The sequence below is a fragment of the Lycium ferocissimum genome, chromosome 7 (assembly GCF_029784015.1).
Source record: "Lycium ferocissimum isolate CSIRO_LF1 chromosome 7, AGI_CSIRO_Lferr_CH_V1, whole genome shotgun sequence".
NCBI lineage: Eukaryota > Viridiplantae > Streptophyta > Magnoliopsida > Solanales > Solanaceae > Lycium > Lycium ferocissimum.
Window position 1 is genome coordinate 26,241,924 of NC_081348.1, and position 144,179 is coordinate 26,386,102.

The 144,179-nt window shown below is 34.6% G+C and overlaps 8 protein-coding genes, 3 non-coding genes and 1 pseudogene across 13 annotated transcripts; 5 read left to right on the forward strand and 7 right to left on the reverse strand.

Moving 5' to 3' along the window:
- Positions 1 to 19,340: 19,340 nt before the first annotated feature.
- LOC132064063 (3-phosphoshikimate 1-carboxyvinyltransferase 1, chloroplastic) lies at positions 19,341 to 25,520 on the reverse strand. Its single transcript, XM_059456926.1, has 8 exons — positions 24,980 to 25,520; positions 23,245 to 23,489; positions 22,783 to 22,936; positions 21,695 to 21,909; positions 21,492 to 21,609; positions 21,065 to 21,275; positions 20,268 to 20,329; positions 19,341 to 19,883 (listed from the first exon to the last, which is right to left on the reverse strand). The coding sequence occupies exons 1-8, from the start codon at positions 25,310 to 25,312 to the stop codon at positions 19,665 to 19,667; spliced, it is 1,557 nt and encodes a 518-aa protein (XP_059312909.1). The 5' UTR covers positions 25,313 to 25,520; the 3' UTR covers positions 19,341 to 19,664.
- Positions 25,521 to 31,701: 6,181 nt separating this feature from the next.
- On the forward strand, positions 31,702 to 37,254 carry LOC132062639 (protein NRT1/ PTR FAMILY 7.3-like). The gene is made up of 5 exons (XM_059455170.1): positions 31,702 to 32,017; positions 34,213 to 34,327; positions 35,178 to 35,395; positions 35,509 to 36,068; positions 36,159 to 37,254. The coding sequence occupies exons 1-5, from the start codon at positions 31,955 to 31,957 to the stop codon at positions 37,024 to 37,026; spliced, it is 1,824 nt and encodes a 607-aa protein (XP_059311153.1). The 5' UTR covers positions 31,702 to 31,954; the 3' UTR covers positions 37,027 to 37,254.
- Positions 37,255 to 55,068: 17,814 nt separating this feature from the next.
- Positions 55,069 to 55,971, forward strand: LOC132062064 (uncharacterized). Its single transcript, XM_059454712.1, has 3 exons — positions 55,069 to 55,335; positions 55,420 to 55,568; positions 55,686 to 55,971. Exons 1-3 carry the CDS (start codon positions 55,069 to 55,071, stop codon positions 55,969 to 55,971), a joined length of 702 nt encoding a protein of 233 aa, XP_059310695.1.
- Positions 55,972 to 60,737: 4,766 nt separating this feature from the next.
- LOC132062640 (uncharacterized) lies at positions 60,738 to 63,425 on the forward strand. 3 transcript variants are annotated; one of them, XM_059455172.1, is made up of 5 exons: positions 60,738 to 60,828; positions 62,184 to 62,273; positions 62,355 to 62,738; positions 62,815 to 62,876; positions 62,996 to 63,425. In XM_059455172.1, exons 2-5 carry the CDS (start codon positions 62,216 to 62,218, stop codon positions 63,224 to 63,226), a joined length of 735 nt encoding a protein of 244 aa, XP_059311155.1. In that variant the 5' UTR covers positions 60,738 to 60,828; positions 62,184 to 62,215; the 3' UTR covers positions 63,227 to 63,425. The 3 variants fall into 3 exon arrangements, with proteins under 3 accessions (XP_059311155.1, XP_059311156.1, XP_059311154.1); XM_059455173.1 differs by having other exon boundaries at positions 60,740 to 60,828; positions 62,358 to 62,738; XM_059455171.1 differs by lacking the exon at positions 60,738 to 60,828 and having other exon boundaries at positions 61,300 to 62,273.
- A 1,532-nt stretch (positions 63,426 to 64,957) lies between these two features.
- On the reverse strand, positions 64,958 to 66,417 carry LOC132062641 (mitogen-activated protein kinase kinase kinase 20-like). Its single transcript, XM_059455174.1, has one exon. The coding sequence runs from the start codon at positions 66,148 to 66,150 to the stop codon at positions 65,158 to 65,160; it is 993 nt and encodes a 330-aa protein (XP_059311157.1). The 5' UTR covers positions 66,151 to 66,417; the 3' UTR covers positions 64,958 to 65,157.
- A 2,299-nt stretch (positions 66,418 to 68,716) lies between these two features.
- Positions 68,717 to 72,232, reverse strand: LOC132062065 (ferric reduction oxidase 2-like). Its single transcript, XM_059454713.1, has 8 exons — positions 72,223 to 72,232; positions 71,353 to 71,452; positions 71,020 to 71,214; positions 70,681 to 70,915; positions 70,261 to 70,588; positions 69,922 to 70,165; positions 69,101 to 69,813; positions 68,717 to 68,966 (listed from the first exon to the last, which is right to left on the reverse strand). Exons 1-8 carry the CDS (start codon positions 72,230 to 72,232, stop codon positions 68,827 to 68,829), a joined length of 1,965 nt encoding a protein of 654 aa, XP_059310696.1. The 3' UTR covers positions 68,717 to 68,826.
- A 782-nt stretch (positions 72,233 to 73,014) lies between these two features.
- On the forward strand, positions 73,015 to 73,086 carry TRNAD-GUC (transfer RNA aspartic acid (anticodon GUC)). Its single transcript has one exon. It is a non-coding gene; the product is annotated as a tRNA-Asp (tRNA).
- A 483-nt stretch (positions 73,087 to 73,569) lies between these two features.
- TRNAY-GUA (transfer RNA tyrosine (anticodon GUA)) lies at positions 73,570 to 73,664 on the reverse strand. Its single transcript has 2 exons — positions 73,628 to 73,664; positions 73,570 to 73,605 (listed from the first exon to the last, which is right to left on the reverse strand). It is a non-coding gene; the product is annotated as a tRNA-Tyr (tRNA).
- Positions 73,665 to 75,137: 1,473 nt separating this feature from the next.
- Positions 75,138 to 75,209, reverse strand: TRNAG-UCC (transfer RNA glycine (anticodon UCC)). Its single transcript has one exon. It is a non-coding gene; the product is annotated as a tRNA-Gly (tRNA).
- A 3,159-nt stretch (positions 75,210 to 78,368) lies between these two features.
- Positions 78,369 to 85,742, forward strand: LOC132064064 (pleiotropic drug resistance protein 1-like; annotated as a pseudogene).
- A 1,621-nt stretch (positions 85,743 to 87,363) lies between these two features.
- On the reverse strand, positions 87,364 to 90,092 carry LOC132064065 (uncharacterized). The gene is made up of 2 exons (XM_059456927.1): positions 89,911 to 90,092; positions 87,364 to 88,592 (listed from the first exon to the last, which is right to left on the reverse strand). Exon 2 carries the CDS (start codon positions 88,159 to 88,161, stop codon positions 87,532 to 87,534), a length of 630 nt encoding a protein of 209 aa, XP_059312910.1. The 5' UTR covers positions 88,162 to 88,592; positions 89,911 to 90,092; the 3' UTR covers positions 87,364 to 87,531.
- Positions 90,093 to 124,779: 34,687 nt separating this feature from the next.
- LOC132064066 (beta-carotene hydroxylase 2, chloroplastic) lies at positions 124,780 to 127,865 on the reverse strand. Its single transcript, XM_059456928.1, has 7 exons — positions 127,331 to 127,865; positions 127,180 to 127,239; positions 126,288 to 126,359; positions 126,018 to 126,152; positions 125,360 to 125,485; positions 125,206 to 125,262; positions 124,780 to 125,114 (listed from the first exon to the last, which is right to left on the reverse strand). Exons 1-7 carry the CDS (start codon positions 127,715 to 127,717, stop codon positions 125,037 to 125,039), a joined length of 915 nt encoding a protein of 304 aa, XP_059312911.1. The 5' UTR covers positions 127,718 to 127,865; the 3' UTR covers positions 124,780 to 125,036.
- Positions 127,866 to 144,179: the final 16,314 nt, after the last annotated feature.

Consider the following 144,179-nt stretch of genomic DNA (forward strand, 5'->3'; position numbering starts at 1 on the left):
TTTTCTTTTGTGGATTTGCAATAAGCATGTACTTCTCTTGTTAATGAGATATATGCTCCATAGATTTTACTCCAACAATCAATTGGAGGAACAAAAACTACCCTTTTTTACTCAACAGATAAGTAAGTTTTAGTTCACAACCCAATTTATTGCGACATGGAGAAAAAAAATGTGTCAAATGAGTGACTAAGTATATGCTTCTCCCACTAATGCATTTTTTGGGACCCATTGATATGGACAAATAAAGGTAGGTTTCTTGTCTATTGATTTTTCATATCCTTCCACATGGCATTTGTTCTCTAAAAATGCTAAAGCAAAAAACAACATCAGAGGCAATAACACTCTATTTTTACATGGAGTCCAATCCAAAATAAAGGCTAAATTTCTTACAATCAAAAAAAAAATGCCTTTTTTTTTTAAACGAATGGGTATTTAGTTGGATAAATGCACAAATTTTTTTTTTTTTTAATTTCGTTTTTAATATAAAAAACAAATTAAAAAAAAAAAATTTGTTGCATTTAAAATTATTAACGAAATGCAACAAATTTTTTTTTTTTTTTTTCGATTTTTATATTAAAAACGAAATTAAAAATAAAATAAAAATTTGTTTTTTTTTAATTTCGTTTCTTTAGCAATGCCAAACGAAAGTAAAAATAAAAATATTTTGGTAAAGCCTACGTTTCATTTTTTTTAAAGTTATGCGGACTAACTAAACAAATAGGACAAAATTTTTTTTTTTTAAACACAACGTTTTTGTTAGCCAAATTAAAAATAATATATATATATATATTTCAAGAAAGTATGCCTCGAGATCGAGCTTGCATTTTAATCTTCTTATAAAGATATTGTTCCAACTCACATGCTTAATCTCGAGTTGTTAACAACAATTAACATAAGTAAAAGTCAACCCAAGCGATATGTCCAACTTTAATATAAATCTTTTTTTGATCCGTTATTAAATTTAAAGTAACCATAAAACTTTGCGTCCATGACAGTGAGTTTTAATTAAGTTATATCCCAAAGAAATTAACAAATCAATATTGTTGATCCTCAAATATATATCTTGAAACCTAACATAAATTGTTGATTAAGCGATTAAAATTAGTATCTCGTTAATGACAATGGGTTCGTGCCTCTCGTGGTGTTTAACAATTAACATACTGCTATACAATGCAACCCATAATTAGTTTGGAATGACAAATACATATATATGCTTCAAGGCAAAGTACGCCCATAAGGCATAAGTATGCCTTATGGCATAAGTTTGATAATTCGTTAACAAATTTATGCGATAAACATACTAATAGGCAAACTTGCATCTTTTAGCTAAACTTTGTGAAGGAATTATCAAAGTTATCCGGGACCAAAGTTAACTAAACATAACTAAAATATATGCTTCCAAATGAAGACTTTTAGTTAAACACAAACAAAAGTGCAATTTTTAGTATAACTAAATATAACTAAAAGTCTGCCTCCGGCAAGATATTCGGCTTTGCATTTCTAAGAAAGTATGCCTATATATATATTTTAATCTTAACGGATATTGTTCCAACATGCTTAATCTCGGTTTACAAATTAACAACAATTAACATAAGTATGAATTCGGCTTGAGACAAGCAACCATAAATGTCATAACGGAATATAAGTACTAGATTTTTCGAATACGAGCTATTAAATTTAAAGTAACCATAAAACTTTGCGTCCATACGATTGAGTTTGTGGTAATTAAGTTATATCCCAAAGAAATTAACAAATCAATATTATGCCCATTACGTGTGGATCTTCGTATATATACTTCAAAACCTAACAATAAATTATTCGAATTAAGCGAATAGTAGTTAGTATCTCACGTTAATGACAATGGGTTCGTGCCTCTTGGTGTTTAACAATTAACATCTTTATACAATGCAACCCATAATTAGTTTGGAATGACAAATACATATATATGCTAAAAGTACCCCATAAAATAAGTATGCCCCCATCGGCATAATTTTGATAATTCGTTAACAAATTTATGCCGATCCGGGCGTACTTTTAATGGGCAAACTTGTATACTTGACCCGCATAACTTTTGTGAAGGAATTATCAAAGTTATCAGTTTTACCGACATCTTATGCCCTCTCCGCCCACAAGGCGTAAGTATCCCTTTGAAGCAATATATATATTTTTTTTTTTGGCTAAAAATTTGGCTAACAAAAACGAACCTATTAAAAAAAAAAAAGATTTCAAACAAGTCTAGTATTATAAATCATTGGTTCAAAGATTAATGGAAATTGATGGCAAAAGAAGAAATTTAATGGATTTTACTTTCTAATATATGTAGGAGAAGGAATAAAAAAAAAAAAGAGAGGAGATGCGTTGGGGAAGGAAAATATTAAAGGAAAATGGTTATTTTAAGTTTTTAAAAAAACTTAAAATAACCATTTTCCTTAATAATTTTCATTCCCCAAAAAAAAAAAAATTTGTTGCATTTTCGTGCAACATTGCACGAAATACCCATTTGGGTTTAAAAAAAAAGGCATACCATTTTGGTTTTTTTGTAAAAATTTATGCCATTTAAAAACAGGACTCTTTTTTACATGGGTACAATCTAGTATGTGTCTATGGAAAAAGACAAACAAAATTTTATCCCAGAATAGGGTAAGGGAAGTCCTTTGATGAGATTTAGACTACAGTTCCATTAAATATAGTGAATAATTTGAACATCATAAACTCAAAATTCTAAAATTGTTAACATCAAATAGAAAGAAGTTAGCTTTTATAACATTGATCAAATCCTCATTTTTCTCCTAAACGCTAATGTTTCCTTCTTTACTTTCTTTCTCTTGATCCGAAAAAATAGACCAATTATTTTAAGTTAATTGGTGCAAGCTCCATTAAATATTTGCACAATTTGAATCATATCGAATCTATTGTATACATTCTTACAATGCATTCTTCTAGAGGTTGTTTTCACAACTAGAATATGACCTTCTATTCTCACAGCAACTCCTTACTATTCCACCAAAACTTTCCTTTCGTCAGGTTAAAGGTGATAAGGATCCATACTTTGCATCTACCCTAAAAGTGTGGAGGTATAAAAAAATTGAGGATGAGGTGATGAGTTAATGCAAATGCCAAAAAAGAGACAAAGTCATGTGAAAGTTCACATAAGTTTGCTGGTAATAAGGCAACCTTGAAAGCAAGGCAAAGAAAACTTCTCTTTTTCAATAACACCTCCCCTCATATTCAGTGGCTTATGTTCTAAAGTTTGTTAGGCCAGCTATCATGTGAAATTGTATTTCCATTATTATTAGCCTCACAAAATTACCAAGACCAAACTCTACTCTTCCTCCGACTAAAAGTTTTTTTCTTTTTGCCTATAAAGTAAAAACGTTAACGAAAAAAGACACAAGAATATAGTAAATACTATATATACATGAGGTCTGATTTCATGATGATATTGTATATGTCCCTCCCATCTTCACCATCTTTAGTTTCTTCTTCTGGTGTTGCTAGAATCATCATGACACAATATTACATATTTAACACTATATATATATATATATGTATACACATATATATATGCTTCAATAGCAAAATTATGGTCGACTATATGCCTTTACTGATCACTATGTTTTTTTTTTATTTAAACCCATTCCAAACATGACAATATTTTATATTCAGTCAACTTTAACCTGAATAGCAGAAAATTAATAGTGAGTCCCTACTTATCTCTAAATGTGACTCAAACTCCTAATTCGTGAAGCAAGGGGCGGATTCAGAGTGTTGCGTGTTAGTTTACGAGATTCAGTAGCTTTTATTTAAACCTTGTATATGTACCAATAAATATTCACTTACATCTATAAACATTTGACCGTAAACTCTACTTTTATCATACATTAACTTGAAGTTGTTGTAAGAACCCATAAATTTCAAATCTTGAATCCGCCTCTGCATGAACAACAATGTATTCAAGTCAATCACTCTCGTCATAAACATTTATGGATTAATCAAAAAGGAAATTCTAGTCCATTGACATTCGAATGTATCCTCTTGAACTTTATTAGAATAATTACTCTGCCCTAATTGGGCACCTTAATTTGAGATAATAGAATCTTTTTTTTAAGTAAATAATTGTGATACAGAGTTTTAGGGGCTGGAGGGGCGGTGGGAAGAATTAAAAAAAGCAACGAGGAAGGTGAATAGTTTAATAATTTTATAAAGTTTATTATTTTCTGAAAATGTAGTGAGTATAATAATAACTAGGAAAGCAAAGAACATGATGCCAGCAGGTTATAAAGAAACAAACTGTTGGGACATGGTTTGCCTTACTTCTTTAGCAACTTGTTCACATGGAGCTGGCGGTTGCCTCTCCATATACTAATATTTTCATTTTTGTTTCCAATTATATATACATTTTTAATAGAATTTATTCTTTAACAAGTACAATTCTTAATCTTGGATTTCTTGAGATTCAGCGTTGCAATTGGTGGCTGTAATTTCGTGCCGCACCACTGTTATTTAGGACATGATTCTCCCTTTTTTTAAAGGTTTTTCACTCTCTTCAATACTAGTTTTGACGCCTAGTTAATCCGAATTTGCGTTGCATAAACTTCATTAAAGGTGAAAACACTCATAATTTTTGTTATTTTTAGGGCCCGAATCCGATATCTCTTATCTAGGCTAGGGAAATTTTATTCATCTTACCACAACCTATGGTGATAGGATAGGATTTCAATCAAACTTAAACATGAACTTTCTCACTAGACTATTTTAATATTTGAAAACGTGGACACCAAGTCTTGTCCAATTCTATAGTGTGATTTATCTTTTCTCGTGTGCAATTTCTAATATCAACACATTGCCATCTTCTATCTTCCCTAAAGCAACCTTATACAGATTGCGGATGCTGTATCATTATTCCTTAAGCTTGAAACTTTCTAGTAGTTAAGACTAAAAAAGACTTAACAGAGAAATAAACTTGAAAGAACTCTACTTGTATGAATTGTCAATTCAAATAGCTATCATGTGCTACCTTATTATTATTGTTCTCTTCAACAGATCGATTTGGATCTCACCTCGAGTCAAGTAACAAACTTTGAGTCTTCCAAAATATTTGAGTTTCATGCTACTTTTTATTTTGAAATGTTTCAATATGTCTAACACAATTCTAGCTATCGAATTTTACAATTTTTAAGAATTTAAATTTATTAAATTATTCAATCTATGACTTTGATGTAGTATTTTCTCTTTTTCAATCATTACTTTACCGTTTTCTTTCATCATCACACGAATATATATATATATATGCAAGTTAAATTGACATTTACATTCTATTTTTAGTCAAATGCCATATAAATTTACAAGAAATGAGTATTATATAATGGATATAACTAGTTAATTAAACAAGTAGTTGTCAGGACATGGAAGAGATCCGATAGATTAATTCAAGACATAATAAAATTTATTAAATGGAAAAGAGCGAAAAGTCAAAACTTGATGTGTTAGTTTGTTAAGATCCTATAAATTTGCTTCTACGAGCTACACGAAGAAGGCATTTAATTAATTTCCTTTAGACTTGTGTTATTTAGAAAGTTTATTGCTGCCTCTTCCCCTAGAGAATACGAGAAGAAGAAATCCATTAGAATATTAAATGTTTACAAAATAAAGTTATAAAAAGTAAGGTAGAATAACAATGGATAGATATTTCGATCTCAAGTATATAACTTCTATATTTTTGGATGTACGTTTGTAAGACTTAAAACACCCATTTATATAGGGTGCAAATCCAAAAATTAAAAAAATACATCAATGAAGTTTAATTAATACATTTATGTATAATGTCAAATGGGCGTCCGCTTAGTTGAATGCATTGAATTTATAACAAAATATCAATTATTTATTTTCTTAGTATGCATCAGAAATCAAGAATTTAAGCTTCTAATTAATTGGTGGGCTGAAAAGTGGGTCGTAATCGTACGGGGCCAAAAATGCCAAACTAGCACCATTTTTTATCTTGCTCATGATTGTCCTTCTTTATAAAGTTATGTGCTTTAATACAACTTTGTATATAACTTTGATAAAACATTCAAGACTTAAAATAATTTTTTGTGTATGAAATGTGTATATCTTGCTCAAGGCTTTTTGTCCTTTTATGTATGAAGAACTTGAAAATATCTTGTCAAGGCTTAAACATTATGAAAATGCGGGAAATGGTATGAAATGTGTATATAACGAACCCCATTCACATTGTTTGTATATAAATTTCATATAGGCATAAAAATAAAAATAATTTTCATACAATATTCAAGGCTTAAAGTTTTTCGCTTTTTTTGTAGAAAATTATATTAAAATTTTTGCTCACACATACACATTTCATACGGCTTTCATACATAGAAATATAGAATTTTTTTAAGCCTTAGAGCATAACTTTAAAAAATATATATAAAAATTATTTTTTTTTAAAAATAAAAATATTTTTTTTAAAAAAAAATATTTTTTTTATAAAAAATATATATATTTTCTGGAAAAATATATGAAAATCCGTCATGTTTTGTATGTTATCGTTATGTTTTAAATAAGGCAACATATTTATCCTTATAGGATATATCGTGGATTTTCCATATATAACAAAATATCAATTATTGTCTTAGTATGCGAAATCAAAATTATCTTCTTAAGGCAACATATGCGCGGATTGTCCTTTTGGGATGGTCTTTAAATTTTGTCCCTCGAACTTTAAGTTTTGTTATGTCTTAAAACAACTTCCGACGTTGTCTACGGTAGAGCGGCATAAGTTGCCTTAAGGCATAACTAAGCCTTAAGGCATAAAAGTTTGCCTTATAAATTGTCACACCCCTACCTTAAGGCAACGGGAGTATGTTATGTCTTAAGACAAAAAAAACATGTTGTCTCTGGTAGAGGTTGCCTTAAGGCATAACTAAGCCTTAAGGCATAAAAGTTTGCCTTATAAATTGTCACACCCACGGGGAGTATGACGGGCTCCGTATGAACATATTTGAACATGATAAACCATAACTCAAAGAACACCTGTGTTATACCCCATTTAAAACGGGTTAAAACTAGGTACAACATATTGGAGATTCCGATTTTTGCTTATTTTAAGGAGTCGCCACCTAATTGATTTTAAGGTGAATTAGGGCACCTAATTTATTAACTAAGGTAAAGCCTAACTAAACCTCCGTTAATGGTCTGCTTAATCTTAATTCTAGGTAAGGGTTCTAGTTATCCTAAAGGGAAGGGATTAGGCATCCTTTAGAATCCGTTAACTACGGTTATCCGATCAAACTTAGGTTAATTAATTAATGCTAAATAAGGTGCTTTAAATTTCAAAAAAAGGTTAAGAAATGTTGCTAAGGGTATTTAGGGGAAATATAAAAATGTTGCTTAAAACAAGATTTTAGAAAATCATAATACTTTGCATAAAAGAGGATTTTTAAATGTTATTTCAAAATAAGACTTATAAGGGTTGTTAAAGTTTTAGAGAATGATGCCATTTAAATAATACTCATAAATATTGCTTAAGGCTTTAAAAATGCTATTTAGAGTAAAGCTTATACCAAGTATAATAATCTTGTATAAAGGAAATTTCAAATGCCATGTAAAATAAAACTTATAAATATTACTAAGGCTTTAGCTAAAAATGCTGTGTAAAATAAGATTTGCATAAAATATATAAGTAGAAGATAGTGAAGTTTACGCACCGTTTAATAAATGTTTGATATAATTTAAGTGGCGAGGTGTTAATTGACTTTGTGCATTTTTTAGAAGTATAAGCAAAATACAAAAATAGCTAATGAGAGTTTTCTTTATTTTTATTAACTATACTTTAAAAATATGCATAATTGACTCAAAACTTGGAGAGTTGTTTATAAAATATATTTGATTGTATGTTTGCGTATTAGTGATGTTTCGAAATTTCTAAGATAGTAATAAGTAAAACATAACTCCTTTAATTCAAAACATGCTATTTAAAAATCAGTTATCTTGAAAGTAAATATTAAGCTACTATAAATAACTCTAATATAAAAGGAAGAAAATGACACTTATGGAATTAATTGTTAGTTTTCCTTAAATTAACTACCCATTATTAAAACTAAACCCCACTAAATTTCTTATGATTCATCTGAGCTAAGAAAATAAAACAAATAAAAAAAGTTAGTTGCATAATTAAATAGACAAAATAAATAGAGAAGTAGCAAATTTAAATGGGCTCGGCCCATTTTAAAAGGACTGCTGCAATGGGTGCTGCTGTTGGGCTTTTGGGCCCAATATGCTGCTGCGGACTGTTCTGCTGTTATGGGCCTTGGCCCAGATTTTTTGCACAATTGATAGGGCTGACTCGATAAAAGTATTTCGTTGGGCTTTAGCCCAACATCGAATGCGGGAGGAAACGAGTCCCAGTTGGGACTCCTCGTAACTCCGGATATCATGCAAAAGAAGAAATTAAAAAAAAGAATTAGAGCAGCGGCATACTTTTATGACAAACAAGACTTTATAATAGACAACAAACATAACCAGAATATGGTTAACAAGAAACATGCACCTAAAGTTGTTAGCATCTTTATAAATGGAAAGGTAACTTATACATCTATATTTACACCTTAACAGGTTACTAAACTTGTTTTAAGAAAGAAACAAATTTTCAGAGAACGGGAAAACCAATAAAGACTAGACTGGAACTGTTCAACCCCCTTTCTTTATAAATCGAAAATTTGAAAATGTCAACTTCATACAAGTAATGATAATGTCTTAACATAACTCCTACTTTAATGATCTAACAGAGAGGTGAAGTTTAGAGGTTGTGCTTATCATATTTTACTACATGGCATACTTAACTCTTAAAAGAAAAAGTGACAAATCATTTGAGTCGAGCATAATGGACACACCTGACATTTCATTTTACTCTAACCTCATCAGAAAATGGATTTTGTTAACTAAATCATGTCTTTAACAAATCAACCAAAATGAACACAATTCCTTAAATATAAGACTTCCAAAGCGGAGTTAGCTTTTAAAATATGAAACTCAATCATGCCTAGCAATTCCCTCTTACTGTAGCTTTCAACATGTTTACAAAAGAGATTATTTCTACATTGGTTCCGAAAAGAAATTTAAGGAATCTGCCAAAAGGCATATTCAGACAACAGACCAACTAAGTCAAGCACTAAGCTTAATCATAGTTAAACTGAATCTTTTATACATTTTAATTAAACCAAACGAGCATTTTTCTTAAATAAAAAGAAAGAAATTAAGCCTGACTTCTCATAGCATACAACATTATGCCTATGAATGCTCCACATCCAGATTTAAATGGGCTAAGACAGAAGACACGCAGGCTCTTTCCCCTTTTTTATACATGAACACACAGCAGTTCCATCAACTTGATTCAGAACCAGATTTTATTACCTAAGAGACATTATCATATTGTAAAGAAGATATTTTCGTCAAAGGAATCCCAAGGAGACTACTGTCAGTGTCAACAACAGCTGACAAAGAGGCAACAACGGGAAAATAACAACTGAAAGTGCACACTAAAGGGATCAGGAATCATCACCAAATTTCTATCATGTTATAGCATATAACTAAAATAACTTATCTTTGCATACATTTTACATTTACAGAGAAAACTAAGCTCTAAACACAAAAAAAAACACAACCATATTTTTTAAACTAACAGCATATTCCAGGAAAGCGAAAACAGAGTTTAAAAAAAAAAAACATTAAAAAAAGAACTGGAAACAATCATGTGATAGAAGCAAAGAAATGAAATACAATAAACACAGAACAGATGAAATTGAAATGAAAGGGAGAGCTACTTATAAATAAATCTAAAACAGAAGCAAAACTCAAAAGAAAACCAGACTACTAAAAATTACATTGAAAACAGAACTAAGAAGTGAAGGAGGAAGATTACGTAATAAACTTTATGCCATTTATAAAAATTCTGTTTCAAGGTTAACATACAAACTTGCCCGAGAACTTATACTTTCGCGTAAAACATAACGATTAGATTCATACTTTAAGAAAACTTCCAGTTTAAATATTAAAACAGAACATGTTATTCCATTCCCAGAGTTAATCAAGCATTTTGATTCAATATCCACTACATACATCTAAACCCCAACTTGACTTCTCTAATACAACTTCAATATACATAACAAGGACTGTTGAGATTAACATACATGTTAATGGGTTCCGACTAAACCAAATAAAGCAATAATTTTAACACGGATATTTATTTGACGCAGGATTAACAAGCTTGTGGAGTTATACATACTACATTTAAACATAAATGAACTAACGGTGCATTTGACAGATTGCCATAAACTAATGCTATCGCTATACCAAAGTTAGACTGTACCAATCATACCATGGGTATTAAACTAACATACGCAAATTGAATCCCATTTCCATTAGACGACAGACTTATAAGGCCAAGCTATTAATAATGTTACACTAGCAACTGAAACACGCTAAACATGCAGCACAACGAAAACTAAAGTTAATCCTTAAGCGAAATGAGCAAGCTAATCTAAAAACCTGACTGAAATGAAAAAAATGATTTAAAGGGGAAGTTATTACCTTCTTCGGGTGCAGCGAAGTGAGGCTCGAGCTTCCGATATATCTCGAAACACTTCGAAAGGCAAATTTGCGTATGCTCGAATTCAAACGAATACCCGATGCAAAACGAAACAAGATTTAGTATTTTAGGGCGATATTCAGAAAATTATCAACTACCTTTTCAAAGGGGATTTAAGCAGCTAGAGAACTCTTATTTTAGGGGGTTTCAAACTTGATTTCTGGAGGGATTCCTACGGCTAAAAAAGAACCAAGATTGGGAATTCAAGGCGGCTCCAAAACCTCCCTTTTTTCAACTGACTCAAAACGACTATTTATAGGAGGAACATCTAGGGTTTTGCTAGGTTTTAAAAATTGAAAATTGGGCGGGATCTGTGTCTCGGTTAACAACGTTCGATCAGAGACCCCAAGAAGAAGACAAAATCCATTAAGCCTTTGTACTCGAAAAAATGAAACGAAACTAATAAGACAAGGTTTCAACTTCACAAACGAACGAAGTCCATTAAAACTTTCAGAATGCCAGCAGAAAAAGAAGAAGAAAACAAAAACAACCTGCTTCAAACGTTGACTCTGGCTGGGGGGGGGGGGATGCGGAGCATTGATTTCCCTTCCCCAAATCGACCATGCACGGTCTGGGGAAGGTGAAAGTCGACTGCGACTTGGCTATTTTGGTCGAGGATTGCAGAGGAGAGGAAGAGAGAGACGAAGGAGGAAAGAGAAGAGAGAGAAAGGGGAGAGTGCGACGCTGGTGAAGAAAAGGATAGAAACCCTAGTGGTTTCTATTCAGTTTTAAGCGGGTCGGGTCGGGTAATGGACCGGGTAAATGAATTTTGGGCTGGTCCGAAAAGTTTATGGATTAATTGGGATGAATGGGCCCGAAATTTGGATGAAATAAAAGAGGTCATTTGGGCTTCTAAATTTAAATGAGAGATCTAATTTAATTAAGAATATTACCTATTATAAAAGTATGTATTTATCGGTGCTCAGAGAAAATAAAATTAATAGCTGTGCAATAATATTTGAAAGTCAACAATAAATAAATGCTATTATTTAGTTGTACGAAAATACCTGCGATGCGTGTGCGTAATGAGGTAAAAATGCTGAAATGATTATAATGCAAATTTGATAATACCGGTGATAAAATAATAATAATAATAATAATAATGATAATAGTGGTAGTAGTAACGATAATAAAATAAAAGATAATAAATAATAGTGGTGACTACACGAATGATAACAAAACGCCGGTAAGATTAATAAAAGTTAATAATTATAGTAAAAAATATAAATAATTATTTCTTAAATGGCTGAAAATACTAGAAATGTGAATAAGTATTTTGGGGAAGACGGGACAAAATCGGGTGTCAACAACCTGCACGCAGAAAAGGCCCAACATAGGAATATCCGATCATTCAGCACATGTGTTCATATACGGACCGACAAGCGTCGCCGCATCATAACGTATATCATAAAGCGTGGCGCCGCCTAACGATGTGATCAAAAGCTCAAAATAAGGCCGACAAAGCCACCAATATATTATACCATAATATGACCCGGTGGAACTTTAAAACATCTAACCGTACACACACGGCTACGAGCCTCTACATAGATTTCAAATTATTATAAGGACAATACCAAATAGATCATGAAATTCCGAAGTAAGTTGAGTGCTCCTGAGAATCAGGCAAAGGTTAAAAGTAGAAGGAGAACCCCAAAGGAAATGATCAAAGGATATCACGTTTGGTTGGAACAATCGGGTGTCAATGAGACCTCGTGGAACAAGCAAATGATGGCTCTTATCGGAAAAAGGGATGAATGAAGGTTACAGGCAAAGGAAAGAATGAAAAGATTCGAACTCGCTGCATGACTAGACATCTTGGTTATTCTTCGGCAAATTTCTGAATTCACCCCTTATTTATTAGCCGAACTAAGGATCAGAAACTTTAAGAGTAAAAAGGAATCATTAAAGAAGAGGTTTGAGATGTTTTGATATATGTACAAGAATTACCGTTAGTTAGCCAAGTGCCAGAAGTCCAATTGAAGGAAAGAGAAATTAAGCGAGACATTAATTTCTATAGGAAGCAAAGGATGCTAAAATGTGACTAGTCTTGAGGTTATCTTTAAGAGAAGAAGAATAAGAATAAGTAAACTCCAAGAAGACAAAAGGCCTGGGACATCTGTAAAACGTAAGAAAGATACATGGAAATCGAAGAGAACAAGGATTTCTGAATAAAAAGAAGATGGGATAAAAAAATTACATAAAAGTATGTGGTAAGTACTGGATGATAGGGCATACAAAAATGTAAACAATGAAGGTCAAGAGACAATGAGAACGATAAAACATAAAGAGTTAGTGTATTTACAAATAATAAGGAAAGGGATGACCTTGAGTACAGGCATAAATTTTGGCAACAAAAGAAGAAGGATAAACTGCGCAATTCAGATAAGTTCAGTTTTAAATGAGCAAGTAATGCTACAAGTAAGTAAAGTAAATACTGACAAATACAGGTAAGAACATTGATATCTACCTCGAAGCGAACTCTACCTTAACATTCGAGGACGAATGTTTTTGAAGGGGGAGAGAATGTTACACCCCGCACTTTCAGAGCATGAGCATCTCACGTACTTCACCGTTGTAATGGAGTATTGGAGACGTCCATGAAGTTGGAAGGTATAAGTCATGGGAAGTACGTGACAATTGAATAAAGGATGAATTACGATCTCGTAAGTCGTAACCGAGAAGGACAATCTTAAAACAGAAGAACATGATCATTATCAAGTATGATTAGTGATAATATCATGTATAGAGAGTTTCGGAAGATTTCGAGATCAAGCAAATTGAAGAAAATAAATTTGACGAAAATTTGAGAAATGTTGGCAGGATTTTGGGCAGATTTTTAGTCAACTTTGGAGGGGCATATCTCCTAGTATATGAGGAGTTTTAAGGTGTTTTAAAAGCCTAAAATGAAGTTCGTCGAGTCTAGTTTTTAACGCAACAAACCGCTCGTCGATAGGACATCGGAGTAGAGAATTATGGACGTTACAAATTCAACTGACAGAGCAGAAAAACAACGTCGCTACATAAGCTGTCATTGCATACGGTCTTGCTCGACTTTAGCACCTATAAAAGGGTTAAAAACCCCATTTTTCTCCATCATAATTTTCTGAAAATTGCCAGAAAAATCAGCAAGCAAAGAGAGCATATTTACCTCATAAAAGTGAGGATTTTGAGTAATTTCGAGTGACGGAATATTAATCGAGGTCCAGGTAACGTGTAGTCGCGATTATAGTTTTGTCTTGCGTTGGAATTGACGGGATTCAAAGTGTATTGAAGATATTGCTGTCCTAGTAAGAATAAGGTATGAATCTCTGCTTATTAATATTATTTTTGGTTTATTCACGAAGATAAAGTCGTTAAATAACCGTATAGCGGGTTGACTAGTTGTGAAAATTGGACAACATCGTGAGGGATGCTTTATGATACATAATGGTGTTGGAGATGATGTTATGGATGTTGGTATTGTTGTTATTTTTGTTGGTTGTTGAATTATGATTTCGGGCTAGGCATATAAACGGGGAGATCTTTTGCTACAACTTTGTGCATTCTAAATGGATTTAAATTAAGGGCTTAAGACGAGTGTATGATGATGATCCTAACAATAGTATGAATGGTTGTATATGTAGATTACGAGGCTACGAATAATCTTAAGTGGATTGCAAGACAGGAAGTAAGTTGGAAGTCGAGAAATTATCTTCCAAGTATGTTAAGGCTAGTCCCTTTCTTCTAAAGGCATGATTCCTTTCTTATGAAGCCAATAGGTGTTTTCCAAATGTCCCATGATCCTTTTATGTGTATCCATAAATGTTTTCCAAGAATATTCTTATTCCCAAAAGCTAGAAATTCATGATTCATAAAGTTTATAATTCAAAGGCATGAATTCTTTCTTGATAATCCATAGATATTTTCCAAAATGTCCCTATTTTCCGAGTCAAAGATTTATGATTCTATAAGCTTTAATGACAACAACAACGGACATGTTTTACATATGAATGACGATGTTAAAGATGAGAATATTTCTACGATGATTATGATGATGATGATTTTAATTCTAGAAATCCCAAAGCTTATGATGTTAATACTATTATGAGATTATTGAGATTATTTTATGATTTTCTCGATTTTATTCATTGTTGTTGATCTCACCTTATAATAATTGTTCCTTCAAGGTGAGATATAGCGATGATGATAAATCCATAATGAAAATCGGAGGTTACCGACCTTACGTCACTCCGAAGTAGTAATAGCTTTTATTTGGCTCTCATGCATGCTTTATATATATATATATGTATGTATATATATATATATATATATATATATATATATATATATATATATATATGTATTTTACTATACCGAGCCGCGCTATAGTCGGCCGGCACGACACCTATCAGTGCAACCACCGACGGCCTGGTATTACACACCGAGTCCCGAAAGGGCCGGCACGTTACACACCGAGTCTGAAAAGGCCGGAGTACGTTATGATGATGATATTATATATATATGTATGTAAGAAAAAGTTTTTTAAAAAGTTCGAGCACGCATGGCATCCGCATGAGGCATCCGATGTACGGGTTATCTCTCATATTTCATGTTACCTTTCATATCTATATTATGTTGTTATTCATGCCTTACATACTCAGCACATTATTCGCATCGACGTCCCTTTTCGCGGACGCTTGCGCTCATGCCCGCAGTAGGCAGGGGGAGATGGATCACCGTAGGTCTTTTTATCGGGATTCTCGGAGCACTCCCACTTACTTCGAGCATAGCCTATTTGGTATTGTCCTTATAATAATTTGAAATCTATGTAGAGGCTCGTAGACGCGTGTGTACGGTTAGATGTTTTAAGTTCCACCGGTCATATTATAGTATAATATATTGGTGGCCTTGTCACTTATTTTGAGCTTTTGATATCAGACCGTTAGCCCCTGCCGCTTTATGATATACGTTATGATGTGGCGACCTTATCGGTCCATATATGAACACATGTGCCGAATGATCGGATATTCCTATGTTGGGCCTTTTATCGGCAGTGTTCTTTAGTTATGGTTTATCATGTTCAAAGTAACGGATAAGTCGAGTGGTTCCCGACCTACGGGTCTGAGCCCGTCATACTCCCCGGGGTGTGACATAAATTGCCTTAAGGAATAAAATTTATGCCGGATCCGGCATAACTTTCCTCAAGCCTTGCCTTGTGAAATTATTTTTTATTTTTATGCCGGAGCTGGGGTCCGAACCCAGAACCTCAGGGTTTCTACGCGAAGGGCAAAAATTAAAGACCAGCAATTTAAGGGACAAAAATTAAAGACCACCCCGAATGAGGGGCATTCCTGCGAATTGCCCAACTAGCGCGACCCTATTATTTTACACAGCCCAGCCCAAGGAAGTAATGGGTCATTTGCGCTTTTGTTCCCTATTTTGTGCTGGTCTTTAATTTTTATCCTTCAAAATCGAACTATGCCTAGAGGGTTATAAGTTAGCATCAAAATATCCATAAGTTATGCCAACTCTCTTAAAGAACTTATGCCCCGCTAGGCATAAGTTCGCTTCTGAAGGATAAAAATTAAAGACCAGTCCATTTGAAAGGAAAAAGTGCAAATGAACGCAATCCAAGCTCCTTATTTAGTGGGCGTGACAGGCAGGTTTCACACTCCAATTCTAGAGGAGCACGTGACTAGCACCCGATGCCTTAAATTTTATCGAGCAAACCACCTAGATATAACTTACACATAACCATGAACATGCATACTTAATCATCTTAAAGAATCATGAACTTTAATAAGTGAAAATATATGGACCAATGACCTATCATAACTTCGTAAATAATAAGTGCAGCTTTAAATCCTCAAAAGGGTGTACATGGATCGGGTTGGTTTGGATTTTTCAAAGAGAAATGTACATAGCATAACTAACTACTAGTACAATTTATATTTTGTAGCTATAGTTTAAATTAATTACATCCTATAGCTAAGAGTAATATGTTAAATACAATCAATAGCTACATATATATTTAAAGTAGAATACTTTATTTTTATTATTTATAATTTTTTTTTCTTGACTGTTTTTTCTGCTCAGCCGACGGACATCCGAGAGCTCCGGCCACCAGCCACGCCGCCACAATGAAGCCGCCACAAACACGCCGGAAATCATCAAATCTAGCCGGAAACGCGCCATAAGTGCTGTTGTTGTTGTTGTTAGCCGTTGGAGCTTCGGCGAACAAGCTTCGGCCACCAACCACGCCGCCGCAAACACACAGAAAATCATCAGATCTGGCTGGAACTAGTGGTCGGTGTTGTTGTATTCACGAATACGGCGATTGTATTCACTTTTTTGAGTTTTTTTTTGTTAATTTTTTAGATTGTATTCATATTTTTTTAGGGTGTATTTGTTATTTTTTGGTGTATCTATGTTTTTATATATTCAGTTTTACTCGATGTATTCATGAATACAGTGAGCCCGTTTATGAATACAGATTGTCATTTCATGAATACAGTGAAAAAAAAATCGTTGTATTCAATACGACGGAAAAAAAATGAATACAGTGAAAAAAAGTAGCTATGCCATGTAAATATTGAAAATGTAGCTATGCTCAATTTTGAACTCCTAAACCTTAGTCATTTATGTAAAATGTCCTTTTTCAAATACCAAATCAAACCAATTGTGTTGGGTTTTAAATTCTATAAACCAAACCAACATATTTTCTCAGATATTTCGGTTTCTTGGGTTTTTCCCTCGGAAAAGTCTTCATATAAAGCATATACTCCCTCCATCCCAAAAAGATTGTCCTAGTTTAACTTGGCACAAAGTTTAAGGAAGACTTTTAAAATGTGTGGTCCAAAACAAACCTTAAATATTTGTGTGGCTGTAAATCATCTCATAAAGTTAAATTGTTTCCAAATATAGAAAGGTGACAATATTTTTGGGACAAATTAAAGAGGAAAGGAGGACAATCTTTTAGGGACAGAGGGAGTAACTTTTACTTCAAATATATCTTTAAGTCATAGTAAGATACAATTATATAATTAAGGTGTTTCTTAAGAAAATAACACAAAATGTGAGATGAGTGATGACATTATAATAAAATATTCAACAAAAAAATAAATAATGAATTCGCATAAAATAAATATTACTAATTAATAAGTCATAATGAAAATGATCATAATCTAAAAGTACGAAGTCATGCTAAAATAAGTACAGCTAATAAGTATTAATTAAATGACAAAAATAAAATAAAATTATGTATTAATTAAATGACAAAAATAAAATAAAATTATGTATTTTCACTATCTAAACCAATGCAAAAGTAAATAATAAACATTCAACATTATTGTCATTTCTAGTGATAGAATTGAATTACTTTTATTTTTTTAGTATTAGTTTGGTTTTGATTTAAACTTTATTTGAGTTTCTAACATCTTTGGGCTATAAAAATTATTGGATCATTCAAAATTTTAAGTTCAAGGTTGAAATAATATGTTAAAAGACGAAAACTATGAAAAAAATTAAGAAATATTTATAAAGCGCATTACAAATAAATATGTTTAAGTATAAAATATTTTAAAATTTTACATATATGTATTGTGGGGTTGGTTTGATTCGATTTGACTTTTTTTTTAGTTAAAACCAAACCAAACCAATTATGATCGGGTTTTTTTGTTCAACACTAAATCAAGTCAAACCAAGCCACTAGTCGGGTTTTTTTTTTCGATTTGACTAGAATTATCGATTTGGTGCGAATTATCGATTTTCTGTGTACAACCCTACTCAAAACATCGTGCGGAATCAAACATAATCGTGAAATAACATTAGTGTCCCATGACCGTAGCTAGACCTTCCACAGTATATCATGGAACCTCTAAAGACATAAAAATACGAAGGCACACATAAAAATACGGAGGCATGAGATGTATCTTCGTCATGTGGTGTCAATCAGAAGATTGAATTGTGTTGTTGATTTAATTAGTAAGGTTTGTTGAGAATTTATATTGATGTTATATTGGTATACAATGTAATTATTTTTTATTACCAAATATAATAATTAACAGTGATACAATGTTAAAGCAAGAACACTTGAGAAAATTTCCTAAAAAGAAAGAACCAAAAGTTGGGTCAAGTTGGGCTGGTCAGATATGGACCCATTGTTTTGCCTATCTTAACCCACCTTATCTTAGCCATGTAACCTTTGGACAGGGTTGAGTAATGACTCATCTATTGGTTCAATCCATTTTAACCCGACCAAATTCAGCCCAAACCGCCCGTTTGCAAACCCTAATTTATATTATAGCAATGTTTCTAGCAACGTATACGCACTTGGATGCTCGTTATTAGCAGATTACTAATACTCCCTCCGTTTCAATTTATTTGAACCCATTTGACTGGACACGACATTTAAGAAAGAGTGGAGACTTTTAAAACTTGTGGTTCAAAATAAGTCTTGAATATTTGTGTGACGGTAAATCATTTCATAAAGTGAATTTATTTCCAAATTAGGAAAGAGGTAATTCATTTTAGCGCTAAAAATAGGTTCACATAAATTGAAACAGAGGGAGTACTGTTTATATACTAGATCATATTTGGTATACTAATTTTGACAGCAGCAGAGCACCTAAGAATTCCACAGAAGTCTAGTGCATATGATGCAGTAGCATCCCAAGGCTTAGCTATATAGTCTATACGCTCTGTAGCTGGAGAAAAATTACTGAATCACATTCTCATTTAAATTCAATCAATTAATAAGAGGATAACCACACATAAATATAAAGGTAATTGTGTTCCTCATTTCCAAAATAGTACTGCTTATACTGAACCATGCTAGCTCATCTTAACTCTATAGTATGAATGTTTCTTGTCAAAAGAAAAGAAGCTTCACTCAACAAATACAATGAACATCATCACTTGACAAATGAAAACAAGTTGATAGCATGGATCAAAGCTTTTTCCCTTCCGGTATTGGCACCATTTTGGTTGGCAAACTGGTGCATAGTCTCTCTTGTATAATTTCTTCTACATGGGAAGTGGTTTAGTGCTTGGAGTACTGCTGGAGAACGTCAAAATAGGTGGGGAAGGTTTTGCGAGTACAGCCGGGGTCCTTAATGGTGACTGGAACATCTGCACAAGCAGCAAGAGAGAAAGCCATGGCCATTCTGTGATCATCATATGTATCAATTTCCGTTATGTTTAGCTTTTCTGGTGGGGTGATTATGCAGTAGTCTGACCCTTCTACAACTGTTGCACCCAACTGAAATTTCATCCAAAAAGTCAAGAGTAAGAAAAACAAAATAATTGATGGAATGAGATTTAAAGAACTTCAAGACTAAACTATAGTCTGTTTTGGCCAAGCTTGTAGGGGGAAAATAAGTGTTTTTGAGAAGTAGCAGAAGCAATTTTTCAGAAGCTAAAAAAATAGCTTTTCCCCAGAAGCACTTTTGGAACATTGGCCAAGTACAAAGTACCGCTCTGATATTGGCAAATGTACTTTTCAAATTGATTAACCAAATACAAATTGCTACTCTCCAAAGTACTTTTTCTAAAAGCACTTTTCAAAATAAGCAGATTTTGGAAGCTTGGCCAAACAGATTGACTTGTTAGATTTAAGTGTCTTGAAACCAGCTACGACGTTTACCTTCCTAAGTTCTGTGCATATAGCAATCATCCGCTCAGTTTCCTTAACTCTCCAGCTGGCAACTGATCAGAGAAAAGAGTATCGAAAATGTTTAGCACAATAAGAAAGGAAGAGAGGAAAACAATATGACAACAATGCTCATCACAAATGAAAATCTGCAACATTTAAATTTAACCCACGCTTTATGACAATTCCAGATTTCACGGAGGCTTTTTATATTTCAACGCAAATAATTCATCAACCTAAATTTAGCAAAATGGTAAACATGATGATGATATTAAAGGCTGATTCTACTTATATCGGAAGAAAACAAAAAGATATTAAATGATTTTTTTTTTCTTTTCCCCCACGGCTCCCAATAGGCATTTAACCGTCATTAACACCAAATTTTAAGAGGAAAAAACAAATCTATCTAGAAAAAACTCTATGATGCGTGCCATATTGAGTCTTAACTCTTCAAGTGTTTCAAAGAGGTAGCATAACGAAGGAAATCAAACATATATCGAAGTGTCTGCATCAACCCAGAAATGGTGAGACAGAGAGCCATTACTATTGTAGGATAGAAATAACAGGACAGAAAATTGCAAAGCCAATTCTCCTCAGACCCCCTAAAATACCTAGGGAAACCTCTTTGCACATTTTAGTCAGGTTATCACGGTATGTTGACTCATTATGCAGGGCAATGCTCTCATATTGAAGAATAGTGTCCCAGGTCTCAATCAGCTCAGAATTATATTTTAATCAAAAGAAAGTGCTTTAATTAGATTTGATTTCCCAGGAAACAAGGCTAGCCATACCGTCTCTTATGGTAGTAGGACCATCAGCAAAAAGTGCAACTACAGCAAGAGTCATGGCAACATCTGGCATTTTGTTCATGTTCACGTCAATGGCACGTAAATGCTTCATTCCAGAAGAGTTCCTTGGAGGTCCTTTAACCGTGACACTGTTCTCTGTCCACGTAACTTCTGCCCCCATCTTCTCGAGGACCTCAGCAAACTTAACATCCCCCTTGACAAAGGAAACATAAAGATCCAAAATAAGACCTTTGTTAGAAAATTACCTTATGCAGCCACGTGCAGCTCTTACTTTTTAGTACATATACAAAATTAAGCTTGTGATTACAAGATATTTAGCAAGTATTATGGTGCTGTCAGAAATTCCAAGCACAAGATGGAAAAGTCTAGAATGTGATTGGCCCCAGGATCTTAATGGCATGAGCAATACCTGTAAACTGCTTGTTCCACAACCTTCAACAGTGACGGTTCCACCAGTGACAGCTGCACCCCCCAAAAAATAGCTAGCACTTGAGGCATCTCCTTCCACATATGCTTTCCCAGGAGACCTACGATATTCTCGTAACTGTTAGCTTCATCGATCTATGGAACCAGATTATCAAAGACATTAACACGGAGTGAAATCGGACTTACTTGTAATTCTGACCTCCTTTTACCAAGAATCTATCCCAGCTACTAGTGTGCTCCACAAAGACACCAAATCGCTCCATCAACTTCAGTGTCATTTCAACATAAGGTACAGAAATCAGTTTGTCAATTATTTCAATCTCCACATCTCCTAGAGCCAACGGAGCAGCCATAAGCAGAGCAGTCAAGTATTGGCTGCTGATAGATCCAGAGAGCTTTACCTGATAGATATGAAGGGAGTATAACTTAGCAAGAACTCAAAAATGGTTATCAGAAGCTGAGTAGTGAACCACAGACAACATATGAATTATGATTCATCAATATGATGTTAAAAGAAGATTGCAGAATCAATTTTTTTTCTTTAATTTCGTAGCAGCAGCAAGGAAAGTGGAAGAGATCAAATGGAGGGGACAAGAGAGTTTTAGAGGAAACAAAGCCAAAATAAAGGGGGGCAGCAAGTTACTTGAAGAAGTTTTGAACTCTGCCTTCCGCATTTAGGACTTCTCGTTAAGTGGAAAGAGACTAGAGTTGCCTTGTTTGTTATAATACATGCTTGATCCATGAATATATTGACTATAAACTAATCTACTCTATGGCGAGAGGGAAAGATTGCATGCTTGTACATAGACTTAAAGGTTCAGTAGTTCTAAAAGCTAAGTATGAAAGAAAATGAAGGTAATTCAGATGAAGAGAAAACATATTTGTTAAGACACAAATCAAATAAAAAAAAAAGTGTCCCCTCTCTTATAGCTTAAGCTTTTTAGATGAGGTTGACGTATGAGACCAAGGTTGAGGGTCTGGGCTCAAGTTTCACCACCACTCAGTTCCATCTGTAACTCACTATATCCAACTGATGAGAGGCCTCTTTTGGCTTTATTATTCAGGTTCCAAATGTAGATCTATTTTTGGAACAAGCTAAAGTGGGCCAGTTTCTCCCGAGCTTAAGGTATTTAACTTTTCAAGCAAAGACATCATTGCATTTACAACACTATTCATCATTGTGAAAATACTATTTCTAGTTTAAGGTAATTGTAGCAACAGGCTACCACTTACTAACATTATACATGTGGACATAATGAAATTAAAATTATCACCTTCCCTCCCGGAAGACCTCCTTTGCTGACTATTCGAACGGGGGGACATTTCGTACCAAGGAAACAATCGACCTCTGCGCCAAGCTGCTTAAGACCATCAACCAAATCGCTAATTGGTCTCTCTCTCATCCTAGGAATTCCATCAAGTACGTACCTGTAAAACACAAATTATTCACAGATAGTTACTGCAAAGTTACATTTCCTAGACCAAAAAAAGAAACAAGCTCCAATAAAGTACTCAGAAAGATGGCAAGACACGTGACAAACAAAAGTATGAATGCATATCTGAAGCTCTCGGAGCACCATGCCCTAACCACTAAACCTTTGAAAACCCAATAGACATCTAATTAACCACAAGCAACCATTATCTCCCCAAAAAACAGATTAAGCTATTGATTAAACAAACGGAACTGAAAAAAGAGACGACAACAAAAAGGTATAAAGGAGGAATGATTTAAAGACCTTGAATGTCCACCAGCTACGGTAACTGCTGCTGTCAATGGCCGCATTGCTGTTCCTGCATTTCCAAGGAATAGCTGGATTTCTTCCTCAGAGTTTTTGCCGACAGGAAACTGCCCACCACAACCTTCCACAATTGCTCGTTGATTTCCACTGTCATCTTCTACATTAAGTCCAAGTGTTTTCAATGCACCAAGCATGTAATGAATGTCCTCACTACTCAGTAAATTGTCAACAATAGTCCTTCCCTGAAATTCAAGTGCCAGTGACATGTAATGGCAGCACAAGGTTGAAAATAACATATACTATCGAGAATATGAAAATGACACACCATAGTTAAAGACAAAGGAATATGAATATAATTGGCAGCTTATACCAAGAGTTACGAGTTGCTTTCAACCCTTAGCTCCCTTCCCCACACTAATAACATCAGTGTTTTTACCATATACTTAATTTGTATATTTTTGGCATAATGTCAGTAACAGTGCTACTTTAACAAATATCTCGGCCAATTAATTAAGAAACAAAAAACAACTTTATCCAAATTTTTACCTAAGCCACCCTAATGCCAAATTGGTAGGGCCAGAAACTCAGAAAGGGAACTGATGAATGCCGAAGAAACGCAACACAATGCCACAAAAGATGAACATTTCGCACATCAACATAATTTCAATTAAAATCAAAACATTAAGAACAAAACAAGATGTGCAAACAAGTTATGTCTTTTAGTACCTTAATATGATTAATATTGCAAGTAGCACTTCCAAAATCAGGTAAATACCAACATGATAAAGTGGTAAAAATCATATGTAACCTCTTTTTTTTTTTTTTTAAATCATATGTAACCTCAATGCAGATGTCAACAACAACAACAACAACCCAGTGAAATCCCACAACGTGAGGTGCGGGAGGGTAGAGTGTACGCAGACCTGACTCCTACCAAGGTAGGACGGCTGTTTCCGAAAGACCCTTGGCTCAATAGAAAACCTCAATGCAGATGTCATGGTATTAAAATGAGGTAGTATCAAATTACCATTGCAACCCAATATATCAACTTAGTGTGTTTGGTACGACAGATTTCAAGGAACATATTTTCTTCAACAAAAATGTTTATTAGTGTTTGATTACCTTAAAATCAGGAAAAGGCTTTCCTCAAGAAAAATATTTCCACCAAAATGGGGCATTTTCCTTTGTAAATATCCCAACTCTTATCTAATTTGACATGCTTCAATTAATGCTTAGACATTGTGGTCAACTTTTAATAACTCAAAAGATCACCATAAGATTATTCCTTTCTCTATCCTAAACCATATACAATTACCATATGCCACCTACTTTTGTACCCAACCGAACATTAGAAAATGATCAACAAAATAACTTCCTAACATTCTACATGTAATCTTGGAGGTTTATATCGCTCCTCCGTGTATATTTTTGAATATATATACAGGTAGGGGTCCTGCCAAACCCCCCATCATCATCAGGCTAATGTAGCCAAGATGGACTTCTACCAAAAAGAAACAAGAAAGATCCTAAGATAAACATTTTCCTCATAGAAAAAGCATTCCTAATGTTAAAAACAATGCCAAATGAAAGACCAAACATACCATGTCCACAGTTGCACATTCAACTAATTATACCAAATAGAAAAAGACCAAATCTTCAAGTCAATTCAGTTCACAACCCATCAAATATCAAACTCAAAGGACAAAAGAAAGAAAAAAGTTGGTTACTTTACCTCAGAAAGGGCAGCAAGAAGGAGAATACGATTAGAAAGGGATTTAGAACCAGGCAACTTAACAGTGCCAGATATGTCTTTAATGGGTTGCAACACAATCTCATCAGGCTTCTGTGCAGTGGCCACTGATGCACAAATCCTAAAAGGTGACCCCTTTACCCTCAAACCTGAATCTTTTTTAGACACCCTTAAAGATTTTGCTGAATTTTGGGTTACTTTCTTTGATCCAAAGAATAAAGAATGTGAAAAAAGATGACCCTTTTGGGCTTTGGGAAGATTGGAATTGAGATTAGGGGTTTGTATCCCTTGTGCCATACTGCTAATCTGTGCCATTGCCCTGAAGTTTTGTTTTTTCACTCCTTTTTTGAGTTCTTGGAGTTGTTGAACACCAAACTTTGGTTTGATTTCAAGAAAATGGTTATGGTAGGTAGATTGAAGGGTGATGGGGTTAGGCAATTAAGCATATAAGGAGTCCTACTACTATGTCAGCTTCACCAACCAACTTTGTCACTGAATTTTTTAGAGTCAAGCCATCAAGGGTTGTTGAGGATTACTTTTGAGGGTAGTTGTGTATTTGACTAATGGGCTTAGTTGAGTGCTTTTGCAAAATTGGTCCCTTAATTTTTCATTTTTATTATCAAATTATGATTTTATTTATTAAATTTATATTTTTCTAATATTTAATTATGTTGTACACTTAATATGTTTAAAAATAAACAAATTATGCATATTTAGATGTTGAAAAAAAATAATTTTAATCATTCTGTTCAGATCCAGAGACAACATCTTAAACATTTAAATGTGTATTCAGATTCATACGTCTTAATTTTTATGAAAACAAATGAGGCCTTAGTAGTAGCCCAGTTGATTAGATATTAAAATTTTCGCTTTATCGATAAAAGTTTGATTACCTTTTCCCATTTTTCCTTCCCCCAAGAATTTACAAATTAAAACCGTAAGGAAAAAGAAAGTGTTTAAGTACTAAAAGAATGAATGCTTACATCTTTTACCAAGTGTTTTCATGTAGTTATTCTCATGCTAGCAAGTAATAATATTTTTAGAAGTATTAGTTTGTTTTATGTATCTGCTTAAAAGAAAAAGGTTATTTTCGACAGAGCAAAGTGGTCAATTTATTGTTTTAAAAGTTTGGTTACTCAATGCATAGTAGACCATATTTGATAAGGTAATAAGTTCCTTTTCTAAGCTATACTTGTGTATTTTGTGGTAGGTGGTTTATCTTCTTTTCCTTTTTTCTAAAAACTCTTGGGGGATTGAAGTTTCTTGGTAAATCTTGTCTTGAGGAGTAGGTGGGAGTCTTTTTGTTTGAAGTCTTAACCCCACAAATGAGCAAACTATAGTGAAATTACGTTTGTAACATTTATATTTACAATAAGTTCTGTATTACATTAGGGGAGGAGGAGGGGAAACGGGAGGGGGAAACGGAAAGGGAATATTGCGCTATTGATGAAATTTGAACCCTCAACCTTAGCTATGAAAGATAGAGAGCTCGCTCAGAATCCTAGGTCCTACATTTTGACCTTGAAAATCAAATTATTTTTCTCTCCTTTGTGTTATGCTTCAATCTGTGCTTAATACTATTTATTTCTTCAACCACACGTAAAAAGTAGTAGGTACAAGCAAGAAATTGCCAAAGAAAAGTAGGGTACCATAAGACAATTGAATTTTTGGCCCGTTTAACAAAATCTTTACAAAAAAGGTTTATGTTGCGGCATAAGTTCAAATTATAATATTTAGATAAGTTAGCTTTATTTATGAGACAAGGGTTTGGAATATTTCAAGAAGTTACAAACAAAGAATATAGAGTATCGTGCTACCCAATGGATAGGAGCTTCAATTATACTGACTTGTAAACAATTGACTGACACATACAGCTTTTGTCTACAAGGCAGAACCTGTGATCATAGTGTAGGTTCACTGTATTGAAATATCCCTTACTCCTTTCTCATAAGCAAAACTAACTTATACTTACGACTTATGTATGTTAGGTAAAAGAGCTTATTTTTTACAAAATTTTCAAGATCACCACTAGAGATCATTCTTGCAAATCCCCACGTACAAGTCATTGCGCTTGTTTCGTAGACATAAAAGCAGATACCCTAATTCATCGAATAAATGAAACGCGGAATTGAATTAATCTAGTAAAGTGAATAACTCAGCTTTCATATAAAATTGCTAGGAGAAACACTACATTTTTTCATAAAACATTTTACTCCTTATAGCTTGTATCTTGTTTGGATGGTTGTTACCTATTGTATTGTGTTGTTTGTTTAAATACAATGCTTGTTTTGATTGTTATTTAAATTTTATCGTATCGTATCATTAAATCTATTATTACGTAACGACCAAAAGTCCCATTTTGTGCAACAACCGATTTGGTGTGATCGTGTCGTTACCTTATTCTTTTTTCTCATTTTGTCTTTAATTACTTTTTATTTTTATTTTTTATAATCATATTTTATCATTTACCCTACCTTTTTATAGTAGCTCTACCCCGTACCCTATCTCTTTCTAGATTTATCGTTCAAATTGCTGATCTGTGACATCATGTAACGACGGAAAGGATACAATCTATCCAAATATTGTATTCATTAAAACAATACAATACGATACAATACAACACATACAATATACATTATGAAATAATATGTAATAACCATCCAAATAGAGTTAGTAATATAGTTGCAACGCCCTTGCACTCATTTAGGGAAAAGAGTACCCTTGATTTCCTAATTAAGTCACTTGTAACCTCAATTCCTATTTAATTACATATTTTTACACTTAGAGACATAAAAAATAATAATTTTGTATCCATTTTTGTGTGCCCCTGACTCTTTCATCGATTAACAATTTCCTGATTGATCTTATGACATTTCCATTTCAGATTAAAAAAAAACAGGTAACTAAAAGGAGCTTTAAACAAGTTGTATCTACATTTTAAAGTTTGAAACTTTTCCATCTAATTTTTTGCGGAGTAACCATTCTCATCGAAACTGAACTTGGACCGATGATGCTCCAAAAGAATGGTAATAACGCACATCCCATCTAGAATAGTATTAAGCACACGATAAACTATACAGTATGATTAAAGTTTGGATAATAAGACCTCATTGCAGGGTTGCTCCGAGTACTATCCCATTTGCATAGGAGTTTTTAAGCTCTATATACCAACTAAAATTGAGATAATAAGCATGCACGCACACGATATTTTTGTGCTTTTTTTTTTTTTTTGGTTGGATATATATATATATATATATATATATATATATATATATATATATATATATATATATATATCCCATTTGCATAGGAGTTTTTAAGCTCTATACACCAACTAAAATTGAGATAATAAGCATGCACACGATATTTTTGTGCTCTTTTTTTTTTTTTTTTTTTTTTTGGTAACTAAAAGATATATATATATATATATATATATATATATATATATATATATATATATATATATATATATGTGCTCTTTATACTCTCTTTAGGGTAATATTTGATTGTTCATTTTGGACTGTAGATGGGGGTCAATGTACTGAATGTGTGTCGCATTTGATATTGTGTTATAGCCTGTTTGAAGAAGCAATGAATCAGGCAAAAAACGGAAAAAAAAAAAAAAAAAAAACACAACATCTTGATCGGGTTCATTTGGAGGAGTCGGATAACCAAATTTAATCAACTGGAAATGCTATGCATATTCAAGCACGAAGGTCAAAATAAATCAATTGGTTGACTACTTGAACTTTCATCTTGTTGGTGAGGGTTCGATTCCGCACCCTGTAATCCCCTTCTCATTTCCTCTTCCCCTACCCCCAATTTTAATATTAAAAAAAAAAAAATGATCCGTTAGGACTTGGGAGCATGGCAGAACTTTAGTACTTTTCTCTAAATTGAATGTTTTGTCATCAATATAAGGAAAAGACTCTGACAAATTTCCACATAACTTTTCACATAGAAATTGGTTTAATCAGAATGTTTATGTTTTTGTGCACGATTAGAGTGCTCAATTGTCATGTTCTTTCTTTTCCTATCAATTTTAACAGTCCCTTCACTCACTTTTACAAGTCATTTTTAGCATATCATGAAGAGAAAAACATTTTTTTTTCATGTTTCACCCTTAGCATTACTTATTCCCCAAATCAAATTCCATATTTTGCAGGAATCCTAGTTCCATTTTCTTACCAAAGCTGGAGACTTAAATTACTACTGTAATTTAGAACTTTAAACAAGGTTTGAATTTATTTTGGAGGAACATCAATGATATTCTTACCAAATTTAAATACTTTCCTAAAATCTATCCTTTAACTTTGATTAGATTATTTTAATCTAGACCTCTAAAATTTAAATTCTTCAAGTGTCAGACTGTCCAAAAAAAAAGATTGGTCACATTCTATTTGCTGTGTATCGAAGAAGAAACTGTTATTTCCTCAAGCTCTTTCACATCAAAAGGGAAGCAAAAGGAAATTATCACATTTATCTTGATCCTTTTCTGCCATTTTGTTCCTTTGATAAGAGTACTGATTTCGATGATTAGCCAAGGACAACCAACATAAGTACTGTTGTATTAACCTTTTTTGTCCCTGCATACGACAATATACGGTAAGCAAAGGCCAACTTGCAATTATTACTATTCGCGCTAGAAATAAAAGTGATTACTTCAGTGTAACTGTTTTTTTATATCTTTTTTTGTTTCTCTTTAATTTTTTTTTTATATATATGTAATAAATTTTATTGTTTTTGTGATCAGGAGTGATGAGGTTGGAGATTGAAAGATTGAAGATGTATCTGTGCTGCAAAGGTTCAAGACTTCGTAGGCGTTTGGCAATGAAAACTAAATATTTTTCATTTTATTTGGAATTTTGGAGTTGGAGTTGCGTTTGATTATAGTTTTTGTGAAGAATATTTGGTTGTTTGAATGTATTGAAAGTAAAAAAAGTGAAAACAAGGTTTTAGTTGTTTTCTAAATTCCAAATACAACTTCAAGTTGTATTTGAAAATTTCATGGCCAAACGCTAATTTCCAAATAAAGTGAAATAATTTTCCTGAAAAAAATAAAAAATTCTCATGGCCAAACGGGCCCTTAATCGAGCATAAGTGGAGTTAGATTCTCATAGTGAGGTGGTTAAAGTTAGCATAAGCGCTATAATAAAGTCGAAGTGTCCCATTTTGTTGATATATGCAGTTAATTAGACGCAATGAATTTTTATAAATGAGACACAAATGAATATAGGCTTGGCGATGAAGAATATATTATGAACTCCGTTTCATATTACTTGACCACTTTTTCCTTTTTTTTTTTTAGACGCCCTCTAAGAAATCATAAATAAAAGATTTATTTAAGTATTTTACCATCTTACCCCTATCTCTCTCCAATAAATACATTCGAATCAATATTGACTATTTTAAAAAAACATTTAATACTAAGGGTAAGATGAGAAATATTTAATTAATTTTAACTTGGTTTTATAAATGAACAAGTAATTTGGGACATATATTTTTAGTAATGTGACCAAATAATATGAGACAGAGGGAGTAATTAATATCTTTATTGAAGTTAATTAAACCCTTTAGTTTAATTTCATTGAGGAGGAATGAGTTGGGTGAAGGTTTAATTAAATAAATTTATGCACCTAATTAACTAGTACAAGACTCATAACCATAAACTCCAATCATATTCCCAAGATTAATGAAGTGCTAATTGCGAGCGTACTAGCTCCTCCGCAAATATATCATAGACAAACGACTAATGTGCAGCAGCAAAGTTTGGTCTTAGTGGTAGTTTGACAGGGTGTATAAGAATAATACTGTACATGATTTATTAGTAATGCTAAGATTAGTTATAAAAGGGAATTATCCACTATTTGGTTTGGTGTATGAAGGGCAAGTCTGACTTTAACCATACTTATCCACGTATTGATAATCCATGTATTGTCAATCCCATGGTTTGCTATGCATAACTAATACATGTATTAAGAGTGTATAATATAACCAATACATGTATTATTTTCTCTAATACTCCCTTCGGATAAAAAAGAGTGTCCACTTAGTCATTTGCACACCCATTAAGAAAATACTAACTCCTAGATAAAAATAAGTAATTTGACTAAACTACCTCTAATTAAATAGGTATTGAGATTTGATCACATAACACTTAATAGGGGCAAATCTGAAAAAATAAGCTAAGGTTAATTCTTTCTTGATTTGATAAGTGGACAATCTTTTTAACTCAAGAAAAAAAGGCTAAGTGAACACTCTTTTTTATCCGGAGAGAGTACATCCTACCAAACGACCGCTAAATAATGGTTATAATTAATTATTAGTAGTTGAAATGCTATCAACTTTGGTGTCAAATATACCACGTTTAAAAAGACAGCAATAAACTAAAAACGACACTTTGGCAATACACAAAGGACTGAAAGTAGTTGTTAACGTAAAACAAACGGATTAATTAGTTGTTCTTTTACTGAATTTAGGAAATAATTGGAAGTGCTAAAAAGGTTGTTTGGCTTAATTTTGAAAAGGTTATATCTAAATTGGTGTAGTAATAAATGATGAAAGATGTGTAGGGAGTAGGGACCAAAAACAGAAAGGATGGAGCAAAAAGGCCCCTTACGAAGGGACTTTGTTGACCCAAGAAATTAATTTACTTGAATTCACTTGACTGTTTTGTTAGCTATATTCCAAACTTGTTGGCCCATACTATACTTCCACTTTCTTTGCTTATAAATCCACACTTCAAATTCCCAGACTCTCATGTTATCCCATGTTTAATTTTAGTATTACACTTTTACTGAAGTAGATTCATAGCCATTGCATGTTTCCCACGTAAGAAAAACAAAAAATATCCCCCCTAACCCTATATTATAAGGTTCTGCCTTTTCACTATAAATTCCTAGTTTCAGTTCTCATTTTCTCTTCATTCTGCTGCCTTCTTTTGTTTTTCTTGGAACAATGGACCCAAAACAGCAATCTTCTGTCAGAGATGAATCCTCAGTTACAATGACTGAATCCGAGGTGCATTTTCACATATATTTATCTTTTTACGTTTTCCTATGATTTCGTGTTTGTGATTTTATATAGATTCTGTTGCATATGATTCATTTGTTTAATTCTTCTTCTACTATCCTTGCAATACTTTAAGTAGAACTCTATATATATGTGCGTGAAAAATTAAACAAGTATCGCTAGAACAAGTAGATATACATTTCAAAATTCAGTGTCTTAACTCAGAATCCACAACGTTTCAACTTTGAATTTGTTGCTAGCAAAAAGAATGCATAGGACACAGATTTCTGCAGATACACCATTGTAGTTGATTTGATTGATTTCATCTGAAAAATAAATAAATGAAATAATAAAAACAGCCGAAAGGTTTTGGGTATGATAGAGCCTGGGAGCTGAATGTTTTGTTGTGAATATGATTGTTTAACATGAACAATTAATGGTAATCATCGTCCATCATTGTATTGTCACTTGTTTATGTGACCAAAAAGGTTACATATATTAATTCATATATATGAGTCTGAAGCCGCCTAATTAATCAATCAGCCAAACGAAGAAAAATAAAATAAGAGGCATGCTTAATTAGCCTCACTAACAAATGAACTTTTAACTTTTTCTTTCTTTCTTTTTTGGAAAAAATAAACAAAAATCTTCTTTCTCTCAATTAATGCATGCTTTCTTCTCGTGCATCATGCAAATGAAAACTTCAGAAAGATAATGATGGATTCCACCTACCTTATTTTCACTCAATCTCCTGTAATATAATGTTCATGGATAAATTGTTTTCTCTTTCACTCTTCATATCAGTTGTGTATATATTTAAATAAATAAAAGCATGTCTGAACCATAATTATTTTTAAAAGTACTCTTAACTATTTTTAAAAGTACTCTGTGTATATCTAATAAATCCAAAATTACAAATACAAGTGAGTGCTTATTTTTGCTGGAGAGCACACTGAATGGTGATTTCACCTAATCCTTTCATGCATACGTTTTTTGTGGTAGTACACTCTGTTTTGTTAGCTTCGAAACAACTTATCATTTTCTTTTATTTGTTTGATATCTTTTCAACTCCTTCTTTTTCAATCTTAAATCCGTGAAGTCCTTTCCAACTTAGGAAGCATATCACCTTATATTCTTTTGCTATTTATACTTCAATGCCACTTTTTCATTCTTTCCATTTCTCTGTCGATATATATACACACACACATATATGACATACGAGGTTAATTAGGGGTAGGGAAAGCGTATGATTTGGGGAATATGGACTTTGCACCTATATGTGCAAGGTTTGGCTGTTGTAAGATAAATATGATTACTTCACCATTAATAAGAGATTTCGAATTCAAATTACGGGAATGAAAAACAATTTGGCAGAGAAAACTTGTTCTTTTAATAGGCCTACGCAGACGGGAATTCAGATTCATTGGTCCAGTTACAAATGATGAATGATTATACAAAAAGACTATATACTTCTAAGATTAGCTGAATATAATACAAGCTTAGCTTTTTTCTCATTCAGAATGGATTATCCAATGCAACATATCTAGTTGCTGTTAAGATTTGCATTTTGATTCCGCTCATAACAAAATTTTCTTTTGGAAAAAGAAACTAATTGCTAATAGCCACCTTAGCATTATGTACTTTCTCAACTTTTATTTAAATTTCATGATTACCTCAATTTTATCGTGTCTAGTTGTCAATATCCAAATCAGACATAATCCTTAAAAAGTTATCCCTCTTTTTGACTCAAACTTTTCAAAAACTGTTTTACTAGAATCTGAACCAATGAGAAGGCAGAATTATCCCCTTTATGGTCCACTCAATATTAAATTATTCTTATCTAAGTAAGTCAAAGTTAATTCAAGTACCAGGTCCGGATCTCCTGCGGGAATGATTTGAAAGATTCAAAACTAAAAATAGTGGTATTTGCTAGCAACAACATAATGGAGGTAGTCACTCAATATATATTGATCCGAAATCTGACTCAAATCCAATATAGTACCTATGGGTACATACAACCTTTTTTTCTTTTTATTGTTTTTACATTTTTTTCTTTTTATTGTTTTTTTTTTTTTTTTTTTTTTTTGGGTGGGGTTGGGGAGAAAAGAAAGGAAGCATGCTTATATATAATGTGAAACCTCATCATATTTGATGTTAGGATATAATATTTGAAATCCAATATCTTTTTTATGGATGGCCAACAGGAAGGGAAAAAGAGACTTTTGGATTGTTGTACAAAAGATGGATCAACAGACAGGCATGGGAAACCAGCAATCAAGGCAAAAACTGGTGGATGGAAAACTGGAGCTCTTTTATTAGGTCTACTAATTATACTCTCATTGGCATACTCCCCCTGCCAGAACACTTTCCATTTAAGCACTTATTCATATGTTCCAATTATATTTCCAATATTCAGGAAACAAAGAATAAAAGTAATACACTTATTTATATAAAGGATAAAGGAAGAGATTAAGTAACTAATGACTAGTGTCACTGCATGGTCAACTAGGTGCGACTCTTTTAATTAGTTGTTTCTTAGTTGGTGAGGATATTTAGATTAATTTCAATTTGAATAGCTTAAATTAGATCAAGCTAGCCATTTGAAGAGAGTGGTTTGACCCATAAAAGTAAGGAAACAATCTTATTAGACCGTTGAGATTAAAACAAAAATATGTTCCATTCAAGAAAAAAAAATTGAACCACATGCATGGCTATCGTCTTAGAAGGGCTTAAGTTATATACACCGATAATATAAAGAATTTTTACGGTCCATATAATGTTGACATGTCATACCAGATTATTTACTCTATTTCGAGGTTAGAAACTCTTATTTGTCATAAACAATTACTATATGTTATTGCATGTAACTTATGACTATCAGTGCACAAAACTTAAACACTTTCAGGTAGGGTAGAGAACGGACTCACCTTGGATTCAAAACATACATCTAGAAAAAGAACGAAAATGAGGAGTTGATGTATGGCAATGTCACAACATACAACAGAAGTAAGAAACAGGAAAACCTGGACAAACTCATGATTTTCCAAGTTTTAGGACCTCCTAGTTATAACATAAATTTACAAATTGCATAATCGACAAGCTGAAAGTCACTGAATTACTGTAACTCTTTATGATAATGTGTTATCTTTCTGTTCTTTGATCGATGCAGTCAGTGAAGGATTGGCTGCAGTTGCATTTACTGGAGTGGAAGTGAACATGGTTCTTTTCTCAAAGACTGTCCTAAGGCAGTCAAATGCTGAAGCAGCAACCATGTTCAGCAAATGGATGGGAACTCTTTATATTTTCTCTTTACTTGGAGCTTTCCTAAGTGATTCCTATCTTGGAAGATACCTCACTTCCGTTGTCTTTCTAGCTGTTATGAATGTTGTAAGTTAGCTTTGTCCATATACCCCTCTGGCCCCACAATCCATTTTTGCATATAATTGAAGTTTCTGAACAGTGAGGATTCATGTAGCCGACCCTCAACTTGTTTTTTGCAGGGTTTGGTGGTATTGTCTCTGTTAACTCAAGCATTTATGCTTGAACCTGAAGGCTGTGGCAAGTTAGGAGAGCTATGTAAACCTCAATCACAAGTCGAGGTTACGATGTTCTATTTATCGATATACTTGCTAGCTCTTGGGAGTGGCTCTATAGAACCAGCACTAGCAACATTAGGAGCTGATCAATTTGATGAAGAGGATCCAGAAGAAAGTCGTTCCAAGACGAAATTCTTTAGCTATTTCTATGTCGCTCTAAACCTTGGATCATTGATTGCAGAGACACTTCTGGTTTATATGGAAAACATGGGAAGATGGGTTCATGCCTTCTGGATTTCTACAGCTTGTGGCTTTGTTGCTTTGCTCTCAATCATCAGCGGTGCCCCTAGATACCGCCATATTAGACCTAGTTCCAACCCCATCTCCAGGTTCTCTCAGGTAATTATCGCGTCTATCAGGAAAACAAAGCTTACAGTTCCTACAAATGGAGAGGGATTATATGAAGCTCTTGGAAGACATGAAAAAGACAGCACCAGAAGAATCTCACATACAGATGACTTCCAGTAAGCTTAGCATTCCCTTTTTTGTTCTCCATACTTTGATTAATTTTATCAATTCAAACATACGACCATTCTTGTAACTTCTATGAATAGGTTTCTTGACCGAGCTGCAGTTGTAACCCCATCAGACATGCTGATACTACCTGATAAAAGTGAAACTCCTAACCGATGGAGGCTCTGTACTGTGACACAAGTTGAAGAAGTCAAATGTGTGCTCAGGCTACTACCAATATGGTTCTGCACAATTTTGGCTTCCATTGTCTTTGTGCAAGTGCTTTCTCTCTTTGTTGAGCAAGGATCTGCAATGAACACAAGCACGATGATCTCGGGCTTTCACATTCCACCAGCTAGCATGACAGCATTTGACATCATAAGCACATCCACCTTCATCATTTGCTACGAGAAGGTCTTGATTCCTCTGTATGTGAAACTAACCAAGAGTAAGCCAAAGCTCCCGAGCGAGCTACAAAGAATAGGGATAGGATTGGTCATTTCAACAGTAGCTATGGTGATTGCAGGCTTGGTTGAGCAACACAGGCTGAGGTTTGCCAATGAAGGAGGGGAAGAGACAAGTTCTTTGAGTATTTTCTGGCAAACTCCACAATATGTGCTTGTAGGAGTAGGGGAAGCATTCATCTATGTCGCTCAATGGGAATTCTTTGCATCACAAATTCCCGATAGTCTGAAGACCATGGGGCTTGGCTTGTCCATGTCTTCCTCAGCATTAGGTAGCTACTTGTGCAGCATCATACTAAGTGTGGTAATGAAAATCACAACAAGGCATGGAAAGCCAGGTTGGGTACCTGCAAATTTAAACGACGGGCATTTGGATAGATTCTTCTTCCTTTCAGCTGCTTTGACTGCACTAGATCTTGTACTATTCGTAATGTGCGCTAAGAGGTATAAGTCTATAGCACTAGAAAAACGAGAGGTAGGACAGGAGATGGAGCCCACAGCTTGAACTAATGAAAATTGTAACAACTCCACAACAATTGTTTAGGAAGTGAACACAAAAAATCAAGTGGACATTGTGGAGACTCAAGAGGAAAGAGAACTTCAATAGAAAGCATGCTTTACTGAATTTTTTATGTTTTATGACAATCTTGGTATTAACAAAAATCAAAAAACCTCCTTGCAATCTTGATTTTGCTTATAATGCTTCATGGATCATATTGATGAGAGAGACCAGGCACGTTTTCATGCTTTGGCAGAGTTCAGTCTCCAACTCAAAACTCATAGTAACAAGACTTGAAATCTTTCAAACATTGGAACAGACATTAATTCCACTGACTTCCCCTTGCAGGTCTGTAGCAGTACATTTGTATCATAGTCATACCTATATCAAGTTAATGACTTTCATAAAGCTACTGGAGTTTTCCTTCATAATGTTTGGTTGTAGTTACATAGTTAATTGAAGAGTAGCAGATTTAGACAATATTCAGACTAAGCTATAACACATATTACTATAGGTCAACCAGTTAAATAACTCGCCTCAAAAGGAAATGTTTTAAAATGCAAAAGTGGGACTATGTAGGGGCAATGCAGCCTCTAAACGTTCCGAGATGACCATGGAGCGCAGTGTCTCATGGATTAACATCTCGATAATACAGTTTCCCCATGCAACTTTATGACACCGGTTATCCGCCCTGCAGCCTCAAGAATGCCTTGTGCACACTTTTGCTGTTTTGCATCTTGAATTCTTCGGGCCTGTATGCCCCCAAATATTTTCTTTTTAAAGTTCTCTATAAGTAATTGAAAATACTAAACCTATTTTTGCTCTAAAGTTATTAATTTTTATGATGTGCATACAATATTATTGCCTAGATAGTTAAATCAATTTCTGAACAACTATTGTTTTGAATTATTACAATGTTTAATGCATGTTTTTAATATTTTAATCTTTTTTCTCGATTTCTATTTTTTAAAGTATCAATATTAGAGTCACGGGTTTACTACTTACACCCATGCTCCGGGGAAAATGTCTTGCCCCATAGGAAAAGCTTTGTCCTACAGCCGTGCTTTTAAAACACTACTAGTATGTCGAATCATGTATGTAATACATAACTTTGTAAAATAGTATTATTACTGTTTGAGTAAATAATTATAACTGAAAGAAAAAGTACAAATCATCTAAACCTATGAAGATGAACAATCAATGTTTAAGATACATGTGATTATTTTAAGTGTATCTCACCTTATAATTTCTTAATAGAGAATATTCCCAGTATATGTTCCTTTCATCAGTTTCGATTGCTCTGTCATGACCAAAATTCTTGTTATTCGCGTTTATATTCCTACTGAAAGTGTAATAAAAAGTTGGTGCTTCATCTATTGTCATTGCAAAACATAAAGAAACAAGAAATTGTCTTTAAACAAATTTGAACAGATATCCTTCGTTACAAACAAACACCAAACTTTGCAAATAGATAATCAATTTATATTATAACGAATAGTAATTCCATTACGAATAAAACTTATCCATATACAGAATATTTTTTTATTTCTCACCCGGTGTCCGATACTCACATTGGAGACTGACTAAATCCCAATTCGCGCTAAGAGTCCCGCATTTGGGTGGGGGGGTGGGGGGATAAATCGCTTCCTAATCAAGGGAACTTGAATCCGAGACCTCTGATTAAGGATGAAGAAGTAACTTATAACTCCACCACAACCCTTGTTGGCCATACACAAAATATTGAAAAAGGATCAAAATTTGTTTAAAAGAAATTTGCTTAACATCTCATGAAAAACTGATCCACCACCCATATGCACACACAAAACTAATAAATATTTTACTAATTTTAATTATTTTCAATTTTTTTGTCTATTCAATAATTATCTCATAATTAAATAATCTCTTTTATTAACAAATAATTGGCAAAACATAGTTTAATGAAATAACAAAATCACTTTTTAAATTAAACATACCGATCAACTAAAATTAAATCCCCAATTCGGTGTATAAACCATTTAAACATGTCTTGGATAGAAATTAACTCAGTAGTATTCTCGAGTTTGCATGCTTCATTTTCTATTATTGCCTCCTTAGTATTAAATTTTTTCCAAAGTCTATATCTACATAATTATAACTCTTAACTTCAAAAGAATTCTGTTGCAAGATTATCCTATGTCTGTGTTTTAGAATTCCACTTTGGTTGAAAAACTATTATAAAGATGCGTACATAATTGATGAAGAAAACCATATAAAGATGTTATCGGAGTATTAGCGCAAGGTCTTATATTTATTTTAGATGGCATTAGAATTGCTTTTATATCCTTTAATAATATAAAGAACTTCATTCCAAATATTGAATGCCACAGGGTAGCGGCCAGCAAACTGCCCCACAACCCCCCAAACCCCACCTCGCCTTTTTTCATTAAAATTGAAGAGATGCATTACATTTATATCCAAAGGTTGAAGAATTTCCCTTACTTTTGCTGCCACAACTTTCGCAAACAGAACCATCTTTGCTTTTTATAGTTTTTAACTAGAAAAATAATTACATGGCTTATATATATATATGTGTGTGTCCAACTTTCGCATTCCGTGGGTCCATTAGAATAGCACCTAAATTGTTTATCTATTCAAATGTTATATTGCTTAGCATTGTCAAATACAACGAAAAAGAAGCATTAACAACCAAAAGGAAAAAAGCCTCCATAATATATAGATAGACACTTTCACTTGGTCTCAACTGACAACTAAGTATTTCAACTTTTAAAATGCACAATTAGATCTCAACTCGTCCTCATTGTGTCTCATGGACTAGATGGTGACATGACACATAAATTTTAGAGGTGTTTAGATGATCATTTTGTAAGTTGGAGTGTTCAACTGACACAGTGAATATGAGTTGAGGTGTCTAGATGTGCATTTTCAAAGTTAGAGTGTTTAATTGCCAGTTGAGGTCAAGTAAAGATGTTTATCTAGTGTGTTACGCCAAAAAAGACATAAAAGTGCTTTTATGGCACATTACCTGTAGGTTCTTAACCACATTTGTCTACCTCATTACCTGTTACTAATTTCTCAACTTCTTCATCGACCATTCCCCTGCATCAAACGCAAACTCGATCCAAGTCTAGTATTTCTAAGCCAAAGAAACAATTTTCTTTGAGTGCTAATATCCATGAACAAAACTTCAAGCTTTTCTCAAGCTGTGAAAAATCCAAAGTGGCATCGAGCAATGGAAAATGAATTTAATGCTCTTTTGGAAAATAAAACTTTGCTCCTTGTTTTTTTTATCCCTAACATGAACTTAGTCAGTTGTAAATGGGTATATCGCATAAAATGTAATTCAGATGGGTCTAGTGAGTGATACAAGGCACGTCTTCTAGCACAAGGTTTTCATCAGAAACTTGGTATTGATTATCATGAGACATGTAGCCCTGTTATTCGTGCAACAATTGTGAGAATTGTTCTTTCCCTTGCTGTCTCTTTATCTTGAAAAATTCGTTAGTTGGATGTTAAAAATGCATTTTTGCATTGGGTCCTTACTGAGGAGGTCTACATGAAGCAGCCTCCAGGTTTTATTCATCCCGACTATCCTACTCATGTTTGCAAGCTAACCAAAGCCATCTATGGCTTGAAACAAGCTCCTGAAGCTTGGTTTCATCACTTCAGTGCATTTCTTATTTCTCATGAGTTTATTTGCTGCAAATCTGATAGTTCGCATTCTGTTGCTTATCAGAATAGAAATTTTAACTTTTTTCTCTTCAATTTCTATGTGGCTTAGAATTGTCAAATACAATGAAAACTCAGTGACAACAAAAAAGAAGGAAAAAAGTAAAAGATGTAACATAATTATCTATTGAATCCAATAAAATACATATAAATTGAAGAACTATATAATTAGATCTCACAATGTACTACAATTTTGGTCCAAGCCTGTTGAAACTTCATGAAAATATTTGCACTCGGTGACGATAATATGAAAAAAAAATCTTTCAAACTGTTTGAACCCATTGGCTTTACATCTATTGTATTTCCGACATCGTTATTCTTTGGAACATAACAAATTGTATTCATGACGTGCTCAATCTGAACAGTTAAGTTTAGTTTTGTGAATCAATCGATCGGAATTTGCAAATACTAAAATTTATTACTCCGTATTTGAAATACTGGTAAAATATTGAAAAACATATTTCAGAAGTATTTCCAAATAATGATTTTCACTCACAAAATTTTACCAATCATGTGAAATTTTGTTGTGTCATAAGTAAGTGCATGCAATATCCAAATACATTTTTACATCTTCAATATTAAGATACTCTTTTCTTTCACCTTCAACCAAATATTGGCCTTACGTTTGCTAATACATTATTAGATTTAAAAATTAATCGGGTTAAAAATAACTTAGGGAGTTTTTTATGCCATAAACTCCCTCCATCCCAATTTTATATGAAAGTTGATCAGTTTGGGGAGTCAAACAACCCTTTCTTTGACTATAATTTTCTCCAACTCTTTTCATATATTGTTAATTATTAATTATGCAGATTTATAGTATTTTTTATATAATTTCCAAATATGTAAATTTATTATAAAATACTAGAAGAATCTATGTTTAAAATTGAGGCAAATAAAAAATTGTTTGACTCTCCAAACTGATCAACCTTCATGTAAATTGGGACGGGGGAGTAATGTTTAATGTTCTGTAGAATAAAAAACACTCAATGTTACCAAAAAAAAAAAAAACAAAAAAAGACACTCTAATAAACATATAAGAGTAGATTATATATTGTATAGCTATATGTCACCCTAGCTAATTAGAAGGGAAATGGGCATTTTTGCTCTTAAAGGTAATTTTTTAGTCATTATTGGATAAATCATTGTTACTTGTGATATACAGAAGCACGACATGAAAGAAAACTTACTTGGCCAGTTTGATTTTTGGGACTCATCAAATAAGATTAATTGTTGCTTTTCTCTTGGTATCCTACAGACTTGAATTTGTGGGAATTCATTCTCCAATAATTGTGCTAAGTAGTTTGAAGAGAACAGACACCACCTTAATTTGAATTGACACCAGGAAGTAAATGGGAAAAAATTGAACCGAAGGGTTGTGAGTTGTGACTATTGAGTAGGCGTCAGTTTTTTAAATTTAGAAATAGAATATTTAGTTTAATAGAAGGATATTTAAGTTATTTGACTTTTAAGTTCAAAGGTTCATGCTTTTAATATAGTATAGAATAGATAGATATAGATATAGATATTGCTAAAAATATATTGGAAATTGGTTTCAGAGTTCCCCTATACCTTTTTTTGTTGTGGCTTTTAAGCAACTAATGTATTCTTCGTTTTGATTTTTCATTCTAATGTCGCCCCATCGCCAAATCTACTCCTCCATATTTATACTACAAAAGTCTAAAAATCTGCTTCTTTCTCCTAATATTTACTTTTACCATTTCAAAACATCAACACTTTTGACAACTGAGAGAAAGACTACACAGTAAATCAATAGAAAGAAGGAAAAGAATAGATCAGTTGCAACGACTGAAATTGTGAAACTAAAATAAAAATGAGACTCACCAAATTTTTGTGTCAAATCTCAATTTCTAACATTTTCTTGTGGTTCGGCTCTTTCCCGAACTCAGTGCATAGCAGTTCTTTGTTTTCATATTTGACGAGGGGGGCAAAGACTCACAATCAACGCAATAGTGCAATACCAAAACTACCACAGAAATAATTTGCCAAAATTTTAAGTTTGTAAGATGTGAATATGGAGAAAAGATAAAAATGTAGGATAAATAGGTTCGAAGGTGATCATTTATAGGTATGATGCTTATATTAATTTGTAACTGATGTAAAATTGAAGATGTAAAATAATAATTGTAATAAAGATTTTAATTTGCCAATAAGCTATCTTTTCCGTTAATAACGTTTAAGTTACTAAGCCTTATCTCTGTGCTCCAAATTCTTAAACCTTTATTAGTGTATGTTAATATACTCCTTTTTTAATACCATAATTCAATGGGCACTTAAATACAGAAAATAGAAGGGAAAGTCAGCTTACTTCTTTTGCATATTAGGAACAAAAAAGCAAGGAAAATGAAGAAAAAATGTCAAAAAAAGGAGCAAAAAGATAAATAGGAATGGTGGCCAGAGAGAGGTGCCACATCACCTTGTCTATGCTTAACTTTATATTATATATATATATAGATTATATTACAGGTAATTACAACAACATGCAATTCTTGTTTGTTGATGTTAAAAGAGTTGAAGATGAGAAACTCCCCTAGTCCCCTGCATTTGTAAAACGAATATATTACAGATAAGTTTTAGCGGTTCGGTAAGAATTGTGAATAATTGAAGAAGATAAGCAAAATAAAGATAGTACAAAACTTGGTAGTCCGGCATGACTTAGATGGATAAATTAATGAAGATAGTACAAAATTTTAATAGTTCAAAAAGACTTGTAAGCAATTGAACGTCACACGTAAGTCGTACCAGTTTAACAAGATTTGTGAACAATTTAAAGATAGGCATAAGGTAGCTAGAATGAATATTGTACTAAAGTCATGCCCCATTAACATAACTCGTGTATAATGCAGGTCTTGCGAATCCGACAAGATAGTTAGAACGAAAATTTGTGAAAGCATAATTTTCCATTCTTGAGAGTGTGTAGTGCCGATACTACTTTTTTTCCCGCATATTCCTTAAACGAGGGGAAAATATTAAATAGCAGTCTTAAATGATTCTGTTTGAGCAAATTTCCCCAACTATAAGTGTGATAATTAGATATTGTGTCGCTTTATGTGGTTGGTGGGTTAGTAAGACGGTGAATGCAGACTTGGCTCAATTTATATTAACCACACTTTAAACTGTCTTCTCAAATATGACATAATTGTATTCTAGAGTGATAAATAAGGGTGTAACAGATGTTCCATTGATGCCGTCATCTTGATGGAGAGATATAAAATGGAAGTCCTAATCCATCTATATCCAGCGGGATTTAAACATGTATGTCAATTAGCACGTTCGATATAGAGATTTATTATGTTAAATATCTAATGCGCACACTTTATAAAAGAAAAAAGTACATAACAAAATTGCTTAACAAGTTTGGTGTTGCTATTAAACTATAGTCGTTGAAACTTGAAAGTGGACCGACTATCTTTCTTTTCATTCGCTATATATTAGAAGGCAAAGAAAAATATATAGTTTAACTTATGAATCAATTAAATGTCTCTTGGAGAAAAAACAAGGCAAGGAGGAAATGCATGATAAGTTTGAGCTACTGCACCCTACACAATTTCGGGATTTGATGTGAAATCACTAGCTTGGCCAAAAGCTTAGAATTCTTCCTATAGAATTATAATTTGTTTGGAAGTCTCTATCTGCTACTATTGATATTAATTACTGAGAGTGAGACATTGAAGCTAATTATTCTGTATACATGTATGCAGGAAATTGATAATGATTCTCACAATTGCTTACCCATAAATTTGTGACTTAAAATAACAGTTGAATTTATATTTAGAGGTCAAGGGACGTAGATTATAATGATCGAAATACGAACTTTTTTTTTTTTTTTTTTTACTAATAACTTGCTTGTAAAGATAATAAAACAAGTAAATAATAAGTTATGAACTGCATAGCAATAAAGCAAAAGAGGAAGGAAAATCTTATTCAATTGTCTCCGGCAGAACTGTTAGGCAGTGAGACTGGAAAAATAAGTGCTTGCTTGCCTGTTATAGAGTATGGCTCAGGAAGTAAAGATGATGAAAATCAGATGGGTTACAAGTGAGGGAGAGGGGTATATTTATAGTCAAATCCAAAGTAATGTTTTCTGTATGTTCAACTTCCCATAATGACCATCATCTGCACGTTGAATCCGTTACGTACGTGGATATATAATCGGGTCTGGAGTGAACTGGAATCATGTCCAAAAAATGTTACCTGGACACAACCTCGAACTCTGAATGGAACAATCTTTGCTGAGCTAGATCTGACTAAACTCGATCTGTGACGTGTCATCTCTCGAATCATTCAAATGTTGAATCTGTATTTTGACTGCTACAACAATATGCCATATGTAATCCATGGACTCATCAAGATACTGTAATAAATTAGATGGTGATGGATTTGTTTGTACACAAATATGGCCTGTGCGAAAGTTTAGGTCAGGTTGTATCTCATTTTCCTGATATGAGCTGGAAAAATAGTCATAGCTAGCTTGACACATCTCGTAGGCATTTGGACATAATTTGGTTGAAGTTTGAAAAAAAAATTGAAATTAAACTTATTATTTTAAGCTTAAAGTTAAAATAATAAATCGACAATAAAACAAACAATAATTTAAATGAGCAAACCAGATAAAAGAATTACCATTCTGGTAAATAGTACTCCTATATATTAATCTCAGGGATCAATTGATTGGATTTTGGAAGATATAATCTGCACGTAAAAATCAGTATTAGTTTAACATTAACTAAATAATGTTTAATTGTTCATATTTCATTTCTCAAAATAATACTTGTATAAATTAGGGAAAATAGCTACAGTGCACCCTAACGTTTGGCCGGATTATCTATAACACACACTCAACCTGTACGGAGGTCTATTACCCCGCTGTACCTATTTATAGTGTATTTTATTGGCCACTAAAATGTCACCCCTAGTTTTTTAAAGTCAGGTGCACCCCACGCGCTTGACACGTGTATTTTCCATTTAAATGTGCTTTGTTATTAAATTTTCCCTCATTCTTCATCTTTCCATCCCCTTCCGCCATTAAAACAAGACTTTAGCTTTTCTACAAGAATTCCCTACTGCTAATTTTAGAATGGTTAGCAAGATGACAAAAATTCAAACACTAACTAAAAACCAGCCCACAACTCCATGGGTAACACCCAACTGAAGCAAGAGAAACACTAAATAGGACATTGTCTCACTTGCAAAATCAAATGCTGTACTTGGAAGTTGGAACACTATTTTTCAGTGTCTCCAGAATGAGATAATATTAGTGAAACTGTAAATTAATGAACTGAAAAGGTCCAAAAATACCTCTAACGTATGGGAAATGGCTCACAAATACCCTTCATCCACCTATTGGTCCAAAATACCCCTCCATCTACCTATTTGGTCCAAAAATACCCCCAATCTATTTTTTTGGCTCAAGAATACCCCTCAAACTAACACCCTAATTTTGATGGTATTTTTCCAATTTTAAAATGCCACATGACTTGTTTTGATTGGCCACATATGTTATTTAATTTAAAAATTAAACCCCACTCATTTAATCTAACCCATTTTGTAACTTAAATGCACTTCAAATTGCAAATATATATATATATATATATATATTATTTTTTTATTTTTTTGTAGCCATACTTGCAAGCATATCTGATGAGCAGCCATGGGTATTGTTCCTAATCAAGCCGAGATTGATGTACTCAAAGTTCTTTTGTAAGAAGAGCACTAGAGTTCTCCCCGAAGTATGAAAACCACCTAATGCCACATGAAAGTTCGAAACTTACTCACCTCAGAGACTAACACAAGACAGAACGCAGACTATCAAATAATACCCGGACTAGCTCACTTACGGGAACATCATTTCCGATGAATTATTTATCAGAACACTTAATACTTGAAATTAAATTTCAACTTCTTCTATTTATCATCATGCACTAACATAAAAGGTTATATGCAATAGCTCGGACAATTTGGAACAAAAACTTGTTCAAGGGATTAACTAGCTCAACAACACCTACCCGATTTTACATAGGCACCAAAATGCAAGTTCTTAATGCTTGGCAATAGAATTACATGTTCTTTTATTAAGCTTCCATAACATCAAAATGACCACAATATATGATAAATCAAAACTCGAGAAAATCAAGATAAACCATGCGACGTTGATGATCGATAATTTGAGCAATGGATGTCTTTAGCAGTGAGAATGAAATGTGGGTTTAAAAAAATGGGTCAACGGGTTTGGGTTTCAAATTGGGTTGGGTTTCATTTTTAAATTAAATAATATATGTGGCCAATCAAAACAAGCCACGTGACAGTTTAAAATTGGAAAAATACCATCAAAATTAGGGAGTTAGTTTGAGGGGTATTCTTGATATGATACCAATGGGCACCACTCCTTCAAGGCCATTCACTCGTAGCCAAGCCAAGGAGCTCCAAGACTTGCAAGTAGGGCTGTGCATGTTAACGGTTAAACCAATAACCCGAACCGATTATTGAGTTATTGGGTTAATGGTTCGGGTTAATGGATTATCGGTTCGGCACCGGTGGTGTTTTTGGGTTATTAGCTTATTGGTTCGGGTCGCGGGTTGGCTATTTTTGTTAACGGGTTACCCGATAACCCGATAATAATTTAATTAATTACACTTCTACCCTTTCATATATATTATCATTTAAGTATCTTGCTTGATTCAATATTAGGAGATGTATGAGTCTAATATCAATGTTCAAAGGAAGTAGTTTTAAAACAAAAGAAAAATAGAGATCCGTATGATTATTTGATCTAATAGATGAGGTGGAAGAAGTATTCTCTCGAAATACTTCCTCATTTTCTAATTACTGTCGTGCTAACAAAGTTCCATTCATCGTAGCTTCATAATATCTGCTGGATCAAATGCTTCTTTGGTTGTCATCCCATAGTTTATTTGGGAGCAATAGAAAGTATAAGCGATTGTTGACGGACAAAGCGAGTTCAGTTTAGTGGTTAAGCCATTTTTTGTTGTGTGAAATCTTAACGGTTAACCCGATAACCGAACCGATAACACCTGATAACCGATTAACCGATAACCCATTAATCGATATTTTAACGGTTCTTTAACGGTTTAACATATCTACAAACCGATAACCAATAATTTAAACCGATAGTTTTGAAACCCGAACCGAACCGACCGATATGCAACCCTACTTGCAAGTGATGTTTATGAAGAGAGGGACATTGGAAGTGATTGAAGAACACCTCTCAAGAGTGTATAACGTGTGGATGATTGCTTGAGAGGATGTTGAAGATGAAGGCATAAGAAGGGAAACCATAAAAAGTGGCTAGAAGTGCAAATGGCCAAAGAAGAGCCAATGTTGGCTATTTCCGGCCAATTTGTGGCTAATTTTGCAAAAGGTCACTTTTGGGCCTTACTTGTAAAAGACAAGACTATGTATAGTTGCCTTGGTCATTTCATTAGTTTTTTAGCTTGATGATTAAAGAAAAACCTCTTATGAATGATATTTTGTTTAGTTAGTTAATTAGAGATTATCTTAGTGACTAATTGTGTGAATATTTGGTTGGTAATCTAAAACTCTTGTCCTTGATTTTCTACATTGAAATGCTCATTTGTGGATTCATTGAGTCTTCCTTGTTGATTATCAATTAGTATAGGTTAGTTAGTAGAATCAATTGGAGGATTTAGGTTTAACATACCTAGATTTGCCTATAATTCCTTTACTAATTGGATCTTGCTTTTATCTTAATTCCTTGCTTTTTAATTTCTTTTTGAATATCTAGAGTTTCCATTAGGAATCTTATCATTTGGTATCAAGAGCTTGGTAGAAGAATTGTTCCATCAATTCTTCATCCTTGTTTCTACAAAAAAAAAAAAAAATCAAATATATATATATATAGAAAATTCGAAATTCTTCAAAACCCCCAAAAAAAATTGTGTTTGTTTTGTTGATTTGACACTAGATTCTTGTTCCCTAGTATTATTTGAGTCAAAATTCAAAGTTTCAAGTTAATTGGATCATTTTTTAGTCATCCACCATTAATAGAGTTTGAAGGTGGAAGAGCTTGAAGGTGGTCTTGGAGAAGAAGAAGAAATTAGGGTTTGAAAATTATTGGGTTTGTTTTTACTAGTGGAGGGGAACCTAGATTAGAAATTTGAGAATTTTTGGAGTTGATTTGAAGGTGATTGGAAATTTGGAGTTCTTGGTGTTCTTGAAGAACTTTAAATCTTCATAGAGAAGAAGACCCAAAAAGAGGGTGTTTGATCCAAATTTTTCAAGGTCAAAAAGTGTTTGTGGGCCCAAGTAAGTCTCCAAAAAAAAATTCAGAAATATTTAACCCAATTTTCAAAAAAAAAAAAAAAATCCACGTCAGCATGACGTCAGCAAAAGCCTGAGTGGCGCGTGCAGTACAGATTCAGAGAGTTGAACTTTTCAACATTTAGAAAAAAATTTCTAAGTGTTGGAACCAAAAACTACCCCAAATTTTTCTAAGTGTTCGAACCAAAAACTACCCCAAATTTTTTCTAAGTATTGGAACCAAAAACTACCCCAAAAATGTTCTAAGTGTCAAAACTTCTCCAAAATTTTTTCTAAGTGTTTGTCCACTTCTTATCTTCTTTCTTTCATTCTCTAAGCTAATTAACAACTAGTAATTGTTCTTACTTGATTGTTAATTAGTTCTTGAGTCCCATTTCTTTTGTGCCAATTATTTTCAAGCTTTTCTCGTTTTATTTCGTCGAACATTAGCTTTTCTCGTTTTATTTCGTCGAACATTCATTGGCTCTTGTCCGTTTGTTTTGAGTCGTCCGTCATTTCTAACACAAGAACCCATTCTTCCACAAAGCTTAGCAATCGTGAGGCTTGATTGGACAAGTGGTTTTCATTCCCAACCTTGGACGAGTGACGTGAGGAACTTTACTACTAGTATTGTTTGTTGGGTTTTGTAGGTACCATGACTAATTCCGGAGGACAATCTCATGATGGAGAGGACTCAATGACTCTCTTACTTAGGGAGTTTGCAATGATGACCACGGAGATGAGTGCAATAAGGGCGGATGTGGGAAGTATCAATGTTAGGTTGGCAAATGTGGAGCAAACTTGTTATATCCCGCATTTTTGCACATTATGATAGGGTGGAGATAAAACCATTCCGGGATACAATGTCGAGACTTTGGACCTTCGATTTTATTTTGAGACATAAGTTGTGCATGAATTTGTTTGCATGGAACAATTAGGAAAATTTGGGACCAAAAATGAAATTTGTGGAACTTGAAAATCATGCAATTTCTCCTTGTTGTGGCCGCGTGGCTTGAAGTTTGGCCCACACAAATTGTGGACAATTTTAATTGGTCCCGGCACATGTGTGGGCCAAGGACACTGTATTATTCATATAAGGTGTAAAAGATGACCAAGTCTTCAAAAATTATCATCTTTCATACTTAGAAAAAAATCAAGAAGTTGAAGAACAACAACTTGAGCATTCGGCCAACCAAAGAAAAACCAAGTCAAAACTAGTCCTCCAAAAATATTTTGTTGATGTTAACCCACTATTTTGAGGTCCACTAAGTAGCGTGGAAGTGTTGTTGGAGCGATCAACCCGCTAGTTTTCATCCTTGGAAACCCTAGCCTATTGTGAAGTTGAAGGAAGAAAGGTAAGATTTGATCTTGTTTATGTGTTATGAAGGTTGTATGCATATTGTAGTATGTTAAAATGGATGAAAATCATGAAATATAGTGTGTTGGAGTTGAGGCCATGTGTGTGAGATTTAGCCATGTAAGTGTGTGTGTGTTGTGTTGTATTGAAGTGATGAATTAAGTTCTATATATAGTATGTTGATGGTTGTAGTGTGAAGAAATGAATGAGAATTATCCATATGTGCGTGTTGGTATGTTGGTAGAAAATGGGTCATATTATATGACAATGAACGCATTAATTTCGCTTAATGTTTTAGTCGTCGTCGTTATGAATTCTATGTTGGAAATGAATGTTTAATGACTCAAATTGATGTTGTAAATGTATGGGCTGATTTGGAGGTTATTGTACATTTAATGTAATTTGTATATTGATGAGAATGGCATTGTTAGAATGTGAGTTGTGGATGCAAATCATGATTTGAAAATAGGAATGTGTAAAGTGAGGTTCTCGGGTTTGGGGGCTGATTTCGGGTGGATTGGAGCCATGGTTGGATTGTTGGAAATATTGTATAAATTGTTTAAGATGTCCTTGAATGTTGTGATATGGATTCGGATGAGTATTTGAATGTATAAGCGTTAATGTTGGCTTGAACGTAAGCCGTTGAATATATATATATTGAAAGTTGTTGAATGATGAAAAAGGGGCTTACTAATGTTATATTACCTTTCGGATTTATTATGGATGTTGCTAGGTTGGTTGTTGTTGTTGTTGATTGTTAATTTGGCCGAGTTAAATTCTCGGGGTAGGCTTTATTTACGGAAATCTTGGTTGCAGCAGGAATTTGATGTTCGTTTGGAAATGAATTCCTAAATACCTTTGGCTAATGTTTGGCATATTATGACGTGCGTAGATCTTGGGGAGTCCGAGATGTAGGTTGATATTAGCTTGAGTTTGGATTAAGCTTGGAGAGCGTTTGAGGTATGTAAAGCGTAACCCTTCCTTCTTTTGGCATGCCTTAGTTACAAATAGGCTATGATACGAGCCTCGAGAAAACCCTACTCTCGCGATCCGACTATGTCTGTGATTATTATTTATTTCATGGTCTTTGTATGCATGATATGATGAAATATTGGCCCCTATGTCTTTTACATGAATAAGTTTCCAAAGTTGCTTAAAAGTTTGGTTTTTAAAGAGAGTTTTGTTCCTAAATGACTCCGAAAACTACGAAAGTCGTAACTTTCACGAGACGGAACCGGATCGCTTAGATATGCTCAAAAATGATTCCATGATGTATGATAGCTATGATTTCCATAGGCGGGCCCGGCTCGGGTCGACACCGTTCGTGGGTCCCGCGACTTTCCTTCACGTATTTCATTGACTTTTGCAAGAACATGATATGACTATGATTCCGATTTCAAGTACGATCAGTTTACCTACCTCTTAAGTATGTGATAATGATTTTGTGCACATGATTTTGGTACGTGTCTATGGTTTCTGAAGTTCGGTTTGGTATGTCCTGACGATACTCGGAAGAAAATACTGGTTTGACTATTGTTGTGGCTTATAAAAACGGTTCGTTTTGATTAACCCATTAAGTCTTTAAAAATGTTTTAAAGCTGTATTTAATCACTCCCGATTAATGTTCATGCCTACATTTGTACATTTTCGCCAAGTCCGGGCCGGTTAGGTTATCGTGCGCACTATGCTATATTCGAAGTATGACGTGAATTTAGAAATATGAATATGATGCGAAGTCTGATATGATATATGATGATATGATATGATGTATGATGATATGGTCAGTTGGTATCAGATCGGTTCGCCGAGCCCCTTTTTGGCCGGGAATCGGGTATGTATTATGATGTTATGATGTGGTCGGCAGGCAGCCTTTCGGTACATTTGATCTATGTATATATGTTACGTTATATGTTATATGTATGGATTACGGAATATGTGATTTGTTGGAATCGGGGCGATGGTGGGGCAAACCCAATGGTGGGGCAAACCCGGTAGTGAGGTAACCTTCCACCGCACGTTGGTTTAGGCCAATCCCACATTAGTTGGTTTATTTAGGCCAATCCCACATCGGTTAAGGACATCTCATATGATCGGTAATGACGTTATGATATGTTACGGTATGTATATGATGAACATTATATTTGTCTTATGTATCTCATATGTATGATTTGTATGTCAGTCGCAAGCGCTTTGATATTTCGGTTATTATGCTTACTTTACGTATACATTTTGATTATGACTCGGTTGTTTACTATATCTTCCACTTTGCATACTCGGTACATATTCCGTGCGGCCCCGCTCTTCGGGGGGTAACGTTTCGTACCCCGCGGTACGGATACGCGTTTTGGTGTTCCATGGCATGGGATTCCACGTTCCTGTTGTTCCCGAGTGCTCCCCTTTAACGTTGCAGGAGCCAATATTTTGGTATATACTCTTACGATGTATATGATTATGTTTATTCGGGGGGGTACGGCGGGGCCCAATCCCATCTCGATTCTCGTTGTTACGTATTAGAGGTACGTAGACATAGATGTGGGTTATGTAGGTTTTGTTCGGATGCGACGTGCGAGTTGTATTTGGGCGACCCGTCCGCCGTGGCGAACCTTGTCGGTACGCGTGTGTGTATGTTTTGACATGTTATGTATATTATGCCGGCCTTACCGGCACACACGGTTTATGTGTTTGTATGCGTCCATTTGGAGCCACGTTTGATATTTATAGATATATAAGCCATCCGTATGTGATTCTGTTTGATAAGTGTGTTTGGGGTGCCCAGCTCAGGCACTAGTCACGACCTACGGGGTTGGGTCGTGACAAAACTAGTAGGTTGGGAACTTCCCAATCAAAAGATAGGGATGCGAATGTTGGAGATGACGTGAGTAGGAACCCCAACACCTCACCAACCATAACCCTGGGACAAATGCGTGCATTATACTATCCCCAAGCTAACCTCAATCCTTCCTCATCCATTCAACCCCCTTACTAATCCAAATGCCGACGCCTCGAGATATGTGAGACGAACCAACCCCCTTAACTAACCCCAATTATACCAACAGGCTCAAGAGGAATGTCTACCACACGTGACCCCGAGAGTCACTCAACCAATTGTTTCCCACACAAACCCAAATACACCAACACTACAAAATTTTACCGCGGAACCATTTCCAACCTGATACCACAATCCCACTTATGAAGAAGAAGTTGAGGCATATAAGCTGGAGAGATAGTGGGAGGAGCCACGGTATGGAGGGAGACAGGGGTATGATGCCCAAAGGGGATGAGGGAGACGAGGAGGTTTTGGTAGACCCTATGAGGAGCGGGGTAGATGGCAAGGTCATGATGACCGTGCTAAATGGCAAAGACATGATGACCGGGCAAGATGGCAAGGGTATGAAGATAGGGGATGTCAAGACCAAAATTTGCATACTATCAAGGTAGAACTTCCCAAGTTCAAAGGTGGGAGTGACCCAGAAGAGTTCTTAGAATGTAAATTGCAAAGCGAGAGGATATTCCTTACTAATAACATCTCGGATGCGTTGAAAGCAAAGTATGCCCTCACCCAATTTGAGGGGTATACATCCACTTGGTGGGAATCCAAGAAACGTGAGAGAGCTCAACGACATATATTTGATGTGCCAACTTGGAAAGAGTTGATTAAGCTCATGGAAGCAATGTAAGTAACAGCCGACTATTATCAAGGTGTTATCAAAAGAGCATACAGGTTTAGGCAAGGTAGTAAGAGTGTGGAAGAATATTTTGATGAGTTTGAGAACTTGAGGTTGAAATCTAAGATCGAAGAACACTTGAATTACACGGTGATCCGATTTGTGGCCAATTTGAACCATGACATATCCAAACCCATGAGGCTTCATTCTTATACCACACTTGAGGAAGCATTTCATGATGCAACTAAGATTGAAGCGGATTTGAAAGCGGAGAAATCCTATAAGGCTAAGAATGTGTCATCCTCATCATGGAGCAAGGATAGATGGGAAAGGCCCAAGATCACTAATTCAACTCCTCAAGCCAAGTTCGACTACAAAGCTAAGGGTGAAGACAAGGCTAAATGATGTAACAATGCTAAACCTAACTTTCCTCGTCCTTCTACTATTCAATGTTTCAAATGCCAAGGTAGGGGCCACATTGCAAGTGAATGTCCTAATAGAAGGGCAATTGTGGCCATACTTGATGGTTATCGAACCGATGAAGAGGAGGAGGGTGGTGGAGGAGGTAGTGATGGTGAACTGAAAGGTGAACATGAGAGAGAATTTGAAAAGGAGGATGATGAGCGGCAACTAGAGGAGAATATTAATTTGGCTTGTGTGTTGCGAAGGATCATGGGTGCAATGAATAGAGAGAAACTTGATAAAAGGGAAAACCTCTTCCATACTCGATGCAAAATCATGGATAAGGTGTGCTCCTTGATCATTGATGGTGGTAGTTGTACAAATGTGGTGAGCACGACATTGGTTGATCATATGAAATTTCCCACAAGGAAATATCCTAGCCCCTACAAGCTTCAATGGTTCAATGATTGTGGAGAAGTGAGGGTCACCAAGCGGGTTGTAGTGAAGTTTAGCATTGGAAAGTACCACGATGAAGTCTTATGTGATGTGGTGCCAATTCAAGCATGTCATATGTTACTTGGAAGACCATGACAATTTGATATGGATGCTCAACATAGTGGGAGATCTAACAAGTATTTCTTTGTCTTTGGGGGTAGAAAGCATACTCTTACCCCATTGACACCCTATCAAGTGAGTGAGGACTATAGAATCATGAAAGAGCTCCGAGAGAGAGTGCAAAAGGAAGAGGTTGAAAAGGAGTCCTTACTTAGCCAAGAGGATCAAAGGGTAACAAAAGGGAAAGCCAAGATATGCACATTTGCCAAACCAAGCAATTGCTTGAAAGGTGTTGATGACGGGCGCTTCATGGTGTGCTTTGTCAACAAGAATCTCTTATTGCATACTTACCAAGATACTAGCACTTTGCCTACTATTGTTTCTTCTCTTTTGCAGGAATCTGATGAGCTATTTCCGGAGGAGATGCCCAAAGGACTGCCTCCATTGAGGGGCATTGAACATCAAATTGATTTTGTGTCGGGATCCCAAATTCCTAACAAACCGGCATATATGAGCAATCCGGAGGAAACTAAGGAGTTGCAAAGGCAAGTTGATGAGCTCCTTTAGAAGGGTCTTGTCAAAGAAAGTCTTAGTCCATGTGCCATACCAGTGATTCTTGTTCCAAAGAAAGATGGCACTTGGAGGATGTGCATTGATTGTAGAGCAGTCAACAAAATCACGGTAAAGTATCGACATCCTATTCCTAGACTTGATGATATGTTGGATGAGCTATGTGGCTCAAGTGTATTTTCGAAGGTTGATCTTAGAAGTGGCTATCACCAAATTCGTATGAATCCGGGTGATGAGTGGAAAACGGCCTTCAAAACCAAGTTTGGTCTCTATGAGTGGCTTGTTATGCCATTTGGCCTAACCAATGCACCTAGCACTTTTATGAGGTTGATGAATCATGTCTTGAAGCCCTTTATCAATAAATTTGTGGTTGTCTAGTTTGATGACATCCTTGTGTATAGTAAAACAATGGTGGAGCATGTAGTCCATTTGAGACAAGTGTTTGATGTCTTATTGGGTGAAAAGTTGTTTGCTAATCTCAAGAAGTGTTCCTTTGAGGTTGATAAAGTGGTATTCTTGGGTTTTGTTGTGAGTGTGAATGGTGTGGAGGTTGATGAAGAAAAGGCGGAGTCCATTAGAACTTGGTCAACTCCTAAAAATGCAACCGATGTGAGGAGTTTCCATGGGTTGGCAAGTTTCTATAGGCGATTTGTGAAGGGATGTAGTACTATTGCCTCTCCTTTAACCTAATTGATAAAAAAATAAGTTCCTTTTGTTTGAGGAGATGAGCAAGAGAAGGCTTTTCACTAGTTGAAGTCCTTGTTGATTTTGTCACCATTGTTGCAATTGCCCAATTTTGAGAAGACATTTGAAGTTGAGTGTGATGCTTCCGGGGTTGGTATAGGTGGAGTATTGATGCAAGAGGGCAAGCCATTGGCTTACTTTAGTGAAAAGCTAAAGGGGACTTCTTTGAATTACTCTACTTATGACAAGAAGTTGTATGCACTTGTGAGGGTATTGACCCATTGGCAACATTATTTGTGGCACAAAGAATTTGTGATTCGTTCGGATTGTGAGTCCTTGAAGCATTTGAAGAGCCAATCTAAACTCAACAAGAGACATGCAAAATGGGTTGAACTTATTAAAGCATTTCATTATGTGATCCATTACAAGAAGGGTAAGGAAAATGTGGTGGCGGATGCTTTGTCTAGAAGGTATGTTTTGCTAAATACTATGACTTTTAGAATGATGGGATTTGAAAGCCTCAAAGTGTTCTATTCTCAAGATCCCGATTTCAAAGAACTTTGTGAGGAGTTGACTCAAGGGAAAAGAGTTGAGCGATACCAACTTGTTGATGGGTTCTCGTTCAAAGATGGTAGAATGTGTGTTCCTATGAGTTCATGAAGAGAGCTTTTTGTCAAAGAAGCTCATAGTGGTGGAATGATGGGGCACTTTGGAGTTTCCAAAACACTTGACATCCTCGATGAACAATTCTATTGGCCCAAAATGAAGCATGATGTGGAGAAGCTTTGTGGACAATGCTTGGAGTGCAAGCAATCAAAATCAAAGACTCATCCTCAAGGTATGTATACTGCCCTTCCCACTCCTATTGGTCCTTGGATTAACATTTCTATAGATTTTGTGTTGGGTCTTCCAAGAACCAAAAGGGGGCATGATAGCATCTTTGTTGTGGTAGATAGGTTCTTAAAAATGTTTCATTTTATACCATGCCATGAGTGTGATGATGCATCTCATGTTGCTTCTTTGTTTGTAAATCATGTGCTTAAATTGCATGGAGTGCCTCGCACTATTTTTAGTGATAGGGACTCCAAGTTTCTTAGCTATTTTTGGAAGTCTATGGGGTACACTTGGCACCAAGCTCATGTTCTCTACTTTTTGCCACTCTCAAATGGATGGTCAAACCGAAGTAGTGAATAGGACTCTTGGGAGCATGCTTAGGTGTATGATTAGAGGAAACCCACTTCTTGGGAGGATCGTTTGCCTTTGATTGAATTTGCTTTTAATCGGTCCCTCCATTCCTCTATCGTTACATGACTCCATTTGAAGTTTGTTATGATTTTAACCCCTTGGTTCCTTTAACCTTAACCCCCTTATCTAGTGATGTTGTTGTGAGTTTAGATGCAAAACAAAGGGCGTCCGAAATGGTGAAGGTTCATTCCAAAGTGAAGGCAAGCATAGAGAAGATCAATACTAAGGTGGCAAAAAGGCAAAACCATGGAAGAAAGAAAGTGGAATTCCAACCTGATGATTGGGTTTGGGTGCACTTTCGGAAGGAAAGATTCCTTCAATTGAGGATGGGAAAGTTGAGCCCAAGAGGATATGGTCCTTTCAATGTCCTTGAAAAGTCAATGACAATGCCTACAAGATCGACTTGCCAAGTGAGTATAATGTGCATAATGTTTTCAATGTAAGTGATCTATCTTCTTGTGTTGTAGGTGAGCCTTTAGATTCAAGGACGAATCTTCTCCAAGAAGGGGAGGATGATATGATACCAATGGGCACCACTCCTTCAAGGCCATTCACTCGTAGCCAAGCCAAGGAGCTCCAAGACTTGCAAGTGATATTTATAAACAGAGGGGCATTGGAGGCGCTTGAAGAACACCTCTCAAAAGTATATAACGTGTGGATGATTGCTTGGGAGGATGTTGAAGATGAAGGCATAAGAAGGGAAGCCATAAAAAGTGGCTAGAAGTGCAAATGGCCAAGAAGAGCCAATGTTGGCTATTCTCGGCCAATTTGTGGCTAATTTTGCAAAAGGTCACTTTTGGGCCACTGTTGTAAAAGACAAGACTATATATAGTTGCCTTAGTCATTTTATTAGTTTCTTAGCTTGATGATTGAAGGAAAACCTCTTATGAGTGATGGTTTGTTTAGTTAGTTAATTAGAGATTATCTTAGTGACTAGTTGTGTGGATCTTTGGTTGGTAATCTAAAACTCTTGTCCTTGATTTTCTACATTGAATTGCTCATTTGTGGATTCATTGAGTCTTCCTTGTTGATTATCAATTAGTATAGGTTCATTAATAGGAATCAATTAGGAGGAATTAGGTTTAACATACCTAGATTTGCCTATAATTCCTTTACTACTTGGGTCTTGCTTTTATCTTAATTCCTTGCCTTTTAATTTCTTTTTGAATTTCTAGAGTTTCCATTAGGAATCTTATCAATTCTTGAGCCAAAAAAATAGGTTGGGGGTATTTTTGGACCAAATAGGTGGATGGCGGGGTATTTTTGGACAAATAGGTGGATGGAGGAGGGTATTTGTGCGCGATTTCCCATACGTTAGGTGTACTTTTGGACCTTTTCCTATTAATGAATTAACATTGAGCAATTGCTAGCAGATATTTCATTCCAAAGTAGCTTTGGGGTGGTTTTTATTTGGGTTTTCATCGCCTTTTCACACAAATCAGAGAGCAACTTCTAGGAAGATCTTCTTTTTCATCATTTCACTGCCGGAAAACTCCATCGGTAACACCCAACTGAAGCTCCAATCACTAAAACAGAGCATTTGTATTCCATTCCACCATGGAAACCAGCCCAAAACCCCCCATAAATTACCATCCATAGAGCTCCAATGGAGTTCTAATCGGGTAATGTGGTATTGAAATGGGTCAATAATAGATAAATTGAGGGGATTAAAAAAAAATAGTTGTTGGGAGGGCCAGGTGGCAAAAAAAAGGGGTTAGCCGATTTTAATATGCACCTTACGTTCCCCTTGTGCGTGTCCTCACGCTCATGTCCAGCTCACCACAAAAATGGCAATAAAACACACTATAAATAACTACAAGAGGGTAATAGGTCACCCGCAAAGGTTGAGTGTGTTATAAATAATCCGGCCAAACGTTTGGGTGCACTGTAGCTATTTCCCCATATGTGACAGTTTATGTATAATTTTATATGAGATAAATATGAAATACAAATTAAAATATTGATAATACATGTATTAAAATGCTAAATATAATGACAAAGCTAACCCTCTCTACACTGTATACTAATTTGTCCTATATCGATCTAAATATTCAACAAAAAATAATATATGCATAACTAATTTCTAAATTAGTACTTCGTATCTTACTTATCTTGCATACTTGTCACTTAATAGCCGTTTGGCCATAAAAATTATTCACTTTTTTCCGGAAATTTTTTTCACTTTTTTTTTTTTACTTTTAGGCATTTGGCCATAAATATTCGGAATACAACTCCGGAGTTGTATTTCGGAATACCAAAAACAAGAAAAACTTATTTTTCAAAAAAAAAATTCACTTTTTTACACTACGTTTCACCAAAAACTACAATTTCAAAAACTATGGCCAAACACAACTCCAACTCCAACTTCAAAAATTTCAAAAAAAAGTGAATTTATTTTTGGTATTTATGGCCAAACGGCACCTTTGTCATAATAAGTTGAATAGTCTGATAGAAGTGTATATACGTATTTTTTGGGCACCAAAGAACACCTGCTTTATGAGGCTTTAATGGGTGACTTGTCACAGTCCAAGTTTATGGTACATATCATTCATTTTCGCCTAATAAACCTTACAGATTTATTTCTAGGACTAGCCATCATCGGGTCCAATAACACACATATCATATGTATCTATATTATACCTTATATAATTCTTTACTTTTCTCCCCGTTTTGATGTGAGATTTATCTAAAGTGCTGTGTGTACCATTTCTTAAAATCTTGCCAGCTTAAAATCTGTTAGTCTCTCTCTTTAATGTGGGCTTGTTGGCTCTCCTCCATCACAAACATCAGATACATCTCCTTAGAGCTTAGTGTATTCGTTGAGGTTATTCCACCACCATACGAGAGAGCCCGATTTTGATCTTACTTTTGACAATAAAATAGTTTGCTAATCCATTTCGGTCATTTGGTTCAAAATTAAGATATCCATATAATTCTGGACAAAAATCAGAATCATAATCTGAATAGCTTATCCCGTTCAAAATTTTGATATAAGAATAACACCGCTTTTAGCTAATAATTCGAATTAAATATGAAATAAATTTTATCTCAAAATTTAAACTGGACACTTAATTCCCTAAACCGACCCTAATAAAAAGTAAAATAGGGTTAAGGGATAGTGGGGGGGAATATGACCGTTGCGTCTCTATATATCGCCAAAAATTTACCGTTTTGCAACTTCAAAACTTTCAGGAGTAACTAACGCACAAAGAAATCCAATAAATCACTTAGAAAGAAGAAAGCTTGACAACTTTTTGGATAAAATTCAGAACAAGACTGAAAATTTTAGTTGGTCGAATCAATTCTGTGAGTTTTCTGTCTTTATAATTCTACCATAGAAATTTCCATTTCTTTTTCAAGAAAGCAAATTCCAATTTCTTGCTTCTGCTAGTATTATTTCATGCATGTCGCTTTATGCTTCTAGGTTAACGTTCTTTGTTGAAATATAGACTGTTGAACAGTTCCACATTGGTTTTTCATTTCTGTTTGTTTATTGGTTTGGAAATTATTTACCAATTTTCTGCATTTGTTAAAGCCCTATGATTTCTTGTTGTTAGTACAAATTTCAGTTATGGTATGATCCTGGTGTTTTAATTTTGTTCAGTGGAAGTAATATCTCTTGATTCTTCAAGGTTGAAAAGGAGAGAATTTCAATTTTGTATTCCCTCTGTACCACAGAGTCAAACAAGAAATTCTTTTACTGCAATGTATTCGTATACCTTTTACATATTTTAAATTGTTAATTATTGTGACTTATAGTACTTTTTAGTATCTAAATATGTATTATCTTTCAAAAAAATTAAAGAGTGTATGTCCGAATTCATGGTCAAGTTTGACTCTCGAAATCCGTATCACATAAATTGGGACAGAGGGATAGAAGATTAACAGTGCCCATGAATATAAAGAGGAGAAGTATACTGCCGTTTGTGTAGGGGTAAAAGTAAAGAAGATTCCACTTGTTCTTTCTTGTAAGAGAAGTGTGGCAATCTGATCTTGATAGGTTTTTCAAATGATGTAAACAACAAATATTTCATCAAGTATTGAACTAATTGCTCTTTAGTCACAAATAAAAATGTCAAGAAAAAAGACTTCCTGTGTTTTTTTTTTCCCGGAGAAAAGAGAAAAAGAAGTAATCACAGAGAATTAGATGACACCTTTTTGTGTTTAAAATTAGCTGTGATGGGAGGAGAGGTAATTTGTGATTCTTTGAGAGTGCCTTTAGCCTATAAATTTCAGGATATGATATGATGGCTAAAACTATGCCCTCTAGCTTTCTAATTGATGGAGGATTGTTTATCCCATGCAACCTGATGGGGCCAATCTGGTGTTTCATCTTCGTATTTTGAAATGCAATTACCAAATTGATTGATCATTAACAATGCGCCAGATGTTTCTGCTTATCATAGGCAGGTGATGTCCAATTCTCTCCTTGCTGCTATTATGGGTTTTCATCGAATCAACTTAAGACAAAATATGCCTTTGGAAAGTCATTGATATGTTAGTATCTTCTGTAGTACAACTACAAAATTCTTGGAGTTTAGGTTTATCATAGTATGTTTGTTGTTTAATCACCCCTTCCTTGTTGCTCTGCTTCTATTTTGGTATTCATCAGATCACCTTTTCTTAAATTTACATGTTTGAACCACAACTATGATTTGCAGGATAATATTGCACTAATTTTGCTGGGAGAAGAATGGCTAATCCATCACCTTACCTGATTCAAGATCACAATATCAGTATACACTATGATGGTACAAATTTCATCTTACAACTGGAACATAAAATGTATGATCTATTACTATGTATTGCTTAGCTAAAAGTTGTGTTTTTAGCAGGGGCTTCTCTGGTGGGGAAGAATGGCATCTCTAAGGCACAGAAGAAAGGAGGAGGGCTTGGTGGAAGAAAAGCACTTAATGATATCTCAAACTCAGCAAAGCCTTCTGCTCTGCAGACATCAAAGAAAAATAATTCTGCGAATGTGATTTCTATTGGGAAAGATGATGCCTCTAGAAACAAAATTAGTGCAGGAAGGAAAGATAACTACTCTAAAGGTGTTGAGAAAAAGGGTGGCAGGAAAGCACTAGGTGATCTTACAAACTCAAACAAGTCATCTCTTCCAGAAGAGAAATTTCTCCATAATCATCAGGATTGTATCAAAGCACAGAGAAAGGCAATGGACATGAGTTGTTTTCTTAAGGAAGTTGGATTAGATCATGGTAAGGCACTAAATGATACTTGAACCGTGTTATATTGTTATTATAAAAACATTTTGCTGATCCATCCCTATGGCAGATGATGTCCATGTGCATCTAGGAGCATCTCCACATGCACTTCAACTATCAACGAAGTCGAAGGTATTTGCATTCCCGACACTCTTTTTTTACGTATATATTTAGGGGTCTATTAAATCTTTTTATACAGTGTTTATGTATTCAATTTCTGATTTGTTAAATTATTTCTTTTTGAAATGTAGTCATCAACATATCGGCCAGAAAGCCCAATGAAGCATTATGTCGAAGTGGAAGAGATGCCAGAACTGCTGATTTATGATCAGGTTCATAGAAATGAAGATAAGCGGCCTTGTGTATCTTTTTCACCTTGTGATGCCTCTCCTAAATCAGCAAAACCACTATATACCAGCTGGAAGGATGACTCTGTTCTAGATTTTGCATTGATTGGAACACCTCTTCAACCAAAGCATTGATGTGTCTTCTTTGATCACTAGTAGCCCTTAAAAAATTGTTATAGATCTGTTATAGTCATCGGTCAGTCAGCTGTTTGACTGTTGACATTGTTTTAGTTCTTCCTGATCTTTATGTAGAGAACTACGCAGGCGGGCTAGCTCCTTCATAACTTGCTTCACATTTTGTCACTTAGCTAATGCTTTGTATTCTTTCCTCCTATTTTTCCCTGAATTGTTTGTTTCAGCTTAGATGGGATGGATTGTTAATCGTTGTTGTCTAGACCTTCTCAAGTTGGATAACTGCATCTTTTGTCTGTCTTTTTATAAATAAACAGGTACCATGCTTGTCGTTTTTTCAGGTTGTAATCCCTTTGAATTCATATTAATATCACCTAAATTATGAGAAAAAATTCAAAAAAAGTAAATTCATCCTGTGTCTGCTGATATGTGGTAAATTTGTTTCCAATTCGTTACCAAGAATGTTAAAAGTCAAAATAATGAGAAAATAAAAGGCAAGACAGAGTATAGAAAAGAAAAGAAAATGATGTGTTCTTTCTGTTAGGGAATCGGCCTTTTTTTGGACTACTTATAGTTCAACAAATAGCTCATCGTTAACCTAATGCACTTCGACTTCTTGTAATCTTTGAGGTGTATCTTAGTTCAAATTGCCAGGTTAGTTTTGCATTCCTTTCCTAAAAATACAGAACCAAAAGAATTAACTGTAAAGGAGGCCTAATTATTATAATAGCTGTCCAAAGCAATTGACATCATTTATAAAAGCAATTGATAACAAATTTGTCATCTGTATTCGCAAACCTAAACAAATTTGCATATCCTCTAGCAATAGGATCATGAATCGATGTCTGTCTAGCACTTTCTAAGCAAAATTTGCGGGATCACACTAGCTAGTATAATAACAGCTGCTATGAAAGACAACTCATACCTGAATATCATACATGCAACTCTTTAGCACCTTGCTCACTTCCATCATGATTCGTGAAATCTCGGCAACTGTTTAAGTAACTGAGACTATAAAAATACAACATAAGAACAAGCACGGAGAAAGATAAAGTACAGTGAATCCTTAATGAGGACCAATCACCATAAACTGAGCTGCAAGATGTCAAGTAAACATCTCTTGCAAAATATAGAAAATTCACAATTTTGCACAGATAATTAAATATCCTTTGAGAATCCATAAAGTAAGAATCAAATTACTCGACAGGTCCATCAATTATCAGTACTTGGGATTTACGTACTATACTTGGTTCTGAAACAAGAAGCCTAGAATTTCTGAATTTCCTTAACTTCCATAGTTTCAATGACCAATGTAAGCATATGGAGTTTGATGAGGAACTGAAAAACTTAAACAGTGAACTATTAAGACAGTGAATGTGCAACAGTGCAAGACATTCCAAAAAGATCACCTGGTAAATTAATAGCAGCTTCTACAATAACTCAAAAAACAGTATGATCCAAGACACAATTCTCCAAATACCAAGAAATATTTTGTTCTTCCAAAAACTTATAAGTTATTCAAAGAAGAACTGACAAGTTAAAAGCATGCTACACTCCTTCAAGTTACTCTATAGATTACATAGTATATCTTACTATCAGATACCAACCTGAAACTCAAACAACAGTCAGATGCCATCAGGCTCTGATATAAACAAATATTGAGAGTACTTAGGTAATGTGAAAGAGATCTAAGCCATATAATCAATATGATCGGAAAAGAAGAATAGACCGTGATTTGCAAGACACTGAAAAGAGAATGCATTCACTAATAGCCAAAATTTACAGGCAAAAAACCTCTTTGTACAGATTGTTCAATAATAAAGAGAACATATACACAAAATTGTTTTGTTTTCAAACAAGGGGCTGGACCTGATCATCTTTTTTTCCTCACAGGCTGCCTACCCTTTACATTAGTATAATTCTAATAAAAAAAATCAGCATCCTTCCACTAGCTTTCTTCTCCTTTTGTTGGTTCTGCAATTCAATAGCTTCATTGGTTTCAGCTCTGTACTATTGCAGAAATCATCAATCATTGGATCAACAATATTTGTAAGCAAAAAGGGGTTGAGTTCCTTTCTCTTTCTCTCCTCATGAACAGCATTATCAAACGAAAGGAAAGGATGATTCAACAGCATATCAGCTGTCCATCGAGAACGCGGATCCCTAGCAAGACACTTTTTCAGAAAATCTTCTGCCTCTTTCGACAATTTTTTGTCCTGCAAGTTCGGTGATTGCACTGCAATTTTCCACAATAGATAAACAGTATCCTTAATCCCAGTACAATCCCACACTTTCTTCCCCGTAATCATCTCAAACACGGTACATCCGAAAGCCCAAATATCCGATTCAGTTCCATACTCTGCATCAAGAACGGATTCTGGTGCCATATAAATCGGTGTTCCCCTAAGTCCACCACGCTTTCTTTTCTGAGTCTCAATTCCAACCTTGTTTGCGAAACCAAAATCAGCAATCTTGGCAGTTTTTTCAGAACCCACGAGAAGAATATTGTGGGGTTTAATGTCACGATGAACAAAACCTCTTCCATGAACAACACTAAGCCCCAAAAGAATTGATCTTGAGTACTTCTTTACCTCAAAATCCGGCAACCCTTGCGTTGAATTTTCACCTATTCTATCAGCAAGACTCCCACCAGAAGCATATTCAAGCAAAATATTATAGAGAATCTTGCCATCTTCTTCAGTTACATCGGCTCCGAAACAACGTATTACTTGGGAACAATCCTGAAATTTGTTCAAGAATCCTCTCTCCTTTTGTAATGAAATCGAACGAGAAAAGAGGGATGATTTGACAGCTATTGTTGACGGAATGTCCACATTGTACAAGTTGTCTTGTGTAGTGGCTAAAGTAACAATGCCATAGCCTCCTTTTCCAATGGTTCTTCCTCTACACCATTTAATTGAAGCCATTATTAATATCTTTTCTTGTTCAGAGTACGCAATTGGGTTAACACAGAATAAGCATATTACTTTTTTTTTTTTTTTTTTTACCTCTTTTATAGTGTACTTTTATAAAGTCCGTGTTTCCTAGTAAGAGTCCTAGGATTGTAAGGAATGCGTGTTTAATTTAAGGTTTATGCCGCCGACAGTAAACTTCCAAATTTGTTCTTTTCTCCTTTTTACTTTTTAAAGATTATTTGGAGAAAAAAAAATCTTTTTCTTTTTCTTTTAATTTATTAGCACCAAAATTGCAAATAGGTATATATTTTTCTAACGTCCCTGGTCACATTATAAGAGCAATATCTGTTTTTACAAACATAAAACGATAATATTCTGTGTTTTTTTTTAAAGTAATATATAACAGTTTCAATTTTAACTTATTGTAAATTGTAGTAACAAATTATTAACCAGTTTTGCAAGTTATCTTGTTTTGTTGTTGTTAGGTAATAGGTAGATATTTGTCTAATTTCACTGGTCCCATAATGGAAGTTTCTATTGTTTTTATTAGTAATTTGAGATAATATTGTGTAGTTGATTTTTAAATAATGTGATAGTATAAATTTTTCTTATCTCTTTAAAAACATTATAATCGACCAGGCAGTATATTTGTGTGAGCTTTTGAAAAACTATTTCAAAACAAAAAGTTGGGATAATCCCCCTATGTTTTTAGTTGATCAGCTAAACAAAGACTGTTTAGAGATAGCATCGTTTAGATCTATTTCCGCACTTTCAAGGTAATCTCGTTTAGATATTCCCTTCTTGCTTTTCAGTTCTTGTACTTTAAACTCTTTCAATAAAATCGTCAGTTCAGCAAAAAAAAAAAAAAAAAAAAAAAATGAGAACAAACTCCAATCAATTAATCCTAGTGCGGAAAAGACAAATCCCACCTTTAACGATTCACGAGTAGGCAGAAAATGGAAACTTGCAAGTATTAAAAATTTTAGTATATTTTAGAGTTAATATCATATCCTATGATGGTAAAAATTTATTTGCACTAATATTTACGTCAAATCATACTATTTTATTATGATTAAAAAGCTAAGGTTAAAATATATATAGTACTATTTAATTAACTATAGTTTAGCAATAAGTATATAAGTCAATACATATGTCATCTTCATTGATCTGGTTAAACATGGAGTGTTGATAAATTTCTACTCTCTAAGATAATTTACCAACTGAAATACTGATGCGGTAAGAAAAACAAAATTTTCTTAAGTTTAGTTCATCTATCACGTTAATACATTTCCCTCTTATGTCATTTAATTCCTAAATTAAGCTCATATCATCACAACGGTCTCAATAATTTTTTAATATCAGTCTTAATCAGTAATATCCTTCTTAAACTATAAAAAGTAAACAGCTAAAGAAGAAGACCTTCAAATTTTGCAAAGCTTGGATATATTATTATTATGATGAATCATTCTAGGCACGTATATCATGCTTTAACTCTTTTTAAATGACTTACCCGTTCCTTTTTATTACTACAGTATTAAACAAAGCTCCAATCACTTTGATGGTCCTTTCTAATGCCCAATCATATTTATGCGTGTGGGTAAAATCACATTTTCAGTTAAAAAAACTTGATATTCGTAAATCTTAAATCGTACTCCTCCATTTTCATACCTTTAAGCCCAGCTATTTATTTTTCATTTACTCAAAAAGATGTTTAAACTACTACTACCATTTAATTTCAAAATTTAATCAGGCCATCATCTGCCATTACACCATTTATAATGGTACTCAATTTCACCGTTCCTCGACTAATTTGCCTTCACAACCTACTACTCTATTCCACCACCTCCAATCAGCCGTAGCGGTCACGCCCCTATCTTCTAATTAATCTTATATCTAAAATTTATTTCTCCATTCACCGTCCCTCCATCACAAAATCACAACTTTTACTACCACTCATCCATGCAGGATTGTTTTCTTCAAGAGAAAATTATCGGCGTTCATCTTCAAAATCACTCCTAAACTTCAAGACCACAAATTTTACACATAAAATGGAACTAAAGATGTATCGAAAAAGGGAATTTTTTCTCTTTACTTTAGCCATGACACATTTTGGTTGTGCCGTGGAGGAAATTATGTTTGCGTGTTTTTGTGTTGCGGTGAAGCTGAATTATTGTTGCGCTGTAGCCACAATGTAGCTACTTGGCAAAGTTTTGTGCTAATATCACTAATTAGAGATTAATTTAATAAGAGAAAAAATATTCAAATTTGCCCTTGTGGTTAAAGTTTAGTTCAGCCATGACCCTGAAATAATGACTAGCAATTTCGAGCCAAAACTGTAATAACGAGAATATGGATAGCCAAAGTTCTACATAGAGCGCAAAGTTGGACCTTTTTGCAAAGTACAAAGCAAAAATCTGGACCTTTTCCTTCTTTTTAATCAAACTTGAGCTAGCATTTTCACATATACAAATATAATCTTTGATTGATTGTTTAAAGTATGTAGAGTGCAATTTAAAATGTGACAAGGCACTGTGGAAAGTTGAACTAAAATTTGACGTCACTGCTATACAATGGGGCAATAAAACCATATAATTTAGGGTACAAAGAAGCATTATATTCCGGTGTCGTTTGGTTGTTGGTTAGAGTTATGTACGTCAGTATTGGTAATGCAGAGATTAGTTACAACTATTACCAGCTAAAGCTGATGGATTCAAAATGAAAGTTACTGGACACACATGATGAACAAATTGTTGCTACTTCTTGCTTCATTCTTCTTGGACCACTAACAAAAACTCCAACATTTGATTCTTCACACTCCATAATGATCTCTGCAAGAACGAATATCGATCCTCATTATAGAAATAAAAATGTTAGAAAATTCATTGGAATAATATTCATGTGCTTCTTAGCTAGTAAAAAAAAAAAAAAAAAAAAAAAGAGGAAAAAGGTCAGCTTATCATACTTCTTAGATTAGGCCTTTCACCATAGTGTATTTTTGTCGCTCGAGTTAACGTTTGAAAGGGTAGGCTTTCCAGCTCTATATCAATGTTCTGAAACCATGAGCCTGGACCTGGAGAAGTTATCGGTGTTGTCCTGTCATTATTCTGAATCTGCACCATTTCCTTAACCTTCTGTTTCTTGTTCCAAACAAAGGCAGCTGATGCAGTTATAGCTATAACCACACATAATAACAGCATACTAAGAGCTGCACTTTCTGAATACGAATATATCATCTCGGTGGTATGGTCAACAGGGTATATGTAATATCGATTTAGAATGCCAATGAGCAGAAGAAACATGATGAAGGAGGATGTGATTATAGCTCCAAGCCAAAGCCAATTGTTTTGGCCTAACACTGCGGAAACTGTTCTGTCTGAAGCATTGGGCTTAAGCCATAGTGTTTTGAGGAACTTCTGGTTGTCTTTTAAAGGTTCTTTCTCACTTGTTACATAAGCTTCAATTTGTAGCTGCATTCGCGAAATATCATAGTTGGTTCCTGAAAGGGGAAGGAGAACGTCTAACATGGCGAGATCCACTGATTTCTTGAAAGCAGCAACAAGGAGAACTTTTGGGATCTTGTAGCTTGTTGAGCCAGCAATATAAATAAGCTCTCTGATGATAGATATAAAAGGAGTGATGCCACTTCCTCCACTCACCATAACTAGCATATCATGTCTACAAGTAATTTTCCACAACTCAAGTAAGAAATTTTGAAGCATCAGAAAGAAAGTCGATCAACTTAAAGTTGAAATCAAAAGGAATTGTTCATTTATAGACTGGTACCTCAAGAATTGGGTTGAAGCCGGTCCATAAGGCCCCTCAAGAGAAACTTGAAGATGGTGTCCTGCTGTAGTTGATGAGAGCTTCTCAAACAGTTTTTGAGACCATTTCCCTTCACTTTTTATGACAATGCTGAGTTTCTCAGGTTCCATGTTACTGTTGGAAGTCACTGTAAATGGATGCCACTGCAGCTTTGATATACTAGGCACATTTATGAAAACTGAACTCGTTGGATTGTACCTTAGCCCTGAAACCGGAATTGCAAATACATAAGGTGACACTGTGACAGTAACATATATCAATGGATTAAAATTCCATTGTACCATAGAACAAGTTAATCACCTGGACTTTTAGAGAAGTTTAGCTCCACTGCTTGGCAAGGTAAAATACTTGCAGAAACCAAGCACACACGTTGTTGGGATTGTAAGAATCTCAAATAGCGGTCAACCAAGAAGAGGTAAAATCCAGGAAGTGTGATGCAGGAGTAAGTTAATCCAACATGAAATACAAAGAATACTACGAAGATAATGTAGAGATGATGTGTATAGAAGAAAAGCTCAAACAACTTTCTTCTGATTCGCGGGAAACTTGTCAACCACATAGTTATTCCTGCAAGAAAAGCCACTTCTCCAGCCACAATGGAAATTCCAACTTTATGCCATTGCAACATCTGCATTTTCACAAAATAAAATTGTAATAGGTCACCTAGAGACTGCTCTATTTTCATACTAAAGGTAAAATAAAAGCGAAAAGTTGACATACTTTTGAAAGCTGATAAGTATCAGCCCAGAGGATTATGAAACATAAACCATGAGCAGTGAAGAGAGTCATGACAGCATGCCCCAGCCAAATATGATACTTAACACTGGACTCTGATGTGAGCCCGAAGAGTCGCAAAATGGATGATCCTCTGGTTACTGGAAAGAAGAGAAAGGCTAGACAGATATTTCCTACAAGGCCTAGCATGAGAGCCACACTTTCTAATTTAGCTTGCCATCTGCCAATTGTCATTTTCACCCATGAGTTCATTTTCCATTGTATCAAAAATAAGAAAAAGAGATGACTTTTTATAGCATTAACAAGATTTCAGTAAAATCTTACACTTCTACTCCCATCATTGCTGCAGATTGTCTGGTTATATTCTTGAACATGCCATGTGTATAAGATGAGATTGACCAAATGAGAAGGGCAGTGAACATGAATAAGAAACATAATTCTGTCCATGAAACAATGCCTAGAGGACCTTTCATGATTGCTGGTCGACTCCAAGAAGCGAAACGAGTACCTTTTAAGGTTCTGTTACCATAAAACAGCAAAGAGAGTAAATGAAATGTGCCATGTAAGACATAAAATCCCAATTCTTAGCTACCAATCCTTACGCAGAATGAACAACAATGAAACTTAATCAGCTGATAGTAGGACAACACTACTTACCTTTCATCATGTGCATTAGTATACTTGACTAAATGAAGAGAAAGACATCCTAAAATAGAAACCAACATAACTGGAAATGTGTGTATCAAAATGTCTGAACCTGCAAACATCAAAAACATGAACACTTAAAAGTCCAACATTGATTGGCTAATATATTACATACATAATTACGTAAATAAAAGGGTGCTCTCTCTAAGGGCTTAAGTTTTTAGATGAAGTGGCCACACAATTCAACATGGTAATTGACAGACCAGGCACAGAGATCTTGGGTTCAAGTTTCGTTGTCACCCATTATAAAAAAATCTTCACGTGCTTGACTTATAGAAAGTATCAATCACTTACTTGAGCAGATGTTACATAATTACGTAAATAAAAAGGTGTTAAATTTAGGAGAGATGAAACCTTGTATTCCAAAGTAAGTGGAATTGAGTTTAGCATAGACATGAGGCAACCAATGCAAATAAAATGTGTTTGTGGGCATCACTATCCAAATCATGAAGTAGCCCATTAAAATCAACAATACCAGCAGTTTTATTGCTTGTTGAATAATAGTCCAATTCATTCTTTGATGAAGAGTTTCTTTGGCATCCATTCCCCTTTTGTCTGTGCGATATACTAGTCCTTTGGCCCTTGTAATACTAGGTTTCTACGAATGCACTCTTATTTAAAGTGGATGAAATCGAAATAAGTTAAAATAAAGGAAAGAAGACTCCCCTTTTTGTCAGCAAAACTCACTTTTCTTTTCCCATAAACATAATTGGTTTCATTGCATATTTGACCATTTGTTTGTTCTAATTTACTCTCCTCTTTTGGCAGTGAACAAGCCCCTTTTTTGGTATATGTTATACTACTGCGCACATTTAATAGTACCTTCCTCCATGACCTTCGTGGATTATAATCATATATTATGTCTAGAAGAGGACTTTCGAAAATAAAATCTCGTGTCCAATGGCTCCAAGACGGAGACGCCATCACAAAATTCTTTTGGGTTTTAAGCATATTTTAGTCTTAATGGGGTTTGAACTCTAATTACTCTATGATCATGGAAAAGAAATAAAAACATACATGTCTGCGACAGTCCGGTGGATACACCAAAATTTCTGGGGTTAACTGATAAATTGACATAATAATATTATAATATAATTAATTAATAAGTTTTAGATACGTAATGTACCTTTTTTATTTTAATTTGGTGTACACAATGAGTACGAGTAACTCTTTTCTTAATAGCAAGCACATTATTCCAATACCATTAGTGGTCGTTTGGTTCAAGGTATAAGGTGGGTTATCCCATTAATTTTTATACCATCGCGTTTGGTATAAGGTATAAAATAATCTCGAATAAATTTATCATTGTCTAAACGCGATAAAAATTGAATTTAATAAATTAACTTATACCTTCTTAACTCCACTTATCTTGATTATTTTATACCATCTTTTAGATGGTATAAAATAATCCCACTATATGGGATAAATTAGTCCCGGGACTATTTCGACTAGCAACCAAACGATTAGTTATAGTCCAAAGAGCAGTTTCGCTATGTAAGTATAAGCCCCAGACTGTCGACATCAAAGGGCAAACTCAAATGCATTAAATGAGTTAACAGTATCATATTAGATATATGAATTAAAATGAGTCCGCGGCAGCTGATGAACAAACAAGTCGTTGTAGTATAGTGGTAAGTATTCCCGCCTGTCACGCGGGTGACCCGGGTTCGATCCCCGGCAACGGCGTTTTATCCCTTTTTTGTTTTAACAGTCCCTTTTTGTTTTTAACAGTCGATGTATCTCTAAGCAAAATATCAGCAAATAAACTGTCTCAGGCTCTCAGCTGTTGGGAAAAAAGAAAAAGAAAAAAAGTCTCAGCTCTATCATTGACATATCTCCAATACCAAGTATACAACAATACTCCATGTCAAAACCATTTTTGCACTTGAGGATTTCTTTTAAAATACAATTTCTGCACTGCTTTTAACTTTTTAACTTCTACAAGTTGGACATTGATTGCATTTCGAGTAGACTTTCTTTGACATTAGTCAAATTTTTCCTAAAGATTATGATCAGACTCTCTTTCTAAATCTCATTCTGATTTCATCAGTTGGGGTTCGACTTTTATCAAAATCAAAAGTAAACTAATTAATACCAATTTGATCAATTCGGTTTTTGCGATTTTATCATTGTTTTTTGAAAAATAATAAATTACTTAGGATTAAAAAATCCGACCTGCCGGATTCGAACCAGCGACCTAAGGATTAGCTGTTTAGGCTTTGCCCGACTACAGTCCTCCGCTCTACCAACTGAGCTAAGGTCGGCTTTTGATTATGTTGTTCTTAGCAATATTAGGGATAATCAAATACTTGATTCTTTCCAATGAATTCTTAGCTTTCCAATGAATTCTTAGTATAATCTTTTGTATGGTATAGTTTTGAGAATTTGGATTCGGCTATTAAACACTATTCCCGGCGTCCCAATTTATGTGATATAGTTTGACTAGGCATGGAGTTTAAGAAAGAAAGGAAGACTCTTGAAACGTGTGGTCCAAAACAAGCCATAGATTTTTGTGTAACCGTAAACTATTTCATTAAAGGTAAAAGAGGAAGTTTTAAGGTAAATTATTTCTAAATATAAAAATGTATCATTCTTTTGAGACAAACTAAAAAAAAGTGTATCGTATAAATTGGAACAGAGGGAGTACTGTACCATAACTATATCAGATTATGATATGGTTCGATATTATTAACTTTGGTTTCAATTTGTAGAATTTACTGCTATCGACTTAACTATGGTTTCAATTTAACAAAGTGACACTCACAAATACGAACATTAGCTAATCGATCCACACATGAATATGTCGTTTTATAAGTAGTTATTCTTCAACATTTGGACAATAAAGTCTCTTGTCTCACAATATTCACTTAAAACTTTCACTTGTCTCATTTACATAGAGCTTAAATGGAACATGGCTCCTTCATTCTCGCACTGCTCCTTTATACAACCACACGAAGAAGCCAAGGAGTTCAACATCTACTATATATGTTCAAAAAATACTTTTAACCTTGTACATACAGTGCAATTTTTTGTCCGAACCCCCAACCCCTTACTGGCTCCGCCCCCGACTGTAATCCATCAAAACTCGAGGGACTCTCTACTGAATGAGATCAATATTTCCTGCTTTCCTACTATTTCTCTGTATATTATATCTCTGATTGTATATTCATTTACTTTACATCGATTCTATTCTACCCTGATAGTGCCTTTTTCTCATAATTTGTGAATTTTAGTTCACATTCCATGAGCTAATAAATCACAATCACATATAACGTCACTTTACACCGTCAAACACGCTTATTCCTAGCTTCTGAGAAACAAAAAAACTTCAAATACCGCAGCATATAGTACTGAGAATTGTGGCAAGTCTGGGGAAAGGTTACACCCAAGTAATTCAACCAAAATAAAATGATGACAATACAACTTATGATTGAAGTTCCAAAAGAATGCTGCGTTTATATAAATATCATTACATCACCTTAATTTGAGTACTAGCCCTTAAATATTTTTTGGAGAATTTGTGGTTGAAAATAAACCTTAATTAAACTGTGTTCTATCTATTAGTATTTAGTACATGACATGATGAAACTCTAGTAATCTTGATAGTAATCCTATTTGCGAATGAGATTACTATGAAGTAAAATTTGGACTTATTTGTCTTCTCACACTTCTAAAAGATCAAACGTCTTCAAAAAACGACGTAGACAGAAAATACAAAAAATGAAAAACAAAAGAGATGCGTCTGCCGGGAGTCGAACCCGGGTCTATTGCTTGGAAGGCAATTATCCTAACCGTTGGACTACAGACGCTTCCACATCTTAGGTATAATTATTACTCTATATATAGGTTTAATAGAGTTAGTAAGATTAATATTTTGCTAATACTTTTTTGTTCATTCCATAAATTTCTTCCTGCAATATCACCTTTTGTTTGCTTTTACTGGATTCTCTTCTGTTTCGATCTTTTTCTGATTTAAATCATAATCCTCGTGTGTTTATAATTAGAGTACATTTCTCAGTGAAAGAATATTATATATTTTTGAACAATCTTCACATGAAAGAAAATGTAGTACGTAGAGAATATTAATTTAGAAATGATATTCCCTTTCTTTTTTTTGCTTTTCTAAAAGTCAGCTCAAAAGCCCAGAATTGCAAAAAACAAGCTGTTAATTAGTTTTCAAGAAGGAGATTAATAATTTTAATTTGTAAGATGCATAGATGAGATTATAATATTGGGCAGATTAGTTTGTTGATTTGAACAACAACATTTATTTAAGTACAGAGTTATGGAGCAGAGTGAGCTTAATTGTGACGTATAGTTAACTCGTTCGGTGCATATATTGAAGATGCCTTCAAATCATTACGCAAAAAGACATCAAACTTCGATATTCCAACTTGGACTGTTTTCACACTGTCAATCACTATGGTTATTATACTTTCAATTATATGTTAATATCTATCAATGTTGTGATTACATATTAATAACTACCTTAATCGAATTTAGAATAAAAAGTGTATCAATCCATTATCCAATGGCAGGACATTTACTAGAATACAAAAGCAAAACTTCAGAAAGGTACGAATCTTTCCTTTTGGGTGCTAAGGTCGGCTCCCACTTTAATTTTAAACCATAGTCGTTATTGATGACGTAAGTAAAGTTCACAACAACACGATCATATGCGGTTATGGTTTACGTAATATCCTAATCATGCTTTGTATGAGCTTGTTAAGTAGACGTTTGGACGTGATTTCCTTGGAAGTTTGAAAAACAAAATCTGAGAATTTAACGTTGAAATTGAAAAATGGTATTTAGAAGATAAAGATTGTGTCTGGACATGAGTTTTACTTGAAAAAGAAAAGTTGAGAAGTTTTGTGAGTGGAAATTCGAAATACTCAATCCTGTTTCTCAAACTTCAAATTCTTTATTTCAAGCTTGAACTTGGAAACAATGGATCTGATTTTTAAAAAAGCAATTATTTGAAATAATCTCCAACTATTATTTCAAATAGCATTTTCATGTTTTGTGGTACAGTCAAACCTCTTCATAATTGTCATTCGTTATAACAACATTTCACTGTAATGGCTTGATTTTCTCTGGAACCGATTTTTCATGTTATGTTTTACTTTTCTATAATAACATTTTACCTATAACAGCAATGATATTCATTATAACAGTACACTCTTTGTAAAATTATCTCTCTATAACAGTCATACTCAAATATTGTGTAATAATATTTTGTAATAAGTACATTATGTATAATAAACATAAAAAGCTATTGTTAAGAGTCCACTATTACTTGGGCTGAAATAGAAGAGTCAACTATTAAGCTCTTAGACAACCTTTAAGAGAAAGCTAATGAATTCCCTTTTGCCGAAAGTTTGGACAAAATTCTTCGTCAATTTGAGCATTATATTATCAATAAGAGACTGAAATTTACGAAACAACCTACAATTGTAGAAATCTTACGATAAACTTGAAATATTTAAATTCTCAATTAATTTTAAATGCATATGTTCCTTAGATCTTAATTCTTTATCGCTATAGTACAACTAGTTATGGATTTATTAATAATTTATTAGTCTTTTCAATTTTTAATGAATGAGATATGAAAATCAATTGAGATTTTAAAATTAATAAGTATATTGTTTTAGCTTATATGTAACATAAAAAGTATAGAAAAATAATTGTTTGATTATTTTGTTTATAGCAGCTAAATAAAATCTAAACATCAAATGCCAGTATACATACATAATAACACCTCACTATAGCAGCCATGAAGTTTTCAGACAAACACTGCTATTATAGAGAGGTTTGACTGTAGTTTGAGTATTTGGCTTTTATAGATTCATTTATCCGGCATGGATTGGGCTCCTCTCCATTTCCCTTCTCTCCATTTTCCCCGAGTTCTATGTTAGATTAGAGACACATGACATGGGTTAGAATTAATGACTATGATTTAATTGACTAAACACAAGGCCCTAACCATAGTTTATATAATTAATAACTTATCCATAAATATATTAAAATGTTCTCTTTCCCTTCCTATTTACTTTTCCTACTCAGTAAAATATCTTTTCTGATTTATCCAATTATTTTTTGCCACTTAATTTTTTTCCCCTAATAGACCCAATATTCAATTGGTGATATTTTCCATTTTTTCAATTATGATGCTTACTAATTTACATAATATAGACCCCATTATTCAATTGGTAATTGTATATTTTCGAAAGAGTTGTCTATATTCTGGAAAATATCACCATTAAAGAGTTGTCATGATTGCAAAAAAAGATGGAATATTAAAATAGGAAGAGAAAGAGAACATTTTAATATATTTATGGATAAGTTATTAATTATATAAACTATGGTTAGGGACTTGTGTTTAGTCAATTAAATCATAGTCATTAATTCTAACCCATGCCATGTGTCTCTAATCTAACATAGAACTTGGGGGGGGAAATGGAGAAAAGGGAAATGGAGAGGAGTCCAATCCATCTGCCACAATTTAATCTCAACAGACTTACCTTTGGTTGTCCAGATGTAAACTTTAAAATATTTGGTAAATATGAATCATCTTCTGACTAGTTTATATACAAAACTTAAATCAGATCATTTATGTCTGAAATGTTCCAAACTATAACTTTTTGCTTTGTACAAAGCTTATTCCAGAGATGCATCATTTTTTTATTTGTGGCTCCTTAATATTGTGGGCTCAATATATTTCACGTTAACTTAAAATTCACAAGGAAGCATAGTTGAATGACCTATTAGATAGGCGTCTCTACAGGATATCTATATAAGTACACTCTCTTACCAATATTTGTTTTAAGGATCAAAGACCCTCCTAGAATCAATGTTACATTAATGATAGACATAAAGGTGAGCAGAAAATAAGTAGCAAGATTCCCATTTTTTCTGTTACCTTAAATTTTTTGCACCTAACTTAGAGATTCCCATTTGAATCATGGTGAAGAAGTAGCAAGAACAGTTTCAAGCATTCTACTAGGCTTATATTTGGCTTCAATATTCACTTATTCTGCTGCATTCTGCAGCTTCAAGTGAGCAAAAATGGAGAGTGGCAGGACATTTTAAAAGTGAGTAGCGCCCGATTGAGTAGTACAATTGATGTGTTCTCAAGGTCTTCACAAGAAGAAGATGATGAAGAAGCATTAAAATGGGCTGCTATAGAGAAACTTCCGACTTATCTTTCTATAAGGAGAGGCATATTAACTGAACAAGGACACTCTAGAGAAGTTGATATAACAGATCTTGGATTAGTGGAGAAGAGGAATCTCTTAGAGAGATTTGTCAAAATTGCAGAGGAAGACAATGGGAAGTTCTTGATGAAGCTCAAACAACGCATTGACAGGTAAAATGTTCTACCTATAATGTCATTTTCGACATTTTAAACTTAGCCTCTGTCATATCAAATGCTTAAATGTCCGCTCGCTTATGTACATGTCCTGAATTAATGGTCTTTTTCTTTAGGTAGTTTAGTTTCTAATATGGGATATTCTTACCTCAATGAAGTCTTAATGGTCTTGTGCCTTTTGAATGATACAGAGTTGGTCTTGATCTTCCAAGAATCGAAGGACGCTTTGATCAATTGAGTGTAGATGCAGAAACTTATGTTGGCAATAGATCTGTACCTACAATATTCAACTTCACAGTTAACATCTTAGAGTTAATTGGCCTATTTTTCCAGCATAAATGGTACTATTAATGATATATGTCAATAGTTCATGCAAAGTGCTAATCATGCTGTTACTTTGTAAAGGGTTTCTTGAATTCTCTTCATATTCTTCCAAATAGAAAGGGACAATTGCCAATTCTTCATGAGGTCAGCGGAATCGTCAAGCCAGGAAGGTGAGACAATTTTGTTAAAAAGTTTCATTCTCAAAACAATTTTGACTATCCTTGTCGTTCATACTTTTCGTTATGATTATGCAGAATGATACTGCTTTTAGGGCCTCCATGTTCTGTAAAAACAACATTGCTGTTAACTTTGGCTGGGAAACTAGACAGAGATCTCAAAGTAAGAAACATAACTCACATGTAGACTTCAACATTTTTCTCGCAGCCTTGAATATCATTCTATTATTTAATGCATTTTTGTTGAGGCTTCAGGTGTCTGGGAGAGTGACATGCAATGGTCATGGGATGGATGAGTTTGTACCACAAAGGGCATCTGCTTATATAAGTCAGAATGATCTTCATATCGGAGAACTAACAGTCAGGTAAACACTAGCCTTTTCTGCGAGATATCAAGGAGTTGGAGCCAGATATGGTCAAAGATATTTTCTTATCCTATGTGTTCTGATAATTAGGCAAGTTGCATCTCCAGAATTGGTCTGCTGTTCATTTTCCTTTTCTCTAATTTTCTTGCAAAACTATGCAGAAATGTTAGCTGAGCTGTCTAGGAGAGAAAAGGAAGCTAGCATTAAGCCTGATCCTGATGTTGATATCTTTATGAAGGTGAATAGATTTCAACAGAACATTCTGTTCACACTTCTCATCTCTTTCTCTTTGTCAATTTTGAGAGAAATGACACAATGTTATTGGTTTATTTGTCCAACAGGCAGCTTCAGTAGAAGGGCAGGATGCTAGTGTTGTAACAGACTATACTCTCAAGGTAAGATGGCATTTCCTGAGTTACAAGTTCAATGAAGATATCTTTCCTGAAATATACTGTTCTATTCTCCAAATTTCCCAGATATCGGGACTTGACATCTCCGCGGATACCCTCGTTGGAGATGAATTGTTTCGAGGCATTTCAGGTGGACAGAAAAAGCGAGTTACTGCAGTTTAGATCAAAACCAGATACTCTAGAACTTAGAGATAGTGATTAATGTGGTAAGAACCCTAAGCTTAAATAATTGAGGGAATAAATTTTTGTACTTAAGGTTATAAAAACTTGATGATAACATATAATACAGGGGAGATGATGGTTGGACCAGCTGTAGCACTTTTCATGGATGAGATTTCAACTGGCTTTAGACAGCTCAACAACATTTCAGATAGTGAATTCAATTAGGGAATCAATCCACATTCTTCAAGGAATTACTATGATCTCACTCCTACAGCCTGCACCAGAAACCTATGACTTATTCGATGACATAGTTCTTCTATCAGATGGACAAATTGTTTACCAAGGTCCTCGTGAAAACGTGTTAGATTTCTTTGAATGCATGGGGTTCAAATGCCCTGAAAGGAAAGGAGTAGCTGATTTCTTACAAGAAGTAAGCCTCATTTCTAACTGATTTAGTTTAGTATTTCCAATCGCGGAACATTTCAGGTTTCTGACTAAGTCTTTTACTGTGTTAATATCAGGTGACATCAAGGAAGGAGCAAGAGCAATACTGGGCTACTCGAGATGAACCTTATAAGTTTGTTACTGTGAGGGATTTTTCTGAAAAATTCTAATCATTTCATATTGGGCAGAAGCTAGGGGATAAGCTTGGTGTCCCTTTGACAAATCCAAGAACCACCCTACTGTTCTAACCACAAAGAGTTATGGTGTAGCAAGAAGGAACTACTGAAAGCTTTCTCAGCTGGAGAATTCCTTCTTATGAAGAGGAATTCATTCATCTATATATTCAAAAGAGCACAAGTGAGTAGCATTCCAAAGAAATGAATTTTTTTTCCCCCTTTTAAGTTGCTGAGTGCTATTCTAGAGGTAAACAAAGTGTTCTGTTCTACTTTCCAGCTTATCATAATGGCTTTCATAACAATGACACTATTCCTACGAACGGAGATGCACAAGAGTACAACAAGGGATGGTGGTGTTTACTTGGGTGCACTGCTTTTTGGTGTAATGATGATTATGTTCAGCAGATACTCAGAGCTTGCCCTCAGTATTGTGAAGCTTCCTATCTTCTACAAGCAACGCGATTTTCTCTTCTTTTCTGCTTGTGCATATGCTCTACCTACATGAATCCTTAAGATACCAATCACACTTGTGGAAGTATGCATTTGGGTGTATATGACTTATTATGTCATAGGATTTGATGCAGATGTTGGAAGGTAGAAAATCAGGCTTTTTAATTCATATCCGAGAATGTTTTCAGTTCAAAATCTGATGGAGATTGATTCACATTTTTCAGGTTCTTCAAACAGATATTTCTTCGTATATGTGTTAACCAGATGGTCTCAGCACTATTTCAGTTATTGGTAGCTCTTGGAAGAAATCTAATAGTTACAAACACATTCGGATCATTTGCACTGCTTACTGTTATGGTGATGGATGGATTCATTCTATCTAGAGGTAAAATTGCAGGCTGTGTTGAGAAATATCCAACTTAAATGTTCACCCTGCCTGTTTGTGACTTGCATTAACCAGGATAATGCTAATTGTCTATCAGATGATGTGAAGAAATGGTGGATATGGGGCTACTGGTTTTTACCTTATGTATGCACAGAATACCATTGCTGTTAACGAATTTCTTGGGAAGATTTGGGCACATGTAAGTAAGAGATTATGAACTATGAAAACAAAAAAGATGTCAAGGCTGCATTGTTGAAAGTTCACCTCTTTTTGTTTTGTAGGTTCCTCCAAACTCCACAGATACCTTAGGTTAAACATTCCTAAAATTGCGCAGACTCTATCCATCTGCAAGCTTGTATTGAATTGGAGTAGGAGCTCTTCTTGGATATGTTTTTCTCTTCAATTTCCTTTTCTCAGTTGCCCTAACTTATCTCAACCATAATAATCTATCTTACTTCTTTTCTATACCATTTATAGAAGGACAACATGTAGACTAAGTGGGAGAGCTTTTTGTGCAGCATTTGGGAAACCTCAGCCAATTCTATCTGAAGAAACTGTGACAGAGAGGTTAGCCAGCACAAAGGGTGAGGTTATTGAACTATCAACAGGAGAAAGGATCTCTCTTAGCGGGCATAACTCCCGTTGTGCTTTAGTTTGCAAAAACACAGGAGGAGGAAATGAAGTTCTACAAAGTGAATCCTCCAGGTCTATATCCTCAAGAGTAGGCAGCATAAACGAGGCCGATGCAAAAAGGAAAAGAGGAATGATTCTTCCTTTTGAACCCCTTTGTATAGCTTTTGATGATATCAGATATGCAGTAGATGTACCAAAAGTAAGTTGCAGATTACTCCATGCAAAATTGCCATAAAATATATGTTTGAAAATAATTCTCAAGTGAATGCTGCAGATCATAAAATCTAAACTCTTTTGATCTTTAATTTTCTATGGTGCACAAAATAAAAGTAATGTTGTGACTCCAGGAAATGAAAGCTCAAGTTATTACTGAGGATCGGCGTGAAATCTTGAAAGGCGTAAGTGGTGCTATTAGGCCTGAAGTTTTGACAGCTTTGGTGGGTGTTACTGGAGCTGGTAAAACCACCCTGATGGATGTCTTATCCGGAAAGAAAACCAGTGGATACATTGAATGAAGCATCACTATAGCAGGGTACCCCAAGAAGCAAGAAACGTTTGCACGAATAGCAGGATACTGTGAGCAAAACTGACATTCATTCACCACATGTGACAGTATATGAATCCCTGCAATAGTCTGCTCGTCTTAGATTGCCTCGTGAAGTTAACACTGCAACTAGAAAGGTACATTTAAGAATTAAGAAAAAATCACACAGGTGGCTATAGAAACTGGCTGCTAAACTAGATATTTATGCTGCAGACGTTTATTGAAGAGCTCATGGAACTTGCAGAGCTAACCTCATTAAGAGAATCAGTAGTTGGCTTGCCTGGAGTCAATGGTCTCTCAACCGAACAGCGAAAGAGACTTACAATTGCAGTTGAGCTTGTTGCTAATCCGTCCATTATATTCATGGATGGAGCAACCTCAGGACTAGATGCTAGGGCAGCCGCAATAGTAATGAGGACGGTGAGAAATACAGTAGATACAGGTCGAACAGTGGTATGCACCATTCATCAGCCAAGCATCGACATATACTTCTAAAACGGGGAGGTGAACTTATATATGTCGATCGATTAGGACGCCATTCTTCTCCGCTTATTAAATATTTTGAGGTGAGAAAAATCTAGGTGGCATAATGTGCATCATAGTGCTGGCTAGGTACTAAACTAAGGGCTTTTTTGTTTTCTCACCTCAGGGAATTGATGGAGTCCCTAAAATAAAAGATGGTTACAATCCTGCAACATGGATGCTGGAAATCACTACTGCAGCACAAGAAGCACTTCTTGGAATTGACTTGGCAGACTTATACAAGAACTCAGAGTTGCATAAGTATGAAATCTCTTGAAACTGAACAGAATTGGACATGTTTAATCATGATTATAAAGTAGATTTTATTACCAAATAATTCAGGAGAAACAAAGCATTAATCAAGGAACTAAGTGTGCCAGCTCCAGGTGCAAAAGATTTATACTTCCCTACAAAGTACTCTCAGTCTTTCTTCACACAATGCATGGCTTGCCTGTGGAAACAGCATTGGTCATACTGGAGAAATCCTCCATACACAGCAGTCAGGCTTCTTTTTACGATCTTCGTTGCTCTAATGTTTGGAACGATATCTTGGGATCTTGGCTCCAAGAGTTAAAGAGGAAAAAAGAGAAGACGCACTACAAGAACTGTTCCTGATTTACAAGATATTTGTTTCTCTTAATTTCAGGTCTAATAATTTGCTTGAACGAAATTTCAGGGGAAGGCAACAAGATTTCTTCAATGCCGTAGGTTCTATGTATGCTGCTGTTATGTTTCTTGGTGTGCAAAATTCTTCAGTCAGTTCAGCCAATTATCTCCATCGAGAGGACAGTTTTCTAAAGGGAAAGAGCAGCTGGGATGTATTCAGCTCTACCTTATGCTTTTGGACAGGTACAAATTCGTATTTCTCTATGGATTGGCAAGTAAAGCTGACCTCGACTTGTTTGGGAATGAGGCACAGTAGTTGCATTTAAAAAGTTAATAGTAAAAGACATAGTTTCGACTTATCCAAATAGTAGTAGTTTCATACAAAATGAGATACCAAGAGTAGTATACATACTTGGGTGAAGTCCATCTCAAGATGATAAGAATATCACAATCACCAATGGCAGGAGGAAGAAAGGGGCCAAGAGAGGCATCCCCTACAGTCTATTGCTCCACATACCTATACTGACCCCATTTGTCTTTGATTTCTTTCAGGATTTTGTTCTCTCTTGTACATGAGTTTCCTTTAATCTTCATAGATGTTGACTCCAGTAATTGTCGTCTTATATGAGCTTACCATTTTGTCACTTTCATGTGTCAAGCTGTCATGCCCTGCAGTGGCAGAAGTATCTTTTATTAAGGGGCGGGTGCCTGACACAAACACATTTCCAAGACGAACCGTGAAAATAGACCGACACCGGGTGTTGATAGTTTTGCGTACACCACTGATATCCTAGTATCATCACCTCTATTAACCATCCTCATGGAATATTTTTGGTTATGCAGGTTATGATTGAGATCCCTTACCTATTCATCCAGACAATGATATATGGAGTCAATAGTATATGCCATGATAGGATATGAGTGGACAGTCACGTAAGTTCTTTTAGTATCTCTTCTTCATGTACTTCACCTTGCTATATTTTACCTTTTTTGGAATGATGACAGTAGCTGCTACTCCTAATCACGGCCTTGCAACCATCAATACATCTGCATTCTATGGACACTGGAATCTTTTCTCAGAATTTATCATTCCAAAAGCAGTAAGTTACCTTTTACTAGTTCATTGCTACAACAAACGTATACACATTATAGTAGTAATGTTATTTATTATATTGTTTCTAAAACTTTCACGTTGAGTGATCTCATTTTTTCCATCGTGAATACACCACAAAAGAAAAAAGAAACCTGCAACTATTTTTGTTCTGGATAATTGTAGAGTATTCCAGTTTGGAGGAGATGGTACTATTACTTTTGTCCTACAGCTTGGACATTATATGGACTAATGGCCTCACAGTTTGGAGACCTAAATGACAAGCTTGACACAGGTGAAACAGTGGAACAATTTATAGGAAGGTTACTTTGACTTCAAATATGATTTTGTGGGATATGTTGCCCTCATTCATGTAGGATTTTATGTTGTTTTTGGCTGCCTATTTGCATACTCAATCAAGGCATATTTTTTTTATTTTTTTTAAATCTCCAGGATTTGATGTCATGGTGATGTATATTATTCATGAAAACACAAAAGAAGTGGGGGACTAGACCTTACCCCAAATATACGTCACCGATTGAATAGCAATCACCCCAAAAAAAGAGAATGTTAAACCTAAGTTAGCTGTACATTCTCTACTACATACTATGCTTTAGACAAATTAGCTCACAAAAAAAATAGCTTTGTCATATCTTATCCTCATGCTAGGCATTTGTCTCCTATCCAAGATACTAGTTATGTGATAAACTCAAGATATAAAAGTAGATATTTTAACTAAAGAAATATAATTTGTGTTAGTACAAGTGTACAACAACAACAACTATATACCCATCAGAAATGTCCATGCGAGTATTATTATATGAAAGAAAATTTTTCATTCCACTCCTTAATATTTTAACTTCCATTTTGACGAAATTATTTAATTCAAATCAAATTTGGACTTAATTTGACATTATAACTTATGTATCCTAATTTTACTCAAGTTATTTAGTTCTAAATAAATAATCATACATAAGTTAATGAACTTTTAAGATAAATACATAATTTAACTTGTCACAAGATAGGATAGATGTTTCTCTTTAATCGTGGATTAGGGGTTCGAACGTGGATATGGAAAAAATCTTTGGAGGAAGCGCTCCCCGAATAAGTGAAGCGCGATAAATGTTAATTATCTGGATTAATTGAGAAAACCGGATATCGAGCACCAATCGTAAAATCAAAGAACGTGAAAAATGAGGTAGGAGGTTCGATAGCTTTTTGAAAAGTGAGACTTTAAAAACAAAAACAAAAAAATTGACTTAAATAAATAAGATTAGGACCTAAAAGTAATTAATTAAAAAGTTTTAAAAAAATTTGAAAATTATTGTAGGATTACAAAAGTTAAATCGCGCCGATAAATTTTTGAAAAGTAGATTTTAAAAATAAAAAAAAAACAAAAAAATTGACTTAAATAAATAAGATTAAGACATAAAAGTAATTAATTAAAAAGTTTTTAAAAAATTGGGAAATTATTGTGAGGAATACAAAAGTCCTCACATTTGCTCTTATATAATATAGTAATATGAACCAGTGGCCCCTCTTGGCATTTGCTGGACAGAATTTATAAGCACTGGATCATCCCAAGTTGTAGCATTTAACTTGCGGAAAAGACAGATAGGTCCATATATAACATTAATAGACTGATAAGAAGGGGCTTTCCTGTACAGAGAGTATATATATTAGAGTTATCATATAGTAGTAGTTTTCTTCTTTCTTTTCACCATCTTTTCCCTGCTCAATTTTAGAATGGAAAACCTTACGTCACATGCATGTATGCTGTCTACAAACATAAACATTTGCACGTCTCTAGACATAGAATATGAAATTGAAAGCACTGTCAAACATGTGGAGCACTACAGTAATAATAAGTAATCAGAAAAATCAGTAGAAATTTTGTTAGTTGATATTGAAAGTACAAGCTATACTTTTCGAAGCACATTCAACCCTTGGCTATGGTTTTGGTGCCATTGGCATACAATAACTATGTGAATCGTACATTGGTATAATATAAGATCACATATGCCCCAACCTAGAAACTAAGCCAACAGCTCAGTTGGAAAAGCTTCCCTTCTCACCTGACCTTCATTGCTATACTTAGGCAAAGCGACAAGCGACAGCTTAAAATGACAGTACCCCATATGCAATAAACATTCAGAAACTATATAAAACCACTCAAAAGGTGAACACATAAATTTCTTGCTCAAATTTAGATTATCTGTAGTCTAATGAGTCTCAGCTGTGGACTCACATACACAACAATATATTAGTTTCACAACTATCATGTAGCATTCAAAGTGCGACAATCACTCAAAGTCAAACATAGTGAATTTTAAAAGCTCAAGCATGAAGCATACAAACTCGCAAACAATGCGGATTGAGTTCACTTGAAATATATACATAGGATTATTCAAAAACCACAAAAAACATGTCATAAGGTACTGCCAGCAAGATGATAGAATTAAGATCTTCAATTCACTATCGCAGCATCCGACCGAAGACATATGAGTCCACTGGAGCATCTTCTGCAATCTGAAGTGATGAGACAGCCTGTGCTGCAAGAAGACCAGCCGAAATTCTTTGAACCTCCCAATTCCCCTCATCAAACCATTGATGGTGAGCATTTCCTACCCAAGGTACAGAAGACACCATCCACGCGGTATTTTCCTGCTCATTCCACATGCATCCATCCCCGTTGGGACCAGACACCCATTGTGTTTCCTCAACTGAATATATTGAGAGGTCTTGATGAGGAAGCATTGCTCTTTCTCCACCCATAAAAAAGTCAAAATTTCTATCAAGATCCCATGGGTTTGATTCTTTATCCTTCTTAAGCAAAAGCTCACATGAATCATCAGATTCTTCACCTACTAGGACATGCAGAGCAACTGCCTCAGCAATCGCCGCACCCTCTTCATCCAGCTTTTGCTGTTCTTCTTTCTTTTTCTGTTTCTTCTTTTCCAATTCAGAGCGAATGGCAGCTGAAGTAGCCAAGGCTTTCTCTAAGCGCCTCTTTTTTTTCTCAGCCTGTTTAATTCGATCCAACTCATCCTTTACTTGCTTCTTCTTCCCTTTTCTAACAGCAGGCGCAGCTTTAGCACATTCCATATTATCGACAAATTTTCAGATCTATTGCCCCAAGACCTTCTTGAATTTCCTTTTGTTACAAGTTTCTTTAAGAGGTATACATTATCTCTACAACTATTTATCTCACTTTCCTTTTATATCCTGTTATTTATACTATAGCAAAAACTAATGATTCCAAATATTAGAAGTATTATGAAACCAATACACTAAACTACAACTACACCCACTCAGGTATGTAGGAATACCTCATCGTGCGCACAATACAATCCCAAACAGAAACAACAGGCGAATGAAGAAGAGAAGACTGGTAAAAACTCATAATCCTGTCTCTCACCATTCTTCCCAGTTTCCCAACACCCTTGCATTTATCCATCTCCCAGAAAATATCGCGACTCAAATTTTATAAAGTATATGTTCAACTCTTCTTCAAACGACTCCCATGGCCTTCCCTCCTACAAGCAGACAAAAGAAACTTAGTATATGCATAAACAATATTTTCAAAACATAATTAAGAAAGTTTATACCACATCACGTGTCTCACAAACAAAAACAAAAAATCACACAGGTGAAATAGCATCACGACTCATAAACCTCCATAAGAAAGATGCTTTACAACAAAATTTGGTTATCAGGAGAACTCTTAACAATAGAGCGAAAGATAGGACATGAACAGCTTGATAGCATCATTAACAAATGACTGTTTCTTGGTGGAACGCTCTGGTTGGTCAACCAAAGCCATCCATTTGAGTATGTTTCAAAATCGACGGCTGACATTCCACCCCAAGATATGTAGCTTAACAAAGCATTGAAGTCCTCACACATCCACATAGAGATCTGTGTAAACAGCACACAAAATATCCTTAATTCCCCAACTAATTCACTTAAATCACTTGCAGTGACTAAATCCTCCATAATTCCTGCAATTTGATGTTATGAAACACCAGGAACTTTCGAGCTCCTAACTATCTCGAAATCTCATCGTGCATTAGAATTTAAACCTTTCAATGAAAAAGAAGAAATCCACCTACTTTTAACTTAGTTGTTCATAAAACAACAGTTTTATTCACTCTAAGCGTATAAGTTCAAACGAAAGAAAGACAGAAGTGAGGAAGGCAATTTGGAAAGGAAAAAAAACCGAATTTTTCCTCTTTCCTTTATAAGCAAAAAAGCACAAATTTTCATACAACATTAAGTTAGGCATCTGTAGCTGAATTAGTACACTTTTTTCCAAAATAATTTTCCAAGCATGATATGAAATTATTAAAACCTCTAATTGTTCCACATACTTTCCAAAAGAAATGGGGGGGGAGACTGAGAAAAATAACTTGACAAAACCTATTTTTTCATTAAAAACAATTTAGCAGTCACAATTGAATTAGTACACTGTTTCCCCAAAACAAGAACACCAATTTCACATAATTGAATAGTAAATTTCACAAATTGACGAAACCCCAATTTCTCAAGATTGAAATCATCTTAACATGCCTACTGAAAATCCAATTAAACATCAATAATCAGTTATAAAAAAAAAAATTTAAAGAAAAAACCCCAATTCAATTTAGTTCATATCCAAATTGAAAACCTAATTCTGATAATCTGACCCGACCCACATAAAAAAAAACCTCAACTTTCAACAAAATCAACCACTTTCACACGTTATTCTGACCAGATCAAGAATACCCACAAGCCAAAAATCCACATAAATTACAAAACTTACAGATCTTAATTAAACATAAATCAAAGACTGTATAAAAAAAAGTAAAAGCATACCTGTCGGAGATAGCCACCTACCAAGAGCGTAGGTATAACAGAAATAAAGAGATGATAATATTTGCAGATTTATATAATTGAAGGGTATATGGATCTAATGATACGGCACTCAAAATTCAACAAAAACGGGGGAGAGAAAAAGGAAAAAGGGTCTATAAGATTATAGAAATGAAAGTGAAATTTTAGGAAAATTGGTCATATGAAATTGCTAGTACAAGGAAGGGTAAAATCGTAAATAGAAAATGATATGTGGACACGTGGCAGATAGAGTATAGTGATTCTAGAATTTCTGACCTTTCTAGTGATGAATGGACACATGGGAACAGCCTGTGGATAGGATGGCAAGTTGAGCCGTTGGATTTTGCTGAGATTTAGTTTATGTATGGGGCCCTATTAGAAGAAAATTATGTTTTCTTTGTTTCTTCTTAGTACTATGTAATTGGTGTTCGATTTGGATTTGAAAACTTGCACTTATAATTCATTGGTAGTGTTTAAAGCAAAATTGACAAGCCACAATGTAAAGGAAAAAATCGTCTCAAAATATCTTCCTACTTTAATGCCTCTGTTTGATAGTTTGTTACCTCAATTTTTTAAGTGAGACATAGTTCGACCTGATCTTTATATTTAAAAAAAAGAGTTAGCTAATCTTAAGATCCAAAATGTTCAAGATATTTGTGTGGTTATAGATCATCTAAATTGTTATTAAGTCAGAAAGAAAGTTTAAAGCTAAATCGCTTTTCAACAAGAATGATGTATCGTTTTTGACGGATTTTAGAAAAAAGCAGCATCACATAAATTGGGACAGGTAGAGTATATAGCTTATCAGAAATCGTTCTATGATATTTACCTCAACTTGTTCTTCTCAAAGATAAAACACAGAGAATCTAATAAAGATTAACCAAAAGAAAAATCCAGCGCTATAAAAGAAATGAGAAGAGAAAAGTTTTTTTCTTTGTCTTACTCATCACTATCACTTTATCACCACATAAGAAAATATGTATATATAAGAAGAAGAACAACCAAAATAGCTGAAAACATACCGTTATTGCTGATTGAAAACGTCCAATTATTAGACTATAATTAAAAGGTTATTCAAGGCAATTTAAGTCATATATTATATTTTGCAAAACTTAATTCAAGACAGAATCAAATTGTCTGTTAAGCATTAAAGCTCATATAATATTATATACAATAATTAGCCTATTAAAGAGTCATTAATATAGTATTAAAATAATAAATAAAAATATTTCTTTTGTATTAAAGCCAATAAAAACCTTAGAAATAATTATTTTATTTTTGAGATATTAAATAGAAAACAATATTTTTCTAACAATCCCCCAAAAATAATAAAATAAGTAAAATAAGACGTTTTGTTGGGTTTACATATATGAATACAATGCGTGGGAATCCCCTACAATTAGCCATTAGAATATAAATTGGACCTAGATAAAATAAGATTAAGCTTATAGAATAATTGGTAAGTTCTGACAAAGCAGAGAACTCTTTTATAAGCATAAGTCTTTATTATTCCGTTTACTAAGCCTTGATCTTTGTAAGTTATACAATTTCGCTAGAGGGCAAATACTGCGTGTCTTGAAGTATTAAATGAGTCTCTACAGAAATCGTCGCAATTTCATAGAATGACACCATTCTACTCAGTCCACATCAAATTGTACTGAGGCAATCTCATTTATAAAGGATATAGTAATGCATTAAAGTTTATACTTCAATATTTTCAGCTATGCCTTAAATGCCTTTGTATTCAGGCCGTTGGAAGAAACGTAATTTAATAATGCGCTTTGATCAACTAATGACATTTATTACCCATTATGAACCTAATTCATAGGATCTCTAATCACATAGGTTGAGTTACCATCATTTTGTTGATCTTCTCCCGATTGACAAAGTCTCCCCTCGATATTTCTTTTTAGTCCATTAGATATTGGTCAGCCTCGGTATACATGGTATAGTTTCTCTTTTAATGTTGCTTTATCACTGTAATAGAAGCACAAATAATATTGACTTTGTTTCAATATAATACATGCTAAGTAGTTGCTAACCACCGATACCATGTATTTGACCAACTCAAAACACCGATTCAAATATCATTATCTATATAGTAATTAAGCATTTAGTTGGCCTACATCTCCGCGAGTGAACACATAGTTTTCTAGTAGATTTTAATATAATGAATCAAAGATCCATATCATCATTGTATCTCTCTAATACAACGGAAAATCCATTTAATTCCATGATTCATGGTATCTCTCAAATATTATTTTTCCAAAAATAGAATTGATCTCATCATCAATGGCTTCTTTCCAAAACATTGTTTTCAAAAATCCTTTGAATAATAATATCAAATAAAATATTATCTTTTAAAAAATTCTCTCAACATAATTCTAGTAAGACACATAACCCCCACATTTTCAAAATTTTAAGATAAGGGAATAATATTTCCATAACTCATAAGACATCGTAACCCCCACATTTTCAAATATTTTAAGATAAGGCATAATACTTTCATAATAATAAGGAGTATTACTAATTTCTCATAAGACATCCATCATATAAATAACAATTTAATAATATAATTTCACTCAAGTAATTATTTAAAATTTACTCACACCACGTCATCAACAATAAACATTATAAGAAATCAATGTGAAAAAAAAATAGGTGTCGATACTAATATGTCCGTCATTTATTTAAAAAAATAGTAAGCACAAATAAACTATGGTTACAATATTCATTGCTCACAAAAATATTATTTTGATTAACAAAACCTTATTATTCTCAAATATATATATATATATATATATATATATATATAGAACCTTTCCTTTTTCAAAAAGTACTACTCAAGTTCTTGAATCACCAAGATAAATACATCACTCTTCTTCTTCAACTTGGGTTTAAACCACAAAATTATTTGTTAGCACAAAGATGCTTAGTAGCACCAAACTCGTCTAACACCCAATCTCTCATATTTAGTCATAAAAATCACTTGTGAAATGACCACAATAGTTACATACTTACATTACATCATCCGCTTCGTCAAATATATTTTTGCTTAGCGGGATTATCATCATCCGAATCTTCTTCTACATTAAGGGACACGATGGCTTATTTTGCCATACACCAAAACAATATTATTTCTACGAAAGACCATCAGAATGAAATCATCAATCAGGAATAATTGACCATCTCATATATTATTATTTTTCGAGCTAAAACATTTTACTCACCAAGTATACTTCATGAAGACATAGTTATGAAAGAAAAAAATAGTTGAAGGACAATACCCTTCACAATTAGTGAGCCTCATGATTTATATTCTGTAAAATATCTCAAGTCTCAACAAATTATGTCTAAACATTTCAAATATAACGAGAGGAGACTTATAGGTATTAATAATACTCCAATATCACCAAATTAATTATAAGCTATAATAAATTAATCATTCTTCCACCTCAAAAAATCAACAATCACATACGGTGTACACAGATCCACACACTCAACTTTGTTTAGAATTGAAGACAACTTAAATTCTTTAACCAAAAAATTAACATAGTTTAGGGACTTTATCTCCAAATAAAAGTCTTGACCAAGACAAAAGCATGATTAATTTCAGAGTCTAAGTAATTCAATACATTATCCAATATAAAAATTGTCACCTCATTATCTCAAACCTGTAGAACATCATAATAAACACATTCATAATTTTTACATTCCAAGCACAACTTAAAAATCTCGAATAAAAGTATAAATTAATCATATTAAGACCACTACTACTTTCCTTTTAGATAGTTATACATATATTTTCCATCATAATATAATTCGTAAAACATACCCTTTAACTTAGATGGTATCGTTAATGTTTATTCTCTTTATATTTTCCGTAAGAGTTAATAGAGTGAGAAATATCCTTAAGATTGTTGGAAATCTTACGGAAAATACTTAATCACGAACACTGTACTGAATTCTTGAACAATCTCATAGCTTGAGGCGTGTCAATTAATACACTGTCCTTATAAATGATATTTCACACAAAATCTGGTGTATCACCTGTGATTCAATAATTTCTTAATACAAAATTAGAATGAGAATCCCAACGAGCATTGACCAAAAAGAAACCCAGCACTACAAAAGAAATAAGAAGAGAAATTTTTTTTCTTTGTTTTACTCATCACTGTCACTTTATCAGCACATAAGAATATATGTATATATAAGAAAAAGAACAACTAAAATAGCTGAAAACAGACCCTTATTGCTGATTGAAAACGTCCAATTATTAGACCATAATTAAAAGGCCATTCAAGGCAATTTAAGTCATATGTTATATTTTGCAAAACTTGAATTCAAAGACCAAGTCAAATTGTCTGTTAAGGATTAAAGCTCATATAATATTATACAATAATTAGCCTATTAAAGAGTCATTAATATAGTATTAAAATAATGAATAAAATTATTTCTTTTGTATGAAAGCCAATAAAAACCTTAGAAATAATCCTTTTATTTTTGAGATATTAAATAGAAAATAATATTTTTCTAACACATCGATGGGTGAAGCCATATTTGGCCCTTTTTTAAGTCCTTGTCTACTCATTATATTTGATTAAAAAAATATTATCATGTATTTGATAGTATAAAACTTTATATATATATATATATATATATATATATGTATTAAGTCCTTGCCGAATAATAAATTAATTATTTTATTTTATTTCTATAACGATTAAAATCGATTTATTTGATTTAAATTTATGAAACTTACAATCGAAAAATCAGCAAGTATCATATTTGTGGCTTGTTGTATCCTGATTGTATAGCAAGGATACGGGCAATATCTTAACAGAAAAGTTGTTCTCACGCCTCAAGCCTTCTTTATTTTCGTTTTCCTCTTGTAATTTTCTAACAGCCCCATATTACTATTAAGATCAGGTGGTCATGACTCATGAACAACTAATAACTTCCTTTTGGAAGTCTTGATGCCCACATTTTGAAGGAATGTTTGAAATTGATTGACTATTTGACTGAATTTGCATAGCTTACTGTATGAATTCATGGATTATTTGATTCACTTACTAGTTATACGGGATTTATTTACAGTGTAGGAAGTTTATGCGGTAATCAATAATGAAAGCATTGATGTGCGATTCTTAATAATAAGGAATTGTTATACATTAATTATTTATTTTTTAAAATGGTATTTTTATCATTAAACAGTTTAATATATGATTTCATCTTAGTTCATGTCCAAATACTACTCGACCCAAATACAAAAGCATCAACTTTCAACAAAATCAACCCCTTTCAGCGCACTACCAGATTATAAAAATTATACGTAGATCTTAATTCAATTTACGACCGCTAAGAACATAGTGAATTCGATGTATTTGTAGGGTTAGCTCTGCCATAGGTTGGCCCCATGAAACTGGAAGAGAGAAAAATATATTTAGAATTGGGCAATTAATAACCTACCAAAAGAATGCGAAACAAGTTAACTAATGTACAAATTGAAGAGGATATATAGCAACAACATTATGTAAAATCACTAAGTCCGTTATAAGCCATTTAGACTTTTCCTTTTTTTTTTCCTTCATAATTTCCACAAGTCCCATGGACCAAATACAATGGAAAAAGTGAATTAAAGTAATCCTACTGAATCAAGTTTGTGAATTAAGTTAGCTCATCCTAAAAGGCATAAAAAGAAAATCAAGGAGCTACCTTTCTACCAGCACTTTTCTCTACTGGAGACTCACTTCATTAGTATGCCAAAGTTATAATCCAATGATCCTAGCACCATCATTATCCAAAAAGAAACTATTACTCCATTATGAACGTATAATAGTATAATACCCAACAACTTATGAGTAGTGCCTATCCAAAAATATATTCTCTATGGTTCGTCATGGATAGTTAATACATAAACACGTAGCCTTAGATTGCGCCCGATAATATGCTCATGAGTCAACTCTAAAATAATTGAATAATCGTTGCTTTTCCACTTTACTAATCTAAATCAAGTAATGACATTGAGTGGAATGTGAAAACGGCCTTTGTTGGTATCAAAAAGTTTTTTTATTTTATTCTACTTTGGTAACAAGACGTAACAAGATGGAGTCATGGAACTAAATAATTACCATTGTATAGTGTTAAAGGTTGTGTTAGTAATTGGCACTTGTTGGTTTGGTGGCAATTGGCAATTGGCAATTGACAGGGCAAGTCAATGAAGATAAAATAGATAATGGAGGGGTGAGGGGGATACCATCAAGTATTATACTATACTAAGTGATACTTGGATCCATTTAATTTGCTAGGCATTTTTTAAAGCCAATTTTTCAAAAAGATTGTTGCTTAAAGCCTAATTTCTTATTGCTTGCCTAAAAGTTCACGGGTCAATTATGTGAAATTGCTTAGACATCATGCGGATTACTGGTCAAGGACGACTTAATTATTTATCTGCTTATATTGTAAAGAACTTACTCAAAACAATAACTATCAGACGTAGCTTAGTATGATAAGATCATACTTGTCCGCGCTTCGTGCGGTTATGAGAAAAAAGCTGAAATAAAGTTGAATATTAATGTCATTAATTACTTTTATAAAAGGGCTATTTTTTATTAATCACACATATTTCATATGTTTCATAAAAAAAATTTACGATTAGGCTAAATATCACATAACTTATATAAGAAATCAATATATGTGAACCTGAAAAAGTAAAATGGTAAAAGTAAATATAACGAAAAAGAAAAAGATAGTAATGTTAAAATTATCCGAATGTAAACTTGAGATGTGATCATCTTTTTCTTCTTCCTTTCTGGCCCTTTTCTTAATTATATTTTTAGTATGATTTCTTGACACTTATTTTCACAAGATTGACAGTTTTAATCTCTCTAAATAAAATAAAAAAATAAAAGAAGGAAATAAAAAGAAATATAGAAAATGAAAAGAAAAAACTCAATGAAATAACCTATCTTTTATGAACAATTTGTTATTCGAAGTCGTTCATCCGAGTTACTTAATTTTTCGCATCAATTTATATGTTCCTACTTCTTCCTCCTCTTTGCTAACTTCATCCCCTTTTACTTTCTTGTTTTCTTTTGTTCACCAACCTAAAGGAATGTCATATCAAGATCACTAAAAAAATAAAAAAATAAAAAAAAAATTATTAAAATTAGGAAACAAAGGATGGTAAGAAAGAAAATGCATTTGAAAATAAAAACTAAAAGAAAGCAAAAGAGAGAAATAGCTACATGGGAGAGGATTGGAACGGAAGGAGGTAATTAAAGGTGCAAGAAAAGAAAAAATTGGCGTGTACGGATACCCAAATCTCCTAGTTTTGCTTGGCTTCTACTCCCTCCAGTTCAAAAAAAGTGTTCACTTAGTCACTTGCACATCCTTTAAGAAAATACTAACTCTTAGGCAAAAATAGGTAATTTGACTAATATGCTCTGATTAAATAGGTATTGAGATTTGATCATTTAATACTTAATAAAGACAAATTTGGAAAAGTAAGGTTAATTCTTTCTTGATGAGTGAACACTCTTTTTGTATACAAAAACATTAAAGAGTATACATATTTTGCATTCCAAATGAATACTACATTAATTCCTAAGAAATGGAGTAAAGAGTGGAAAGAAAGAGTAATTAACAGGATTAATAATGTGATAGTTGGATTTGTTTGTAACGTAATATATAGGAATAATATTTGCACATTATTACACAAAATAATGAACATTAATCATAGGAAATGAAAAGAAAATCAAAAAATTAGAGTCATTACGACAATTATTCTTATAATAATAAGTTAAATGGAGTGGGAAGTAGGTCATTATAATTTTCTCATTCAACGTGATGAAGAACCAATAAAGGGAAAACAAATTTTCAAAAAATAGTGTCACCATATCAAACACTTCTATGTAACGACAAAGTATGTAACACACATTGCAAATACAAAATACAAAAAATAGTTGATCAGAAGAAGGGAAAAGAAACGAAAGAGTAACATGCATTTGCAACAGACCTCATTTGATTCAGCCCTCCATGGCTCCACTGCATAAAAGCATACGGTAACCATGATCCTTATAAACCCCTGGATTTAAAATAATTATGACAACTGCCAGGACTCGGGAATTCATGAAAATATATAGACGTTGTGAAATAGAAATTCATAACACAAAAAGGGAGGAAAACAAATGTGGAAGAAATTCTCTACAAAATCCTGCTGTTTAATTTGTTCAATTAACGCTGCACAAGAAGCTTATAGTAAGTCATTACATTGGATTAAGTAATACCCAACCGCTATTTCACAATTTTACTAAAAAAAAATAGCCCATCTACGCTATGCTCTATAACAGAATATGTACGGCAATCTATTTGCTTCTCACCAAACCTGCAAACTACCACACATAATTAATTAAACCGAGTAGACAAAGCAACAACTGTAAGTTAAGAAGATACTCACCCTTAGGTGGAAGAGCTACGTGGAACCTCACGGGGACGATTTGACAACAATCAGGAAAAGTTGGCTTTTATTCTGATGAAGGAATAGAATGTGGCCTGTCAGTTTCTTTCATTATAATGACCGGCTGTTATTCATTCTTATTAATCAATTAACCGTTAGCGTTGTAACTCTAAATTGCTTCCATAAGTTTTTAATTAGAGACGTGACTTTTTGGTTTAAAATTCCTGTCATATTAAATTGAGTAAGCCCTTTCAGTTGTCCATTATTGAGCCAATAGTTAAGAGATAATTAGAGTTTATTTATTATTTTATAATTAGAGAATAGGCCAAAAAAAGGAGAAAAAGGATAAATGGTTTTCTAGGTCATAGAGAGGTGCCACATCACCTTGTCTATGCCTAGCTTTATATTATATATAGATTTAGTAGATTATCAAATATGATGTGCTACACTAGCTTATCTATTATACACAAAACGCTGTACACATCAAATCTCGTTATTTGAGTATCCTTCAGCAGTATGATGCTCCTTTTTTTTTTCTTTTCATCTAGGTATGTTTGGTATAGATCCAAGCTCATTGCCTCCCCCGCCACCTAACACCTCAGCCCCTACTTCCCGCCACCTCTTGACCCCCTCGCCCTAGCTGCCACCCCTGACCTGCACTCTCACCCCATAATATATTTTAGATAACATTAAACTGCTTTTTGGATAATATTATTTTTCTTACTTACTGTTATATCCCGTATTTTGTACGTCGGGACATTCCGAGCTAATTGCGGAAAGTTAATGACAAGGCTATTTTCCGACTTTGTTTTAAGGTATAAGTTGTTTATGGTTTTATTGGATGGAAATATTAAGAAAAATTTGGGGCCAAAAGTTAATTATAGAAAGTTGGCCATTTTATGAAAATAAAGGCCATGTGGCCGGCCACATGGTGTGGACCATAGGCCACATTGATGAATTATATATGTAGTGGAGGAGGACTAATTAATCACATTTTTCATCTTCTACACTTAGGAAATTTCAAGAAGCTTGGAGAGAAACATGGAGAACACCATTCGGCCAAGGCTGGCCGAATATGGTGCCACAAAACCGTGGTCAAAAAATAATTTCTCCTAGCTTTCCTACCAATTGGAAGGTCCTCTATAACATGGAGAAGTTGTTGGAGCAATTAAACCGCTCGTTGTTGCAATTCACCAACTCTAGCCGAGGGAGAAGTTGAATGGAAAAGGTGAGATTTAATCTTTATTTCCATAGGTTATGCATGGTTTGTGTATGTTGTGGATGGTGGAAATGAATGAAATTCATGAAAACATGATGTGTTGTGTGTGGCCGTGTATATGTAGTGTGGTGGAGGAGTGAAGAACTAATGTTATTTAGTATTTTAGTTGTTGTTGTTATGAATTATGTGATGAAAATGAAGGTGTTGGATGGTACAAATTGGAGTGAAACCGTTTGGGAACTATTGTAGAAGCTAATGTGATTGCAATATGGTTTCTTGTAGTTATGATAATAATGTTGTTAATGTGAGGATTATTGGTGTCGTTGATGAATTTGGAAGAAAGAAATGTGTTGTTGTTGTCCCTATGGAAATTGGTGGTTTCGGGTTCTATGGTATATTGGATGGATTGTTTTGAATATTGTATGGATTGCTTGGAAGGTTCTTAAATCTTGTTTGAATGGTTGCGGATTATTAATTGAATATGTGAGCATTGGTATTGGCTTGATCGTATGTAGTTTATTTGAATATAAATGAAATATTGCCGAATTGTGTAGAAAGGAATTATTAACGTTAGAATGCGTTTTGAATCACTCATGGATGTTGTTAGTATGGTTGTTGTTGATTTTGGCCGAGTTGAATTCTCGGGGTATTGAATTTACAGGGGAAGTGCTGCCCAAATTTCTGTAAATAAAGTGTTGGCTTAGAATTGGATTTCTAAGTGCCTATGGCTAATGTTTGGTGCCCAATGACATTATTGTAGATCTTGGAAGGTCCGAGACTTAAAATTGGATTAGCTTAGGAAGCGGACGAGGTATGTGAAGCTTATCCCTTTCTTTCTTTTGGCATGTCAGTTGTAAGTAGGCTATGATACGAGCCTCGGGGTAACTCTATTCTTGCGATCCGAGTATGTCTACGATTCTTATTCACTTTTTGATGTCTGCACTCTTAATGTAATTGAGCTATGGTCTTTATGTCTTTTGTATGTTTGGATTTCAATGTGCAAAAAAAGAATTTTTGATCTTAAAGGATTCTATGTCTAAAAGTGTCCCTAACTTTCGTAGACAGAACCGGATCGCCTCGATATGCTCGTAGGAGATTCGGTAGCGTATAATGATTATGTCTTCCATAGGCGGGCTCGGATTGGGTTGACGCTCGTCCGTGGGTCCCGTGACTTTCCCTTGCATAGTTATAACGACTTTTGAATGAACTTAACATGGCTATCATCCCGACCCCCGAGTATGGTTACTTATTTATCTGTTGAGTCTGAAATGAGGATTTTTATGCATATGATTTTGATACGTAACTATGATTTCTAAAGTTCTATTTGATATGTTCCCAAGTGACATTCGGGAGAAATCTGATTTGACTATTGTCTTGGCTTATAAATGATAGTTCGTTTTGATTATTTTATTGGGTCTTTGTGAATGTTTTCCATTGCATATGGTTTCCCACGATTCTGCTCGTGCACACTATTGTTACTTCCTTCGCCGAGTCCCGGGCCGGTATGTTATCGTACGCACTATGCTATATTCCGAAATATGATGAGTTTATGAAGTATGATGTGTTATGAAGTATGATGTGTTACGAAGTATGATGTGATACGGAGTATGATGTGTTCGTAGATATGCAACCTTCCGAAGTATGATGAGTTATGGCACCCGAGACAGGAGGGGCGACCATGTTCCGTCCGCCGGGTCCCATTACGGACCATATGTGGTATGTGATATGATAATATGATGGCATATGATCTTATTTACCGAGTCCCTCACTGTAGGCGGGACATGATATGTGTGCATATGATATCTGATATTGACATGCATGACTTATGTTTCAGGAGTAAGCATTGTGGCATTCTGATTATTATACTTGAAGCATTTTGACATTCTGATTATTATACTTATTTTCTGTACTACTTATGCACGATCTGTATTTCAGATGCAAGCCCTTCGGTATTCGTTGTGTGCTTACTTTCTATACTCTTTACTTCGGTTATGACCTCGTTTTATTTGTATTTCATGCTTTACATACTCGGTACATATTCGTCTTGACCCGCTTTCTCCGTGGGCCGCGTTTCATGCCGCGCGGTGCGGATACTTGTTTGGATGATCCACCGACTTAGGGTTCTTGTTCGGTATCTTGGAGCGCTCCTTGTTCCGAGCCTATACTTTGGTCCGTTACGTTATTGTACATATGTATATGTTTATTCGGGGGAGTACGGCGGGGCCCCCGTCCGTCACATGATTTTGTTATGATTCTTAGGTCCGTAGACATATATGTGTGGGTTGTGGGTAGTCCTTTGTTCGGTTGTGTCGTATGACTTGTGATACGGACGTCCCCAGCCGTATTATGGTAGCCTTAACGGCTTATGTCCGTTACGTATATGTGTATACGTGGCCTTTGGGGGGCGACGTTTTATTTTTACGTATGTATAAGATCTGAGTATGCTAGCTATGGTCTGACGTCTGATCTCTGTATAGGTATAAGTTATTTGTGTGTTGTTTCTGTTGATGTGTGTACGGGTGCCCAGCTCGGGCACTAGTCACGGCCTACGGGGTTGGGCCGTGACACTTACTTATCAAACACCAACGAATAAGTAAACAAAATACTGTAATTATTTTTCAACGAATATTTTTCGTAATCCTTAGGTGCTATAAATTATGACACAGAGTTGACTACTTGTACTTGCCCGAGCTCAGGTGGACACTCCTCTGAATTACACGAGAGGTCACCAATTATGTACTTAGGGTCAACGTTTGGTTGGTGGGATAAGGATAATAATCTCATGATAAAATGTGAGATTATTTTTGTTGGAAAATAGCATGCTATAAATGCGGAAGCACTTCAGAAACAGCTCACATGTAATCTAGACAACTAGCAATACTGAGACACATAAAGTATAAACCGAGATACATAAAGTATAAACGGAAATACATGTTGAAGCCTGAACAAAAGTCATCAATAAGTTGGACCTCCAGTTCTACGGTCTTTTGTTGTGTTACCCGAATAATTCTTAGAATATGTAGTACTTGTTTGGGCAATTAATTTTTTTTTCCTCTAGAAATTCTTGTGAATTAAAGATGGAAGAAAGACCCTTTATATAGAAAAGCTTTAGGGTCTTAAAACGGTTTTACAAAACATAACGGTTTCCCAACCATAATGGTTTTTCTACCATAACAGTTTTCCAACCGTAACTGTTTTGTCTTTTCCACCAAGAAAACTAAATTCAGTAAATCCTAATTATTCGAGCACAACAGTGACCACAGAATTAATTAATAAGGCTCCCTATTATGGCATTAATTCGTTTCTTGCTGAATTAATCCTACCATAATAAATTACGAATTATTCCACTAAAAATTCGTAATTGTACTCCTCAGTTCAATTTCGAACTCTTCCATTAAAAGCTTATTTAACTCCCCATGTTAAGATTACAGATACCAATCTATTAAATTAAATTACTGACAATTAATATATTGATTAATTCCTTTAGACTTTCGCTAAACTTATTTCATGTGTCGGATATAAAATTCACATGCAAGGTTTACGCATGAAAACTTATAAGCTTTCATAAAGGGGTATCATCAATCTCTAGACCGAGACATGGATTCTATCAACTAACTATTATTTCACAAACGCATCTTGTCATCATTCAATTTACCAAGCATATTGATCCATGAAAGAATCTCACCTTTTAATAAATCAAAATAACAAACAACATGAACTGCTCATAATAATTATATCAAGATTAAGAGTATAAGTACATTTAATGAACAAGAAAGTTTATTTTATATAGTCAGTATAATAGAATACTATAACAAAACACATGGTTCATAGTATATCCTAACAATCTCCCACTTAGACTCATAACCATGCATCTACAACTTTAGCACCTATTCCCTCTACATGTCTATCAAAAGTCTTCTGCGGTAAGCTTTTTGTAAACGGGTCTGCCAAGTTTTTCTCTGGCGCAATCTTCATAACTACCATATCACTTCTCTACACTATCTCTCGAATCAAGCGGTATTTACGCTCAATGTGCTTAGCCCTTTTATGGCTTCGTGGTTCCTTCGAATTTACAATAGCACCACTATTATCACAATAAAGTGTCATTGGTGCTAGTATCGAGGGAATACCATCCATTTCTTTCAGGAAGTTTTTCAGCCATACTGCCTCCTTGGCCGCCTCAGAGGCTGCCACATATTCGGCTTCCATGGTGGAATCAACAACACAAGATTGCTTGATACTCCTCTAATATATGGCTCCACCTCCTAAGGTAAATACATTTCCTAAGGTAGATTTTCTAGAATCCTTATCCGACAGGAAATCTATATACCCAATTGGCACAAGATCGTCCGAATGGTAGACTGACATATAATCCCTAGTTCTTTTCAGGTACTTGATTATATGCTTAATTGCAGTCCAATCGTCCAGGATTAGACTGAAATATGCTAACCATGTCTACATCAAAACAGATATAAGGTCTATTGCACAACATCGCATACATCAGACTTGATCATGGCTACCGGCGAAAAAGTTTCTTCATAATTGATCCCTTCTTTTTGAGTAAATCCTTTTGCTACAAGCCTAGCTTTAAAAGTTTTCACTTTTCCGTCTACTCCTTTCTTTTTCTTATAGATCCGCCTACAGCCAATAGTTTTGACTTCTTTCGGTGGTTCTACGAGATCCCATACTTGATTAGAGTAGATGGACTCCATCTCTGATTTCATTGCAGCAAGCCATATATCGGCATCTTTATCTTATAGTGCTTGGTTGTAATTGATAGGTTTGATATTAGGCTCCTCAGGGATCCTATCATAAGATTTTCCCGAGTGTGTATACCGAACGGGGAGTTCTATTTCTTCTTTCTACTACACTATTTTGTTGTGGCGTTCTAGGTGCAGATAATTGAGACATAATTCCACATTCTGATAAGTAATTAATAAACTCCACAGAAAGGTACTCACCACCACTATCAAGTCTTAATGTCTTGATGTATTTATTATAACGCTTCTCTGTTTGTGTCTTAAATTCTTTGAACTTGTCAAAGCATTCAGACTTATGGCGCAACAAATAAATATATCCATATTTTGAGTAGTCATCTGTGAAAGTCAAAAAATACTTAAAATCACCTCTTGCCTGGACGTTTATTGGACCACTCAAATCAGAATGAATTAATTCTAATTTATCACTTGCTCTATTTCCTTTTGAAGGGAAATGTCTCTTGGTCATTTTACACTCTAAACAGGATTCACAGGTTGGTAGTGCCTCCACTTTTAATGAATCTAAAGGTCCATCTTTGACCAACCTCGAAATCCGATCTAGATTTATATGACCTAGACGCAAGTGCCATAAATAAGTTTCACTCTATTCATAAGGACGTTTTCTCTTATGTGAACGATAAATATTGTTCAATTCTATTGGTTATAGCAGTTTAGAAGACATATCAACAATAAAAAGACCATCAATCAATGTACCCGAAGAGATAAAGTGTTTGTTACAGCTAATAACGGATCCGTTATCAGAAAAATTAACATCATAACCATCTCTTAAAATGCTAAAAAGCAAAATCAAATTCCTTTTAACGGAAGGTACATATAACGTGTCTTTTAAAATTAATACTCTATTGCTTCCAAACGATATTTTAATATTTCCTAATGCTAGAGCTGGAGTCGAACGCCTGAACCATCCGCTTAAAAAATGCTAACTTCACCTTTACTTAGCTGTCGCGTTTCCAGAAACCCCTGCAAAGAAGTGCAGATATGATTAGTGGCTCATGAATGTACACACCATGACATAGTAGATATCGCTGCTAAAAATGTTTCAACGGCTAGTAAATGTGAATTACTTTGTTTGTTATTCAGCTTGGTCAGATAGTTTGGGCATTGTTTCTTATAGTGCCCAGGTTGTTTGCAGTGAAAACATTTGCCCTTAGGCTTTTTCACACCAGCAGGTTGTACCTCCAATACCCAAAGCCTTACGAGTCCTTTTCTTCTTCTGTCTACCTTCGGCTCAGAAGAGGAACCTTTCTCAAAGTTAAGTGCTACAATTGGAACTTGTTGCTTGATAATGGTTTTTGCCGCTTGCAGCTCATTCAACAATTTTGCTACCATTTTGTTCATATTATATGTTAGAACCCGTAATTTTGTGCATTGGAGCAATCTGGATTAATTATGATAAGTTAAGGACAAAACTATTCCGGGATACAAAGTCGGGATTCTTGACCTTCGATTTTATTTTGAGATATAAGTTGTGCATGAATTTATTGATATGGAACAATTAGGAAAATTTGGGACCAAAAGTGATAAAAATTGGAAGATGAAAATCATCCACAATTTCCATGGTTGGCCCACACAAATGGTGTTCAATTTTAATTGGGACAACACATTAATGTGGGCCAAGGGACCTTGACCAAGTCTTGCACTAGATAAAGATGACCATTAGTTCTTTTTCTCTCATTTCACACACTTAGACAAAAAAAAAAAAAAGTTGAAGACCTCTCCAAAGGAGGCTCACGGCCTCAACCCCAAAAAAATCACCTCCCCTTCCAAGCCTTCAAAAATTAATTTCTTGGTGTTAACCCATTATTTTGAGGTCCCTAAGTAGAGTGGAAGCATCGTTGGAGCGATCAACCTATTAATTTTTCATATTTTGGAAACCCTAGCCTATTGTGGAGTAAAGGAGAAAGGTAAGAATTTCTCTTGTTTTATGGGTTATAAATGTTTTATGCTTATTGTAGTATGTTAATATGGATGAATATCATGAAATATAGTGTGTTGGAAGTGGGTTGTGTGCTTGAGGAGCTAGCCGTGTAAATGGGTGTTGTTGTGTTGTGATTGAAATCATGAATTAATGCTTAGTTAGTTGATTATGATCATTGTAAGGTGAAGAACAATTGAGAATCATCCATCTATGTATTTGTTTAGTATTGATCGAAATGGGTCACATTATATGGCAATGAACGAATGAACGTCGCTTAATGTTCTAATCGTCGTCGCTATGAATCTTATGTTGGAAATGAATGGTTGTTGACTCAAAATGATGTTGTTAATGTTGCGGACTGTTTTTGGAGGTTATTGTATATTTAATGTAATTGGTATATCGATGAGATAGCATTGTTAGAATGTAAATTGTGGATACAAATCATGATTTGAAAATGAAGAAAAAAAATTAAAGGGCTGCTCTCGGTTTGGGGCTGTTTTCGGCAGAATTGGAGAAAAAATTGGATTATTAGAAATGTTGTATGAATTGCTTAGAATGTCCTTAAATATTGTTGGTAGGGGTTTGGGTTAGTATGTGAATGTATAAGCGTCGGTTGTGGCTTAAAGGTAAGTCGTCGAATTGAATTTATGTAAGTTGTTGAATAATGGAAAAGAAAGCTATTGTTGTTGGTTTGTCTTTTGGATTGGTTGTTGATGTTGTTAGGTTGGTTGTTGTTGTTGTTGTTGATTGTTTTGGCCGAGTTGAATTCTCGGGGTAGCCTATTTACAGGGGAAATGCTGCCCAATTTTTTGTAGAATTAAGAGCGAATTTGGAAAGTAAGGCCTAAAAGTCATTAGCTAATGTTTGGCATTTTATGGCTTGTTTATAGATCGCGGGCAGCCCGAATCATAGATTGGATTAGCTTGAGTTTGGGTCATTTTGGAGAGCGTTTGAGGTATGTAAAGTAACCTTCCTTTTTGGCATGTCTTAGTTAAATTAGGCTATGATTCAAGCCTCGAGGAAACTCTATTCTCTTAATCCGAGCTTGTATATGATTCGCACTTGTTTCCTTGGTATCCTTGTGCTAATATGCCATAACGTTGATCCTTATATCCTTGGAATTAATAATTTGCAAAGACTACTTAAAAGCTGATTTTTTTTTTTGAAAGAACTTATTCATTAGCGATTCAAAAACTACAAACGCTCATAACTTTCTCAGAAAAGCTCAGAATGCTTTGAAACTTTCGTAGGATTTTGTATGATATATAATGAGTATGTTTTTCATAGGCGGGCTCAGTTCGGGTCTATACTCGTCCGTGGGTCCCGACGCCCTTTTATGTGAATTCGATAACCTTTGAAACAAAAGTGATAATTATTATTCCGATTTCGAATATGACTATTTTACTTATCTTTTGGATTTATGATAACGATTTTATGCATATGATTACTCACTACTCCGCTCGTGCTTACTATGATATCGTTAAATCGGTTCCGGGCCGGTTACGTTATCGTGCGCATTATGATACATTAGGTGTTATCTTTGTGATTATGGTTCACCGAGGCTCTCGCTCGAGGGCTAGTTCAACATGTTTGGCGTTATCTTTGTGTATGGCGATATCTTGTGTGTGATATGTGACGGAGATTCGGAGATTTGAAACCTTACGGTGTTATGCGTGTTATGGCGCCATCGACGGGCGACCATATTTCTGCATGTGCCTGTGAATTATATTTTGAAGTAACATTTGATATTTTGGAAATGCATTTACTTTACCGTACCTCTATTTCGATTTGATCTCGGATTGTACATTACATTTTTCGCTTTTTGCATACTCGGTACATATTTCGTATTGACCTTTCTTCGGGGGGGCGTTTAATGCTGTGCAGTACGAACGCAGGTTGGTGATCCACACAATTTAGGACACCCTCTTCTTCTACTTGAGTGCTCCCCTCGTTCCGAGCTTATACTTTTGGTATATATGTTCGTCGTTGCATTTGTATATATTGTTCATGGGTACGGCGGGGCCTGTTCATACGATTACGTACGTACGTTTAGAGGTCTTCGTGGACATGTTTTGTGGGTTGTGCCTACTTTTGTACGGTTGTGTTTGTATATGTTGTGTTTGGGCGATCCAATTCGCCGCGGCGGCGGTCCGCGTTTGTATATATGTTGTGTTGTTGGCCTGTGTGGCCTTTGTTGGTATTTTTACGTGCGCGGGGTTATTTTGGATAGTCGGTAAAACAAGGAAACTCTACCGAAATTTTCGGAAATTATCTAAATTTGGAATAACCTTGTCGGCTTCGTTATGTTGGGTGTGTTTGATATAATTTGTGACAGCGTTGATAGGTGTGTTTGGGTGCCCAGATCGGGCACTAGTCACGGCCTACGGGGTTGGGTCGTGACATTATAATTAAGGCGAAATTGCTGAAAACTGTCTGGCAGAGTATGTAGTATCATTTCAACCTGCGTATCCTTATCAATATTAGCTCCAAGGACCTCCAGTTCATTCAGAAGACTTATCATCTTCAGAACATGGTCCCTAATTGATGAACCTTATGCCATCTTTCTGGTCAGAAGAGATTTCATAGCAGATGTTGTTTTGTCGCACGAGTCTGGTCTCCAAACATCTCTTTGAGATTTTCTAGAATGTCGTAAGCAGACTCATAGACTAATGTTGATGTTGCAAAATATTAGACATAGAAGCTAGAATGTAACATCGCGTGATCTCATCAGCCTTAACCTATTTCTGGTAAGCTTCAGTTAATCATCTGTAATATTTTCTCCCAGCTTTTCTGGACACAACTCATTAAGTACAAATTTATACTCCTCAGCAGTTAGGACAATGTCAAGATTCCTTTTCCAGTCCACATAATTCAGGCCCTTAATTTTATTTTGAGTGAGAATAATAGTGACTGGGTTGAGCAGTCATTGTTAATCTGAGACACCAACAATTAAGTAGATCATAATTAGTCATGTAATATTAAATATTAAAATTTAAACACATCACTTATATATATTTCACTCACCTTGAATAGCAAATTTCGATGTGAAAAGAACTACTCATGCAACATATATATGTAATAACAGATTATTTACTCCATAAATTTAAACAGACCCAACTGAGATGGAGAGCATACTGTTAATTTAAGTCGAGTGAATATCAATATTTAAGACCCTAGTTTCATTGAACCAACATGCAAACTCAAATGGAGAGTTAATACAAGTAATCAACAACTAGCGATTAAATCGCAATGACTGCCTATAATAAATTTATCCTATGTAGAAGAAGTCTTATAGTCAACGTGTAAATTCATTATATCACCAATATTTAATCGTGAAGACCAGAGTGATCCTTATCATCACTGATGCAAAAACCGTATACTTTTTCTTCAAATTTATTTGAAAATTTATTTATCAGAAAATAGAAAAAGAAACGGCTAAAACACCATCTAGATGATCCCATATTTTTATTTTGTAAAAATAATCAAGGAAAAGTGATAAGTATTTCTCAATGGGAAATTTTTTATGGGACCCACCAAATGTCAAGTTAATAGGAGTACGTCAAAATACAAACTTCCAAGGTTGTGACTAATTCGCTATTTTATTTATATACTAGCAATCCATGATGGTGCGATGCACGAGCCGAACATGTCTATTCACTTTAATTAACTAGTCTTTAAGGTTTGTATTTTGAAAATAACTTTTAAAAACCTTCTAATTGTTATTATATATAGCAACATATACAAAATGTATTTCATGTACCATCACTTTAGTTATAATTAAAAAATGAAGCTTAAAAATTAAAAACATATGATGGAATTAAGTCTTTGAGATGGAAAGAGTCGGATCATCGATGTGAAAATTAAAATTAATAAGAATCTGAGGGAAAATTAATAGTTTGATTCTAGATTTTTTTCTTTTAATATCTTTAATATTTCTATTTATTGTATATATTGGGTTTTTTAATAGCAAAACTAATGAAATATTTTTCTTAAATTAATTAAAAATATATTATAACCTTTTATATTAACAATTATAGATAAAAAGAATTATTACAATAAATTAGAAAAATATATGCTATATCGTAAATCACCAATTTTTAATTCCGAAGTGAAAATATAAAGTAATACATTTTATAAATGTAAATAAACAATAATCAGAGAATGCAAAGGAGAGTAAAATAAGTAAAGCATTGACAAAGAAGGAAAACGGGGATAAAAGTCACTCCCTCCCTTCACTTTTACTTGTCCATGTTAACATATCAAGATAAAGAAATATTTCTTCTTATTATTTTACCCTTTACATTAATGACTCATTTTCAAATTATTTTCTGAGGCTATTGAGACTATACATCAATAAATATGGATATTATGATAAACTATACACTTCATTTATTAATTCTTAAAGAACGTGAAAAGTCAAAAGTGAACAAGTGAAAGTGCAAGGAGGGAATAAATATGTGTAGGAGAATTAAAATTGAAGTACATATGTGTATACATATGTCCAAGTGGAATAAAAAAATAATTGGTTAAAGTGTACAATTTATATAACTTTTGGTACAAATTTGCATTGCTATTGTTCGTCCTCTCTTCACGTTTAAAGTATTGACAAAGAAGAAAAATGGGGATAAAAGTCACTCCCTCCGTTTACTTTTATTTGTCCACATTAACATATCAAGAGAAAGAAATTTTTGTTCTTATTATTAATTTTACCCTTCAAGATAATTACTCATTTTCAAATCATTTTCCAAGGCTATTGAGACTTACAACGTTGTAAAATATATACTCCCTCCGTCCCATATTACTTGCCACTTTTTCTTTTGTACGCCCCTTAAGAAAATCATGAATAAAAGATGTATTTTACTATCTGACGCCTATCGCTCTCCAATAAATACATTCTAATCAAAATTAACTATTTTCAAGAACATTTGTTACTAAGGGTGAGATGAGAAAAATTTAATTAATTTTATCTTGTTTTTATAAATGAACAAGTAATTTAAACATATATTTTTAGTAATAATGTGGCCAAGTAGTATAGACGAAGTGGGTAAGATGGAAAATATTTAATTAATTTTACCATGGTTTTGTAAATGAACAAGTAATTTGGACATATATTTTTAGTAATGTTGAGTACTTCATTTATTAATTTTTAAAGAACATGCAAAGTCAAAAGTGAACAAGTAAAAGTGCACGGAGAAAATAAATATGTGTCGGAGAATTAAAATTGAAGTGCATACGTGTATACATGAGGAGAGAATAAATATTCAGTACTATGACATATGTCCACGTGGGATAAAAAAGTAGTTTAGTAATGTGGCCAAGTAATATGGGACGGAGGGAGTACTTCATTTCTTAATTCTGAAAGAACTTGAAAAGTCAAAAGTCAACAAGTATAAGTGCACGGAGGAAATAAATGTGTCGAAGAATTAAAATTGAAGTGCATACATGTATACATGAGAAGAGATAAATATTCAGTACTATGGCATATGTTCACGTAGGATAAAAAAAATAGTTGCTTAAACTCAGACAATTTAACTTAAAAAGTCAAAAGTGAACAAGTAAGAGTGCATGGAGGAAATAAATGTGCCGGAGAATTAAAATTAAAGTGCATACGTGTATACATGAGAACAGAATAAATATTCAGCACTATGACATATGTCCACGTTGGATAACGAAGTAGTTAGTTAAAGTGTACAATTTATATAACTTTTGGTACAAGTATTCATTGCTGTGTTAAAGTGTACAATTTATATAGCTTCTGGTACAACTATTCAATGTTGTGGTAGTCCTCTGGACATGTATTTTTAGTAATGTGGCCAAGTAATATGGGACGAAGGGATTACTTCATTTATCAATTCTTAAAGAACGTGAAAAGTCAAAAGTGAACAAGTAAAAGTGCACGGAGGAAATAAATGTGTCAGAGAATTAAAATTGAAGTGCATACGTGTATACATGAGAAGAGAATAAATATTCAGTACTATGACATATGTCCACGTGGGATAAAGAAGTAGTTGGCTAAAGTGTACAATTTATATAACTTTTGGTACAAGTATTCATTGCTGTGTTAAAGTGTAAAATTTATATAGCTTCTGGTACAACTATTCAATGCTGTGTTAGTCCTCTAAACATATATTTTTAGTAATGTGGCCAAGTAATATGGGACGGAGGGATTAATTCATTTATTAATTCTTAAAGAACGTAAAAAGTCAAAAGTGAACAAGTAAAAGTGCATGGAGGAAATAAATGTGTCGAAGAATTAAAATTGAAGTGCATACGTGTATACATGAGAAAAGAATAAATATTCAGTACTATGACATATGTCCACGTGGGATAAAGAAGTAGTTGGTTAAAGTGTACAATTTATATAACTTTTGGTACAAGTATTCATTGCTGTGTTAAAGTGTACAATTTATGTAGCTTCTGGTACAACTATTCAATGCTGTGTTAGTCCTCTGGACATATATTTTTAGTAATTTAGCCATATTATGGGATGGAGGGAGTACTTCATTTATTAATTGTTAAAGAACGTGAAAAGTCAAAAGTGAACAAGTAAAAGTGCACGAAGGAAATAAATGTGTCGGAGAATTAAAATTGAAGTGCATACGTGTATACATGAGAAGAGAATAAATATTGAGTACTATGACATATGTTCATGTGGGATAAAGAAGTAGTTGGCTAAAGTGTACAATTTATATAACTTTTAGTACAAGTATTCATTGTTGTGTTAAAGTGTACCATTTATATAGCTTCTGGTACAACTATTCAATGCTGTGTTAGTCCTCTTAAGACACTTATATATAATCGAAAGTACTATGACATATGTTCACGTGGGATAAAGAAGTAGTTGGTTAAAGTGTACAATTTATATAACTTTTGGTACAAGTATTCATTGCTGTGTTAAAGTGTACAATTTATATAGCTTCTAGTACAACTATTCAATGTTGTGTTAGTCCTCTTAAGATACTTATATATAATAGAATATATAATTGGAAAAAGAAGAATAAAATAAAGGGTACAATTTATATAGCTTGTGGTACAAATTTGTATTGTTGTTGTTGACACCAAATTTTGTCCCTCCTTTATTTCAATTTACTTCCTGGAACTTCTAAATTTATTGACGAGATAAACACTTTATCTTTCACTATTATTAATTTTCACTATTCTGCTATCAACATTACTATTATTACTTTATCACAAATTCTAAATGGTTCGTCATCGTTTCATTTTAGGATTTGTACTTGTTAAATTAATTTTACTTTATTAAATCCTTTACTTTCCACATATTAATTACTAATTGTCTTCATATGTATATATTGTACTAGTTATTGAATTAGAAGCCCAAGATAATTAATATGGAAGAGGAATTTCAGCCAAATAAATGGCCCAAACGGACCAGCCCACATTTTCGGACCAACAGACCAGCCCAACAACACCGACCAGCCCACTAGCACTAAGCCTACCCGACCCGACCCGGCCCAGCCTCTCCTCTTCATCCCTAAACCTAATGAACAAAAGAAAAAAAAAAAACTTCAGCCGCCTCTTTTTTTTTTTCTCTCATCTCTCTCGTTCCTCCTCCCTCTTTCCATCTCTAGCTAACATACAAACCACCTTCAACCATGGCAGAACTGTGCCACCCATTTTAGTGCAAACACGCAGCCCTCTCTCTTCTTTCCCTTTCCATTTCAAGGACGGGTCCAAACTTTCTCAGCCATGGCGGATTTTGCCTTACCATTTTCATACAAGTTTGCACTAACGTTCGGATTTGAACAAGTTGACTCCATCTCGAATCTTTTTCAATTTTCAAAACCCCGCCCAAATTTCGAATCCGAAAAACCCTAGCCTTTACCCACTATAAATATCTCTCTAGTTCCTAGCCGAAGAGGGGGGGGGGGGGAATCCTGGTTCTGGCCCTTTTTCATTCAATTCACCCAAGAAGAAATATGAAATTTTAGTTCTTTAAAGCCCTCAATACCTTCAATCAACTTTATTTAGCTCGAAGTTCGGATCTATCAATACGAGAGGGTGGATTCGAGACCTCGTCGCCTTAGTTCACTGCACCCACAAAAGGTCAGTGTGTTCTTTTTATTTCGAAATCTAAAGGCTATGATGTTCGTGTATGTTGTTGCTTCAGTTTGGCTAAATTTCAGTTGAGCAGTTTAGTAGTATTACGCATGTTCATGTTTTAGCTAATATAATCTCGATTTAGTAATTAATAGTGTTTATATGTTCGTATCTTAATTCGGTTTAGTTTCGGCTCAATAGTTGAATAGCATTATGTATGTTCCCGTTCGATCAGTTTTGACCTCTGTTAAGTGCTTAATAATATCTATAGGTTCATATATTAGTTTGGTTTTAACTTAATCTTGTCTCGTTTTGATTCTGTAGTCGTTCCGCTTTATATGCGTTTGGAAGATTAGTCATGTGGATTTTGAAACTGGTTTGTATATTTTGATTAAGTTATAAGTCAGCTTTAGGTCGACAACCTGTTGGTTATACAGATTTGTATCAGTGTTGCGAATCGTCTTGTCGAGTTGTGATTTCTTCCTCATCTCAGTTTATTCCCTTTTCATTAAGTTTCTGTACGTATGTCAACTTCGTTATAGATTAGTTTAGTTTCGGAACACAGTTAGGGTTAGACAAGTAAGTCTCCTATGTTCCTTGCATATATAGCTACATTTGTTGAGGATTGGAATGGCATGTCATTTGATTTTTAATTGATTAATTTGATATCCCGAGTGCCATGTGTTTTCTCTTAAAATATGAAACCGAGATCATCTACCTGCTGCCAGTTCAGTATGAAGCCCATCAGAGCATGCTTTGAATATTTTAAAAGGGGCCTTAAAACCAGTTTAATGGCTGAAAACTTCTGTCTAAATCCTGTTAAGTTTAATAAAGTCATGTGATGATGCCTGGATAGCAAACCTACTAATTACACTTTATATGGTTGTTCCTTTGGTAAACTCGAACCTGTTTATGCACTTGAGGATATTGCACGAGTTAGAATAGTAGGACTCGAGTTGAACTTTGGGAAATTAGGCCCATCTTGATGTAACTTTGAGGCCATAGCTGCTGTGTTTTAAGACTATTGCTCTGCTGCATTTCTGGCCATTTGTTGCTGTATTTTGAGGCTTCTATGTTGCTGTCACACTTTAGGATAAACTTGCTGTTTTCCCTATTTACCATTTTGTCGATGTTGTTTGCTGCCACGCTTGCTGATCTTAAAAGTGTTATATCTTGATGGATTAGCTGTTGATTTAAGCCAACAAATTCTACACTTGATAGACCTATCTTTTGATGTAACTGCTGTTGTCTGAGGCTCAAAGTACTGCTTATGGTTGCCTATAGTTGACCTTTTTGTTTGTTTCATCATGCTGCTACTTGGCAGCTGCTATCTACGGCTGCTTATTGGCATTGCTTGTTATAGCTTGATCATCAGTTACTGCATTGCTCTTAAAAGAAGCATTCAGATGCTATGAGCTGACTCTCACATTCTTGTGATCGAGCTGCAGCCTCGGTTTGCGACTTAAATTGGTGCTTGAAATGAATATATATACTAACACTTGATGGAATAGCCGCTACCATGAGTTGTCGTCGAATTAAAAGAGTATCGTATCACACACTTAAGATTTTTTTTACTGATTCGAACATATACTATACCTAGGCCGAATGTTTATAAGTGACCCATATAGATTTTGGACTTCTCGTCATTATTCCTTGGGCCTTAATTGTTTCTATTGAATGCTATGCTGTCGCTTAGTGATTCATTTGCCCAACTTGTGTGTTTGTTTAGATTAAGTGTAAAATTGTTTATGCCTTAGTATAAATATTTATACGTATACTAATCCTTTTCTTTTGTCTTTATGCATGACCATCGCACACGAGTCCAAGGGATTCGCTTTCCTCCGCATTCGGTGTTGGGCTAAAAGCCCAACGTATCCTCTCTCTGTCCAGCCCACCCTTATCCGCAGCCAAGGGAAAGAAAACCAAGTTCTGGGCCAAAAGCCCAATAATGAAAAAAAAGACAACAGCAGCAGTCCTTAAAAGTGGGCCCAGCCCATTTTAACATCATTTGCTCCTTCATTTCATTTTTTATGCATTTTGATTTGTATTGGTGCCACTAACGTTTCATTTGTTGTTTCCTTAGCTAAATGAACCACCGTAGATTAATATGGAATTTAGTTTAGTCAAAGGGTAGTTAATTTAAAAAAGACCGATTAATTCCATAAGCTTCATTTTTCTTTTATGTCCAAACTATTTATAGCATCTAATATTTATTTTACTTATTAATTTGCAAATAGCGTAATTATGTACTTGAGTCAATGAAATCATATTTTATTCTTACTATCTTAAAATTTCAAAACGCTACTAATACACAAATATAAATTCAATGACTTTTTATAAATAATTTCTTCAAGATTTATCAAATTATACATATTTTAGTTGAATACAACTAAATAAAGTCAGAGGAAGAAAATCCATTACTTTTATGCATTTTATTTTTAAAATAAGTCTAGATTTTCTATACCATTTTACTCATATAATATAATTTATCCCAAGTTTAAAGTGGCTAGTCTTTTTAAAAGCTTCTAACTATGCGAAATTTATTCATATTTTGCAAGTTTCAGTGGCATTATTATTCCAAACCTTAGCAACATTTGTAAGTTTATTTTTGGTATCTGAAGTTTCCTTTTTATGTAAGATTATTATATTTGGTACGAGCTTTACTCTAAATAGCATTTTTTAAAGCCTTAGTTATATTTATGAGTATTATTTAAACAACATCATTATATTCTTTCTCCAAAGCTCTAACAACCTTTATAAGTCTTATTTTGAAATAACATTTAAAATCCTCTTTTATGCAAATTATTATATTTTTTCTAAAATCTTATTTTAAGCAACATTCTTATATTTCCCCTAAATACCCTTAGCAACATTTCTTAGCCTAACTAATCATAAGTCCGGTCGGTTAACCATTATTAATGGAGTTTAGAGGATGCCTAATACCTTCCCTCTAGATTAGTTGAACCCGTACCTAGAATTTTGGTTTCGTAGACTTTAAAGTAAAATCAATTTTAATTAACCTTAGGTGCCCTAATTCACCGTAAATAATTAGGTGGCGACTCCTGTACTTTAAATAACCCCAAAATTACCCGAATGTTGTAAACTATTTTGACCCCGGTTAAAATAGGGTATAACAGTTGTGTTAGTCCTCTCTTCACGTTTATATATAATAGAAAAGAAGAAAAATATAGAATAGAAAAATAGACATATATTTTTATTAATGTGGCCAAGTAATATGGGACGAAGGGAGTACTTCATTTATTAATTCTTAAAGAACGTGAAAAGTCAAATATAGTAATGTGGCCAAGTAATATGGGACGAAGGGAGTACTTCATTTATTAATTCTTAAAGAACGTAAAAAGTCAAGTAATGTGGCCAAGTAATATGGAACGTAGGGAGTACTTCATTTATTAATTCTTAAATAACGTGAAAAGTCAAAAGTGAACAAGTAAAAGTGCACGGAGGAAATAAATATGTGTCGGAGAATTAAAATTGAAGTGCATACATGTATACATGATAAAAGAATAAATATTCAGCAAGAACGTGAAAAGTCAAAAGTGAACAAGCAAAAGTGCACGAAGGAAATAAATATGTGTCGGAGAATTAAAATTGAAGTGCATACGTGTATGCATGAGAAGAGAATAAATATTCAATACTATGACATATATCCATGTGGGATTTATTAATTATTAAAGAATGTGAAAAGTAAAAAATGAACAAGCAAAAGTGTACGGAGAAAATAAATTTGTGTAGGAGAATTAAAATTAAAATGCATACGTCTAGACATAAGAAGAGAATAAATATTCAGCAATAATGTGAAAAGTCAAAAGTGAACAAGCAAAAGTGCACGGAGGAAATAAATGTGTCGGAGAATTAAAATTGAAATGCATACGTCTATACACGAAAAGGAAATAAATTTTAAGTACTATGACATATGTCCACGTGGGATAAAAAAATAGTTGGGTAAAGTGTACAAATTATATAGCTTATGGTACAAGCATTCATTGCGTGTACAATTTGTAAAGCTTGTGGTATAAGTTGGCGATGCTGTGTTGGTCCTCCTTAGCCACTTATATATAATAAAAATATAATATAGAAATACTTTAGGATTAAAAAAAAAATCCAATATGTCCCAACCACATATCATCATATATGAAAATGATATTCATGATTCAAGAATGAGAAAAAATTTCCAGTTTAAATTTTTTACAAAAATAGTTGGGCGGTTTTCAGAAAATCAACATGTGCATGTATATTCAAACGCACAAAAACATGTATTTCATGTTTCATGTAAAACTCTACTTATCTAGTTAGACTTAAGCAGGCTCAGATGCCAATTGTTGAAAAATAGCATGCTATAAATGCGGAAGCAGTTAAGGAACAACTCACATTTAATCTAGACAACGAGCAATACCGAGATACATAAAGTATAAAACGAAATACCTGTTGAAGCCTGAACAAAAGTCGACAATAAGTTGGACCTCCAGTTCTACGGTCTTTTGTTGTGTTACCCGAATAATTTTTAGAATATGTAGTACTTGTGTGGGAAAGTACTTTTTTTTATCTCTAGAAATTCTTGTGAATTAAGATGGAAGAAAGACCCTTTATACAAAAAAGCTTTAGGGTCTTAAAACGATTTTACAAAACATAACGGTTTTCCAACCATAACGGTTTTCCTACCATAACAGTTTTCCAACCATAACCATTTTCAAAACATAATTGTCTTGTCTTTTCCGCCAAGAAAACTAATTTCAGTAAATCCTAATTATTCGGGCACAACAGGGACCGCATAATTAATTAATGAGGCTCCCTATTATGGCATTAATTCGTTTCTTGCTGAATTAATCCTACCATAATAAATTACGGATTATTCCACAAAAAATTTGTAATTGTACTCCTCAATTCAATTTCGAATTCTTCCATTAAAACCTTATTTAACTCCCCATGTTAAGATTACAGATACCAATCAATTAAATTAAATTACTGACAATTAATTTATTGATTAATTCCTTTAGACTTTCGCTTCACTTATTTCATGTGTCGGATATAAAATCCATCTGCAATGTTTACTCATGAAAACTTATAACCTTTCATAAATGGGTATCATCAATCTCTAGACCGAGACATGGATTCTATCAACTAACTATTATTTCACAAACGCATATTGTCCTCATCCAGTTTACCAGGCATGTTGATCCATGAAAGAATCTCACCTTTTAATAAATCAAAATAAAAAACAACATGAAATGCTCATAATAATTATATCAAGATTAAGAGTATAAGTACACATAATGAACAAGAGAGCTTATTTTATATAGTCAGTAATAAATACTTATCTCCACTTGGTTTATTCAATACATTCAATATGTACTAATACAAGAAGTTGAAACTGTACCATTCCCATAATCAGGATAAATTATATTTAATCTTGTACTAAAATCATTCCGATGGTTTGTCCAATTCCATCTTAGATTGTGAACATAAACTTTATAACTTATAAGAACTAATGATTTAATCTTCCGTGTATAAGCGAAAACTCTATACACTAAATCATTTACTATATAAGTAAAGGACACACAAATGAATAAATGATCTATTTAAAATAAAACTTTATTAAATGGAATAAATAATTAAACAATTATTCCATAAAGAATATTATAACAAAACGCATGGTTCATAGTACATCCTAACAATTTTATCGTATGTACAGTTATGAGTATGATTAATTAGTCCTGAGATTATTTTATGCCACCATTTGTACTGAAATGATGAGATTAGCCAATATAGAAATGGGATAGCTAATCCCATGAGATATTCTTGTATATCTCATCCCACCAACCAAACGACCCTTAACATGGCATAGGCCTTCTTAAAATCGCCCATTAACACCCCTTTAGGAACTAAGGAGAGTATAATACTTCAATTAGGACTTACATTAGATGAAAAGACATTCTTTCCCGCATGCAAAAGTTTTCGAAATAGCTTCGTTTTAAATGGAGTTAACAGAATTTGAGTGAGATGAAGGAGAGAAATCTAGAATACTATTATCTTAAGATTCCCTATTTCAAAATTTTAAAGCAGCGGAAAAAAAGATATAGAAGTCAATGTCAAATTATCACCGCCAATACATGATTTTGCTGTAGATTTTTTTGTGGCTTCCTTGCGCAACAAATGACACCTTAGAAAGACATCCCATTTGTCACGGTCCGACTCCTCCTAAGCGGCAGCGGCACACAAATAGCTCGTGCGGTGCTCGTAGTCCCACCTGACTACAAGCCACTTCCTTTAGCCCATGTTTCCTGGCACGACCCGTTGCTTATGATGAAGCTTGCCTCAGAGGCTTAGCTTCCCTTGTGCCTCCCGTTTGTTGTTAAGGCTTCAGCCTTGTCTTGCTATCATACTCTTGCGGCTCATTTCATATGACGGGTCTCATCTATGCGCACACCTTGGGTTGGCTACGGACATGCATGTCCCTCGCCTGACACCGAGTGTCGCTCCTGCGCAGAGTCCAATCCTCAAGCTTGACACTTGCCTTGTGCCTTGCCCGAGTAGGGCAACTTCCAATCGTTAGCCTTTGTCATGTGCGGTCCTCTTCTATATGCACATGGTTGTCTCATGGCATAGGCAAACATAGCCCTCGCAACATAATTCCATCCCTTGTAGTGTAGCGTCACCCATACGACTACACGTCTAGGCCAACAAACCCTTGCTTGCAAGGCTGAACCCAAGCCAAGCTCACAAGTCAATACACGAGGCTCTTAAGTGTGGTGCCTCGAGTACTCAATCGGCACGGAGGTCTTTAACATCCATACGGATAGCCTGCAGGGCATAATCAGTTCATATCTCCCGCCTCCACGCAGTTCGATTCTATAATCTTCCTGCTTCACGCAGTTTAACTCAAACCCACAATGCCTGTTCGTCTAGCGGTTCAGCTTGGTTTTGATCATGCCTACCCACCTGTGTAGTTTGGCTCCCTTCTGAGTTTGCCTCCCCATGAAATGGTTTGGCTCATTTTTTTCATAAGCTTGATGGCTACCTCCACCTCGTTGTAACACTCGAACACCCTGTAAGGAATCCTTCTCTCAGGTCCTTCCTTACGTTGTCGCAACCTACTGGCACGCCTTGCTCTAGCTTTGGCATCACCCAAACGTGTAGAGCTCAAAGTTGGAGATCGCTCTCCCCCACAATGGTAGGTTCCTGACCTACGTCGATCATAGAGGTTGTTTGTGCTAGCTCGTCTCCCGCCGAACATAGAGTTGAAATTTGCAAGCCAAGCTTGCCCCATGTTGTAGGCACCGAGCCCATTTGTCCGAAATGGTTTTTGAGGGGCTCACCTTCCATTCATTGCAACCCTTAAGATGGCTAGGCATGTGGCATGTTAATCATAACATCCAACCCTCGAGAAGGACACCTCCAATGCCCTCAGGCAAGGCTCAAGTCCATCCGTCTTGGAAGGACACTCAACTAATGAGTCACTCGCATCCACGGCAAGATCTCCACGATCAAGCCCCAAAGTTTATAGTCCATGGCTTGCGGCTCTCCACAACATGGTTGCTCGACCTGGAAAACATGACCTTTTCCTGACCACCCCACTCTTCCGCATGTCCCTTTCCTCAACGGAAGCCTAGACTGTTCGAAAGAAAAAAATTTGTTTCCAATTTTCCCTTCTCAAAATGGCCAACAACTCTGACTTGTTGCATCACACGAACAGACTCTTTGAACAGACAAGTTTCTGATGCAAGTGAACCCTCTAGAATGCTCACGATCTTTACTTAACATTCAAGCCAAGTCCATGCCTTGCTCGGCAAAGCTGTTAACCCACTGCTAACAGAGTTTCTGACTAACTGGTGGATCATCACAATTAAGAACATTTGAGCTTGAGCTATCCGTTTGTCCCATCTTTCAATAACATCCAAACAGTATAGCACGCTGGTCCAATAAACTGACCATATCCCCATAGCGCAAAAGCCAACTAAACATGCCTCAATGGAATCCCTCTGAAAACAGCACCCACTATATAGAAGACATCCACTGAAGATACCTCAATCAAACTAGGATGCCCAACAATCAACTCCCAAAATACAAACGATGGCAGAAATAACGATTGTAAAATAGCCTGATCCTGAGAGTCATAGTTCATGGCTGACAAAGCAAATTCTATCCATAATGCACGCAACCTATCCCTTGTAACTAGTAGTATCGGGTTCACCCATTCGATTGGCACAAAGAATATCATTCCTGTTTTGATGTGATCTCTGCACTGACATTCAACCAATGCTTAAAAAAAATTAGCTCATAGGAGCTGTGAAAATAACCATGGCCTCAATCGTCTTTCAGACACCAGCTAGATCAACCTTCCCCAATGGCTTCATCTCATGATGCTTGCAATCCACTGTTGCTAAAAGCTATCACACATGATATCAACTTAGCATCACAATGCTCATCTTTTTCTCTGATACCAACTGTCACGGCCGACTCCTCCTAAGCGGCAGCGGCACACAAATAGCTCGTGCGGCGCCCGTAGTCCCACCTGACTACAAGCCATCATTCCTTTAGTCCAAGTTTCCTAAAGACGACCCGGTGCCTATGATGAAGCTTGCCTCAGAGGCTTAGCTTCCTTTGTGTCGCCCGTTTGTTATCAAGGCTTCATCCTTGTCTTGCTATCATACTCTTGTGGCGCATTTCATATGTTGGCTCTCGTCTGTGCGCACACCTTGGGTTGGCTATGGACATGCATGTCCCTCTCCTGACACTGAGCGTTGCTCCTACGCGCACAGTCCAATCCTCAAGCTTGACACTTGCCTTGTACCTTGCCCGAGTCTGGCAAATTCCAATCCTTGGCCTTTGTCATGTCCGATCCTCTTTTATATGCCCATGGTTGTCTTATGGCATTGGCAAACATAGCCCTCACAACATACTTACAGCCCTCGTAGTGCAGCGTCACCCTACGACTGCACATCTAGGCCAACGGACCCTTGCTTGCAAGGCTGAACCCAAGCCAAGCCCACAAGTCAATACATAAGGCTCTTAAGTTTGGTGCCTCAAGTACTCAATCGACATAGAGGTCTTTAACATCCATAAGGATAGCCCGCGGGGCATAATCAGTTCATACGTCAAGCCTCCGGCACTCGTCGCCCAATGCTGTCCCGTAGGTGTGGCGTCGTCCATAGAGTTGCCTCACTCGTATGGATACACAGGGACACTCCTCCGAAATGCCTAGGCGCCTCGAGGTCCTCCTCAAGGTTTCTCGCTTGGTGTGATTGGTGCCAGGGGGACGGGGAGGGCCGACGAGCTTTCAACACCTCTGCCCTATATGCTCTTAAGAAATAAACCCAGATTTCTCCACGGGACATGCTTTTGACAGAGAATCATAATGGGCCTTTCTTATTGATTTGAACTCCAAATGAGGCGCCATTTGTTCCTAATTCTTCCTTTTGACTTCCTTCACACCTCCATGAAGTTTCATCCCATTCCCACACTCATGGAACGAGTTATAGCCTTCGAAAGCTTCAGCTAATTATGACAATGCCACTGCTTCTTGGCTAAGTCAAGCCCATAGGTAATTGATCTTCAAATGACGCCAAACTTGGTAAGCACACTCCTTAACATCCTAGGAAGGGTCCTCTCACCCTAAATCCCAATATTCCAACCATAGCTCGGAAATGCACGGGAATGACACTCAGGCTCGCACATGGCCGGTCGTCCGCCGACAAGGCCCTTAGGCTCCTCCCAGATCCTTGCTAAACTCCCTTGGCACTCTTAGGATATGCAATGCAACATATCTAGATGGTTGTTGACTCCCGCATAGTCCCTTTGCCAAATGCTCCATCTGAAGCCCATCGTTAGCGCACGTCGCTTGCGCGGTTGACACTCGCTTGGCCCGCTCAGGGCACGCAAGGTTATAGGCGATAAGGCACAATGAAGGCAGCCCTAACACATCGTATGAAGGAATGATAAGCCTTGACAAATAGTGTGTCTTATCAAAAAAAATTGCACCTTTTTGTTTAATACTATTTGAAAAGTTAAACAGAAATTCGTGGAGCTAACGTGTATTGACTAAAACTCCAATAATCCATCCTCAGAATCCCACACGCAAAGTACAAGTGACAGCAAATGAAGCACGCTCAAAATTGGAAGTGCCACGAACTTCTACGCCAAACACATTTTAATCTATTCAACTCGACTGAATTGGTAATGAGTCGACTGGGGTCAAATATTTAATTCGACAAAATTGAGCTTATTTTGACTCAGTTAGTTGGACTGTGCTCGATCTCCATTTGTTACTGTAACGAGTTCTCAATTAATTTAGATTTGACTCAATTACTCTTGATTTGACGCTAAAATTTAACAATATGACAAGCCTATTATACGTTTATTGGATTATCATCTCTTTGTTGTGCGCAAAAAAAAAAGGCCAGAGGACATTCAATTTTTTCTCCTTTTTAGCCTTGAGACTTGGCAACAAAATAGACGGGGAGAGACAGAGAGACAGACATTGCTGGTTTTGTAGCTTCTAATATACATCTATTTTTTTTTCTTCTCTTACTGAATAAGAGCCTAAATAAATACAAATTCATTCATTAATAGAGCTACATTTTCTCTGTACTCTCAAATACATCAAAAAATTCCCCCACGAAGGCATACGTGATAAGAGTATTATCAACAATGACCAATCATTCATGATCCCTTTGAAAGTTTTATCCTTCGATTCACTTCCTTTTCCAACTCTTCAAGTCCTCCTACGTCTTCCAGTTCCTGCACCAATCACCAATCCACTGTTAGTGTACATACAATGATATGCGTAATTTTAAAATTCTTATGAACATGAAGGGAAGTGCAAAGGCACCTTAGGTCCTAAGAACAAGCCATATGGGACACCCCTGAACTTCTCTGAGTGATGGAGCTGCAATCCCAGATATCAAACAAATGCATTAGAAAATCTAACCAACCAAGTTTAATATTAATAGTACTACTTAACAATGTAGGTGTGATTAAATTACCGAATGAGCTGCAGCCACCTTCCTAAAATAAGGCACATCGGCTACAGGTCCAACGGGGAATCTCTTGTGAACTAAACCATCGTGAACGAACATGTATGCCATCCCAAATACTGTGATCCCTAGCCCCTGAATAAGAGAAAACCATTTCATCAATTTAACACGTTGGACTCCAAAAAGATATTTATGTCATCACATAGACTGTAATCTTAATCAAGTAAAATTTCTAAACTATCCTAGGGAAAGATCAGAGGGGGTTTTAGAGCAAGACGGACATGTTCAACTGACCTAATTGCTTTTAACTCGAATCATTTACATTGTATGACAAGAATTTTGAAGAAGTATACAAATATAGATCACGACCATTTTGGTAGTTCCTCCAGTTTTTGCAAACGAGGCAGTGTGGACAGATATGCTAGATACTATGTTTCTACGGGAAAATTCGACTTATACTAGTACATTTGGTAGCCACCAATGCTACAATCTGCACCGGGAACAATACTAATCTCTTATTTTGTAAAACTGCTACTTAAGCTTCTTTTCAAATAATATTATTCAGTTAACCAGTAAAAAAAACTGATTCTAAATGGGGAATTCGGGTCCAATCGAGATCATACTTAACATTACAAAACAAGAAAAGGTACGTGAAATGAGAACATACAGCACCAAAGCAGAGGCCGGGAATGAGGCCTTTGTGGAAGAAACCATAGTTGAGGAGGGCTATTGCTGGAATGGCGTTGATTATGGCGAAAACATCATTTAGCTCGAAAGGTCCTTCTCTTGGTTTGTGGTGTGACTGCAACAATTTAATGTAACAACAATCTTAATATAAAGTACTAAAAGATCAAATTCTTTTCTCAACAAGAATGAAATAAGGCATTTAATTTAAGCTCCAAATTGTCTTCTAAATATGTAGAAATAGCACACAGACCTCGTGCATGTGCCACAGAGAAGCATGCCACAACGCTCTATGAGCCCACCTTGCCCAAAACTCCATTCCTACCTGAAATTCAAATTCAACTTCATCAGACATTTTTAACATCGGTCACCAATGAATAAGGTCTGATATTGCTAGTTACTTTCTTTGTACTATTATAGAAAGTTCCAAAATACTGAAAACCCTTTTTTGACAATTCAAACTTTTTAAACTACTTGTAATTCAAAATTCGACTTAATGTTTTTCCAATTAAGAGTAATTTTTCAATCAATACACGAAGGGGTTGTTTGTTAGGCTATATAAGAATAGTACTCCCTCCGGTTCAAAAAGAGTGTCGATTTAGCCTTTAATTTTTTGCTCAAAAAGAGTGTTCACTTATCAAATCAAGAAAGAACTAACTTTATTTTTCCGGATTTGCTGCCCTTGTTAAGTCATAAGTGTTAAGGGACCAAATCCCAATACTTATTTAATTAGGAGTAATTTAGTTAAATTATCTATTTTTGTCTAGGATTTAGTATTTTCGTAAGGGGTGAACAAATGACTAAGTGGACACTCTTTTTGAACCGGAGGAAGTATTGAATAGAGAGTATTAGACATGTTGCATTAGTTATGCTCGCATTATTTTTAGTGACGTTTGCTTTGTTGTATTAAACGAAAAGGGTGTATTAGAATAGAAATAAGTAGTACTCGTATCGTTAATGCCATGATTTACTATAGTGAATACATAGGTTGAACTAGTACTAAACAAGAGATTAAATAATACCAAAGCTAAAATCAGTATTATTTTCTCTAAAACCTCCTACCAAACGACCCCTAATACTTTTTCCATTGTTACAATATTTTTTCTAACTGATTTATTAGCACAGAATAGAAGATAGAAACTTACAGCAGCACCAACGGAGAGAGCAAATGTACCAAACATTTCGGATAAAGGAACTTGTCCACCCTACACCCAACCAAAAAAGAAAAATTCTGTAAATAAGTAAATTCCTAAATGAAGAATAAGAGTAAATTTCGAATTATGGACTGTTTGGTACCTCCATTTGCCAATAAAATCTGTAATAAACTGCCATAACAGCCATAGAAGTAATGCCAAAACTAGACATAACCGCAGCCACAAGATAAGTAAACCTCTCCGATTTCTTCCTCGCCAATTTCTCCGCCAAATGCGTCGCTGAGATCTGCTCTTCAATCTTCTTCTCAATCTCTTCAGCCCCACTTTCAAATTGGGGTTTCAACTTTTCATCTTCAAGGACGAAGCAAACAGTGAAACTGGGTTTTCTTTTAGACTTCAGAATTGCGCCCAAATTAGGAGAAAATGGAGAGATTGGTGAGATTGAGGTGGGTTTTGGGCCAAGAAATGGGCTATGGCGGAAATAAATGGTTCTTGAGGTTGAAGTGAAGGAAATTCTGGCGGCTGCCATGGATAGTGGAATGACTAATTAGAGTCTCTCTCAAAGTTTAATAAAGCTTTGAGAGAGAGAGAGAGAGGGTTGATGGGGAGTTAAAGAGAGCAATTTAAGGAAGTGTATGAGAATGGAGGTAAATGCACTCGAGCCACAAGTTCAGTTTGTGGACTTTACTTTGTGGACTGACTTTGTGTATAAATGGAGAGTAGTGTGCGCAATATTACGTTGTGGAGGTGCTGGAACATGTTGCAATTGGCAGAGAATGGGCTCGTTAAAGCCAAACTAAAACTTGACTTTTTGGTGCTAAGTTTCAGAAAAACTACAATATTGCCACTATTACTCTCTTTTTTTCTTTCCATAACTAAGGAGTCATTTGGTTTGGATTGTAATGCATGGATTGTGTTAGTAGGAATTATTTAATTTATGGGCATTTCTATCATAAATACTCTTATTCGCATAAGTATCTAGTACTCTCTCCGTTTAATATTATTTGTCCATATTACTAAAAATATATGTATCAAATTACTTCTCAATTTACAAAGTTAAAAAAAAATTAATTAAATCTTTCACATCTTACCCTTAATATTATGTGTTCTTGAAATAATTAATATTGATTAGAGTGTAATTTATTGGAGAGAGATAATACTAATACAGTAAAATACACTTTTCTCTATGATTTTTTAAGAGAGCGTGTAAAGGAAAAAGTAGACAAATAATGTTGGCCGGAGGGAGTATATATAACGTCTAATTTTCGGCAAAACGTAATTAAGTTGCGGTAAATATCAAGAACCAATTTTTGAACTTATATCTGGAAATAAAAATTAATGGCACATGTCTCAATGGTTCTAATTCCTTATTTTTAATTACCTACTATTTCTGGTGTAAATATTAAAGAATGAGAAAGGAAAAAGAAAATCTACTAGAGAGGACTCCAATTATTTCCCTTTTTTTTTTCTTTTTTTTTTTTTGCTCATTTAATTAATTTATTTGATTTGATTATTAGACAAATTTAAAAATATTATTATTTTTGAATTGAATGTATTGAATTATGAGTTTTTGATCCATGACTTTGTTCCAATTGACTAGCCTATTTTTAACCAGACTGTAATCCATTAACACATGTTGACTCATCAAGTATTGGTCAATCAGTCTATTTAACACCCTTATTTCTATATATCAGCTAATCAAGTATAATTGTGAAAACCAAATTTAAGCATGTGTAATATTGTTGGCCTCATACAAAGATGGAGAAAACATTTCACGTGGGAATACAATTGGCATTTTTGGTAATTAGATTTGTGAAGGAGGTTAAAATGATAAAAAGTCGGTAGTGGTGGGGTAGAAGAGGATAACAGAAAAAGACAGATGTCAGAAGAGAAATATGAGGTTGATGACCTCCTTGCAGGATTCCGGAGGACGAGACAACGAATCACCATCGAACCCAAAGCACCCCTACAGATTTTTTTCGATTTCGTAGGCATGTATAACTTAACCTTGTTTTTTTTTAAAGAATATATATATATATATATATCGATCTGGACTTTAGTCATTAATTCCTCCTTAAAAAAATAAAGCACACCAAATTATACATGATTTTGGAGTGAGACACGTCTCCTTACTATTTTGGGCGGTCAGTTCACCACTTTTTAGTGTATACTTGGCAAGCACTCACTCCCTTTTTCTTTCCATGTTGCTTGTTTCTATATTATAGTGGGAATGTAGGACGAGGGGAAAAAAATATTTTAATTATCTCATGTTTAGATGATATTGATATGATTAACTCAAATATTTGTCATATATAAAACTCATTTAGGGGAAAGTGCTTTTAGCAAGAACTTCCTTAATTCTTAAAGTTTCAATATAATATAGAGACTTTACAATTCACATGAAACTTATCTATATTGTAAAATGTGAGTGGTTACTAACTAGGTGGCATCAACCTCAATAACTCAGTTTTTGATGAGGCGAGATTATTCAATTAAACACGGAACCAAATCTATCTAAAGCGATTCATCAAGCGAAAACCAGCCCCACACAAGGAGGAAAACAAAATTAAGGTAAATGGTAAATACAAGTGAAATTATAATCTCTCCGGTTAGATGTTGTGCAGAAACGTTTGACTTCTGCAGCACAATGGGAGAGGCAAAAGAGACCAAGATTTACTGGCTTTGTATTTATTTATTATTTAAATATGTTGGCCTCAACATCTCTATATCTTTTAGAGCCAAGAGTAGCTAAGAACCAACTAAAACTTTATCATCCTCTAGAGGACAAAGGTGGAACTAGAACCAAGTAAGAAGTGATCGATGTAGAACGCCTAATAAAGTTATCTCTATGTTTATTTTTATTTTTCTTTTATGTTTTCCTTGTTAAACCCAAAACTAGTAGATCTCTCCCATTGTCGCGCATCTTTTTTTCGCTCTCTCTTTTCGTTAGCTTCCAAACTTAGTTTGTCTTTGTTCCAACAAGTTGGTGACATGTTTATGGTGCCCATTCGGCCACCATCTCTCTTTAATGACATTTGTAGTAAAATATTAGTTAGAAATTGTTAGTATTTTTATTCAAGTGAAGGGTCTTTTTTCAAATTCATCTAGAAATACAAAATTCAGTGTCTCTATCAATATCCCAAGTCAGTCTGAAAGATGGAAAAAAAAAATGCAATGACTTGATGGAGAGGGTTTAAATACTAAAAAGCATATAGCTAAATACTAGTAGGTTTATAGAGTAGAGTAGGAGCTTTTCCCTCTTGAGTTAGGGGTGCATGTAAATATGAAGGGTTTCCTAGATTATGATCGAGTCTCTTTTTGGGCAATGCCATAGCGATTGAACTTTGGTTGAGGACACCTGCATGTTTCATATATAATGGTGTCCTGTTCACTATTCAGGGCAGAGCTACAGATCGACGACAAAAGCCACACATAGTTGAACAGTTTTTTCAGAAATAATTGTTTTGTATATAGGTTTATTTTTATTTTATGTATATAAAAAGAATTCTTAACTTCACTAATGAGTCTGCTTCATAATTTCCACATACAACTTACACGAACATGTATTAAACTTATATTGATGATGAGATGTTCTTGATTTTCAGGATGTTTTTTGCACGGATTGGCCTTCAAAGACGCTGGTCTTTAATTTTTGGCCCTCAAATTGCTAGTCTTTAATTTTTGTCCTTCGCTTAAAAGAGTGGTCGAAAATACCCCGAGGTTCTGGGTTCGAACCCTGCTTAGTTACAAAAAATAAAAAATCGCAGTTTAAGGCTTCGCGAAAATTTTTGCCTTAAGGCAGAAGTTTGCCTTGCAAAATTTTGTAAGGCGGATTTTTTTTTTTTTTTACTCTGTTGAAATTTTACAAAAGTTAGGCCTTGCCCGAATAGGGCTAATTTTGCTACGAAATTCTGCCTAGCGAAATTATTATTGTTACACCTCAGATTTTCGCACGTTAAAGTCGCATCATGAGTTAGTCGACGCAAGTTCAAAAAGAAATTATCTTGAAGTTAAAAGGGATTGAGCTTATTAATATAAATGGTTACAAGTGTCTAAATAATATTAGTAAGTGGCGGAAGATTTGGAGGTTGAATGAATCAAAGAAGCATGAGTTTCGTCAAAAGTCGGCAAGTTGGGAATATGATAACTTGTACTTTTGGGTTAGATTAGGAGTTCTTCACATGCTAAGAAAATAATAATATGAAGTTTTAATCGTATAATGGTCGTTTGTTAAGTTTGGAAGTCAAACGAGTTGTAATACAAAAGTCGACAAAGGGAGTCGCAAGTTAAGTTTGTAAATTTCACTGAAATTTGGGTCAGATGTCTCGGAGGTTTTCTATCAATCTACTTGGAGTTATGGGGTGATCTACCTACCAAATCGAAGGTCTACGAGTCTAGTTTCCAGAACATTTTACCGTTCGTCGATACGACATCGGAGTAGAGAGATATTCACATTTCCGTCCAGGGACGCAAACTGTCACGGGAACAGTGTGCTAAAGTCGGTGGCTTTAAATTTGCCCAAGTATATATAGGCCCTTGCACGAATTTTTCTTCCATTTTCTCACCATCCCCAACCTAGAAAACCCTCAAACCCTTTCCAATTAATCCTCCATCAATCCCAATCCAAACCAAGAGCAAATATATCAACTTTAACATGAAGAACAACATGGCAACTTCGAAATTGTGATTTCTTCACTATTTCACCTTTCGGAGGAAAACCTTGCTTTGAAGTAACTTGGGGTTTGAAGTGATTTTCATGATCTAAGGTATATTTTAACTTCCTTTTGATCTCTTTGAACTTCTACAAGTAATTGATCATAGAAATTAGTGAAAAACCCCATAGAACAAGCTCTTCCATATTCTTATGAAACTTTCATGAACTTAGCTTATTTGTTGGGCTATTTTATATGATATTGTTGTGTTGTTTGGAGTTATGGTGATATGGATGGGATCATATTGAAGAGGAGAAATAGAAAAGTAGAATTTGGTAGCGTTTTACGGGAAAATTTCGCTACAAAAGGGCCTATAAATTCACGCCCATGAGTTGCTCGATTAAATGTCTAAATGAAGATTTCTATAAGCTATGACCTTGGTTTTGATCTTGAATAGTCCGTATTATGTAGGAGATCGTTCGTAAGGCGTTCGAGGACTCGGGAAACATATATAACTCCATCGACGAGGTATGTAGGGCTTTCTATTCTCTTTGTGGCATGACTAGAATTCAAATGACCTTTCATTGAAAAATTGTTCCGCTAACTTGGATCGATCGCGTTCCATGATAATTGAGCTGATACATACTCATCTATGACTTGTACCAAATTATGGTCCACATCTCCTTTTGGCTATCGATTAAAAGACTTTCCGTTCAACTTGTGTCGATTATGTCCCAAAATGGTTAAGTTTACCCTTTTCTCATGAATAGCTTGTATTGAAGCACCTTTCATATTTCGTGTCCCTCTTGTTTATCGAATGAAGAATGATATTAGTTATGGTACTCTTCACATCAAAGTTGAGTTGATTGTACTTCCTTTAATTGAGTTAAACCTTATCTTCTTATCTATTGCTCTAAGGTGACGAACCTCTCGTTGGCACACTCTTTCCGATAAAAGTTGTGTCGATCATATTTCATAAGAGTTTGGCTAACTTTGGCTTCGTGAATAATTCATAACAAGATGTTTCCTTGTACTGTTACTTCATTGGCCTAATGGTCAAATAATGATAAACGTAGCGACAATAATGATAGTCGGAGGATAACGACGATAGGTCACTCTGACTCTTTCCATGATACTGAGGTCAGTCTTTCATTGTACTTATATATATGTATTTATTTTCATTACCGAACGCGCTATAGTCGGCGGGTAGGCACTTATGTGCGCCTAGACATGTTTCTTTCTTTACCTAACCGTGTTGTGGCGGCCGAGTAGGCACGTAGGCGTGCATTGCCAATCGATCGGTTGAGCGAGAGATGATGTTATGATGATGAGCTCACCCCACAGAGGGATTTATTATTGTTATATGATATGATATATGCCTCCACAGGGAAGAATGATTTTACGGGCAAGCATTTACATCTATATCATGATTATGGTTGCCCTCAGTGGCCTCGTTCAGCGTTTCAGGTTGTCTCTACATCTTTTCCCTAGTTATCTGTATCTATTATGCTTATGTTACGTTTATCTTCTTTCGCCTTACATACTTCGGTACATATTTCGTATTGACGCATTTTTTTGTAACATTTGTGATCATACCCACGGAGTACGGTAGACGGATTGTTGTACCTTTCTCGGTAGATACCAAAGTTCGGCGAGGGATGTTCGCACTCCGTTCTCGGAGTTCTTCGTCGAAACCATTAAATAGGATGCATGTATGCGTGTGTGTATATATATATATATATATATATATATATATATATATATATATATATATATATATATATATATATATATTATGAGTAGTATATAGCTATTGGGTACGTCGGGGACACCGTCCCGACCAGTTGATGCATATTAGTGCTCTTAGAGGCTTATAGACTATCAGTCAGTGTCCAGGTATTGTGTTTGGCCTTGCCGGCCTTTTGACTAGTTGTCTTTCTCGGTTGTGGCCTTGTCGGCCCTAGTTATGCATATATGTGTTGTTGGGCCTTTTCTGCTTGCAGGTTGTTATGATATACTTCTTACTATTGTTATTCAGCGGTCTCGTCGGCCTATGATTCACGTTACAGAGTTTAGATATCACAGTTGGTTCGCTCGGCTCTTCGGGTGCCGGATGCCGGCCACACCCCCAAGGTTGGGGTGTGACAATTATTTTCTATACTGAGCCTGAATTGGAACCCAGAACCTCGGGGTATTTTAGGTGAAGGACAAAAATTAAAAGACCAGCAATTTGAGGGCCAAAAATTAAAGACCACCGTACCCCCGAAGAAGACGACAATCGTGCAAATTGCCCATTTTCAGGAACTATACTCGATATCCTTGTTTTTTTTTTTTTTTGGTGCGGATTGTCCTTCAAAAGCACTGGTCTTTAATTTTTGCCCCTCAAATTTGAAATCTTTAGTTTTTGCCCTTTGCCTAAAAACTCATGGGTTTTGGGTTCGAACCCCCGCTCAGACAAAAATAAAATAAACAATTAGCAAATTGGGCATAGTTTGCCTTATGCCTGAAGGCAAACTCTGCTTTAAGGGAGAGTTTGCAGGCAAACTATGCCTGAGGCCTAACTTTAGCTTACAAAACTATGCCTGAGGCCTAACTTTGGCTTGCAAAACTCATTCAAAACTCTGCCTGCAGGTAGAGTTTCCATGCCTGATGGCTTGCAAATTATGCCTGAGGCCTAACTTTAGCTAGCAAAACTATGCCTGAGGCCTAACTTTGGCTTGCAAAACTCATTCAAAACCCTGCCTGCAGGTAGAGTTTGCAGGCAAACTATGCCTGATGGCTTGCAAAACTATTAACTTTGGCTAGCAAAACTTTGCCACCAGGCATTCAAAACTCTGCCTGCAGGTAGAGTTTGCATTCAAAATTCTGCCAGAGGCCTAACTTTTGCCCGAATATGCTTAACTTTGCTACAAAACTCTGCCTTGTGAATTTTTTTTATTTTTTTAACTAAGCCGGGATTCGACCCCCAAACCTCGTGGTATTAGGCGAAGGGCAAAAATTAAAGACCACCAATTTATTGGGCAAAAATTAAAGACCCCCCAAAATAAGGGCATTCCTACGAATTGCCCAACAGTTTTTGTATTATACACCATAATACAAAAAGTCACAGCCTACCCTTGTTTTTAAGTTAATAAATAATAGAAAATAAATTAAAGTAATTCTGTATGTTTAGGTGTTTTATTATTATATTATAAAATTAATTCTCGTATCAGGGTACGAGTCATCCTATATTGGATTCGTTAAAAAATAATACGTGCATTACCTAGAGATTCTTATAATGATTAAAAAGAAGTTACAAAAACTAATACACTTGAAAAGAAGAAAGAAGTGAATCACCATGAACATACCCACTATTAATAGAAGGGTTAATAGCGTTTTTGGTCTTTCGTTTATTGATAAATTCTAAATTTAGTTCTCCAGTCACATTTAATCTTCAATAATTTGAAGAGTGTGTGTGTGTTTGTGGTTTGGGGGGGGGGGGTGTAGTGCGGTGGTATATAAAACCAAATTAGAACTCTTTAAAAAGAAAAAAATCTAAAGGGGTTGCGGGGGCGGGGTGAGCTAGGTTGTGGGGTGAGGGGGGGAGTGATTGGGATTTGGTGGCGTGGGTTGGGTGGTGGAGTATTTGGTGGAATGCCATTTGTGGACTTGTTGTTTTTCTAAAGAAAATATTTTCTAAAATTTTTTATCAAATGAATATTAGAAAATTGAAAAACATATTCCGAAAAATAATTTTCTCCATACTAAAGTGAAAACCAAATTAGAACTCTTTAAAAAAAAAATCGAAAGGTGTTGCGGGGGCGGGGGTGGGGTGAGCTAGGTTGGGGGGGGAGGCGAGTGATTGGGATTTGGTGGTGTGGGTTGGGTGGTGAAGTATTTGGTGGAATGCCACTTGTGGACTTGTTGTTTTCTTAAAGAAAATATTTTTTAAAATTTTTATAAAATGAATATTAGAAAATTGAAAAACATATTCCGAAAAACAATTTTCTCCATACTAAAGTGAAAACTTATTTTGAAATGTCGGAGTATATCATAAGGATCAAACTAAAAATTTACTAATAATTGAGGGATCAGTGTGAATAAAAATTAGTGAAACAAACCCAAAAAGACTAGGAAGTATGATTTAGTAAAATCTAGAGTATATAATAGAGAAAAGAACATAAATGGTCCTTTAACTATGAGAGTAGGTTCAAAATAGTTCTTTAACTATGCACTTAACGGTTTTGGTCCTTTAAGTTTGTCACAAGTTAACAAAAATGGTCCCTTAACTATGACGGTTAGTTAAAAATAGTCTCTTAAGTATGCACTTAACAGTTTTGGTCCTTTAAATTGGCCAAAAGTTAACACTTTTAGTCTTCGACAAAATATTCATCAAACTCTGTTTGTTAGATTCGACGAGAAATATGAAAAAATAAAGGAAAAACTTAGCAAAAACTCACATTTAGAGATACACATTACTAAAGAAAAGACCAAATATCTCGAGACAAAACCGTTTGACGTCAGCTTCTTCTAAAAGTACAGACAAAGATGAGAAACAAAACTAACCCTTTTCTGCTTCTTGGTAACGCTCTTGAAGCTTTCTCTTTGTCGTCTCAAGTTTCACATGAGCTGCGCCCTCATCTGGCCATTTCAATTTCTAATACAACGAAATTATGAACTGTTAGTGAGGGATTAAAACTCTACATGAACTAGAAAATGAATCCCTTCAAATACTCACATTTGTTGTGTAGCAACATGCCTCTTTTGAATTGTCCTTTTGTCAGATTTCTGCAGGAGTTTCATTTCACCATTAGTATACATTTTAGGAAGTCCTTCCTAACAGATGCTATCATACCTTTCTGTTTCAATAATCTGATACAAGTAATTTATGGATTTTTTATAGTAGAAAAATAGAGTAAGCATATTGTATTGTTCAGCATCCTATAATTTGTGTTCCATAGTTGCCAAAGAGAAATGAGTAATTAATGACTTCCTCCCATGCCTGACTTACCCGATGATGATCGGAGATGAGAACCTTGTATAGGAATAGACTTTTTCATACTCAATTTTACATCAAACTATGCGAGACGTGTGTTTTTAATATGCACTTTTACTATAACTTATTATGCTAATTACTATATATTCTCACTTTAATTTGTCACTGGTAAAGTTAAATTACTCGGTTTGTGCAACTATCTTCTTTTAAAAGGCATGAATGTGTAGTCACTAAGTAACTCTCGTCCCCTTTAACTGCATTTCTGTTGTATCCTCTCTCCTTTTTCAACAGAATAGGTAAACTCTTTCAAACTTGAAATGAAACATTATGAAAGCCACAACTGAGAAAATAAAACTTAAATCAGACACAACATGTGCTCTGCCATTCCCTCATAGTTTATAGGCATACAAATTACTCACTCTTCCAGACAGACAATTTTCATCCTTCAGCTGATAGGATGGAAGTAAAAACGTTGTGCATGCGACCTAAAGATCAGCAACTAAAGACTCTAAAGTCATCATTTCTTGTTCATAAACCACATGTCCAAGATTTTGAAAGAGAAAGTTATACACTACTAAAAAATCAGACTATTTTCCCACTGAAAAATGTTCAATGGCTATTCCCGCTGAACGTTGGTGGGAATAACCTAAGTAATAGTGTTTTCACACTGAAAAATTAAGAAGTTTCTAGCGTTTCAATGGAACCCTATTTCCCACTATGCGTTTTTTCAGTCAGCTGGTTTGGTGGGAATAATGTGGGAAAGCCATGTTGTATAGCACAAATTCCCCACTGAATGTTGGTGGGAAAAATCTTTATTTCTAGCAGTGACAAGTACAACATTGCTGCTAAGTTAACCATATTACCAACTTGGCAGTTATAGCAATCAACAGTTTGAGATTACTATTATATATAAGAGGGAATGTGAGGACTTTTGTAGTCCTCACAATAATTTCTCAAATTTTTAAAAACTTTTTCATTAATTACTTTTATGTCCTAATTTTATTTATTTAAGTCAATTTTTTTGTTTTTTGTTTTTAAAGTCTACTTTTCAAAAGCTATCGAGCACAGGGACTTTTGTAGTCCTTACAATAATTTTCAAATTTTTTAAAAACTTTTTAATTAATTACTTTTAGGTCCTAATCTTATTTATTTATGTCAATTTTTGTGTTTTTGTTTTTAAAGTCTACTTTTCAAAAGCTATCGAACCTCCTACCTCATTTTTCACGTTATTTGATTTTCTGATTGGTGCTCGATATCCGCATTTGAGCCCAATTAATCCAGATAATTCACACTGCATCGCGCCTATTCGGGGGAGCGCTTCCTCCAAAGATTTTTTTCCATATCCATGTTCGAACCCCTAATCCCTAATTAATAGAGGAGCAACTCCGTCTAACTGCTACAAGTTAAATTATGTATTTGTCTTAAAAGTTCATTAACTATGTATAGATTATTTATTTAGAGATTAAATAACTTCGAAAAAATTAGGATACATAAGTTATAATGTCAAATTACGGTTCCAAATTTGATTTGAATTAAATAATTTCATCAAAATGGAAGTTAAAATATTAAAGGAGTGGAATGAAAATTTTGCTTTTATATAACTACCCACTCGCTTGACACAACGATAGGTATATGGTTGTTGTTGTTGTTATTGTACACTTGTACTAACATAAATTATATTTCTTTAGTTAAAATATCTGCTTTTATATCTTGAGTTTGGGCCCGGGCTTAGCACGGGCCTCACATAACTAGTAATAGTATAAGTAGAATGTCACAACCCAAATTAGGGGTCACGATCGGTGCAGTAGACTTACTCCGAAGAAGTGAACTATTTCAATTACAACCAATTCAACCGGATTAACCTCAAGCTATATCATTCAAATTCAACGTACCTCACAACATATCTTTATTACATTTTTAAAAGTAAAAGCATAATATCTATCCAAAGAAAGCTTTAAAATGTTGCCACAAATACTAAATACAAACCCAGAAATCTATCACGGAATCATGGAGAAAACACAAGAATAGGAAAATTCATAGTAATAGTCTTAGAGATTTAAACAACCAAAAGTAAGACAAAGTAGAACTACTCCAACGGAAGGACATATGGGGCTCGCAAAGGTGCAAACTGATCACCTAACAAATGTAACTCAGCTTTCAGGTCAACATCAACTCCAGAATCTGAAAAATATAACTAAATGATAAGTCTAGTGACACAGCAAGCATAACCTTGGTCATTCATAGCCATTTACACAAGTTATCATTTTTAAATATGCATGCAATCGAGTAAGTGTACTTAACACTCAAAGTATTTATATATAAATGCTAATAAAGGCAAGCTCACAACTCATAACTCAAAACTGGTACTGTTACTCTTTTATGACCAAGGGAGGTCATACGCTAAACTCTGATTTCCTATCCCGATCAGGTAAGGCAGCCAACTCTAACTTTTAGGTAACACAACATTCAACAGCAACACCGTTCCACTTCCAGGAAACTCAATTGTCACTTCTTTTTCATATTGTCTGGCTCCGGGCCAGTAACCCGTATGAATCTTTGGTTTCCTCCCAAGCCATTCTAAGGAATTAGCCTTCTTATCCTTCATACTTCATATGAAAGGTAATTCACTTTGAGTTATGCATACACATATAAACACAAAAAGACACACCTGCTCTAAAATATATATTAAGTATCAATCTAAAACATGCTTATAACAACAGGAGTGCTTGCTTCTGATAAAAACATGTAAATTTAAGTTAGAATTCCATCATGGATAGTTAGACATTCATAGGCATTTCAAAAAATGTGTAGCATGCATTTATACTATAAGTTTGTCCCAACATTCTTACTTTATAAAACTTGCGGATATGTAAGGCTCGAACTTGATAGAATCGTCAGTTCATTTGAAGATAATGATAAGTGTACAAAACTCATGCGATTTGACCAAAATTAGCTACGTAGAGTTATTTCTTTCTTCAACTCCATCTGGATCCAACTATGACAATTCTTCGAATGATCTATTTGAAATTTTTTAGGTTAGGGAGATTGATCCCTTAGCTATGTACATGCTTAATGACTCTGTAATAAAGTTAGTGCTTAAAGAGAAATAACCATTTCAAAAAATGATAGTATTATTTTTTGGAGAAAAGAAGATAATTAGTTGAAGTCTAATTCAAGACTGTTCTTAACAGTGTATAACTAAGCTCATAAAGAGCAATCTAAGGTATTTCAACCCACAGGCACAGGTCTTTGTGAGGAGAAGCTAAAAGAGTATAAAGATTAGCGAACCATTGGAAATATTTTTTCAAGAAAATAAAAAAGGTGAAGCTTACACGAGTTAGAGGCGTAGGAGTTCTTCAGTAGCTTCTTCAATTTCTTCATCATTTGCATGCCAGAACAAAGCGTTGTTAAGAAAATAATAATAATAACAACAACAATAATACGAATAAATGAATTAGAAACCAACACGATTACTTGATTAATTATGTCATAAAATCGGCACCGATAAAACTCAAATAATACACGAAATGTGAAATAAAGAAAGCTAGTTGTGAATTCTTACACGTTCATACAGCACATCATCCTCCTCTTCTTCCGTGTCTATCTCTGCTGCTACTTTTTCCTCTTTTGCATGCTGGAGAAAAGTGTGGTAAGAAAAAGAGCCAAGATAAAACCGAATAAATGAAATAGAAACCTAAACGATAATTTGACTAATTATTTCACGTAATCGGCACTTCGGCAGCAATAAAACTCATAGAAATATAACGAATTTGAAATAAAACGATAGAGCTTGGGTTGATCTAATGGGTATTTAATTTGTCAAGGAGGAAAGGGGTACTCTATGAAATTGAAGCAATACAATACATCGGTATCCAATTATAATAGACTGTATGCTCTTTATAATTATAATTACAAAATGGCCAATTATCAAGCAAGATTACAAGGTGTGCACTTTCTTGAAGTTTGAAAAGGAAATTTTGCCACATAGATGAAGTGGCACGGAACAAATAGATGAAAGGACAAAGACAAACATCATTACATTTGATTGTAATACCAATTTATGGAATTGTACAACAAACCTGTTCCTCAAATTGATGGCATAAGGAATTATTTATGTCATTCACCGGACAGCGTTTACGATTTATTTTAAATACCTTCAATCTTGGTGTGTTTATGTATCCTTGAGCAAAGGTCTGCATTTCACCGCAATCGGCGATATACAACACCTCCAGCAAGGGCAAGTGTAGAGCACGTTTGCTTTGGCTAAAGCTTCCCAACTTTGGTAAGTCAGTCAGCAATAAATAATTCAATTTAAGATATAGAGGCTTCATTCATGCTCATTCCCTCTCCTTCTACAACTACAGCTTCAATCTGTGAGCACCTCGTTATCTCTAGACTCTCCAGATTCACCAAGGCCCTGATTGAAGAAGAAGAAAACAATTTCCTCATTTTGTCGCATCGCTTAATTGTTAAATGTGCCAGTTCTCTGAAGGACCGTGTGCTTGAGAAAAGTTGGTGGAACCATAACTCACTGTCTAATTCCTTGAGTCGCAGAGCCTTCAAACCTCCAAATGAGACCTGAAAAATCAATTCGAACGACCATACTATGATTGGGTTGGAATTCCAGTAAACATTGAAGAAATTAAATCTCTTGACGAAGTACACACATTTTGCATATATTGCAACATTTCACTGCAAATGGGGAATTGCCCATCAGGTCATTTCTTTAGTATTTCCACGAAAGGTGCAAGCTTACCGAAGTTCAACTTAATCAAATACCAAATGCAATGAACTTCCAATAAGTTCGTTCTGCACTCTTCACATGACAAATGATGAGTCACATATAGAATCAATTGAAAAATGAACTTCTAAGTCTAAGCAGTGATTTATTTAATGGTGCAGTACTTACCGGGTAATTACCAAACTATATGATTTAATGATAATTCTCACAGGCCCGTGCTATAGAAAAAGAAGGCTTATTGTTGAGCACTTATTTAAAGTTGGAGTAGGACACAAATAGATTCTGCTATCGGGAGGCGATCGGCCAATGTGTGTCAGCCCCCCGGCCAAGGTTGATGCAAAATTTAAATGTTAAATTTGAGAATAGAAAGGAATTAAAGATTATGTCGGTAAATTCGCGGCTATTGACAACAAATTTAGAGTATTTGTTGAATTGTTGAAAATGTTAAGGAGCAAGCAAATATATCATAAGAGGAAGAAATTCTTTTCTAAAAATTGGAGAGAAGTGCTTCACTCGAAAGTTAATGAAAAATATTGGTGAGAAGTGCACCAACAATTGAAAGTTGATGAGAAGTGCACCAACAATTGAAAGTTGGTGAGAAGTGCATCAATAATTAGATGTTGATGAGAAGTGCATCAGTAATTGGATGTTGGTGGAAGTGTCTCAACAATTGAAAATTGGTATCAACCATCGAAAAAAAGTGCTTCATGGTGTCAAGTTTGAGATATCCATTGGAGAGAGGTGCTCCGACAAAAATAACAATAATAATCAGTTGTACAACTTTGAATTACATGAAATATTGAAGATTAATTCAAAGTTGGAGTAGGAAACCTAAATTGTTTCGGATTTGAAATTTGCTAGTGTAATTTCTTCGGTTCATGTCTAAATAGGATTTGCATTCAAAATAATATTAAAATAGGTTTTATAATTTCAAGTTAAAGTAGGTTTTGCACTATTATAAATAGAAGTACTGCTACCTATTTTGTTGTGTCGCGAGATGCCCTAAGATTTATGAGATTACGAGTGAATTATTTTTTGGGTAATTGTATCCTTCACTTATGCTTTTGAACTATGCAACTAATTTACTTTTACCTCATGAAACTTTTAGATCTTTCCAACAACAAAGATACCCAGCCAGACATAATGGGTTGTGGGAGGAATTAGGACTACTAACATACTCCCTTTATCTTTATCACTTGTCTTTGTGGAGTAGAGATTTGTTTTTTACTTGTCTAAATAAACCCTCAGCTCAAAAGAAATGTATCTGATGCAAGATTGTAAGAAAAATAGGACGGCAAACTTTTAGATCTATCCATTTAGAGTAAATTAATATTCTAAATAATCTGCACTCCTAAAGCTAGTCTCATTAACTTTTTTAAATAACATAATGACCCAGTCAGTTTCAACTACTCAGCTAGTATTTTTGTTCATCATTGGACAGCACAAAATTGTACTAGGTTACTTTTAGCTATTATTGCTCTCCATATGTGGGAATCACAAGACCTTTTATGTTGTTCAAGCCAGAAATTTCTTAGTTCATCAAACTTGAGAACTCAATGTTGTTAACCCCCTTGCAAAAACTCGTGAGTGCTTGTAATTTGTAAAGTTTTAACATCTTCAACCTCGGGAACTGGATGTCAGGGATTCGACTTTGATCAGCTCCATCCACTTCATTATCCTCTAAAACAAATACTTGTTCCATCTCCTTGCAATGCTTAAATGTCAATATTTCAACGTGCTGCGAAAAAATCCTGGCTACAGATAGCGAAGAGAAGTGAAGTAGTCTCTCGCAGGTGCTTACATCAACTGATTTCAAGTTAGCAAAATATACCTTTTGTGTATTCAATGGAACAACACACCTCAAATCTGGCAGTTTACTCAGCATCAATTCTTCCAAATGAGGAAATAGGGAGTTATCAATCACGTTTTCCCCGTATTCTTTTTTCCGCCTCTGCACCAATTCGAGCATCATTCACAAGATCAATAAACAAACTAGGAGGGAGATTCTTGCAATCAAGATTCCTAAATATTCAAGTTGTCTGAAGCAGCAACCGGAAACTAATTGGTGGATTAACAACATCGTATCATCCATATTCCAGAGGTCCAAAGTCTTTGAGCTTATTAACGGAAATCCGGCTGGGGTATAAAAATACGTTGTATAAGCCAAAGGGGTAGCCAAAAATATGTACCAAAGGGGGTATAACGTGGACTGATCCACGTTATACCCCAACTTTTTTTTTCCTTTGTCAGATTCACCAAACGAAAAAAAATAAATTTGTATAACGAGGATTAGTCCACGTTATACCTTTCATTAATTTTTTCCCCCGACATTTTACAAATAGTTTGTAAGACGTTGCCTCTATTTAAATCATATTCGGTTGTGTTTTTAATAAAAAAAATTATTGATTTTTTTAATTTTTAAAGCATATAGTTAATTTTAGTGAATAACTCAAATAAATATTTTAACACATGCAATAATTAAATATGTGTTATATGTCAACGAACGAATAAAAAATAAAATATAAGTTAAATAAACGTCACACATTAACTAAGTAATAAATGTTAAATTACATGATAACTATTAAACAAGCACAAGACATGTTATATATATCTTGGAAGATTA

Bases quoted from the DNA above. Each gene is read 5' to 3' on its own strand.
- LOC132062065 (XM_059454713.1), bottom strand. The intron at 70,166-70,260 runs GTGATTAACTTG...TTCCGGTTTCAG, and splicing joins AAACTTCTCTAAAAGTCCAG to GGCTAAGGTACAATCCAACG. The intron at 68,967-69,100 runs GTATGATAAGCT...TCGTTCTTGCAG, and splicing joins TGAAAGGCCTAATCTAAGAA to AGATCATTATGGAGTGTGAA.
- LOC132064063 (XM_059456926.1), bottom strand. From the start codon at position 25,312: ATGGCACAGATTAGCAGTATGGCACAAGGGATACAAACCCCTAATCTC. The intron at 21,276-21,491 runs GTATTGCTCATG...TCCTTTGTCAAG, and splicing joins GTGGAACAAGCAGTTTACAG to GGGGATGTTAAGTTTGCTGA. The intron at 20,330-21,064 runs GTATGGCTAGCC...TTCTCTGATCAG, and splicing joins TCCTACTACCATAAGAGACG to TTGCCAGCTGGAGAGTTAAG.
- LOC132062641 (XM_059455174.1), bottom strand. From the start codon at position 66,150: ATGGCTTCAATTAAATGGTGTAGAGGAAGAACCATTGGAAAAGGAGGC.
- LOC132064065 (XM_059456927.1), bottom strand. From the start codon at position 88,161: ATGGAATGTGCTAAAGCTGCGCCTGCTGTTAGAAAAGGGAAGAAGAAG.
- LOC132062639 (XM_059455170.1), top strand. From the start codon at position 31,955: ATGGACCCAAAACAGCAATCTTCTGTCAGAGATGAATCCTCAGTTACA. The intron at 35,396-35,508 runs GTAAGTTAGCTT...TGTTTTTTGCAG, and splicing joins TTCTAGCTGTTATGAATGTT to GGTTTGGTGGTATTGTCTCT. The intron at 36,069-36,158 runs GTAAGCTTAGCA...TTCTATGAATAG, and splicing joins TCACATACAGATGACTTCCA to GTTTCTTGACCGAGCTGCAG.
- LOC132062640 (XM_059455172.1), top strand. From the start codon at position 62,216: ATGGCTAATCCATCACCTTACCTGATTCAAGATCACAATATCAGTATA. The intron at 62,274-62,354 runs GTACAAATTTCA...TTGTGTTTTTAG, and splicing joins TATCAGTATACACTATGATG to CAGGGGCTTCTCTGGTGGGG. The intron at 62,739-62,814 runs GTAAGGCACTAA...TCCCTATGGCAG, and splicing joins GGAAGTTGGATTAGATCATG to ATGATGTCCATGTGCATCTA.
- LOC132064066 (XM_059456928.1), bottom strand. From the start codon at position 127,717: ATGGCAGCCGCCAGAATTTCCTTCACTTCAACCTCAAGAACCATTTAT. The intron at 126,360-127,179 runs GTAAGTTTCTAT...TTTGAATTTCAG, and splicing joins CTCTCTCCGTTGGTGCTGCT to GTAGGAATGGAGTTTTGGGC. The intron at 126,153-126,287 runs GTCTGTGTGCTA...AAATTGTTGCAG, and splicing joins CTCTGTGGCACATGCACGAG to TCACACCACAAACCAAGAGA.
- LOC132062064 (XM_059454712.1), top strand. From the start codon at position 55,069: ATGGATGCTCAACATAGTGGGAGATCTAACAAGTATTTCTTTGTCTTT. The intron at 55,336-55,419 runs GTGTGCTTTGTC...TCTCTTTTGCAG, and splicing joins TTGATGACGGGCGCTTCATG to GAATCTGATGAGCTATTTCC. The intron at 55,569-55,685 runs GCAAGTTGATGA...CATTGATTGTAG, and splicing joins GAAACTAAGGAGTTGCAAAG to AGCAGTCAACAAAATCACGG.